Source organism: Mesoplodon mirus (genome assembly GCF_964341445.2).
Source record: "Mesoplodon mirus genome assembly, chromosome: 19".
NCBI classification, from domain to species: Eukaryota; Metazoa; Chordata; class Mammalia; order Artiodactyla; family Ziphiidae; genus Mesoplodon; species Mesoplodon mirus.
In genome coordinates this window covers 57,253,614-57,394,072 of record NC_138995.1, presented here as the reverse complement: position 1 = coordinate 57,394,072, position 140,459 = coordinate 57,253,614, and the positions used below count along the sequence as shown (strand labels likewise).

Sequence of the window (140,459 nt, the reverse complement as noted above, 5' to 3'; positions counted from 1 at the left end):
CGGCCCCCTCCTCTAGGAGGCCCCCCCCCGACTCCTCCCACCTCCCCCACAGCCTTTGAGCGACCTTCTCCCCTTTCTTTCCTCTCTCCTCCACCGCAGCGAGGGCACGCTGGTGTTCAAGCCGGGCGAGACACAGAAGGAGCTGCGTATCGGCATCATCGACGACGACATCTTCGAGGAGGACGAGCACTTCTTCGTGCGGCTGCTGAACCTACGCGTGGGCGACGCGCAGGGCATGTTCGAGCCCGACGGCGGCGGGCGGCCCAAGGGGCGGCTGGTGGCGCCGCTGCTGGCCACCGTCACCATCCTGGACGACGACCACGCGGGCATCTTCTCCTTCCAGGACCGCCTGCTGCACGTGAGCGAGTGCATGGGCACCGTGGACGTGCGCGTCGTGCGCAGCTCGGGCGCGCGCGGCACCGTGCGCCTCCCCTACCGCACAGTGGACGGGACGGCGCGCGGCGGCGGCGTGCACTACGAGGACGCGTGCGGCGAGCTCGAGTTCGGCGACGACGAGACCATGTGAGCGCGCCAGTCGGGCAGCCCGCGGGCCGGGGCAGACAGAGCGCGGTCCGCTAGAGGGGCGGGACCAGGACGGGACTGTGCCCGGGCGGGGCGGGGCCTGGATAGGAGAGGTCGAGAAGTGGGTGGACCTCGGAGAGGCGTGGTCTTGGAAAGGGGTGGGGCCTTGATGGAGCCTTGCTCTTGAAACGGAGAGGTCAGGGGAAGTGGGACAGGGCCCAGGGAAGAGGTGAGACAGGGGAGAGGAGGGAGGAGACTGGAGTGACGGGGCGTGGCCAAGATGTTGGGACGGGATGTGGGCGGGGCTTGGGAGAACTGGGCTGGTTTGGGGAGAGGAGAGTGGGACCCCAGGAAGAAAGGCCAAGTGAGGAGAGAGGAGAGGAAATGGGATGGGGCCTGGGGAGAGGAATGTGGAAGGCTTAATTTGTAGAAGGGAGGAGTGTGGGCTGAGGTTCCTTTCGAGGTGGGAAGGTGTCTGTGGAAATGGAGGGCGAGTGGGGTCTGGGTAGGGACTCAGGGAAAAGGACAAGGACAGCGGAAGAGGGCGGGGTCTAAGGAGATGGGGCGGAGACTGAGGAGGTGGATGGGGAAGGGGTGAAGCTATTGGGTAGGCGGAAGAACCTGGGGGAATAGCAAGAGACCTAAGAGGAATGTGGGAGAGGCTTTGGGAAGAGGCCGAGTAGGAATCTGGGGGCCTAGGAAGAGACACGGGAAACTGGAGGGCTGGGATTTGGGAGGGTGGTGTGGAATCTCGGGAGGTGAGCTGGATACACAGGAATACGTATGTAGACACACAGACACAACCAACACGCACACCGGCACATACGGACACACACAAGTCAAAGACACAGTGTCAGGGCTGTTCTCACGCCCAGACACCCGGCCACCCCTTACACAGATGCCCGAGTCCCCCGCATGTGTGCTTGCAGCCTCACATCCCCCTCCCTCTTCCCCCCCCACCGGCCGCCTGCCTGGGAGGCAGAAGGTGCCTCTCCTCCTTTGCCCGCTCCCTTCCGCCCCCGCACGCCAGTCTGTCTCTCTCCTGCGGCCGCCCACGCGCCTCCCACCTAGCAGAGCCCTCACCGCGCTCCCCTTCCCTCTCCGCCTCCCAGCTTCTGTGGCTTGGCCTCCCGCTCAGCTTCACACTGCTCTATCTCTCCATCTCTCCGTTTGCGTCTCTGCGTCTCTCGCTCCTGGCACCTCCCCTCCGGGTTTCTGTTAATCTCTAGATCTCTGTCCCCAGTATCCAGCTAGCTCTCTGACTCGGGTTGTATTTCAGTCACGAACTCTCCATACCTTTCCATCTCTCTCTCTGTCTGACTTGGGTTGAGAACTTAGGTTGGGGGCTGAGGGCACCATTCCAGGCCCCATGTCTCTCACCCAAGAGGCCGAGGGGATGGAGGGTGTTATCTTTCTACTTGTTCCAGTCCTTCTTGTAGCCTGTCGCTTCCAACCAACTTCCCGCCTGCCACCACAAACCCACAGGCCCTCTCCTCCCCCGCATGGCTTCCCCAGGCTGGGACACCCTCTGTCCCCCACCCCCGCCCAAGCTTCCAGCTGTGGCTTCGGGAGACGGAGAACAGGAGGCTAATTAGCGTTTAGGGAAACACATCCTTCCTCTGACAGGCAGGCGCTAATTAGAGATGCTTAGAAGAAGCTGGGCTGGAGGGTTGGCCCCAGGCAGGATCAACACAGAGATGGAAGAGAGACACCCAGAGATGGGGTGGCGGGGAGATATGCAAGAGAGACAGACAGACAGAGAGGCACCCAGAGACAAAAGAGACCTAGCGAAAGAGAGCCAGAGCCAGAGTAAGGGAGAGTCAGAGAGAGAAACAGAGAAGAGAGAGAGAGCACGAGAGACAGAAAGACACACACTTAGAGATACCAAGGAAGCCAGAAACTGAGTGACAGAGGCCCATCAAGAGAGGGAAAACGGGATTGGGAGACTGAGAGGGAGGAAGACTAAAAGGAAGAGACATGCAGGGGAGATAAAGAGAGACATTCTTCTCACTGAGAGGAACTCAGTGGGACTCGGGGAAGGAAAGGTCCTCCTGATGCTGCAGAGAGAAAAGAGTTTGGGTGAGCAAGAGAGGATGGGAGACAGGATAAGAAAGAGACTGGGTCTGCAATTAGAATGGAGTTCCCAGGAAACGAGGAGGGCAGGCGTGAGGATGACAAAATGTCAGGCTGGGGAGGAAGGCTGTTTCCTTTTTAAAAAATAATTAATTAGTTTTTATTTGAACTATAGTTGATTTATGATATTGTGTTAGTTTCAGGGGTACAGCTAAGTGATTCAGGTACATGTATATGTATATATACGTATATATATTCTTTCTCAGATTCTTTTCCATTATAGATTATTACAGGATATTGAATATAGTTCCTTTGTGCTATACAGTAAATCCTTGTTGTTTATCTATGTTATATATAATGGTGTGTATCCGTTAATCCCATACTCCTAAGGCTACTTCCTTTGATCTCAGGAAGTCCTGCCCTTGTCTAGCTCGAGTCCCTCTTGCTGTCCCTTGCTACTTGGGTTTCTCCTCCTTTTGGGTCCCGTGAGGGCACACTTGTCTGGGCGCCAGTTGGCGCGTGTGTCACTGCGTGTCAGTCACTGCGTGTCAGTGGATCACGGCGTGTCTGCGAGAGAGTGAGCGTCGGAGGTGTGTGTGTATCACCCTGTCAGTGTGTCAACGTGTCAATAGCTGTGTGTGTCAGGAGACCCCCTCCTTGCTCTGGTGTTTCAGCACCGCGGACAGCTCCCAGCCCACTCCTGAGGTGGGGGGCACCCAGTTTTTCCACCCACAGAAAATTTTAAATATCTTGAGACGGGGAGTGGGTGAAGGTGTAAGTAGGTGTATGTCTCCACGTGACCGTCTTGTGTGCGTCTGCCTTTGCATGGGTGTCACTGTGTCCTGTGCGTTCGTGTGTTGAGATAGGTCTGTTGCAATCAACAGACCCCTTTGCTTAGATTGTGTTGACTTTGGCTATTCCATTCTGTTCCATTCAGTCTCTCCGACACTGACAGACGGAGATGGGGAGAGGAGGACACAGAAAGGAATGCAGAGAGCTGGGGAGAGACTGAGACAGAGAAGGTCAGAGAGATGGAGAGAGAGAGACACAGAGAAGCTGATAGATGGGCAGAGAGACAAAGGAAGATTGAGAGACTGGGATGCAGAGAGACGTTGAAGGGAATAAGCAGACACCAAGGGGCATAAAGAGTGAGGTGTAAGGAAGGAGAATCTACATGGAACCACAGCAGGGGTCTTACAGGTTGGTGATGTCGCCCAGGCTGTGGAGGGGGTGTCGTGCTAGTTGGCATCTGGTCCGTGTGATCTTGCCACTGCATAGGGAATGGCTGCGGGGTATGATGGTGTGTGGGTGTGGGCGGTGTGATTGGCTCTGCTTCCTCTGCTGGGTGACTGTGTGGGCTGGGCGTTTGTGTTTCTGGGTTCTGGGGCCAGGCCTTGTGGTTCCTACAGCTGAAAGAGCTGCTGGTGGCAGAGCTGTGGGCTTTGGGGGGTTGTGGGTCTTCGTAATAGAGGGGGGTCGGTTGTATGCCTGAAGGGGATGGATAACTTTTGGCTGTTTCTCCCCACCCACCGTCCTGGTTACCATGGCAGCGAGGATGCAGAGAAAATCAATCAGCCCTCTGTTACACCAAACGTGGTCAGGACAGGGAACAGGAAGCCAAGGGTCTCCCGGACTGAAAATTTTGAGTGAACAACTGTTTTTGGGGGGCACACTATATGCCAGGCACTGTTCTAGGCGTTGGGGATACAGCAAAGAACATAAATAAACAAAGATCACTGCCCTGGTGGAACTTACATTTTAATGTGACGAGGCAAATGGCAAACAATAAACAAAATAAACACATTAGACGGCGTATTAGAAGATGATCTGGAACAAGGAAGCCATAGAGCAGGGGAAGGGGGCCAAGCATGCTGGGGTAGGGGTAGGGATGGATTTCAATATTAAAGAATGCGGTGGGAGTGGGTCTCATTGAGAAAGAAGGTAAAGTCTGAACAGAGAACTGGAGGAGCTGAGGGAGTAAGCATGGGGAAACCGTGTTCTAGGTGGAGTGAACAGCCTGTGCAAAGGCCCTGAGGCACAAGCAGGCCTGGTAGGTTCAAGGAAGAGCGAGGAGGCCAGCGTTGCTGGAGGGAGTGAGCGAGGGTGAGAGGGCTGGGAAGCCAGAAAGGGAACAAGGGCCAGATGGCAGGGGTTCTTGTGGGCCATTCTTGGGTCTTTGGCTCTTATTCTGGGTGAGATGGGAGCCAGGTGAATGTTCTGAGCAGAGGAAGCACCCAATCTAACCTAGGTTTCATCGGGATGCCCCCTCAGCTTGATACTTAATACAAACTCAGCTTCGTCCGATGCTTCTGAGCTTGTTTCTGTCAAATGGGGATAAAAAGAGAGCCTCCCCCTCAGGGGTTGTTGTGGACGTTGAATGAGATTCCAGAGCCTGAGATGGAGCGAGTGCTCAAGAAACTGGGTGGCTAATGGGCGGGTTATTGGCGATTCAGGGGGAGGGAGTCTTACACTGCGTGCTCTCCCTCTCTGCTCAGGAAAACTCTTCAGGTGAAGATAGTTGATGATGAGGAATATGAGAAAAAGGATAATTTCTTCATCGAGCTGGGCCAGCCACAGTGGCTTAAGCGAGGGATTTCAGGTACGGGGTGATGGGTGGGCTGCGGGAGAGGTAAGGGGTCCAGGGTGGGGGAACCCTTGGAGGCTCAGTTGTGGGCAATCCTTCAAGCTCGTGGATCTGAGCTTCCCAGGGAAGATCTCACCTTCTCCCTGTCTTTGTCTCTCCCCAGCTCTGCTACTCAATCAAGGTGAGTGGAGTTACTTCCAGACTTTGGGGGGGGGGCACTGGAGGGAGGGTCTTGGGGGTGGGTCAGTGCCTCAAGTTCCCCTCAAGGTCAGGTTTGAGGCAGGTTGCAGGTGAGATAAATTTGATGGAGCCAGTGTGAATTGGGGGTGACAGACGTTTAAAGGCCAAGATCATGTTTTGGTTGTAGTTAAGGTGGGGGGGGGAGTAAGTATAAAATCCAATTTGGGTTTGTGGTGGGGTCAGAGGGAACCAGGTTTGAGGTTGGTTAGGACTGGGTTGAGGTTGGGATTTGGAATCAGGATTAGGAACTGGGTCAAAGCTAGAATTAAGATGGAGATTGGCTTCTGGGTTTGTGGTGGAATCCGATTAGAACTGGGGTCAGATTTAGGTCAAAGCTAAAGTCGGAATTTGAGGTGAGTTTGAGGAATTTGAGGGTAGAGTTGGGGCCAAGGTCAGAGATTGGGTGAGAGTCGGGACTAGGGTCAGGGGCTTGGAGATAGTGACAGAGTAGTTTTGGAGCTGAGATCAGAATTGGGGTTTGGGGTTAAGATTAAGGATAGACTGAAGATTATATTAGTCAAGGTAAGTAATACAAGCAACTATAACGGATAGGCCCCTAAATCCCAGTAGCTTAACACAGTAAAAGTCATTTCTCACTCAGGCATAGTTTTCTGAGACTGTCCCTGGTTGACGGGTGGCTTTCTTATGAGAGTTAGGATTGGGTTGGTGCTGGACTTGGAGCAAAGGATCAACATACTTCAGGGAGGTCAGTGAGCCCAGAGCCAACTGTAGATGGTCTGGGTCCAAGATTTGTACCAAAACCGGGAATCCCCCTCTCTCCTCACCACCTCAGACACACTCTAGGGTGTTTTCAGAGCTTGGATATAAAGACCAGGCCTCTTCCACAGGGTGGTGATGGTAATGACGATAGTGGTGATAATAATAAAGTAACATTTTTGGTTATTGTGTGCCAGGCCCTCTTCTAAGCACTTCACATGAATTAACTCTTTTAACTAGGAGTTAATAGGAAACCACCCTATGAGGTAGGTACTGTTATTGTGCCCGTTTTACAGATATGAACTCTGAGGCACAGAGAGACTAAGGTATTGTCCAAGGTCACACAGCCCCCACCACATGAACCTCAGAGCCCACCAACTGAACTTCGTGGACCAGCCCTTGGGAGCTGGCTCTCAGGTTGGGGAGGGTGGTGGTCAGATGGAAGGCAGGGGCAGGGTGGGGAAGCATCACCAAGGAGGCGTCCCAGAGAAGAGCAGACAGGGTTTTCTTTATCAATGGGAACAGGTAGTAAAGGCATCGCAGGCCCAGGTCGGTAGGTCTCCTTGGAGTCTAACTCCCATCCCTCATGCTGCAGGGGATGGGGACAGGAAACTGACGGCTGAGGAGGAAGAGGCTCGGAGGATAGCAGAAATGGGCAAGCCGGTTCTTGGGGAAAACTGTCGACTGGAGGTCATCATTGAGGAGTCGTATGATTTTAAGGTGATTTTCTGGGACCTCACCTTCCTGGAGTCTTGCCTGGGTCATTTCCTCGGGGAGAGTCCAGGAGGGGATCAACCACGAGGGTCGCAAGGGAAGGGCAACCAAGGTCCAAGGCCACCGTCTGTGTCCCTCCATTAGCACCATGGACAGCACACGCTTCCCTTGTCCCTTCTTGCTAGAACTGGGATGTGGGAGGTTGAGGACCCCTGGGCATGGGGTGTGAGCCCGCATCCCCAGTACCCTTCGTGGGGCTGCCCTGGGGTGATCATGGGCCATGGTCTCTCCCCACCCTCTCATCCCCAGAACACAGTGGATAAACTCATCAAGAAAACGAACTTGGCTTTGGTGATTGGGACCCATTCGTGGAGAGAGCAGTTTTTAGAGGCAATTACGGTGAGCGCAGGTAAGTGGGAAGGGAGGAGAGAGGAAGAAAGAAGGGAGGGGTGGAGAGACAAAGAGACAGAAGAAGAGAAATGAAAGGGAGAGGGAAAGAGGGACATGCAGAAAAGGACGGAGAGCAACAGAGAAGAGAAAGAAGACAGGAAAGACACAGGGATACTCAAAGAAAAAGACTAAGAAACAGATACAGAAAGACATAGGGAAAGTATACAAATAGGAGAGATAGACACGCAGAGAGGCACACAGAATCCCGGAGAAGGACAGAGATGCGGAGAAAGCATGAAAGGTGTAGAAAATGAAAACGCAGTGGGCCAGAGAGAGAGAGAGGCAGGTAGACACACAGACACAGAAAGTTGGTGGAGACGGGCAGAGGTGGAGAGCTGTGAGGCGGTGGGATCCCAGCCCAGGCTTTCTCCTGGCCTCAGGTAATCGGAGGGTGGAAACAGGTTAAAAGGCATGGCCCCTCCACACAGCCTGAGTTCCTCTGTTGCTATGGAGACAGTCTCCAGGGCACCCAGCTCTCCCACCTGAGCGGGTTCTCACCCACTTGGGCCTCAGACAGGCTCACACTGCCCCCCTGTGGCCAGATATATGATGACATGGATTCACAGACACAATCTTGGAGATCAACACTGGCCATCTGTGATAGGAATTGGGGAAACTGAGGCCAAGAGACATAAGAGGGACTGGCCTGAAGTCCCTCAGGGAATCCAGAAAGGACCAGGGTGTAACTCAGGACTTCTGTCCCTTGAATAACATCAGGTTTCCTTCAGGGAGGCCAAGCTGGTGGGAACTGAAAACACACGAGGAATTGTGGGTGGAAAGAAACTGGTCGGTGGGATCAAAAGAAACCAGGCATCAGGGATGGAAAAGTACCCGGTAGCAGGCCTAGAGACACCAGATTGTAGGCCTAATAGAAATGGAGTGGCATCTCCCCCTGAAGCCACATTCTTTCAACATCTACTTCTGAAGGATCCTCTGGACCTGGTCCTATACAGGGCCATTGCTGGGGACAAAAACATGATCATGACAGCTCAGGACCTGTCCTGACAGAGCTCACTGTCCAGTGGGGGAAACAACCTGTCACAAGAGAGTGACAACCCAGATAGGGCAGGACTGGAACGGGGTCCCCAGGGAGCTATGGGAGACCACATCGGGTGTCTGACCCAACTTGAAGGTCATGGAGGGCTTCCTGGAGGAGGGGCCTTCTGATCTGAGTCTTCAAATAGGAATAAGAGTTAGCCAGGAGGAGGGAGCCAGGCAGAGGGAAAACCAAAGTCTGGAAATGTGCAAGATTATGGCACATTTAGGGAGGGTGATTGGTTTCAGGCATGAAGAAAAGGCATGGGATGAGGCATGAGAGATGAGCAGGGTTCAGACCCCAAAGGCCTTAGAGGCCACAGGAGAGGGCTTGGGTGTCATTTTAGGTGCAGTGGGGGAGCCATGGAGCTTTTTTCTTTTCTTTTCTTTGTTTTCCTCATGGAGTGTGTTTTGAATGAGGGGAGCTCCTGGAAGTGGAGAGAGCCTGTGGGAGGAAGAGGGAGAGGGTGGGATGGGGCGTGAGTTGAGGCTGTCAGAACTGGCAGGAGATGCGTCCTGCAGGGTCTGAGAGGATGTGGTGAGGAATTTGAGCTTCAAGAACAGTGGGGAGCCAGAGAGGTCCCTCTAGGGGCTTAGTGAATGTAAGAGGGTTGCATGAAACTGAAACTGTGGGTGTGAGATGGTGGTCGTGGAAGCCAGGGGTCTATAGAAAGCAAGTGATTAGATCAGAGGAAGTAGTAGAGGAAGAATAAAACCGTTATGGTAATAATAACAGTAATAATCATCACGATGATGACAACGATGAAGACAGATTGAGTGCCAGGCAGCTTTGAAGTCCACTTCCTGTACGAACTCATTTAATGAATGTATCCCGAGTACCTGGGTTGGGGCTTGATCATTTTGTACTTTGTTCCTTTTGGTTCTTCAAGTGAGCACAAAGCTTTTTGAGGTGCTGAACAAGGGTGGTTCTCGCTTTCTTAGGGAATGAATCATGTCCCATCTTGCACTAAGAGGTGATTTTGTATTTCCTTTACCTCCCGGTGGAAAGTTCTTTGCAGGCTGGACTTGGTTTCAGGCATCTTTGAATCCCCCCCCCCCAAGGCACCGGAGGGGGCCTTCAACAATGGCTGCAGCAATGACAGTCACAGTGGAGATGTGCCAGGCCCCACAGAGAGCACATTACATGGCCTGACTCGTGCAGTCATCACAGCCCTCTCCTGGGGCAGGTCTGATTATTATTCCCATTTCTCAAATAGACATTCAGAGGCTCAGACAGGTTAGGACACTGATTCAAGGTCACACAGGGTTTGACACCAAAGAGTCGGCTCCAGAACCACAGGCATACCCGTGAGGCTCCCTCTAGATGGGAGAGGCTGGAGAAGTCAGCAGAGGCCAGAGCCTGTGGGTACTGGAATGCCAGGCTCAGGAGTGTGGGCCTGGATCTGAGGGCAATGGGGGAGCCAAGGCAGGATTTGGAGCAGGGCAGGAAGAAGCCCCAGGAGACGGAGTAATAGCAGCCCCCTCCCTCCCAAGAGTGTGTCCTCCCTGCTCTGACCTCCGCCATGTCTCAGTATGGTCAATTAGGGATGCGTTCAGTGGCAAACAACAGAAAACTTGACCATAAGTGGCTTAAGCACACTAGACTTTATTTTTTCTCACAGAACAAAAAAAATCTGTAGGAGGCAATCAAGAGTTAGCAGCAGGGGCTTCCCTGGTGGCGCAGTGGTTGAGAGTCCACCTGCCGATGCAGGGGATGTGGGTGCGTGCCCCGGTCCGGGAAGATCCCACATGCCGCGGAGTGGCTGGGCCCGTGAGCCATGGCCGCTGTGCCTGCGTGTCCGGAGCCTGTGCTCCGCAACGGGAGAGGCCGCAACAGTGAGAGGCCCGTGTACAGCAAAAAAAAAAAAAAAAAAAAAAAAAAAAGAGTTAGCAGCAGCTCAGTAATGTCATTAAAGGCCCAGGCCCCTTCTTTATTTCTCTTTTCCATTCCCAGCTGTTGTCCTCATGGTTGCAGGATGGCTGCTGTACCTCCAGGTGTCAAGTCCACATTCCAGGCAGGAAGAAAGGAAGCAGGGAAGCAGGAAGGGGCAGAGTGCCTGTTGCGTTTGAGTTTCCAGTTCTAGTTTCCAAGTGCATTTTACTTGGGGTCGCAGCAAAAACATTTTCTTTGTGATGCAACATGCAGAACCGAGAAGCCTCACAAACCACGTAGTTAAGCATTTACAAATTCAACCATTTATTTCTTTAACAAGCCAAGTGGCTAAGTGAGCTAGAAAAGTGGGAAAGAGATATATCACCTGAATCCCCAAATCCATCAGTCTCTCTCTGCCTCCACTGCCACCAGCTGTCCTATGCTCCCTGACATTCCAAGGAACCGTTGGGTGGGACTGTGGAAAGTGGCTTCATGACTTGGTGGCTGGTCTGGCTTTTATTTCCTGACTTGCTGTGAGCAACTGGTCAGGGGTTACAATGTTTCTTATCAGCATCCTTCCAGATGTAATTCGTGGCACACTCAAGTGTGTTCATTGCTTCTCATTCATTGCTTTCTGCTTATGTTTCAGGTGAGGTAGGAAGACATTTCACTTGCACTTTCCCATTACACAAGTCACTGCAGGTCAAAAGTGGGTCAAATTCGGTCACAGTAGGTGACACAAACAGCTCTAAGGATGATGCATCCTTTACAAATCTCAGAAAACACATCTATAACAACAGTCCCCCTATCAGGAAAGCTAGAGCTTTCCAGAAACCCTCTGTTTATGTCTCATGGCCAGACTGGATCACACGACCACTGCTGCAAGGTATTCTGGGAAACCAAGTATTTATCTGAGGAACTGGCTGTTGTTGGCTGCATGGAATTCTGGGAAAGTGAATATTTTTATCTGAGGACAGTGCTGTTGCTAGCCTCAAAGGATTCTGGGAAAGTGACTAATGTTAGCTGGGCACATGGTTCTCTCTAAGCTCAGGGGATTCTGGGAAAGTGAGCACCTTTAGCTGAGCATGTGGCTACTGTCAGCTGCAATGAATCAGAGGAAGTGAATATTTCTAGCTGCAGACCTGGCTGTCAGTAGTTGTAAAGGCTTCTGGGAAAGGCATATCTTTAGCTTGGGACATGGCCACCCCTAGCAGAAGGGATCCTGGGAAACTGCATATTTTTATCTGGGCACATGGCCTCCTCTAGCTTCAAATGATTCTGAGAAAATGAATATTTTTACCTGGGCCCATACATTCTCTTAGCTGCAAGGGATTCTGGGAAAGCAATTCGTTGGGGACTGGCTGCCTAGAAGTTGAACAAAAGGGAGGCTCTGTAGGCGAGGAAGGAGGCATGGGTGTGTGCCCCAGCTGGGTCGTGTGCCCACAGGGGACGAGGAGGAGGAGGAGGACGGGTCCCGGGAGGAACGACTGCCGTCATGCTTTGACTACGTCATGCACTTCCTGACGGTGTTCTGGAAGGTTCTGTTCGCCTGCGTGCCCCCCACCGAGTACTGCCACGGCTGGGCCTGCTTCGGTGTCTGCATCCTGGTCATTGGGCTGCTCACCGCCCTCATTGGGGACCTCGCCTCCCACTTCGGCTGCACCGTTGGCCTCAAGGACTCTGTCAACGCTGTCGTCTTCGTGGCCCTGGGCACCTCCATCCCCGGTAACCCCTCAGGAGACCACTTGTTGGGGGAGTGTCTCAGAGAAGCCAGGCAGGTGGACCCTAAGAGAAAGGCCCTGCAGAAATAAGGTGGTGGAATCATACAGAACCCATATGGTGGGTCCCTTGGAAATAGGCAGGTGGGTATAATAGAAACTAGGCGGAGAGAACCCATGGATTCAATATGTGAATTGAATCCTCCCCAAAAGCAAGCAGGTGGAATGTCCCATAGAACTAAGATGGTGGGAAATGGTAGAGACCAGATGATGGATTCCAGGGAAAGAAAGTGGCAAGACATTGAAGAGACAGGTCTTGGAAGGAGGGTCGCATAGAAATAAGGTGGGAACTTCATAGAAACCATGCAGTGAGTTCCACAGAAACAAGATATTCGTTTTCCCTTTCCTCCCCCTGCCAAGCAACCAGATGAAAGATTCCATAGACCTTTGTTGCTGGGCATGATAGGAACCAGGCCAATGAATCTCAGAGCTTTAACTAAGATGAGAGAGTAGAAACCACATGTTGGAGGAGGTGCCATAGAAAGAAGATAGTGAGGCCTCAGAGACTACAGTGTACGTGATCCCCTCTTTCCCCAAAATCTGAGGGAGCGTCCCTTAGAAACCAGGTGGAGGAGACTGAAATTCCTGTAGGAGGGAGGAGACCACGCGTGGAGGCAGACGCCTTGCTTTTCCACATCAATGTGTTCACCAGCCAGGTGGCGGCGCTGTAGGCCCAGACAGCAGGTGATGGGTCCTGTAGAAAGCAACCATTGGTGAATGGGTCTGTGAAGCCTGCCCTCCACACCAGAGACTTGCAGTCTTGGCAAGATGTTCAGGAATGGGTGGAGGCCAGAGAAGCGAAGCCGTATGCTTGACAGAAGCCAAGTGGGGAATTGATGGGCAAGGGGTGCCCCGTGGCTGGGGCCTAACATTTATTTTGTCCAGCCAGGTGGCAATGGGGTAATTGGGCCTGTAGAAACACAGACAGTGGGTTCATGGGAAACAGCTAGTGATTCCAAGCAAAAGCAGGCAGCAAGCCCCATAGAATAGAGTGGATTCCACAAAAATCAGGTAGTGTGTGTGTCCCACAGAAAGCAGATTGAGTCCCACAGAAAGTGGGCAACAAGTCTTGTAGAGAGCAAGCAGCAGACCCCATAGAACATAGGCAACGGTGCGGAATAATAGAAACTAGGCAGGGGGGCCCACAGATACAACATGTCAACTGAATCCTCCCCCAAAGCAACAAATGGGATGTCCTGTAGAACTAAGGCGGTGGGAAACGGTAGAAACCAGACGATGGATTCCATAGAAAGAAGGTGGCAGGGCATTGAAGAGACAGGTGATGGGAGAGGGGTCTCATAGAAATAAGGTGAGGACTTGATAGAAACCATGTAGTGGGTCCCATAGAAGGCAGGCAGCAGGTCCCATTGAGGGAGGCGCTGAGTTCCAGAGAGTAGGTAGTGGATCCCACTGGATGCAGACACGTTCCATAGAAAGCAGGCAGCGGGGCCTGTAGCCAGCAGGCACAGAGATGGCGGTCGACTTTGCCCCCTGGGTGGGGTCAAGGGCACAGAACTCCAGGAGTGGGAGGCGAGGCCCGCGCGACACTGGGGCGCGGAGTCTGGATCCTTGGGCCAGCGGGGTGCTGGCGGGTCTCTGGGGAGCAAGTGACTGACAAAGCCAGGCGGATGCTCGTGGCGGGGGGGGTGCCCGCGGGGCCCCCCTGACCCGCGGTGTCTCTGCCCCTGCAGACACGTTCGCCAGCAAGGTGGCGGCGCTGCAGGACCAGTGCGCCGACGCCTCCATCGGCAACGTGACGGGCTCCAACGCCGTGAACGTGTTCCTGGGCCTGGGCGTGGCCTGGTCGGTGGCCGCCGTGTACTGGGCGGTGCAGGGCCGCCCCTTCGAGGTGCGCACCGGCACGCTGGCTTTCTCCGTCACGCTCTTCACCGTCTTCGCCTTCGTGGGGATCGCCGTGCTGCTGTACCGGCGCCGGCCGCACATCGGCGGCGAGCTGGGCGGCCCGCGCGGCCCCAAGCTCGCCACCACCGCGCTCTTCCTGGGCCTCTGGTTCCTCTACATCCTGTTCGCCAGCCTGGAGGCTTACTGCCACATCCGGGGCTTCTAGGGTCCTCCCCAGGGACTCGGCCTGCCCCCCGAGACCACCGCCTCCGTGCTGGACTGGCTCTCCTCTGTCCTCCAGAGATTCGGCCTCCTCTCCTGGGACTCGGCCTCCCTTCCTCCTGGGAAGCCATCTCCCCCTCTCCTCGGTCCCCACTTACAGCCTCCTCCCTTCCCCTCGGGAGCCTCCCCAGGGCCTCCTGCAAAGAACAGCCCCCTCAGTTACCTGCAACTCCAGCCCGTCCGTCCCTGTGCGTTACTGACTTTGTTACTGGAGCAATTTCCACCTCTAGGCCCCTCCCCAGAGAACCCTCCCTCATCCTTAATCCTCTACAGAGTCTCCCATGTGTCTCCCTAGACACCCAGCCTTGCTCCATGCCATAAGTCCCCCTTCCTCTAGAGGACCGCCTCACCACTTCCACGGACCTGTGCCCCAAGGGCCTCAGAACTCAGCCCTGCCCGGGGGGCCCTTGAAGGAGGCTGATCCATCCCAGGAGGTCACAGATCTCAGCCCTTTCCCCCAACCCTCAGGGAGCTCTGTGGACTTCGGGGGATGGGGGAGGAACAGATGGGTATGTGCACAGGCGGGGCACACCTTCCCTGATTTCTCCACTCAGGCCCTTGGGAGGACACTTATTCTCAAGGCTTGGAGAAGGGAGGGGGAAGTTCGGGGTTCCAGAGCTGGAGGAGGCACATTTTGGACCTGTAACTTCTCACCTTCCAGCGCCCTCACTTGCCTCCACTACCTCTGAGAGCCCAGCCACGCCTTGGAGGTGGTGGTGGTGGGGGGGGCTATGTGTGTACATAGTGTGTTTGGGGGAGGGGGGACGTGGGAGGGTGCATGACTTGGGGAAAGGGTGACAGACTTTTCTACTGAGAGGGCAGCAGACTCCCCCAGCCGTGAGAACTGGCTTTGGGGAGGAGGCCAGGAGTCCAAGGGAGTGCAGCCAATCTCCCCTGACTATCTAGAAGGCTCATCTTGCCCTCAGTGCCAGCCAATCCGGGCAGGACCCTCGAAGAGGAGACCGAGGGTCCCAGAGGACCAATGCTACAAGCCAGCAAATGCTGCCACATCTCTGCCTGATGGGGAGCAGGGGCGGGTAGGAGGGTGGGACTGGGGCCAGGGGGTCTGGGTGGGCATTTTTAACTTTGGAGGCCACCTGTCTGTTGGTCGGCCATGTGCATTTTCTTACTGTTGATGTTTCCTGCCCAAAGGACACACTTGGGGCGCGAGGAGTGCTGCCCACTTCTTGGGACCCTGAGGATGACCCCACAACCCCCGTAGCACTCTTCTTCCCACAGGTTTTTAGAGTCCTATCGTCCTGCTGTGCATCAGCCCCAGCGTCCCAGACCTGTTGCCCACCTGCCTTCTCTACTCCTAGCTCATCAGCACCAGTTGCTGTCTCTTTTCTTTGTGATTTCTGTAAAAGTTGCCATAAAACTTTGAAATTCTGCCTGGAAATACAGCCTCCCCGTGGGAAGTTGGGATTCACGAGGGGAGGGCTAATGAAGTCTTTGATGGAGATTTGGGCAACTGTGAAATACACCAAATAATCTGGGTTTTTCCATGCTCCCCTCATCCTCTGCCAGGACACACAGGCATGCGCCAGCCACTCTGAAGATCAGCCCTAAGCTCCCCCTAGCCACACCCCCCACTCATTACCCAGGAGCTGCACTAGCCACGCCCTCATCCATCACCCAGTAGCTTCCCTAGCCACACCCCCATTCCCTCAGCCACAAACTATTCCGCTTCATATGGTATCCTGGGAACGCAGAAGAGGAGGACCCTGAGTCGCCTGAGCAGGAGAGCCGGGCTTGATGCGGGTTTCCTAAAGAAAGCAGGTAACTGTCTCAGAGGAGGGGTGTGTGTGTGTGTGTCCGGGTAAAGGGCACAGCCTATGTAAAGGTGTGCAGCCTTGTGAGTTAATGACTTTTTCATAGTCTTGCAAGTGGTTGAATCCTGCAAGCAAGAATCGAGTGTGGGCACGTGGGTAGTGTGGAGTGAATCTGGGAGGGGGTGGACACTGTGGACAGTTTCCAGCCCAGAGAGTGAGGTCTCCCCGGGGCTTGGGGGGCCAAGTGGGGGGCAAGTAGAAATAACAGGTTTGAAGGATATGCTGGATTCAGGTGAGTACATGCCGAACGTGAGATGCCTGTGGGACATCCAGAGGAGATGTCAGGGTGGGGAGACAGCCAGGGGACACCTGGAGCTCAGTAGAGGAGGCTGCACTTGAGAGAGATTTGGGATTTGTTGGCAATGAGGTGTCACCGAGCTGCAGGAGGGGTTGGGCTGCCGGGGGCGTGGGTAGTGTGAGAAGAAAGCAGTGCCTTGAGCAGCCCCAATATCTAAGGGGCACGTGGAAGGTGGGAGACCTGCGGATGGAGAAGAAGCCAGAGAAGTAGGTGGGAAGCCAGGAGACTGGGGCACCTGAAGCCGAGAGAAGTTTCCAGAATGAAGGTGTGGTCAACAGGACCCAAGGCCATGGAGAGGTGGAGGCAGATGAGAACTTAGAGGCTACCCTTGGGTTTAGGTTTTGATGTGAGCAGTTAGGGGGAGGGTGTGGGAGCAGAAGTCAGGCTGATACAGAGTGAGGAGGGGGTGGAAGTTGGGGAAACTGAGTCAGAGCATATAGACCTCGCTTTGGAGAATCTTGAGAGAAAGGGAGGAAGCTACGGGACCTGAGAGGGCTTTTCCTGCAAGGTGGGGAGACGTGTGAAGCAGGAGGGCACTGAATGCAAGGGGGCTGAAGCTCTTGAGAACAGTGTCAACGGCAGCGGGCAGTTAGGGAGCACCCACGATGCCGGCACTGTGCTGGGCTTCCCAGGGCACAGCCTCGTCCAGTGCCCTGCCAGTCCCCGGAGTACCCCCCTTCTACCAGTGAGGAAACTGAGGCTCAGAGAGGCGAAGCAACTTGCCCCGAGTGTCACAGCGAGGAAGGACAGAGATGGAAGAGGATGACATCCAGGGTGCAGCACGGGACCAGGACACCTCTATTTTACCAGACGTGAGCAGGGAAAGGTGCGAGTCTGGGGACAGGGAGAGGAGTGAGGTCTCAGCTTCCAAGAGGGCCGTCTCCAGAGCTTGGGATGTGGACGAGACAAGGAACATTACAAATGCCCCTTCATCCCACCCCAAATGCCATGATCCTCACCGGGATGCAAGGCGATCCAAGGGGCAGCTTGGGAGTGATTTGAGTTATTTGTCATGGGATGCAACATAACATAATGATTTACTTTCTGGGTGCTTCAGTTCCCTCATCTGGAAAACGGGGATAATAATAATCATAGGAACTAACAGTACCTGTTTCACAGGATTGCTGTGTTAAATAGATACATATATATTTTCAGAGTAACACCTGGCACATAGTAAGAGCTTAACAGATGGGAATAGTTCTATTTTCCAAGTATTTCCCCCTTACTTGCTCACTTACACACACACACACACACACACACACACACGCCCCTCCATTGCCATCCTGGAACAGACAGCCTCAGAAGGACAGAGCAATGCAGATTCCCCATGAACTGCTTTGCCATCTGAGTCCCAGTTGCTAAGTCACCAAACCCAGGGGACAAGAATTAGACAAGGGGGAGTACTCCTTCCTCTCTCTCCAGACCCTGGGTTTCTTTAATTCACTTTTCCATTGGGTGCCCGCCTTGTGTATGGTGCTGTGCTGGGTACACTGCAGTGACCACAATGTCTCTGGGCCCTGTTCTCCCGAGGCTTACACAGTAGTGGCAGGACATACGCCAAACAGGGTGCCAGAGGTGGTGGTCACAGTGGGACTTGTGAGGGCCAGAACTCTGTAGCGAGGCACAGCAGGACACTGATGGCGCTGAACCGGGTGACTTAGGCAATTGTAAAAGGGGATATTAACGAGGCTCTGCAGAGTGCAGGGAAACAGACAAGGGATGGTGGGGCACCCTGCGGCTAGCAGAGGTGGGAGCTATTACTACCCCTAGCCTGCTGGGCAATAGAAGGGGGTGATTTCCAGAACCTGAAGAGGGTGGGTGTATGTAAGACCTCGTAAGAGCTTCCTAATCAGATTTTTATTAATAGCAGTTAGATATGGGTTTAGATGTGAATAACAAGGATCCAAAATAATAGTGGTTTAAATAAGAGTTTCTTTCTTATGTAACAGTTCACGTCTGGTATGGCACCCCTATTTCAGGGGAGCAATACAGAACCTGCTTCTACCTTGTTGCTCTGACATAGCTAGAATATGACCCGCATCTGTTTAGTCCAGGATGGTGCACCTCCATGTCATCATCCTCCAACCAGAAGGATGGAGAGGGAAGGAGAGGTCCCGGATCCACCGTCCTCTGTAAGGCTTTGACCCAGGAGTTCCACTTAACGATTCCTGCTACATCTCAGTGTCCAGACCTGAATCATCTGGCCACACTGAGCTGCAAGAAGAGCTGGGGGAAATGTACTTTTACTTCTGAGTCATTGTGCTAAAATCATAGAGAATTTTTAAGGAAAAGTGGGAAATTGGAGGTTATCAGGCAATGAAGAGTCTCTTCTGCAAAAAGGTTTGAGGCAATTCACAGAGCTGATGCTCCAAAAACCAATCAGATTGTGGGTACTGGATGAAATCACCACTGAAATTAACGCCAAGGGGCCCTAGATCCTCTGCATCTTCTGTTCTGAGATCCAGGTCCTCATCTGTATCCAGTCCTGATCCTCTAACCTTCCCCAAATTCTGAAATGCACATTTCCTCTGCTTCATCTTTCTAACAGTTTCCCAAGTTCTTAATCTATTTCCTCCAACTAAATCTTCGGCTTAAAACCTTCCCCTACTCCCCCAATTTCCTCACTTGCCTTTCTGTGACACTCCATGCATCCTGTTCTGGGTATTTGTTGCTACATAACAACCATCCAAAACTTGGTGGCTTAAAATGACAAGTGATTGTCTCATGGTTATGTGGTTGGCTCCAGTTGACTTAGGCTCTACGGGTTGACTTGGGGTCTCTCACGATTGCAATCAGCTGTCAGATGAGCCTACAGTTATCTGAAGGCAACTCACTAACTCGTAAGATAACTCACTCACATGGCTGACAGTTGATGCTGGCTGTCAGCTGAAAGCTTAGCTGGGGCTGACAGGAGCACGTGTCTTTCTTTTTTCTTTTTTCTTCTTTTTTAGCCCCTGTCTTTCTTGACAATTTGTTTCTCTCTTTTTTTGTATCTTGTCTGTGCACCGCTGTCTCTCCCCTGACCCGTCTCTTTCCAGAGGTCTCTGTCTCTTTTTGACCCTTTCACCTCTCTCTGTTTCTCTGCTTTGCTTCCTCGACCTGTGTCTTCCACCCTCCACACCTTATCTCTCTGTTTCCAAATGTCAGTGGCCCCTGCCTGCTGCCCCTGTGTCTGTGTCTGTGTGTTTTTCAGTTATCTATTTCTGAGTAACAAACCACCCTGAAACTTGGTGGCTTAAAACAATGATTTTAACAATTCTGTGTGTTGGTGGTGGTGGTGGCTGACATCATCGTGTGGCTGCAGTCATCTTGGAGCTTGGCTGGGGCTCAAATGTGCCAGGTGCCCTCGTTCATGGCTGGCAGCGGGCGCTGTCTGTGGGCTGGGCCACCTCACTTCTCCCTGGAGCCCCCCTTCCTCCCCTAGCTGTCTAGACCAACTTCTTTGCAGCATGGTGGCTGTGTTCCAAGAGAGCCACCGTGGAAGCTGTAAGGCCACGTCTGCCATATTCTGTGGGTCAAAGCAAGTCGCAAGATTCAAGGGGCAGGGTAATAGACACCACCTCTTGGTGGATGGAGAGGGCACCCTAGAAGGAGGGGAGGAATTGTCGGTGGCCATTCATGGTAGGCTGAATAATAGCCCCCAAAAGTAACCCACATCCTAATTCCCAGAAACTGTGAATGTGTTCCCTTATATGACAAAACAGGATTTTGCAGGTGTGATTACATTAATGATCTTGAGATGGGGAGATGATCCTGGATCATCCTGGATCACAGGGATCCTTAGAAGAGGGAGCCAAAGAGGAGATTATACTACACACAGAGGAGGAGGCCATGTGAAGACGGGGCAGAGATTTGAGGATGCTGGCCTTGAAGATTGGAGCAATGTGGCTACAAGCCAGGGAATGCCACAGCCCCCAGAAGCTGGAAGAGGCGAGGAACTGATTCTCCCCTAGAGCCTCTGGAGGGATTGCAGCCCTGCTGACACCTTGATTTTAGCCAGTTGGGACTGATTTTGGACTTGCAGCTTCCAGAACTGTGAGAGAATAAATTTGTGTTGTTTTAAGTCACTGAGACTGCACTAATTTGTTACAATAGCAGCAGGAAATTAACACACCATCTCTAGAGCTAATTCACCACCGCCTCTTGTCTCTGGGTTTCTATGGATCTCTACATCTTGAACTCTTTTTTTTAATTGTGGTAAAATACACATAAAATGTACCATTTTAACCATTTTCAAGGCACAATTCAGTAGCATTTAGTACCACCACGATGTGGTGCAACCATCATCGCTATCTAGTTCCAGATCTTTTTCACCTCCCCCAAAGGAAACCCCATACCCATTAGGAGTTACGCCCCATTCGCCCCCCACCCCACCCCCAGGCAGCCACTAATCTACTTCCTGTCTCTATGGTTTTGCCTATTCTGGACATTTCACATAAATGGCATTCTACAATGTGTGGTATTTTTTGACTGGCTTCTTTCACTCAGCATGAGTAATGTTTTTAAGGTCCATCCATGCGGTAGCATGGAGCAGAACTTCATTACTTTTTATGGAGGAATAATATTCCACTGGAGGAAAATACCACATTTTGCTTATCCATTCATCTGTTGAAGGATGCTACATCTTTTTTTTTCTTTCTTTCTTTCTTTTTTTTGCTGCGTTGGGTCTTCGTTGCTGCACGCGGGCTTTCTCTATTTGTGGCGACTGGGGGCTACTCTTCGTTGCGGTGCGCGGGCTTCTCATTGTGGTGGCTTTTCTTGTTGCGGAGCATGGGCTCTAGGCCCGCGGGCTTCAGTAGTTGTGGCTCGCGGGCTCTAGAGCTCAAACTCAGTAGTTGTGGCGCACAGGCTTTAGTTGCTCCGCGGCATGTGGGATCTTCCCAGACCAGGGCTCGAACCCGTGTCCCCTGCATTGGCAGATGGATTCTTAACCACTGCACCACCAGGGAAGCCCCGAAGGGTGCTACATCTTGAACCCTTATGTTCTTTTTATTTCTTTGTCATGCCTCACATGCTCATAGCAATTTAGATTTTGGAAGTATATTAGTAAGGGTTCCCCAGAGAAATGAAACCAATAGGATGTATAGATAGATAGGTAGACAGACAGATAGTAAAGGATTTATTTTAAAGAATTGGCTATGTGATTGTGGGGTCTGGCAAGTCCAAACCTGGGAACCCAGGGAAGCACTGAGGTTGCAGCTCAAATCTGAAGGCAGTCTGGAAGCAGAATTCCCTCTTTCTCAAAGAAGCTCAGTCTTTTCCTTTTAAGACCTTCAACTGATTGGGTGAGGCCCACCCTCGTTGTGGAGGATAACCTGCTTTACTCAAAGTCAACTGATTTCAGTGTGAATCTCATCTGCAAAATACCTTCACAGCAACATCTAGGCTGGTGTTTGACCAAACAACTGGGTACCATAGCCTAGCCAAGTGGACATATACAATTAACCATCACGGGGTGGGGGGGCGTCTCTTCTCGCCTTGCCCCCCTTTCTGCCCGTGCACCATGTCCCTGGCTGGCCGCTGTCTCAGGCTGGGCTCCAGAGAAGTCAGCCCAAGGCAAGTGGCTTGTTTGGGAGGCGATTCCGGGAAACACTGGCGGGGAGACGGAAGGAAACCATTAAGGGGTGTGAATGGGGCATCCCTGTTCCTGTGGGAAAATCTGTGGGCACCAAGGAACGAGGGGAGGCACAACTGTGCCCAGGTCTCCCCCTCCGCTTGCCCCACGCACCCCAGCCCCCGTCTCCATGCCTCGCACCTGGGAGCACAGAGCTTCTGGTCCCTCCAGGGAACAGGGAGGACTTGCTCCTGGGACCTCGTCTGCATCCTGTTGTCTCCCTGAGGACGGAAGTCAGACTCTAGGGAGGACTTCCAGGCACTCAAGGCTGGCGGTGGGGGGAGAAGGGACGGGCCTCCCAGGGCACCCGTCCTCCTCCCCCTGCCTTCTCCCTGCAATTTTCTCCCCCTGCGGGGAGAGGGAAGGAAACGTCTAGGATGATGGATTGAAAAGGGGCAGCTGGGGTCAGGAGAGGAGGGAGCGGGGGAGGGGTGGTCCAGAACATAACATCGGGTGGGGGGAGGGCAACAGAGACAGGAGAGAAATAGGTCCCCAGAGATGGAGAGAGATGGGGAGGGGGAAGGGGGGAGAGACAGAGAAAGGAGAGGAGAGATTGAGAGAGAGAGAGAGAGAGATGGAGACAGAGAGAAAAAGATGGAGGGAGAGACACATGAGACAGACGGATGGATGGACTGACACACACACACCCAAGACAGGGAGGGACACAGTGAAAGAGGAATGGGGGTGGGGGGGAGGGGATGGGCAAGAAGAGGAGTGAAGAGGGGAGACAGGGAGGCAGATGCGGAGAAAAAGGAGAGAGAGGCCGGAGAGACGGGAAGTGGGTGGGGAGCGGCGGCCCTGTGCCCCTCCCCCGCGCGCGCCAGGCCCCGTCCTCCCGGTGGCCTCTGGCCAGCCATGGCTAATGGTATGATTGCTTGGTGGGGCGGCAGGCAGCGGGTGACAAATGAGCCTCCGGAGTCACCAGCTCTGGTGATGGATGGGCCTGGGCGGCAGGCGGAGGGCCGGCCTGGGGGCGGAGGAGAGGGGTCCCACCAGCATAAATGTTTCCTTCTCCTGGAGCCAGGCCAGGCACAGGGGGAGGAACTGGGGATTCGGTGCGATGCATCTATGAAAGGCCTGGGCAGCCCGGTGGAGGAAGGCAGAAACCCGGGGACAGGGATGGGGGTGCAGAGAGGTGGAGAGACAAAGGCCCAGAGACACAGGTCCCCAGAGACGGACTGGAGGTAGGGGAGGGAGGGAGGCCTGAGAGAAAGAGAAGGGGAGAGACTGGGAGTGAGAGTGAGAGAGAGAGAGATGGAGACAGAGACACAGAGAGATCACCCAGGGAAAGAGAGACACAGAGAGAGAGAGACAAAAAGATAGAGGGAGAGACACATGAGGCAAACAGCTGGAAAGACAGACACCCAAGACCGAAACAGAGACACAGAGGCCCCCTCGTATAGGATCCACTTTTCCCCACCCCCAAGATACCCTTGGAGAGAGATGGAGTCGGGGAGGAGGGAGAGGCAAACACAGCTGATGAGAAAGAGGGGAAACTGAGGTGGAGAGCTCGCAGGAAGATGGGGGGCCCTGAGCTGGTCCTCGCTCACTCCCTCGGCTCCCACAGCCTCGGAGCGCAGACCCTGGGGACAACTGGGGTTCCCTGGTGGTCGCCACTGCCTGGTGGGCACAGTCCCAGTGGCTCGCGCTCCAGTGGGGGGACCGAAGAGAGCAATAGGGTCCCGCCCAGCTACTGAGAGGTTGGTGGCCACGCTGGGGGAAACTGGTGTTGGGGAGACCTGTGAGGTCCCCCAGATCTATTCATGCAGGTCTCAATGGGGTGGGCTAGGCTTGGGGCCTTCCCATCTAAAAAATGGGGGCAGGGTGGGGCTAGGGGGTGAGACCCCATCCTGGGGCTGGTGTTCATGTGCGGGTCTTTGCCCCCGCTGAGATGCACACACACACACAGACACACAGACGCACAGACACACACACACACATGCACAGACACTCTCACACACACGCAGACACACACACACACCAAGAGACGCATCCAGATACATGCACCCAGTGCACTTGGGATGCTTCCAGATCCCTGCACATAGGGGCCCAAACATCACCTCACAGATGCAACCAACGCGAGACCAGCAATTACAGGGCACCTGCCAACCAAAGGGCTGGGCCTGGACCCATGTGCACCCTCTCCTGCCTGAGACGAAGGGTACAAATGTCTAACCAAGGACCAATTAAGGGAGACAGCTCTGCAGAGGAGGCCTGAGGTCGGAGAGAGACGGGCCAGGGTGTGTCTGCGTGTGTGTCAGACAGAACGGGGGCAGCAGAAGTGAGAAAGCCGGCTTCCTGCCTCCTCCCTCCAGTGTCTTGCCTTCCCCAGCAGGTTCTCTCCCAGACACTCCTACTTTCCCCTTGCTCTTCTCTTTAATTAAAAAGATTTATGCCCAAGAGTCCAAGCCCCTCCTCCTTGTTTGGGGGCTGTGATGCAAGGAGTAACTCTGGTCTCTGCCTCCTGTCTTCTCTGTCTCTGTCTCTCCCTCCCTCTCCCCCTCCCTCTCCCCCCTCCCTCTCCCCCCAAACCCCTCCTCTGTCCGGTTCGCTCTGGGCCTCAGTCTGACCCCCTTTCCTTCTTTCCCTCTTCGCGCCACTCTGTTTCTGCCTTTCCCCAGCCGCCCTGCCCCCATTGGCTTCACCAAGGCCGCCACCCAGTTAAGACACAGCTGGTTCCTCCCCTCCATCCACTTACCGCCCCCCACCATCAGATCAGGCCACCCTCCTTGTTCTCAGAATCAGCTTCAGCCAGGGGACCTCAACACCCCCTCCAAAGACCCAAAGAGAGGCTGGGGGCTCAGACCCCTGGCTCCTGCACCCTAAGCCTCGGCTGGGAGCAGTAGGGGGAGGGGAGGGGGTGCACCCAGAAAAGCTTTGCATCTTTAATTAAAAAGTGATTTAAATAAATTTTCTGCTCCAAAACCCCAAAACCCCTATCTGGGAGGCGGGGTGTGTGTGGCAGTGATTAAAGGCTCTCCCCTGCCCCTCCGCCCGCCTTAAAGGGCCAGCGTCACCCAAGGGACAGTGCGTGGGAAAGTTTCAGGGGGAGCACCCATTGGCTTGAAGACCCCGGACTCAGACAAGGTGCCCAGAGTCCTGGCACCTACCAGTTTAACCATTTCACCATCACTCCTCACTCCTCAAGCCCAAGGCTCATCCAGCTGATGGGGAGATTGAGGCTTAGAGAAGGAAGAATTGGTGTGAGGTGGGTCTGGACCCCAGATTCCTGGAGGAGACCCAGGCATAGCCAGGGAGGAAGGTTGGTGGTGTGCCGAGGGGGGTCAGAGGACAAGAGTCAGGGACACAGAGAAAGACAGGGATGGAGATCCTGGATGAGACAGAGAGTGAGGGCCGGCGAGAAAGAGATCCAGGGAGAGACAGAGATGGAGTGGTGGGCTGGAGGTGAAGCTGAATCCTGGGTGGACGAGGAACGGCCTTTCCCAGGCCTGAGGGGGACCAGGGCCATCATCCTCGTCCTCAGCCAGAGCCCTCCAACTTGCCCTCTCCCTCTGGGAAGTGCTGCTGCTGTCCTAACCTCAGTCCTTCATGCTGTAGCTCTAGCTCTCTCACCCACTTCCCTGGCCTGGGTGGTTTGGTTTAATTTCCACAAGCTGGGAGGAGGTAAGAGTAGCAGGGTGTGGCAGAGGTGGAGCTGTTTATGAGGGTCATAAAAATATCCTTGGACAGCCCAGCAGGGGTGGGTGTACGGCTGGCAGCCTGCCCTCTCAAGCCCCTTCTCTCTCTCTCTCTCTCCCTCGCTCTCTCTCTCTGTCTCCCCCTCCCATCTCTGCCCTCCTTTCTCTGGGTCTTTGTCCCCTCCTCCAATTTCTGTCCCTGTCTCATTTCTCTCTGGAGCTCTTCCTCTGGGGTGATGGTTTGTAACTTTTGGGGGGTCAGGTATCCTTTTTGATCATAGGATGAAAACTATGGGTCATCTCCCTAAAAAAACACACAAGCACCAAGACCATAATTTGCCAGACAACCTGAGGGAGTTCACAGGCCTCTTGATACCCACTTATACATCCCCTCGGGAATCTGCGGCCACCAGAGGCTAAAGACACTACTGTAGAAAAGCCAGTGAGAGAATGAATCCCAGGGGTCTCAACCTCCCTCCCCCCAGCACCATGCCCTCTCCTGCCCTTGCTGGCCTCCAAAACATTCCTGCCCCAGGGCCTTTGCACCTGCCATTCCTCTGCCTGGAATGATCTTCCCCAGACATCAGTGTGGCTCCCTCCCTCCCCTCCTTCAGGTCTCTGCTCAGATGTCACCTCCTCTGAGAACTTGCCCTGTCCAGCTTTTGTCATCCCCCTGTCCTTATTCTGCTTCGTCTCAGAGCACTTATCACCTCCAGGCATGATTTTATACTTACACATTTATTTACCGGACTAATCTCTCTCCCCCACACCATCCCCAGTAGCATGTGAGCACTGGGAGACCAGGAACGGTAGTCTTTTGTTCCCTGCTACATCTCCAGAACGTCACCCAACACACAGTAGGCACTCAATAAACTTTTGTTGCAGAAATCTTTATTTCATTAGAACACCAGTTTCAAAGGCTGCCTTGGTCCCAGGCTCCTCCAGGAATCAGATCAAAGCTGTGAAACTGCTCTCCAGCAGATGTGTAACCAGGCACATCGTTTACCCTCAATTTTGGAGATTTCATAACAAACTCCCTGAGAGCTGTTGAGGGGGTTTCAGGCTAAGAAACTTCCAAAAGGCAAAGGTGAAAAACTGGCAGAGGGGCAGAGTGATATTTCCAGGCATGTGCACGCATGCGCGCGCACACACACCACTTACCCACCCACTATATTCAGAAACAGAAACAACACCCACACCAGGCCTGATCCAACAACCAGACACACAGACAGACACCGCTGGGGACACACACACACACAGAGATGGCTTCAGGCAAGCGCACAAGTGTCCTTGTCTCCCGGGGTGGGAAGTTGTGGGGCGGGGGGGGGGGGCGCTGGAGAAGGAAGAGAAAGTACAGCATAGGGTTTGGTTACTTCCAGCCTCTGGTTCTCTGCTGAGCTGTGTCTCCCAGTCAGAGAGAGAGAACAGGGAAAAGGGGGAGGGGGAGAGGCACTGATCAGAGGGCCTGAGTGGGAGCGTGGGCGGCCAGGAGAGGGGCAGAGATGGGAGAGCGACACAGACACAGAGACAGACAGAAAAAGAGAGAAAGAAATGGAGAGAGGGAGACTCGAAGACCTAGAGAAAAGAGGGAAGCAGGGAGATGGAGAGAGAGAGAGACGGGGACCTGGGGCGGCCGGGAGGGGGACCGGCGGAGAAGACCCGAGCGCGCGACGTGGAGAGAGGAAGGCAGGAGGGGTGAGGACCGAGGCAGACCAGACGCTGCGAGACTCCGATACAAAACACCGCCCCCGGAGCGGCCGCAGCCCCCGGGAGCGGGGAGGGCGAGGGGAGGGGAGGGGGCTCCGGACGCTCCCGCCCCGCCCCGCCTCGCCAGCGGCCGAGCCGCCGGCGGACAGTGGGTTAAGCATCTCCGCTGTGGAACTTCCGGATGTGACCACAGAGAGAGGGAGAGACCGGGAGAGGGGGAGAGAGGGAGAGACGGAGCCGCCAGCATCCCTCCGGCCCGCCAACGCCGGGACCCCGCACCGCGCTGGGAGCCGCCGCCCGCCGCCCGCCCCCCGGGCCGGGCCCCCTCGCGCCCCCCTCTCCCCCGCCTCTCGGTCTGTGGATCTCGGGCTGGTTCCATCCTCCCAGGACCCGGGGGAGGGACTGGGGGCCCCGGGGAGGGGGCCTCGGGCGGCCCTCCCCCGCCTTCTCGCCGCCGCCCTCGCTGGCAGGAGCCCCTAGCTGTGACCCCCGCGGGGGCAGGAGGCTGGGGGTCCATGCGCGGAGCCTCCGTACGGCCCGGCGCCTGCCGCTGACGGCGGTGGGGGTGGGGGGGCCGGGCACCCAGCCTCCTGCCCCACCCCCTGGCGTCGGCCCCGCGGGCCATCTGGGGCCGCTGCCCCTGGCTGCGCCCTCCCCGCCAGCCAGGCCCTGGAGGGACCCGGGAGCTGCCGCCGGCATCAGCCCATGGCCCGGAGGGTAGGTCTGAGGGCGGACGATCCTGTGCCCCGGCCGGTGGTCGCATCCCCCATCCTTCCATCTCCTCCCTGGGGAGCTCTGGCCCCCATCAGCCCATCCCGCTCTCTCCACCATCTCTTTCTCTGCCTCCGCTCTCCCTGCCCCTGAATCTCCCCTCTTCCTAACCCCGGCTCTCCCCTCTCTCTGCCCCTCAGTCTCCCCTCTCTGCCCCTGGTCTCCCCTCCATCTCAGGCCCTTTATCCTACCCACCCCCCCGGCTTCTTTTTCGTCCCTCCCCCCATCCTTCTCCCTGGTCTACTTTTGTTCCAAGTCCTCCAGAGGCTTAGGCGTGGGGACAGTGCTGGGAGAGGTGGGTCTCACTAGGCAGGGCCAAGGGATTCTCTTCCGCTGTCTTGGGGTTGGAAAGACAGGCGAGGAGGTGAGCAGGCACCTTTGGGGGTGGAGGGGGGCGGGAATACCGCAGGATTCGAGGACACCCTGAGATGTGCGATGAACAGTGGGGGGCAGTTGGATTCAACTTCAGTGCTCAGGAGAAGTTAGGAGGAAAGGCAAGACACACACACACACTCAGAGCCCTCCGTGCGCACCCCCGCGACGGCGGGAACACTGGTGCCTCCCCCTCTCCAGTCCCTGTGCCTCTTTGAACCTCAGTTTCTTCATCTCCGAGGAAAGGATTGGACGTGGGTGACTTAAAGGTCCCCTGGCTTCACCGGTGCGTGTGCTTCTGTGATGACAGGACACAGAAATCTCACGCGTGATTTCTCTTTGGGGCTGTTGGCACAAGTGCGTTTGTGTGGTTGAGCCGGGTTATACTTTGGTTCAACAAGTGCTTATTGAATGTGTGCCAGGCACTGTGCTAAATGTCTCATGCATTGATTCATTCATTCATTCCTGCGCCTGGCTTTTGGCTGTGTGTGTGTGTACGTGTGTGCGTGTGTGGTGGGTCCACATGGGGAGTGGAGTGTGACAAGTTAACATGCACTCAGACGTGCATATTCATCTGTGAAATGAAATTGAAGCGGGGGAGACTGTATGCGTACATTTGTGTACAAACAATGCACTGCTTTGATGGGCAGTGCCCGTGAGCGAGAATCAATTTCTCTCCCCTCCTCTCTCTCCCCTTCTCTGTCTCTCTGTCTCTGTCTCTGCCTCTCTCTCTCTCTCTCTGCCCCCTGTCTCCCTTTGCCTGTTTCTCCTGTATCTTCTCTCTGTGTGTCTCTCTCCCTCTCTGCTCTTCCCTCTGACTCTACATCTCTCTTTATCTCTTGTCTCTTTCTCCACCTTTTTTGTCTCTCTCACCGTTTCTCTCCCTCCCTCTCTCTCTCTCCCTCTAATCTCTCCTTCCCTCTGTCTTTCTCTTGCATCTCCCTCCCAGTCTCTCTCTTCTCTCACATCTCTCTCCCTCTCTCTGAATCTCTCTCCCCCCAACTCTCTGTGAGAAGCTGGCAGTTACCAGCCAGCCACTCCCTGACCCCCCAACCCTGACCCTCAGATCCAAGACCTGGATCAGTCTCTCTCCCCTGGACCCTCCTGCCCACACACTGGGAATCTCTGATGGGACATTTTTCACAGTCCACGGGTCCAAGGGAAGGCTTGAGGACAGGGCCTTCAGTCCCACCCAGACAGCTCCACGGGACATACGGGGCCTAAGGGAGCAAGGCTGGGACACTTGGGGACCGTAGGGCAGGTGACTGGGGCAAGGAGGGGGCATTTCCTGGGTGCGAGGGTAGGGAGGTTTCTTGTTGGTGCTGACACCTCCCTGGGGCTCTTCCCCTCTCACCTCCCCCCATCCAGTACGATGAGCTGCCCCACTACCCCGGCATCGTGGACAGCACTGCAGCCCTGGCTGGCTTCTCGGAGGCAGTGTCCGCGGCACCGAGAGCCCCCGGGCCCTACGGCCCCCACCGGCCTCCCCAGCCCCCACCCCTGGGCTTGGATAGTGATGGCCTGAGGAGGGAGAAGGATGAGATCTACGGGTGAGTGGGGACAAGGCTGACGGCTCCACGGGGTCTCGGGATGTGCCCCCCGCCCTGTTTCTTTGTCTCTCTTTATATGTTTCTCTTCTCTGACTCGGTGTCACTCTGTCTCTGTCTCTCCACCTCTTCCCTCTGGGTCTCCTCTCCACCTTCCGGTTGCACCATACTTCCCAGCCCCCCTGCCCTCCCCTCATGAACTCTCACCTCTCCTGCTTTCCCCAGACACCCGCTTTTCCCGCTGCTGGCCCTGGTCTTTGAGAAATGTGAATTGGCCACGTGTTCTCCCCGTGATGGGGCTGGGACTGGGCTGGGCACACCCCCAGGCAGTGACGTATGCTCCTCGGATTCCTTCAATGAGGACATTGCAGCCTTTGCCAAGCAGGTGGGCACCCACCACCCACTGTGCGCCAGGAGAACCAGTGAAGTGGGGTGGGCAGGAGACAGGATATGCCCTTCCTGGCCTCTCTCTTTCTCCCAGGTCCGCTCCGAGAGGCCTCTCTTCTCCTCCAACCCGGAGCTGGACAATCTGGTGAGACCTGGGCCCTCCCCAACTCCTCCTCCTCCAAGGGGGTCTCCTGTTCCACCCTCCATAGCCCTGGGATTGCTTGTGGGAGCAAAGAGGAGACCGCCTGGCCCACGTCCTCAAATAGTGATAATTGTTGTCCATTTGCAATGCAGTGTAGCCTAGAGTTTGAGAACAGGGACTCGATGGCCTGAGTTCGAATCCCAGCTCTACACTTATTAGTTCTAAGAACGAGGGCAAGTAGTTCCACCTCCCTGGGCCCCGTTTTCCTCATCTGTAAAGTGTAGCTGGTAATAATTTCTATCTTGTAGGGCTGTTGTGAGTGTATAATGAGTTAAAGAGAGTCAAGCATGTAGCACAATGCCTGGCACTGAATGGGGACTCGTTAAGTGTTCGCTGTTCTATCACTCAGAACAGGGCTCACACCAAAATGAATAAAAGCAGTTAGCTGTAAAGGAGAGAGGAGAGGAGAGAGAAGAGAGAGAAAGGGAAGAGGAGGAGGAGAGGGAGAGAGAGGGAGAAATACCCAGGCTTGTCCCTTCCTTTTGCTTTCCAGCTCCCAACAGAGCTTCCTATTGGCTGAACCCTTTGGCAAAGGGCTCTGGGAAATGTAGTTTTCAGGTGAAGGGTGGGACATGGATCCAAGGGCAAGCAGGCAAAGGATGTGGTGGTATTATTAGAGCATACCTTAGCTCACTCCTCTTGTGATGGGTCCTCTTTTGTCTCTTGCACCTCTTGCTTCTCTTTCTTTGTCTCTGATCTCAATCTCACACTCCCTTGTTCCTTAATTCTGGGTCTCCATCTCTGTTCTCTATTTCTCTCTGCCCCTGTCATTTTGTCTTTCTTTCTCTTTGCACTCTTTTTCTGTTTGTCATCCAATGCACTTTTTCTGTTTCTCTCTCTTCTTCTTCCTCCTTCTTCCTCCCCTTCTCCTTCTTCTCCTTCTTCCTCTTCCTCTCCTTCCCCTCATCCTCTTCCCCTTCCCCTTCCCCTTCTTCCCCTTCCCCTTCCCCTTCTTCCCCTTCCCCTTCTTCCCCTTCCCCTTCTCCTTCTTCCTCTTCCCCTTCTTCCTCTTCCCCCTCATCCTCTTCCTCTTCCCCTTCCTCCTCTTCCCCTTCCTCTTCCCCTTCTTCTTCTCCTTTTTCTCCTTCTTCTCCTTCTCCTTCTTCTTCTTCTTCCTCTTCCTCTTCTCCTCCTCCTCCTTCTTCTCTTTTTTCACCTTCTCCTCTTCCTTCTTCTCTGTCTCGCTCCCTCTCTCCCTCCCCTCTTGTGTCTCTGTTTTCAGATGATACAGGCCATTCAAGTGCTCCGTTTCCACCTGCTGGAGCTGGAGAAGGTAAGTGCTTCTCACTTCCCCTCACGCCCTCACTTGCCCCCCATCCCTTCCCTTCTTGCCCCCTCCACCCCTCCTTCAGGCTCTCTCCCCACCAGAGTTGGAGCAGAAGGCCACCCCCATCCCTATACACCCCAGCCCTGGCCCCCGGGTGGCCCCCCCAGTACCCCGGTGCCCCCTCAGGTCCACGACCTGTGCGACAACTTCTGTCACCGCTACATCACCTGCCTCAAGGGAAAGATGCCCATAGACCTGGTCATCGAGGATCGGGACGGCGGCTGCAGGGAGGATCTCGACGACTACCCGGCCTCCTGCCCAAGCCTCCCAGATCAGGTGGGCCCCAGGATGGGGCAACAGGCATTGCCCTGAAACCAAAGGCATGCCAGAGAGCTGGGTTCCAGCATCAGGGCGCACACAACACACCACACAGCCTCAGACAGCCACAGTCAGACGTGGCCTGACCACAGGACGTGCACCAGCTATGCAACGGCTACACGGACTGCAATACAGGTGGATGGCAGCACGCAGACCCACCCGTAGACTTGGCTCCACCCACACAGGTTCACAAACAGCCGCAAAACCCATCACATTCACAGTCAGGTGATAGCATATGCCACATACGTAAACACTCACAGCCCAGCGGCACGATAGCATCATGGATCACACAGCCTGACTGAGACGCTGCTGTTCTAGAGTGTGTGTGTGTGTGTGTGTGTGCGTGTGTGTGCAGCACACACACCTCAACAACATGACAGCCACCCAGCTGAGATGGAGCCAAATGGCCCCAGATCCTATGACATAAGCTCAGCTACAGTCACACTTAGACCCAGAGCAACCACAGTGCCTGCGCGCACACACACACACACACACACACACACACACACACGCTACCCTAACCTCTTTTTCTTTTTTATAAATTGATTTCTTTATTTTTGGCTGCATTGGGTCTTTGTTGCTGCGCACGGGCTTTCTCTAGTTGGCGGCGAGCGGGGGCTACTCTTCCTTGCAGTGCACGGGCTTCTCACTGCAGTGGCTTCTCTTGTTGCGGAGCACGGGCTCTAGGCGCGCGGGCTTCAGTAGTTGTGGCCCACGGGCTTAGTTGCTCCATGGCATGTGGCATCTTCCCAGACCAGGGCTTGAACCCGTGTCCCCTGCATTGGCAGGCGGATTCTTAACCACTGCGCCACCAGGGAAGCCCTACCCTAACCTCTTAACAATTGGACTACTGTAGGTTTGAGCACACACCTTGCCACTCAATGGCCACGTGGCCCCAGATTCATCCAGTCTCAGATACAATCAGACTATAGTTTCATAGACTTAGGCACCCAGGCAACAATCACACAACAGCTGTGCAGATCCCAGTGAGGCCCATACCCACAAGGCGGTCACACTATCAACACAGCAATTATACAACATGACACCCACACCCAAATACAGGCACATGGCCGTACCACAACTATGCAGCCTCGAGCATGTGCACACAGCAGTCACAGAGGAGCCTCAAGGACCCTCTGCCCCACAACCCGCATTATGCACCTGCTCATTAGCACACCATGTGCGTGGGCTGATCAGTCACAACCCCCTTGGAGGCATAGCCATATTCTGTATCTTCACACAGCTGCCAGCACACTCCTATGGCCATCATCCCCCGCCAAAGAATCACGGAGCTGCCTGCCCACTCATGCAGGACTCAGGATAACCACGCACTGTCTCCCAGATAGGACACCAACCCCTAGAACTACAGCCACAAGCTTAGAAAAATAAATGTAGCCTTGCATTTGTCAGATGTAGCCACCTGGCCGGTTGAGAGAGTGACACAACCATGCTCAAATATGGCTGCGTGTCTTCGCTCTGCCCACGTGACACCTCTTCTCCAGGGACAACCTTGCCTTGTCGGGCACGGACGTAGGCACATTCACACTTACATGCTGCATGACAGTCTCAGGACAGCTTCAGGTACACTGACCTGGACGCTCATCCGATCAGATCCAGTGCCAGAAGGGCAGGGTGACAACTCCAACAATGCTCAAAAGCCTTCAGACCTAATGATTCTGTCGCTTGCACGCAACCCATCCCCAATGCCCTCAAACTCTAAACTCCACACAGATACTCTGAGCCCGGAGAAAACTTCTCTAAGGTGCCGTGTCTCAGGCTGAGCCCTGGAAGGACACAAATGATGCATCCACACTGGGTCATTTGCAGGGGTGGGGGACTAATTACAAAACAGGGCAGGGTCTAGGACATTCAACAGGGTAAGAGGTGTACCCCAGGGCTCAGCAACAGCAGGTGGCTGTTGCCATCCCCACTTCCACCCCATCTGCCTCCCAACAACTGAAGAACCTTAAACCAGGGCTTCCCTGGTGGCGCAGTGGTTGAGAGTCCACCTGCCGAGGCAAGGGACACGGGTTCGTGCCCCAGTCCGGGACGATACCACATGCCTTGGAGCGGCTGGGCCTGTGAGCCATGGCCGCTGAGCCTGCGCGTCCGGAGTCTGTGCTCTGCGACGGGAGGGGCCAAGGAGGTGAGAGGCCCACGTACCGCAAAAAAACCCAAAACAACAACAACAAAAAAAAAAAAACATGTAAAAGAACCTTAAACCAATGACAAAGAAATGATGTGTCTATACAGGTGGGTAGGCCTCCTGGGACACAGAGCTGGGGCAGGGGGTGAATTCAACACATTGTCAAGTTCCTCAAAGTGTGTAGGAGTTTGGATAAAGAAAACACAACCCCCGACTCCATGATCTGCAATTTGGAGACCACCAAATCTCTGAAAGCTAAAAGTCGGTGTTTTTTCCCCATAAGTTTAGCACAAACTCATTTGGCAGCAAAATCTGACCTGAACTAATGAGAGGCTATTTATAGCCTTTATTTACTCCACTTAGTTAAATATTCATCCATTTTGCTGCAGAAATGTTAATGAGTTTGATGACGAGGTTATGCTCCAGACACTGTGGAGGTGTCAGGAAATACATGGCGTGTGCACTGATTTACATCTTTTGCCTAAAGATGTGAAAAGTTTTGAATTTTGAAAGAGCGCTGGCTTCCAGGGATTTCTGATAAGGTGCCAGAGATCTGTCCAAGCTCATCTTTCTTGCGTGATTGCTGTGTGCCTTTACGTAAATTAACTCATTGAATTCTTACCACACTCTGTGAGGTGGGTGGGGATGGTTATTGTCCTCCATTTTTGCAGTTGAGGAAACTGAGGTACAGAGAGGTGAAGTGACTTGCCCAAGGTCACACACAGCCAGGAAAGAGGCAGACACAGTCTTCACACTCAGGACTCCTAGCTCCAGAGCCTGTGGTCTTAGCCACTGTAGTATATTATACCCCAAGCCTTGGCACTGACTTCCAACTCCTATTTTCCAGAATACTACATGGATTAGAGACCATGAAGACAGTGGGTCTGTACATTTGGGGACCCCAGGTCCATCCAGCGGGGGCCTGGCCTCCCAGAGTGGTGACAACTCCAGTGACCAAGGTGAGAAGCTTGAGAGGTGGAGGGGAAAGGTGGGAGTCAGTCTGAGGATTGAAGTTAGACAACAGGTAGGACTTCCAGAGGGACAAGGATGACTGGGGTGTGGAGTGGTGCCTTGGGGGAGCGTTCTGGGTCCCCCTGGTCCCCCACCTTTCCCGTCCACAGCACAGCATGCCTCTCCCTGCTCAGGAGATGGACTAGACACAAATGTGGCCTCTCCCAGTTCTGGGGGAGAGGACGAGGAGCTGGACCAGGAGCGGCGGCAGAACAAGAAGAGAGGGATCTTCCCCAAGGTGGCCACGAACATCATGAGAGCCTGGTTGTTCCAGCACCTCTCGGTGAGAGCCCTGGGGCCCTGGGGCGGGGTGGGCAGAGAGAGAGGTGGAGAAGGATGGCCACACAGAAACTGAGGCCGGAGAGAGACCCAGAGACGGGAGACTGCGGCAGCAGGAAAATACTGAGGGAGAATCTCAGGCAGGTGGGGATCGACAGGAGCAGACAGCCATGAGCACTACCTGGGCGCCAGGTGCCACTAAGGGCTCGTGAGTCATTCCGTCCTCTCCCCCACCCCCGACCCTCCCATCCAGTCACCCACCCATCCGTCATCCACCATCCAGCCAAACATACCCCGTGAGGACAGGGATGTTGTGAGCTCCATTTCGCAGATGAGGAGACTGAGGCCCAGAGGTCTCACAGCCAGAAGTGGGTTCAAATGCAGGCAGTTTGGCCTTAATCACCAAACCATCCTGCCTCAAGGAGACAGGAGGACAGACAGGGAGAGGCCGAAACAAAGATAGAGATGGGGAGTTATGGAGAGCCTTGAGTCAGAGCAACAGAGACACAGGGGGAGACTGAGTCACATTGGGGGAGAGACAGACAGACACACACAGAGAAAGATAGAGATTGGGACGGGGAGAGACATGCCCAAGGACCTAGCGGACTCAGAGCGGGCTGGTGCTCGGCTTTGCCTCCTTTCCCCAGGGCGGTAGAGTTCCCCCAGCTCCCCCCTCCCCCGGCTCCACCTCCCTGTTGAGAGCTGGCCAATTAGCCTCTAATTGCTGGAAGAGGTGGGGGGGCGCCCACCGGTGTAAGTGCCCGAAGGGCGGTTCTGCCTCCCTCCACTGGGCCCCGGGGAGCACGGAGAAGCTCAGACACGCCGCTGCCTCTCCCGGCCTTGCCTCAGCCTGGGCTCACCAACTCCCTGGGACCTGGGCAGGCCAGGCCTTGGGGATCAGAGGGCAGCCAGGCAAGCAGGGTGACTCTTGCTGGTGGCCACAGCACCCGTACCCCTCAGAGGAGCAGAAGAAACAGCTGTCCCAGGACACGGGGCTCACCATCCTACAAGTCAACAACTGGTGAGTGACACAGGAGGCCTGGGCGGTCCGTGGGCCAGCCCGGGGTGGGAGGCCGGGCGCTGTCCGCGGTGCTGAAGGAGGCCCCAAAGCCCCTCGGAGCCTCTCTTCCTCCTGCCTCTGCTTTGCCACCCCTGCCCCCGTCCTCTCTCGCCTGCCGTCTCTCTGTCCCTGTGTATTCATTTCTGCCTCTCTTCCTCCTGCCTCTCTGCACCCTCCTCCATCTCCATGACCCCCTCCCAGGTTCATTAATGCCCGGAGACGCATCGTGCAACCAATGATCGATCAATCCAACCGCACAGGTACAGGGAGAAGGTGGGAAGAGAGGGCCTAGTGTTCCTGGGGGAGTATCACAGCCTGAACCAGGCATCCTGGGGCTCAGCCTGTACCCGTTAACTCCCCTAGCAGGGCAGGGTGCAGCCTTCAGCCCAGAGGGCCAGCCCATGGGGGGCTACACGGAGACTCAGCCACAGGGGACTGTCAGGCCCCCAGGTAAGCCCCGCCCCCTAGCTAAGACACACCCCCAGCACTCCAGGCCCCTCCTCCAATGTGCCCCACCTTCTGGGATTAAGTTCTTGAAAAACACCTTGCTTCATTTGCTTAAGAGGGGAGTCGAAGATGCAAATGAAGATTTCCTGGTCCCCACCTTTCCTCCCGGAGTTTGCTTCTTCCAGGCTTCAACCACCCATTGGAAAGCTCCACTTTTCCTTAAAGGACCAGCACCCTCTTAAAGGATGGCTCAGTTTGTCCTGATAGAGGAGTCCCCTGGGGAAGGAAGGGGGAGTGGGGCATATGGGGGTGTCTGGTGAAGACCACTAACACTCCTCTTTTGTCTTCCAGGATCAGTGGGGATGAGTTTGAACTTAGAAGGAGAGTGGCATTATTTATAGATGCTGGAGTCAGGAGAAATGTGAGTGTCCGAGGTCTAGGAGCACCGGGGTGGAGATTGTGCTATTCTCAACCCCTCGTAAGACCTCCAGACTCCAGCAGTGAGCCCACCCAGGGCAGGGTCAGCCTGCGTCCCTGAACTGAGGGTTCTCCAGTTCATCCATCCATCCATGAATTCACCGATACATATATTTATCCATCCATCAATCATCCACCAACCCACCATCCATCCAAACATACATTCACCCACTCATTCATTCATCTATCCACCCACCTATCCACTCATCCATCCACCTCCAAACTGATCCACCCACCCACACATCCACCCTCTTATTCATGCGTTCATCCACCTACCTACCTACCTGCCTACCCATGGGTCCATCCATGTATGTATCCACCACCCTTCATCCATCAGAAGATACATCTACCCACTCATTCACGCACCTCCACATTGATCCACCCACCCACATGTCCACCCACTTGTCAACTTACCCATGCATTCACCCACCTACCTACCCACCCACTCATCCACCCATCCACATACTACATACATTTCCAAACATATAGTGACATGCCTCAGGTAGGGTCCAGCTCTTGAGAAGACTCTGGGCTCATGAGGAAGTGGACATCAGAAACCAATGACAATCTAGTCCAACAGTTCAAACAATAAAACACAGCTATCGTCAGCTATCTCTGAGATATCAGGGAAGACTTTGTAGAAGAAGTGGCTTCTGGGTAGGGCATTGAAGGATGAAGGTAGGGCACTGAATGATGACCACTGGGCAGAAGGTTGGGGGCAAGGTAGCAGGGTGCATTCTTCTACTCTCCAGGTCTTAAGTCTAGAGTATCTTCTCAGTCTTTACAATAACCCCAAAAGAGAGAAGCTATTATTATTTTCATTTTACAGATAAGAAAACTGAGGCTCGGAGAGAAGAGTTCACTTGTGCAGGTTCACTCAGCTTAGAAAAGCAGAGGGAATAGCATGTGCAAACGCCCAGGGTTGAGAGGCTGCCTGGAGTTTCTAAAGCACAGATCAGATCTTGACTCTCCTTGGATTAAAACCCTTCTGTGGCTCCCTAGTGCCCATTGGTTGAGGTCCAAACTCCTTGGACCAGTTACTCCCTGAGCAACTGTGTGCCCAGCCCTGTGCTGGGTGATGATGGGGACACAGCAGTGACCATGACAGCCCAGCCCTGTGCCCATGAGGCTCACAATCCAGTGGGGGAGACAGGTCTGTCCCCAGACAGTAATGACCTACAGTGGACAGTGCTGGGAGGAGGGAACCCAGGAACTGGAAGAACCCAGAGGGGCCATCAGGCCCAGGCTGGGGGTTTCAGGGAGGACTTCCTGGAGGAGGGCACTTTGGAGCTGAGACCAGGAGAATAAGAGGAGTGAGACAGGAGAGGAAGGAACAGTATATGCAAAGGTCCCTCACTACATACACACACATACATACAAAGGGACTGGGCTGGGCTGAGGCTGGTGAGTCAAATGGGTGAGTAATGAAATCAGGGCCCACAGAAAGGCTGGGATATGAGAGTGGAGACCTGCGAGGGCTTAGGCTTGGAGAGCACTGGAGGCCGGAGCCTGGGAGGAGAGGTTTGTTCAGTGCCCAGCAGGTCCATGGGGGGTCTCAGCTCTGCCCTGACCAACTGCAGACAGATGAGCCCCGGTCCAGAGTCAGGGGACCTCTGGGACCAGGTGTAATGGAGGGAGCTTCTTGTCCTGCTCCCCAAGCAAGCTGCCTTTTCTCCCTCCACTTCTCTCTCCACTCTTCTCTGTCTCTCCCAACCCCTGCCTTTTCCTCTTTGTCTCTCTCCCTTTATTTCTGTCTCTCTCATTCTTTCTCTTTCCACATCTCCATCTCTGATTATCTCGATGTCTCTTCTCTATCCTGCTCTGTCTGTCCCTCTCGCCTTATCTTTTTTTTTTTTTATTTATTTATTTGGCTGCACTGGGTCTTTGTTGCTGCACGCAAACTTTCTCTAGTTGCAGCAAGCGGGGGCTACTCTTCATTGTGGTGCATGGACTTCTCATTGTGGTGGCTTCTCGTTGCGGAGCACAGGCTCTAGGTGCGCAGGCTTCAGTAGTTGTGGCATGAGGGCTCAGTAGTTGTGGCTCACGGGCTCTAGAGCGCAGGCTCAGTAGTTGTGGCACACGGGCTTAGTTGCTCCGCGGTATGTGGGATCTTCCCAGACCAGGGCTCGAACCCATATCTCCTGCATTGGCAGGCGGATTCTTAACCACTGTGCCACCAGGGAAGTCCTCCTTTTCTTTATCTCTTTCTTTGTCTTGACTGTCTCCTTGTCTTTTTTTCATTTGTGTCTGTCTCTTTCCCTCCATTTCTGTTCTGATTCTCTGCCTCTGTCTCTGTCTCTCTCTCTGTGTCCCTCTCACTGTGGGGCTGGTGGGGACAGCGCAGAAGACCTGATGTAGGTCCAGACGCCCTCCCCATCTCCTGACTTCGCCTCTCCTCTCCTCTCCACAGACCCCAACCTCTGGACTGTGACTGCCAGGCTCATACCTGCTTCTGGTCGACGCCTGGCCCTCTGGCTTCAGGACCCCACCTCCTATGGCCCCCCTAACTCAATGCCTACCTCCCTGGGGCCCTGCCGGGACATGAGGGGCCTGAGCGCCCACTCGAGGGTCTCTCAAGGACAAAGACAAGGCCTCCAGGCCCTGTGCCCCACTTCTGCCCTCAACTCTGCCTGGAACCCGAGCTGAGATCCTGGGCCTGGGTGTTCAGAAGATGGCGGCTGGGTAACCCCCCACCCCTAGGACAGAGAAGGGATTGGGGGTGGGCTGGGGCCATCAGGGAAGGAGGGTCACCCAGATCTGACATTTAGAGAGGTTTCCTTCATCCTCCCAGCCCACCCTCTTTCCCCCTCCCCCACTCCCCTCTTGTGTTGTCTTCTACCTTTTTTTTTAAGCATAAAGTCTTAAAAACAAAAGGCTACCAATCTGAGTTCGTGGGTCTCTTCCATGATTCAAATTCTCATCAGTTTGAAGCTCATGAATCAGTAATTATAATAATAATTGATGCTCTTTATCCTGCTCTCTCCTCAGGCCCTCTGTATGTATCAGTTAGCTATTGCTGTGTAACAAACCATACCACAGCTTCATGGTTCAAAAGGCCAATGAATTTTTAGCACATTAATCTACAGGTTGATGTAGTAGGCTGAGCTGGGCAGTTCTTGTGGCTTCAAAAGGGCTCTCTTGCGTATCTGTGGCCAGCCACAGGTCAGCAAGGGGGCTCTGCTGGCAGGCAGTGGGGACAACAGGAGTGACTGGGCTGCATGGTAACATACCCCAGCAGACTGACCTTGTTTGTGGAAAATGACTAGCTCAGTCCCCCTTCGGGGTGTCTGTCCTGGCTGTTCCCTTTGCCTGGGACACCTTCCTGGCTCAGAGGTCACCTCTGCAAAGACACAGGAACAGCCAAACCAAAGCACCCGGCTCTGTCCACCACTCTCTCTCACCTCATTCCCTGTCCCCCATCACCCCCTCCCTGGAATTCCTTCCATCACTTATTTGCCTATTCATTATTGGCTGGAACCTCAGCACTACCAGAAGGCAGGAGTTTGTCTCCCTCTGTCACCGTAGTGACCTGGGGCCTCAGACAGCAAGCACCCTATACCCAGCAGGTGCCTGGGAAACAGGTGGAGAACGGAGGAAGAAATTCCATAGTTCTGAGACTCAGCCGCCTTCACCTCGTCGTTCATTCCTCCTGGCCACGGGTATGCCCTGGACATGCACCCTCTGCTCGTCCCTGCACTTGAGTGAACAAACCCAAGACCCTGCCCTGGGGGAGCTGACGTCCTAGTGGGGAAGACCCACGATGGACCAAATAAATGAGCACATCATTTAGTCTGTTAGAAGCTGACAGTGTCATAAAAAGCAGAGCAGGGTAGGGATGGGAGTACAGGTGCCTCTTTTACACATTTATTTACCCTTTCTCTAGTTTGTGCTGTGCCAGGCTCTGTTCCAGGACCTTTATACCTATCAATCTGGTAAACACTTACCACTAAGCCCCAGGAGGAGGTATGATCACTGGCCACATTTCCCAGATTAGGAAACTGAGGCCCAGAGAGGTGAAATCGTTCGCCCGGGGTCACAGAGCTGGAGAGTGGGTGTTCCCATTAGAACCCAGGCAGGCTGTGAGCTAACCACTTGCCTCACAACCTCTCTTCTTTTTTTTTTGGCGGTACGCGGGCCTCTCACTGTTGTGGCCTCTCCCGTTGCGGAGCACAGGCTCCGGACGCACAGGCCCAGCGGCCATGGCTCACGGGCTTAGTTGCTCCGCAGCATGTGGGATCTTCCTGGCCCGGGGCACGAACCTGTGTCCCCTGCATCGGCAGGCGGACTCTCAACCACTGCGCCACCAGGGAAACCCACAACCTCTCATTTTTAAAAATAGAATTCTAAGAGTCTGTGATTTCTGAAGGGCCTATATCACCGATTGTTTTCTGAGTTACATATTGTTTTGGTGACTATGATTACAGTTTGTCTCTCCCCAAACTCCCAGGGACTGAAGTGGGGTGGATAAGGGATATACAGCAGGAAGGACTTCCAACACCTCTTCTCCCCACTTTTAAAGGCGGGTGGGGGAGGGTTATGGGGGAGGGGGCAGGGCTGGGCCAAGGCCTGAGGTCTACATCAAGGGGAGGGCTTTGTATTCCTGCAACCTGGCCTGGCTGGCAAAGGGACACTGGCAAGTGGGGGAGGGGAAGCTCTCCTCTCCCCCTCCCCCACCTGGTTGAAAATACCTCTCATTTAATCCTCTGTAATTAAATCAATTGGCTGTGCCATGGGGGAGGAGGGAAACTGGGCGGGAGGTTAATTGTAACTAAAAATACCTCCCCCACTTCCTGGGGTGAGGAACCAGCTGGACCTGGAGTTCTGAGGCTGCCTGTGCAGTGCGTGGGTGTTGCTGAGTGGAAGGGGTTAGAGAGGTGGGGACTCTGATGGGTCTGCAGGGTGGCCCGTGTGGGGCTGGATGGCAGGGCCGGGTGGTCACCGGGGTTGGTGCATGTGCGTGTGTGTGACAATTGCATGACTGCTGAGGCCATGGACTTAGGATGCTGGGGTCGACGTGCCATTGTGGGGAGGGGCGTCGGTGTAGCGGCCACCTCCAGGAGTGTGTCCGCCGCCGAGCCTACTACTGAATGGGACGTGTGTCTCTGAGGAAGGGCTGTGGCTGTCACGCTGTGCCTCATAGGTTGTATGTCTCCGTGTGAGTGCGTGTCCATGACTACAAGACAGTGGGTCTTTATAACTGGGGACCACCTTGCGTGTGTCCAAGGCCTGGTTGTGTCTCCACGGCAGCTCTTCTCTGCAGACCAGACCTCACGGTGGCCGCCCCTGAACTGGGAAACAAGTGCAGTGGGGATCATCCGATCCGGGGGCGACAGGGGCTAAGACGCGGCACTGAGCCGCCAAAGGCCAGGTGGGCGTGGCCACCACAAAGGACAGCCCCGCAAACAACAATCAGAAGAGACCATGGCGCTGGGAGTTGATCATGGCGCTCCTAGGAGGGAAATAGATGTCCTCTCCACTAAGTTCTGGCTTGGTCTGTATACACGGAAGAGTTCTGGGTCTAGTGAACCAAAGTCTAACCTGAATCCTAAAACCGGAGAGCCACGGGCCCTCCATCAATCACCAGACTTGAGCCAGGTTACAGACCCAAGGCCCCTTGAATGAGGGGAGGCCGGGTCCCCTCGAGGAAGGACCCCAGTACACTGCCCCAAATTCATACTGTTAATCTTTCTACGGGTCTTCCCCAAAGGGACCTACAGCCTTTGACCAGGGTCACTGTGCACTGGGAAAAAGGAAATAATCAGACCTTTTGGGGAGCGCCAGACACCAGCTCTGAACTCATGCTGATTCCCAAAGACCCCAAACTTCAACGTGGCCAACCAGTCAGACGGGGTGCTCATGGAGATCAGGTGACTAATGTTTTTTTTCCACTCAGGTCCGTCTCACCGTGGGCCCAGGGCATCCCCGAATCCATCCTGTGATAACTTCCCCAATTCTGGAATGCCCAATTGAGATAAACATACCCGACAGCTGACAGAATCCCTGACAGACACCACCTTGGTGTCTGGCTGGGATGGTGGGCGAGACCACTGGGCCACCTGGTACGGTCTGGGGGTGTGTCTGGGTGGGATCGTGTGGCAAAGTGAGTCTTTATAACTGGGGTCCTCCTTATATGTGTCCATGGCAGTGTCTTCTGTGTGTGGCTTTGCAGCCTCTTGTGTTACGTGTCCACAACAGTGTGGGGTCATCCCGCGCAGATGCATCAGAACGTGGGGCCGGGCAATGAGGCAGGGCTCCCTCCAGAGGGCGCTGGGGAGCCAGGGAAGTTGTTGGATAGCAGTTTTATTGAGATATAATTCAAATACCATAAAATTCACCAATTTAAAGTGTGTAGTTCAATGACTTTCTTATCTTCACAGAGTTGTGCATCCATCACCACAGTCGGTTCTAGAACATTTCCATCACACCCAAAATAAACCCTCTACCTCTTACCAGTCACTCCCGATTCCCCTCCCCAACCCCAAACCCCAGGCAACCACCAATCCACTTTCTGGCTCTGTAGATTTGCCTATTCTGGACGTTTCTTTTTTTTTTCTTTTTTTTTTTTTGCGATACGCGGGCCTCTCACTGTTGTGGCCTCTCCCGTTGCGGAGCACAGGCTCTGGATGCGCAGGCTCAGCGGCCATGGCTCACGGGCCCAGCCGCTCCGCGGCATGTGGGATCGTCCCGGACCGGGGCACGAACCCGTGTCCCCTGCATCGGCAGGCGGACTCTCAACCACTGCGCCACCAGGGAAGCCCCTGGACGTTTCTTATACACGGAATTATACGAGGTCTTTTGTGTCTGCCTTCTTTCACTCAGCATGATATTTTCAAGGCTCACCCGTGCCACGGCAGTGCTTCATTTCCTTTTAGGGCTGATAATGTTCCATCATCTTGGAAGAACTTTGAGCAGAGAAAGGACACAGTCGGTTTGTGCTTTGCCCCTTGGGCTGCCACATGGAGGGTGGAATAAAGGGGGGGTGTTATGAGTGGAATTCTGTCCCCCAAAGAGATATACTGAAGTCCAAACTCCAGGACCTGTGAATGTGACCTCATTTGGAAGTAGGGTCTTAGCAGATGGTCAAGTTCAGATGAGGTCATCGGGTGGGCCCTAATCCAATATGACTGTTCTTTATAAAAAGGGAACATTTGGACATGCCCAGACATGCCAGAAGGAAAAGACAGCCATGTGAAGACGGAGGACTGCAGTGATGTATCTACAAGCCAAGAAATGCCAAAGATCGCCAGCAAAGCACCAAAAGCTGGGAGAGACAAGGAAGGCTTCCCTTGTGGGCTTCAGGGGTGACAGGCCAAGGCAGGGACGTGGGGAAAGAATATTAGGAAACAGGGCCAGACTTTTTTTGTAAAATAGATTTATTTATTTTTGGCTGTGTTGGGTCTTCGTTGCTGCGCACAGGCTTTCTCTAGTTGCCACGAGCGGGGGCTACCCTTCGTTGTGGTGTGTGGGCTTCTCATTGCGGTGGTTTCTCTTGTTGCGGAGCACGGGCTCTAGGCACGCGGGCTTCAGTAGTGGTGGCTTGCGGGCTCTAGAGCGCAGGCTCAGTAGTTGTGGCGCACGGGCTTAGCTGCTCCGCAGCATGTGGGACCTTCCTGGACCAGGAGTCGAACCCATGTCCCCTGCATTGGCAGGCGGATTCTTAACCACTGTGCCACCAGGGAAGTTCCATCGGTGAGACTTTATTCACATATTTATGCTCCCTCCCCGCGGGGCTGGGCCCAGACCACAGCTCTGCGCCTAGGCCGGGGGCTTGGGCGGGAGCCCTGGCCCTGGCCCTGGTCCTGGTCCAGGACTGGCTGGGCTCACACATGCTGCTTCCTGTGCCGCAGCACCTCCGTGGGTGTGAACAGAAAGTCCTTCTGGCAGGCCTCGCAGTGGTAGGGCCTCTGCAGGGTGGATGCCTTCTGGAGGGGTTCGGGGGCAGCTTCCTCAGCCCCTAAGGGAGAGGAGATGGGAGGCTGTGAGGGGGACGCTCCATTGCATGCTCTCACCCCCACCCAAATCCCAGAAACCTGGCAGTGTTAGGCTCTCTCCTGGCCTCCGGGGACTCCAGCTCTGTGTCCTCCAGGAAGCCCTCCTTGATCAATACACACACACAGGCGAGTCTTTACTCTGTGTCCCAGGGGGTGAGAGGGACACAGAGAAAGACACAAGCGGAGACACAGAGACTGAAAGAGACAAACAGAGCCCTGGGGTGGGACCACGTGGCCCTACAGCCATCTCCCCAGCAAGCGCCAGCGTGTGGTGCGTGGGGCACCGCAGAAGACTCTGTGCCCGGCTCTGCCCACTGCAGCGTCCCCTGGCTGACAACAGGATGGACTTGGCCAAGGCAGAGACAGCTGCGGGACAGAGGAAAGAACAAGAGACACGGCAAGAGAGAGACAGAGAAACAGACAGGAACCCAGAGGCCGCCCGGACAGGCAGAGACACAGAGACCAAAGAGAGACAGACACCATGACCTGAGAATGAGGCGGCTGCAGCGCCTCCTGGTCCCCGGCTCTGGGTCCTTGTGACGGAGTCTGCACGTGGCCCCAGCCAGAGCAGATGGCTGAGGTCGTCAGTCGCCAGAGTGTCGAGCAAGTGCCCAGACGCACAGTCAACAACCACAGGCTGGATGGACAGCTGGGTAAACACAGGCGCCCCGGCCGCCACCGCCCCAGCCTCACCTGGGGGGCCGTCCTGTGGGGCCTCGGGGCAGGTGCTCTCGTGGGCGATGCGCTCCAAGGGCGTGAAGGGCATGTGCAGGTCGCAGTGGGGGCAGGTCCAAAAGGTGCGGAGACAGTCGCTGTACAGGTCCGCGTCGCTCTGTGACAGGCAGGCTGTGTCAGGCCCGGCTCCCCACCGCCCCCCGCCGCCAGCCTGGGACCTTCCCAGGACCCCTCGGGGCTGGCAGGCCCCTTTCTGAAACTGCATCCCTGGACTAAGCTGGAGTGCGGTTGGGGGCAGAGGGTGGGGGGAATCACTGACATCGCATTTTCAGGGGCAGGAGGATGAGGGACCAAGGTGGGGTCAGTGCTCACCGTGAGGCAGCTGTAGGTGAGGAAGTCAGTGACTGCGTAGCCCCCTTTGGTGGGATGGGGGGACGGGGTAGAGCAGCCAAAGAGGCCAGGGAGGCTGGGGGCAGCAGTGATGGTCTGGGGTCCCACATAGAGGTTCTGGATTTCCAGCGCTGTGAGCCGCCGGAGGCTGTAGGAAACCTGAACAAAGAGAGACAGAAAATAGGGGAGAGAGACTCAGGCAGACGTGATCGGAGCACCTGGATCCAGCCGTGCCGAAAGTCCACCCCTGGGCTTTTCAGTTATGGGGGCCAATTGCTTAATGCCAATCACAACACGGTTTCAGATACTCATGACCACAGGCTTGTCTAGAACATTCCCTGATGCCCCATCCCCCATCTCACCTGCCTTCTGCAGACCCCTTCTCTCCTTATGACTGCTGGGAACACATCCAGACCTTAAGTCTGACCTTCAAGTCTGGCCACCTTGCCCCTTCTCCTCCAGCACATCAGCCTGTTCCCCTTTCCCTGGTCCGCTGGGTCGCACCCCATCCACGTGTAATAGCAATAGAATCAGGAGCGATTCTCAACCCCCCACCACTTAAAGAGGTGGGGGAATCAGGGGCTTCCCTGGTGGCGCAGTGGTTGAGAGTCCGCCTGCCGATGCAGGGGACACGGGTTCGTGCCCCGGTCCGGGAAGATCCCACATGCCGCGGAGCGGCTGGGCCCGTGAGCCATGGCCGCTGAGCCTGCGCGTCCGGAGCCTGTGCTCCGCAACGGGAGAGGCCACAACGGTGAGAGGCCCGCGTACCGCCAACAACAACAAAAAAAAAAAAAAAAAAAAGAGGTGGGGGGATCAGTTTCAAAACTGCTCCGTCCGAATTCTTCCCGTCTGTCCTCCACAAATAGACAGATTCCGTACAGCTTCCCTCTCACACCCTGCACGCCCTTAACTGCTAACGAGGGGTAACCTGCATGTATTCATAAACCTCTGTTGAATGAAGGCCGCAAGGGTTAATGGCAAACCCTGGCTCCCCCCTTACCAGCTGTGTGACATTGGTCTTGTCATCAACCTCTCTGGTTTGAAAACCCCCAAATGTGTGCATATTGATGAGCTGGAAGCCGGGCCTTCCAGAGCTTTCATCCCTATGGCTGATGGCCCCTCTGGCCAAGGGGGTGCAGGTGCCCAGGAGGCGGGTACCTTGGACGCCGTGAACTGCAGCAGCTCCCTGCTCAGGGCTGCCACCTCCTTGCGGTTGACTGGGGCCTCCTCCTCCTCGTCTTTGTCCTCCAGCCGCCACTGGGCCTGGTGGGCCAGCTGCTGGTCCAGGGTGCTTTCCCAGTGGGCCCGGAGCCGCAGGGAAGCCGCCAGGAGCCGGACAGCACTCTCACTGTCCGCAAGCTGGAGCTCCAGCCAGCCATCGGCCACCAGACGGCAACAGTCACCATTGGTGTCCAGGGACCGGCTGAACAGCAGGAGGGACTGGAAGAGAAGGGACAGGGGACAGGCAGTGGCGGGAGGGGCAGGACGCGATCGTAGAGAGGCCCCCGCCTGGCTGGGCTCCTGCCCACCCCCAACTCACCCACCCACCCATCCAGACGTCCACCTGTCTCTCCAAAGCATCCACCCACCCACGCAGCCGTCCACCCAGCCCTGCAACAAATACTGACCACACGCCTACTCTGTGCCAGACACTCTTCTGGTGCCAGAGACACAATGTGAACAAGATGGACTCAGTCCTCGCCCCACGGAGCTGAAATTCTACTCGGAGAAAGAGACTAATGAAGACTAAAGAGTAAAATACAGAGCAGGTTCCAAGAAGCCAGGGGAGTCATCACCTGCACTGGAGGCCAGCGGCCATCTCTATCTTCTTAGGGTTGGGGCTACACGTGTGTGTCTGTCAAAACTCGTCAAACGGCGTGCTTAGTATGTGTATGTGTCACTCTCTCTAACTTTTATCCTCAAAATATATAAACAAATATTGAATGCTAGTTAACGGGAAGCATGCTGAAGTGCTTACAGGTGAAGGGTACTGATGCCAGAAACTTACTTAAAAATGCATCAAGAAATTCAAAAGAAAGCCCACCTATTAAAATAGACTGATGAGTGGAGAGGTGATAAAGCCAAGACCGAATGTCAGCTGTAGGACTGGGGAGTGGGAATACTGAGTGCTCACTCTACACTTCTTTCAGCTTTTCTCTTTGAAAACTGTCAAGATAACGCGTTGGGGAAAATTCTATGGGATGGGGCGGGGGTGAGTGGATAGGGCAGGACTCGCCACGGGTCGAGGGGCTGTGGGGCTGGTGATAGAATATGAGAGTGCAGTGTGCTATTCTGTCTACTTTTGTGCATGTTTAAAATTCTCCATCATCAGAAACTACGGGGCAGGGGCAGCGCGGGGGGGACTGAATATCAGGCAGCATCTCAGCCAGCAAAGCCGTGTTTCTGTCCGAGGTCCTGCTGACCACCAGTACTCCGGCCCTCGCCCCACTTCATTCCTCCGTCCGGCACTGGTACAGCATCTGCTGTGGTCTCTTACATTTGTGCTTCTCCTTACCATCTGCCTCCCCCACTTATACATGAGCCCCACGAACACAGGGAATCTCGTCCATTCTGATCACGACTGCATCCCCAGTGCCCAGAAGAGAACTTAGCGGCTGGTGCCAGGTGGCCACTCAGTACATGTTTGAACGAAGACAACGGAGCAGATCAGAGTTCGCTTTCTTGGTGCCAGTGGAAATCAGCGTCCACAACATCTCCCAGGGCTCTAGGAAGGGTTTCTCTCTTCCCTCTATGTTCCCTGGGATGGAAGCGAGGGGGTCGGGGTAACGGGGACACCCACCTGATGGGGGGAGGCCTTAGGTGTGGCCTGTGACCCTGAGCTCAGGCTCAGCCACTTGCTCACTGTGTGGCTTAGTCAAGGGACACGCCCTCCTCCTCACTGCCCCCTGCACCCAGCCCCATCTTCTCCCCTATAAAGTGAGAATTGTGGCCAGGCCTGGAACCACGGGGTGGCCACAGTGGGCACACAGGTGTGGCAGCTACTGCTGTCAGGGACCCCCCTTCCTGGCTGCAGACACATATACGCACGTACATCTGCAATCTGAGCACATCCTCAGCCTCCAGCACCATCCACTCCTGCCCTACGACCACAGTCGCCTCCTTGCTGGGCTCCTGGCCTCTGCCCCGTGTCAGACCCTGTCCCAGCTCTGCTCAGAACCCTCTAGTGGTGGGGGGCGGGGCATCCAGTCTCACCTGCCTCCCTGACCTCTTTTCCCGCCACGCTCCCCCTCACTGACTCTGCTCCAGCTGTTCCCTGTCCGCACCAGGCACGGGGTGCCTCAGGGCCTTTGCACTTGCTCTTCGCTCTGCCCAGGACACTCTTCCCGCAGAGATCCCTAAGGCTCCCTCCCTCAGGTCTTTACTTGACTGCACCTTCTCAATGAGGCCCACCCGGATCGCCTAATTCCATACCAGAACCTGTCCCTCCCCCTGCCCCCTCAACCCACCCCTCCCCAATCCCCTTACCGGTTCTTTTTCGTTTCCCGAACGCTTGTCGCTCTCTAATCAGTGCTGCACTGCGTTCAGTGCTACTGCCCGCCCTCCCCGTGAGATGCGAGCTCCTGGAGAGCAGGAACCGGGTCTGGCCTTGTGCACCTTCCACAGGTCCTGGCACCCGGCAGGCACTCGGCGAGCCATGAATGACAGCAGGCAGCCTGGCGGAAGGCGGCTCCCCCAGGCCCACCTGGGGCCCCTGCCCCGGGACACAGCCATGGCAGCGGGGACCGGGAGGCAGGGAGGCTGGGGCGGGGACCCACCTGCAGAGCGGGGATGCGGACGCAGTTCACCAGGTACACTTTGTTGGTCTCCAGCAGGGACACGAAGCTGAGGAGCTGGTGCGTGCTGCTCCTCTTGTCCTTGTCGCTCCTCTTGTCCTTGTCATCTGGAAGGGTCAAGGGGACAGCTCAGCTCCCCCCCACACCCCACACCCATCATCCCCCAGTGGCTGCCTGTCCCACCCGGGCCATGCACACGTCCACACAAAGAATACGCTCACGTGTGTAACGATGAAATGCCTGTGGCTTATTCTTAAATATTCTGCCAGGCTGGATGTGATTTTGGCTGTTCAGTGATACTAAGAACTATTGTGAATTTTGTTAAGGGCAATGACGGCATCGTGGTGATGCAGGAAAACAGTCCTTACGCATATGATTTCCATTATTATTGCTAACCGGTAAGATGTCTGGGACCTGCCTTAACAAGCTCCAGCAAAAAGCAAAAAACAAAAAGCAAGGGGACAGACGAAACAAGGGTGGAAAAATGCTGACAGCTACAGCTAGGCCAGACCACGGAGGGCTCCTCACATACTCTCTACTTGCGAGATGCCTGGACTTACAAAATGTTTCCAAAAAGGAGTAAAGCAATGTAATAGGAAGAGGGTAAATTCACTTGGAATTTACAGCACTTAAAGATTAGAGAGAAAATTTCAAATTCTATCTTTGGTATTTAAAATCATAAACCTTACCTTTGGGGGTTACTGTTTACCATTTTAGTGCAGTGTGTTACTTTCTTTACAAACAGAAGGATGAGCTGTGTTTCAGCTCAGGCAGAGCACACTAGTCCTTCATGTTGCAGATGTGAAGCCCGCTCCTGAGGGCAGGGCCTGCACCTGGGGAAGGGCACCCTGGTGGGACTGGCCTGGCCTGAGTGCAACCTCAGCTGATGCGACTTTTGTGGCCTGGATCCCACTAGAAGGTAGACGGAATCCAACTGCCTGAACGCTGGGGCTGGGGGAGCCCCCCAGGCAGGACCAAGCCCTGAAGTTCACGGGGCTCCCGGGACAGGTCTCCCAGCAGGCGCTGCTCTAATTGCTAAAACCTTAGGCCTTGGGACGGGCTCGGGGCAGCCAGCGCCTAGTGGGAGGACGAGGCGCAGCAAGGGGTGGACTCGCCAAGGCCACCCAGCCAGGTCTGGCTCTTGGGACCTGCAGGTCCCACGTCAGCAGCCCCAGCGAAGCTGTATGTGGGGAGGAGCGAGGGGGTAACCCCGACAGCGAGGGGCACCCTGAGGTCACGGTCCCGCCCCTCACATCCCCGATGGAGGGCTTCCCCCAACCCCGGCCTGGGCTCACGCTACCTCGGCTCCCGTCGCCGCCCCTGGCCTCCTGGTCCTGTGTGTGCAGCACCTCAGGGTTGCTGGCGAAGATGCAGGTGGGGTGCAGCACGGCGCCCTGCTTGGTCTCGGTGTGGAAGATCTGGAGAAGCCGAAGGCGGGTGCCCGTGACAGAGGCCTCGAACCTGCTCTTCCCGCTGCCAGGTTCCCTCCTCCTCATCTCAACTCAGAAGGCTCCTCCTCCAGGAAGCCCTCCCTGACCTCCTCCAAGGCTAATTAGGTCCCCCTCAGCCCCTGGGTCCCCATCCCGACCCCAACCACTCTGGTCATCTGTCTGGGAACGAATCTATCCCCCGCCCCCGCCACTAGACTGCAGCCCCACAAGGGCATGGCCAGGGCTGTTTCAGTCACTGCTGTATCCCCAGCACAGAGCAGGTGCTGGGAAGGGGTGACAGACGACAAAACACACACAGGGACAGGGAGAGGGAAGGAGACTCACCTGGTCCGAGTCCTTGCGGCCGCTGTTGAACGGGTCCGGGATGGCAAGCTGGGGGTAGAGGCCCCGGCCCAGCACCAGCTTGAGCAGGGCCATCTGGTCCCGAGTCAAGGCCTGGGCCGAGCTGGCGGCCGCCTGCAGCTGTTCCAGGTTGTGCCGGAGCTTAAACTTCACATCCTGGTGGCAACACAGAGGAAGGTGGGTTCCTGAGGGCCCTCCCCACTACCCCAGGGGCTTGTACTGGAATCTGTGGATCCAAGGGTTTCTATAGACTCCTGTCCATGGAAACCTGCCTCCTGAATGAGGGCAGGGTTGTGTCCTCTCAGACCCCAGAGCAGGGCCATGTCCCATAAGAGCCCCAGGGCAGCCCACATCCCCACTCTGATCAACTCCATCCCCACCCACCCCAGGCACCAGTCAGCCCCACGGCGCCTCACCTGGATGTCCACGTTGTCGCCGACCCCCTGGGAGGCTGTGCAGCCCCGGTCCTCATCGCTGGAGCAGCCGTCCTGGTCCTCCTGGAGCCGCAGCACCTTGCGCCTGTGTCCCTGGCCCTCCTCATGCTGGCGCTTCAGCTGGTAGAGCGCCTGGCGCTCCCGGCGCTGCCGTAGCCGACTGTAGCTGTCCCCCGGCTTCGAGGCCTGGGCCCTGGCCAGCAGCCCGTGGTCTTCCAACAGCTCCTGGGGGCGGGTGGGGCCCGAGTGAGGGACACGGGGCAGGCCAAGCATGCTCTGGATGCAGACGCACGTTCCGGTCTGGGGCCTGCTGCTGGCTGGCACGAGACCACACCCTTAGAGCCACACTTTTCCTCAAATGAAAAACAGGGACCTTCCTGGGGCCTCCCTGCTAGGGCTGTTAGGGCTGAAAGGGGCTGTATGAGAACAACTCTTTGCACGGTGCCGGGCACATGACTGCTCCGGGAAAGAGCCGTCTCTGTCATCGGCCAACGGAACCCCTGGGCCAGCCACCAGGAGGGAGGAGAGGAGGCCGGGCGATCACCACCCAGGGTCCGGGGCCTCCTCTGCACAGTCGTCACCAGGCTCCGGGTATGCTCAGAAATGCCAAGACCTGGGCCCCATCCCAGAATGACTGAAATCAGAATCTCAGGGCGGGTGGGTGTGGAATCTGGATATCACGGACCCTCCCCGTGATTCCAATGCACTTTAGAGACCTACTGCCCACGCCTTTGGAAGCAGTCTCCCAGGGACCTACTGCATTGGACCTTCTGTTTCTCATAGAGCCCCGACCAACGAGGAGAGACAGGATATCATACGTGACTCAGAGTGAGAGAGAGAAAAGGACCCAGACTTTTCATTAGTTTCTCAGCATCTGGGGCTCAACAAAGGTTGAACTGCCGCTCTTTAGAAAGTCAGAGATGTTGAGAGATGCCGAGAACGGCTGGGATGTTGGTGGTCCCCGACGTGGAGACCCCTGTGATTGCGTGGGAGGCCTTGGCGCTGACCGTCCACTCTGGGCTGCAATCTGCCCTCCTGCAGCCGAGAGGAACGGTTACACCATGGGCTCTTTTATGTTCGTTCCGTGGCACGCTACACGACCGCAGAGAAGTACTCGGCACTGGATCTTTTTGTGCTCGGATGCAAAGATGCCCGCGGAGTATTAACACCACAAGCAAGCTGTAGAACCACGTCCTCATAAAGACGATGAAAACTGCAAACACTTGTACGGGAACACCTGTGTGTCAGGCCCTTCTCAATGCTCTAGGTGTATTAACTCATTTAATCTTCGTGGGAACGCTGGGAGGCAGGGGCTATTTTTAGCCTCCCCGTTTTCAGAGCGAGAAGCTGAGGCCCCGAGAGGCCCAGTAACCCGCCCGGGGTTGCACTGCTGGCAAGCAGCAGAGCCCAGATTCACTGCTGGGACGTCCGGCTCCAAGTCTGGTGCCCCGTGTGGCCTGCTGGCACTCGGCCAGCTCGGTTCCCCCACTCCAGAGAAGGCGGCTTTTCGTGAGGATGCGGCTTGTGACCCTGTTCACCCCTCCAGGAAACCCTCCTGGATCTCTACTCCTTTGCCCGGGCCGCACTCCACACCTGGTGATGTGACGGGAGGGGAGGCGGGTGTAGGGTGGGACTCTGATGACTGTCAGAGGATGGGGAAGCTGTGCCGCAGAAGGCGTTCATGCACACCCCACTCCAGCGCCCCCACCCCCGCTCGCCAGGTCTGTTCCTGGCCCTGTCTGCCTGGGCAGGCCGGCCCTCACCCCTCCTCCCGGGCCTCACCTTGAACTGGCGCCGCAGGTTGGCCATCTCATACAGCCGATGCTCCTCTATGCCCCGGTGGCGGCACCACCTACGAGAGTTTCTGCTCCGTTCAGATTTCACCTGGGTGGAGGTCCGGCCACCAGAGGGTCAGGGCCTGGCCAGCTGGGAGGAGGGATGGGGGTGCCGACCCACTGCCCAGACGAACCCAGTGTGAGCCCAAACACCAGCCTCTGGGCAGATGGCACGCAGACCTGCCGGCCCTCCCTCAGCGCCACCTGCTCTCCTCCTCCTTCCAGGTCCCAGCCCCACTGCTCCCTCCTACAGGAAGCCCTCCCAGACACCACGTGGGGTCAGACACCCTCCCTGGGCTCTCCCAGCCCCTTTGGACTCCCCATCACAGCCCATTCTGGGTGGTCACTGTCCAGGGACAGTCTCTCTCCTGCACTGAGCTGGGAGCCCCAGGAGGGCCGGGCCAGGTAGTTTTAGTCACCACTGGGTCCCCAGCACTGCCCAGAACCGGACCCGGCCCGGTCAGGGAACGTGTGCTCGAGATATAGCCCCCACCCTAAGGCATCTAAACTTTCTCCAGATGGCACTGGCTTTCGTCAGTGCTTTAGAAACCTCAGGCTCCCCCTCAGGCGGGGGCCTCTGCGTGTGCTGGTCCCATGAATGGAGTCAGGGTCCTCCGCAGACAGGCCCAGCCTGCGGAGGGCTCGGTGGTTGTCCCTGGGGTGGGGGTGGGGCGCACACAGAGGAGCCACAGCCTCAGGGAGGCCCTGGCCCCGTGCAGAACGACAGCCAGACGGGGGCACCCTGCTGCCAACCTCACCTGCACCCAGGTGTTGAAGACGTTGAAGAGCATGAAGGGGTCGCCCTGGTCACTCTCCAGGGGTCGCCGCGCCGCCGCACACTCGGGGTTGTTCTGGGCGCCGCGGGTGAAGGGCGACTGGACGCTGAGGGCGGCGGCGATGGTGAGCACAGGCTCCGCCAGGTGGAACATGGAGCCCAGGATCAGCATCTTCCCTGGGGGCAGACACCGCGCTGAGCCTCCTGGGCGCCTGACAGCGTCCCCAGCCCTCTGGGACCCCTGACCCACCCTCCACCTCACCCATAGAGGGCCTCGAGAGCCAGAGGGACAGAATCAAACCCAGAATCGGATCCCAATGTGATGGAAGACTGTTTCCACCTGCCCCAAGGTCAGTGGCCTGCATGTCACACATCTGACTCACCCTCACTGTTCCCCTTGCCTACCTTTCCAGAAAGTTTCTGTTACACATGGAGCCTCATAAGATAAAGTAGGGCAGTAAAACAAGGCTGTCCCAGAACCCCTTAGCTCTGTCACCTCAGGCAAGTCTCTCCTCCTCTCTGTGCCTCTGTTTCCCCATCTGTGAAATGGGTTAACTGCAGCATCTGCCTGCTGTGAGGATGAACTGTGTTTCACCTGTGAAGCACTGGGAGCTCCACCTGGCACAGAGCAAGAACGGTAACTGAGCCACCGGGGCCCAGAACTGCCCGGCACTGCATCATCTGTGTCGCCTGCTCCGCAGGGCCTGGGGACCCACAGTGCCAGCCTGGCTGGGGCGTGCCTCCCTGGCGAGCGAGTGACAGCCTTTCTCTGAGCCTTGTTTTCCTCAACTGTACAACAGGAGTGCCCAGAGGCCCTCCCCTCACCAGGTGAAGATGAAATAAGGGCCACAAAGTCTTCCACTGACACAAAGCAAATGCTCACAGACTGTTCTCTTTCTTCTCAGATCTGATTCTCTTTGCACTAGCCCTGTTTCCTTCTAAAATAAACAAAAATAACCATCTCCATAGCTGTGGGTGGCCCTCAGGGTTGGTGGTATCCAGGCTGCTGCCCGTACTGACGCTCCAGCGTGTCGCAATGATGGGGACTTTAACGATATTGACACAGGCAGAAAGCTCCCCTGAGAATTATGCCTGGGAAGTGGTGCCCCAGGTGGTAGAACTCAGCTAGGAATATTCTCTGGGCCGTGGATTGTTGGTAGACACAGAATGTCTCAAGTCAGGAGAACTGGGCAAGATAAATATGCCTCGGTCAGCAAGTTCCTCGGGAGGGGCAGGGATGACTCAGGATGAGCAAGAGGAAGAGGCAGGCGGTTTTGACATCCAACCACAAGAGAGGGGGTACCACGGTGGAGCTGGGGACAGGCTGTGCAGAGGAGGGAAGTGTCTGTTTTGTTTACTGCTATATCCCTGGCGCTAGAACAGGACCTGACACAGAGGACCTGAGAATGAATGGACAGGGCCCAGAGAAGGACCAGACTTGCCCCCGGGTCACTCAGAGCAAGCGGTGTCCCACACCCATTCCCAGGACCCTGTGTGATCACCCAAAGGGGGGTCCTCACCAATCACGACGTCCACAGGCAGCTGGGCCAGCAGGGACCCGATGGGGGTGAGGGCCTCTGAGCTGTCCAGGGCCCCCTGGTCCCGGAGGTAGAGGATGGCCGTTTCCAAGCTGGTTGGTGGGGGGGGCTCGATGAAGGGAAAGGTTCGGGGGTCCCCCACACTCATGCCCTTCATCTGGAATGAGAACCAAACCCTGTCAGGAATGGGGAACACATGAGCCACTGTGGAACACCGGGGGGCTCAGGGATCACAAACTTGTGATCCTTTAAAAGGCCCAATGTCAAGGCCCATTGTACAGAAGCAGGGAAGGAGGGCCATTATCTGTCTGTCTGCCGAGCAGCTCTTCTCCACACCCTGGCCATGGAGTGAGCAGACGATCTAAGCTGGACCAATTGAGGTTTCTCAGCCCCTGGTCAGAGCGACTGACTAAGGAATGAGCACATGACCTGAGCTGGGCCATTCAGAATCCTTCCCCGGGGCTTTGCAGACTGGAGCTGAGAGACAGAAGCTCCAGCATCCTCTCTGGCTGTGAGGGGCCAGGATGGAAGCCCAGAGCTGTTGTGGTTAGTTTCTCCACTGCCTGGAAATTAGCCCATTCACAGCAGATGGAGAAATCCTTAATTTTTCCTAAGCTAGACCTCCCCCCAACATGGACACACAAATCCATAAAATCCCCTTTTCTGCTAACAAGCGTTTGAGGTGGGTTTCTCTCACTTTTGACCAAAGCATCCTGACTGATTCAAAGGCCCAGAAGGGTAGCAGGTCATGGGGAGAAAGCAGTAAAACATGTACCATCACCAGGCCTGGCATGGCAAAGGGAAACAGCATGTCTCTGCTGAGTGGATGAAGGAAGGGCTGGCATGGTGGCTCACATGGCCATGAGAGAGTGAGAACAAGGCTCAGAAATTAGGGGTTCAGCCGAAGCCTCTGGGTAAGGTGACCTGCTCTCCTGGGCCTGATCTGGAGGGCACCAGACGTTCTGGCATCCACCCAGCAACCAGTGGTACCACCTTCCTCCCTGCTCACTAAGCTGTGGTGTTGTCTGGGAGATCACTAATACTCATTAAAAGACCTTTAAATTAGCAGCTCTGGGTGAGGGGTAGGGCACGGATGTTTTTTGTTTTTTTAAGCGCTCTCATGATTCCAAACTGTAGCTGAGACTGAGAATCACTGCTCTGATCCAGTCGGGCAATGCCACCCGCCCCACCTCGGAAAATTACAGGTCACAGAGTGGACACGTGACCTAGTTCTGCTGACAAGACAGGATGGGAGACCAGCCAGGGGGCTTCTGGAAAAGGTTCCCATGACCTTAAAAATGAGACCAACAAATTGGGAACCCCCTGGCGGTCCAGTGGTTGGGACTGCGCGCTTTCACTGACGTGGGCCTGGCTTCAGTCCCTGCTTGGGGAAATAAGATCCTGGAAGCTGCTCGGCACGGCAAAAAAAAAAAAAAAAAAAAAAAGAGACCCACAAAGAGGGGCAGTTCATTGCCTCTGCAGCCAGATAATAAAGGAGGAGGAGGTGCTGCCCGTGGCTACCAGAGCCAGGTGGCATTCAGGAGGCACGCTCTGGAGCTTGACAGCCTCAGATGGAATCCGGGCTCTGCCACTTGCCAGCCATACCACACGGATCAAGCTACTTAACCTCTCTGCATCCTGTTTCTCATCCATAAATTGGAATAAGTTTACCTACTACAGAGATTGTGTGAGGAGCAAAAGTTATATACATAACTCAGGCACCCAGAACAGAGGTACCCGAGTACTGGATGTTTTTTTGTTTTGTTTCGTTTTAGTCATATTCCATAATAAAATTTATCAGCACACCTGTTGTAAGAGTTGAAGAATTCATACATTTTCCAGCTCTACAGAGTCACACATGATCATACATTCAACATATTCCAAGATAATGCTTAATAATATGTAGGAAGATAACATTCCTTACAAACTTCAATATATTATGAATAAAATATTCACATTATTTTATATGAACACAGAAGTCTTGAGAACTCTGTTGTGATTTTCTCTTAAGAGCAAAGGTAAAAGTTGCAGAACCTCTAATTTAAAAAGAGGACTATTTCAATTAGTCCATATTCAAGGAAACATATTTATAAAATGCCTACATGCTTCTTACACTACACTAGTTATGTCTGCTTTAATTTCTCTAGTTGCAGCGAGCAGGGGCTACTCTTCATTGTGGTGCGAGGGCTTCTCACTGCAGTGGCTTCTCTTGTTGCAGAGCACAGGCTCTAGGCACACAGGCTTCAGTAGCTGTGGCATACGGGCTCAGTAGTTGTGGCTCACGGGCTTAGTTGCTCCCCGGTACATGGGATCTTCCCGGACCAGAGCTCGAACCCGTGTCTCCTGCATTGGCAGGCAGATTCTTAACTACTGCGCCACCAGGGAAGCCCAAAACCCTGGTTTTAAAAGCCACTTCTTGATGGGTTTTCTGTTACAGCTGAAAGCATTGTGACTGAGTCACAAGGTTCTTCCCATGACCCTGTGGATTTGGGGGAACAGTTCTCCCCTCAATACGGGATCTGACATTTGGAAGGAATGAGTTCCACTCCGTGGCCTGGCCAGCCCTGCCCTTCCTGACCCTGAAACCATGTCTAAATGCCTCCTGGGTTCCTCTCCGGCACCAGCACTCAGGATCCAGTCCCCTACCAGCCCCTGCCTCACCTGCAGCACCAGCGCATCCAGGGCGACCCTCCGAATCTCCGGGACAGGGTAGGGGGCGAAGGCATCGTAGTCCGATTCGGCATAGAGGCGGAAGCAGACACCAGGGCCCGTGCGGCCCGCCCGGCCCTTACGCTGCTCAGCACTGGCCTGACTGATCCAGAACTCCTGCAGCCGCTGCAGTTTGGCCTGTGGGTCATAGCTCATCTCCTTCACCTTCCCTGGGTGGGCAGGAGGGTAGCAGGGAGGGAAGGGAATGTGTGTGCAGGAGCCACGTGGGCCCTCCATGCGCCTGGCCCTCTACCCAGCCGTTCACTCACTGACACCCTCACTTACTCCTTTGTCCCAGTAACACTAACGGAGAGCTTACTCTTGGCCCCACCCTACCATTTTGTTCGTGTATTCTTTAGTTTCCTCATTCACTTATCTTTTCATTTATTTTCTCAAGCCTTTTCTTACTCAGAGGTTCAGTCATCCAACATAAAATTATGGAATCTTTTATCATCAGTGGCATCAGATTCACTACAATAAGATAACCGCTGACCTTCATTGAGCATTCACCCTGTGCCAGGTTCCAGCCTCAGCCCCCAAATGTATTAACGTCTTTAATCCTCAACACCTGAGGCAGGTGCTGTTATTACTGCCATTTTACAAATGAGCAAACTGTCACACTGAGAGTCACACAGCCGGCAGTGTACCTGCAGGCTGGCCCCAGTGTCTCCTCGCCACTGGGCTATGCTGACTTTCCAGAGGACAGTCTAGTTGGGAAGACAGACAATAAATAGATCAAGATATATAAAATATAATGCCCATACTACGAAGAAAAATAAAGCCTCATACGGGAAGTGACAGTGAAAGGAGATCACTTAGATAAAGTGAACAAGTGGGCTTCTCTAATGGGGAGACATCTGCGCAGGTCCTGAAATAAGGTGAGGGAGTGAGCCGTGTAAAAATCTGGGGAGAGACAGCTCTCAGCAGAGACGACGGTAAGTGCAAAGGCCCTGGGGCAGGAGCAAGCTAGGAAGGCCTGAGCAAGATTAAGATGCTGCCACTGCTCCACAGCCCTAAACACTACCTCCTCCCTGCTGTGGTCCAGAGTTCCCTCACTACACGTGCACAGCTCCAAACCCCACACTTCTCACCAGATCCTTGAGGTAGCTGGGGGGCAGCGCTTACCAGAATCTACAACAAAGCGGATCCCATCAATGGTGACTGAGGTTTCAGCGATGTTGGTGGAGAGGATGCACTTCCGGACTCCAGGTGGGGCCACGTCGAACACCTGGGGTATAGTGAAGAGGCGGCATCAGTGCCTTGTCTTTCTCTCACCCCAGGCCCTTTGCACAACTAACTCGGCACTCACTAACCCATGTGTCCAGTGGCCTCCTGGATGCCTCCTGGATGTCTCACAGGTACCTCACAGTCATATGTCTAAAACAGCCTCAGCACCTTCTACTGAACCCTTCCCTACTCGGGCCCCCATCTTAGAGATGGCTCATCATCTACTGCATCACCTGGGCCAGAAACCTGGGCTGTCCTGGATGTTCCCTCCCTTCTCACCCACCCAGCCACACCAGATCTTGAACATCTCATGAATTCACTCCCTCCTCCCCAAACCCACAGCCCCTGCCCTGCTCCATGCCCCTCCTTTCCCACCCCAATCCCACTCCAGCTTCCTCCCTGGTCTCTAGTCTCATCCCCTCCCATCCAGCCTTCACATGCAGCAGAGGGATCTGCTAAAGCACAAACTGGCACTGCCCGCCACCTTGCTCAGAACCTTCCCATGACCCCCCCAGTGCCCTCAGGACAAAGCCCACCACCACACTGGGTCTTCAAGGTCCTTGGTGGTCTAACCCTGCCCACCTCTCCAGTCCCATCTCTCCTGACTTCCCCTTCACAATCTGGACCCAGCCACTTTGAGTGCAGTTTCCCAGCTGTCCCATCTTTCTCTCACCCCAGGCCCTTTGCACAAGCCCTTCTCATGGACCCAAGAGACAGCCAAGCACAGTGGTTAAGAGTGGCTGTCAGCAACTGCAGCCTGCAGGCCAAATCCACCCTGCCACCTATTTTTGTAAATCAAGTTTTAATGGAACACAGCCTCACCAGGTCAGTCTACAGCTACTTTCTACCTGTAATAGTACAGTAGTTACGACAGAGACCATAGAGCCCATAAAAACTAAAAATTTGCCCTCTTCACAGAAAGTCTGCCAACCTCTGGTTAAGAGTATGGGCTCTGGTACCAAATTACCAAATTCTACAGCCTGGCTCTGTCAATTATGTGACTTTGCCTAAGTGCCTACGCCTCAGTTTCTGTATCTATTGAATGGGGACAACAGGACCTGGCAGACAGGGCGGCTGTGAAGATTAGAGACAAGCAGTACACAGAGCTCAGGACTCTGCCCAGCACAAAACAAGTGCACCACACACCTTAGCTGAGACACGCTTCTCCTTACCCCCTTCCTAGAATGGGGCTTTCTTAGGTCTCCACATGCAGAGTCCCTTCCTCCAGGAAGCCTTTCCTGAATCCACCAAGACTCTGCTCTCAGAGTATCCAGAGTTCTCCTCTACCACTTGTGGGACTGTCAATTACTTGTCTATCCCCCCTCAGCAGACCAGCAGCTTGAGGGGAAGAACCATATCTCAGCTCCCACTGTGTCCCAAAGAGGCCCCTTGGAGCAAGGGGAGCACTAAGGAGGTGCTCAAAGCTTGTTTCTTTAATCACTAAACAACCAAGTCTGACCTGAAAGGATTCTTCCGGAGGTGACTATGGTAGTCAGCCTCCAGGACAGCCTGGGGAAGTCTCAACTCCCGGGATTCACACGCTCACCCAGTACCTTCCCCCTGAACAGGGCAGACCGGGTTAAAAACTAAGGGATAGGGCTTCCCTGGTGGCGCAGTGGTTAAGAAACCACCTGCCAATGCAGGGGACACAGGTTCAAGCCCTGGTCCGGGAAGATCCCACATGCCGCGGAGCAACTAAGCCCATGCGCCACAACTACTGAGCCTGTGCTCTAGAGCCCGCGAGCCACAACTACTGAAGCCCGTGCTCCACAACAAGAGAAGCCACCACAATGAGAAGTCCACACACTGCAACGAACAGTAGTCCCCACTCGCCACAGCTAGAGAAAGCCCGTGCGCAGCAATGAAGACCTAATGCAGCCAAAAATAAATAAATAGAATAAATAAATTTAAAATTAAATAAATAAAATTAAACTATCTGGAAATTAAAAACAGAACAAAAAACAAAAAAAAACTAAGGGATACTGTAGGAATGATGGTTTGTGATTTCCAAAGCTAGGTCATAAAAGATGTTGTGGCTTCTACTTTGGTCTTGGGACGAGCCAGCCACCATATTGTGAGGACACTCAAACAGCCCCCTAGAGAGGCCCCCAGACAACAGTCAGCTCCATCTGAGAAGATAGTCCTCCAGCCCCAGGCAAGCCTTCAGATGAGAGCATCCCCGGCTGACACCTGACTGCAGCCACATGAGAGACCCTGAGCCAGAACCATCCAGCGAAGTTCCTCCCAGATTTCTGATCTACAGAAACTATGTGAGATAATGCACGTAACAGTAAACGTGCTGCTAGGTTTGGGGGTCATTTGTTATACGGCACTCAATAACTAAGACAGTGACCCAAAGGCCTCTCTCCCAGCACCCTTCCATTCCAACCAGGCGGCCTCTTCACCTTTCCCCACACCCCACTCACAGGTTCCCACCTCCAGGCCTTTGCTCAAGCTGGCTTCCCCCACCTGGACCGCCTTCCTCCCTCTTCTCCTACTCAAAAGCCTCCTTGTCCTCCAAAGCTCACCTCCAATGCCTCCCACCTCATCAGGAACTCAAAGATGGGAGCAGTCCCTCTGCAGCCCACAGCCCTGGCTTGTGGGGTCACATGTGTCCTGCATTAGCCGCCCTCAACCCCTCCCAGACCCCCCTCTGCCCCACGTGGCCTGGTTGCATGCGCCACCTTGTCCTGGTCGGCCACAGAGAGGGCGCTGTGCAGCGGCAGCACCGCCCAGCGCTGGGTGTGGCTGGCGTAGGTCTGGGCGGCCTCGAGCACGGCGCTGATCTCCGCCATGCCACTGAGGAAGACCAAGAGGTCACCCCGCTCCTCGGGTGGGTACTTATTGTCAATGGCCTCCAGCACCCTGAGGAAGGGCCGCGGGTCCAGCTTCTCCGACTTGGATGTTGTTGGCTCGGCCTCCTGCGGCTGGTACACGACCTGTGAGGAGATAGCCCCAGGCAGGAGCATACCTTGTCACTCCAGCTCCCAAGCAACGGGGCGAGGAGGTCACAGGCTGACAGAGAAGACACAGATCAGTCAGGCAGCCGACAGCACATTCCAAGGCGATAATTTGAGAAGGATGCAATAAAAGGTCAAAGGATCAAGGTAATTGGAAGGTTTCTAGGGTGCTGGTAATGTTCATGTTTTTTAATCTGGGTGCTGGCTCTATACAGGTATTTAATTTGTGAAAATTAATTGAGCTGTACACTTGTGCTATGGGCACTCTTTTGTATCTGGAGTATAACTCCAACAAGAACAAAATTTTAAGGGGTGGAGTTGGGATTAAAACCCTAGAAATCACTTCTCTGAAAGCAGCCTCACTGTTTCTAATGGCTACTTAGAAGACAGACTGATGGGCATTTAGACCCAGAAACCACAAGGGACAGTGCATCTCCTGCGGCTAGGGACCTCAGAGTGCTTATCAATTCTTGGGCCCCAAAACAAGAGGAAGTAGTAGTTATCAAAACCATAAGGAGAAAGCTGTGTGGAGAGACATCTTGAAAAGGAGCTGTGATTTCGGGTGAGGGTCACAGTTCACTGGAGACCTCAGGGGAGGGGGCTGACTCTCCTTTTCCCACTGGCCAACCAGAAGGCAGAGGGGAAAGGGGTCCGTTTGTGCTTCCCAGGGAAAACAGGAAGGTGGGGAAGGGACAAGGAGATCTGGAAGGGCAAACAGAAGCTATCGAGCACAGGGCCATGTCTGTCTGTGAGTGGGATTCAAGTCCCGGCTCTGCCACGTCTGAGATACCGCTAAACACCCTGTAATGCACAGGGCAGCCAAGAATTATCCAGACCCGAATGTCAAAAGCGCTGAGTCTGCGAAACCCTGCCCTATGAGACGGTAGAGCAATAGAAGAGAGGAGCCTGGGTCCCTGAATGACCACGTAGAACAGAGCTGCCCATCAGCCTGGACCGGCCACACTTGGCTGGCTTGGGTTATATAAGAAAAATTTATTTCTATGTTATTTGAGCCTTTAAATTTTGGGGTCTCCTCTAACAAGCACTTACACGCTATCCAGCACACTGTAAATGCTCCAAAAACAGCAACTTTAAAAAAGAGAGAGAGAGAGAGAGAGAGAGAGAACGTCATTAATCAAAGAGATGGGAAACAGAGAAGAAGAGAAGAGAAGGGACATGTCCAGGGTGGCCAGAGACCAGGTGGGAAGTCTGGGGAGGGGCAAGGGGGGCACTGACCGTGATGGGGAAGAGCCTCCCGGGCACCTGTACCACGGGGGCACCACCGAAATAGCTGGAAAAGAGCGAGATGTTGATGGTGGCTGACATGAGGATGACCTTGAGGTCAGGTCGCTGGGGCAGCAGGCGCCGAAGGATACCCAGGAGGAAGTCATTGTGGAGGTGCCGCTCGTGGACCTCATCCACGATCAGGACCTGGTACTGCGGCAGGCCGGGCTCCCGCTGGATTTGCCTCAGGAGCAGCCCCACTGTCAGGAACACAATCTTGGTGGCCGCCGAGCGTGTGCTCTCAAAACGGATCTGGTACCCGACCTGGGGGTGGGGGGCAGTGGGAGCGTGTGGTCAGGAGAGGACCTGGGCCTGGGCCACAGTCCCTCGCCCTCCCCAAATTGAAAATCTGAGCAAATGTCCCACATCAGACTCTGGAGTCCAACAGGCTTGGGGTCAAATGCCACCTCTGCCACTTAGTGCTGTTGACTTGGGCAATTCCATCCCACAGATGCATATGTTTTCCTCCTAGATGCTGTGAGAATTACATGTGCTAATGCACATAGAGTACTTGGCTCAGAGCCTGATGTATGATACTAGTTAATTATGATAGTAATGCTTAACCTTTCTTTGAGTCCTTTCTATGTACCAGGAACCACTTTAAATCTCTATGTATATCAACTCACTTCGTCCTCACAACTGCCACACAATATAAGCGTTAGTATTACGCTCACCTCAGAAATGGGGAAACCGACACCAGTCAACCAAGGTAAAACCGCTAAAAAGTGTTATGGAGAGGAAATGTATCTTAACCCCTACCTCACATCATACACACATAGATTTCAGATGAATTACAGTCCTAGATGTAAAGGTTTTTAGGAAAAAACAGAATATCTTCATGACCTTAAAGTATGCAAAAATTCCTCACACAGAACCCAAAGAGTGGCAACCATAAAAAGAAAATGACAGAAAGACACCATCATCAAAAGACACCATTCAGAAAATGAAAGGAAACTCACAGAAGACAAGATTTACAATACATAAATCCTACAAAGGCGTCATATCCAGATTCTATAAAGACATATAAATCAAGAACAAAAGCACAGAAAACACAAAAGCGAAATGGGAAAAAGACCTGAACAGACACTTCACAAAAGAGGATCTCCAAATGGCTAATACATACATGAAAAGGCACTCAACGGCCTTAGTCATCAAGGAAACACAAATTAAAACTCACAATGCAGGGACTTCCCTGGTGGTCCAGGGGTAAAGAATCCGCCTTCCAATGCAGGGGACACGGGTTCGATCCCTGGTCGGGTAACTAAGATCCCACATGCCGCGGGGCAACTAAGCCCTCTCGACACAACTAGAGAGAGAAAAACCTGCATGCCACAACTAGAGAGAAGCCCGCGCGCCACAAGGAAAGATCCTGCATGCCTCAACAAAGATCCTGCATGCCACAACTACTACCCGACGCAGCCAAAACAAAGCAAAACTCACAATGCAAATTAAAATGTGGTATCACTACAGACCCACTGGAAAACCTAAAATGAAAATGATTAACCATGACAAGTATTGGTATGACCCAGTGATCCTACTCTTAGATATGTACCCAACAGAAATATGTACCAAAACACACCAAAAGGCATGTTATAGAATGTTCATAGTGGTACCATCCACAAGAGCCTAAAACTAGAACTCTCCCCAATGCCCATCAACAGTAAAAGAAACCAATATCTGTGGTGCCTTCACAATGGAATACCATACAACAGTGTGAATGAATGGTGTACATCTACACGATAATACTACAGGTGAGTCTCACAAAACTAATATTGAGCAAAAGAGGCCATAATTGGCAATAGTGAGCAAGAGAACATACTTTTTGATTCCATTTATAAAAGGTAAGAAAAAGAGGGACTTCCCTGGTGGTCCAGTGGGTAAGACTCTGCGCTCCCAATGCAGGGGGCCCTGGTTCAATCCCTGGTCGGGGAACTAGATCCCGCAGGCATGCTGCGACTAAGAAGTCCGCATGCTGCAACTAAAAGATCCCGCGTGCTGCAACTAAGACCCGGCACAGCCAAAACAAACAAACAAATAAATAAATAAATCTTCAAAAAGTAAGAAAAAGAGGAGAAAATAATCTGTGATATTCTATCACTAATGCAGGTCTGATAATCTAGCACTAAAATGATGATCTTTCCCCAAGAATAGTGATGACTCGAGGCCTCAAGGCAGTAACTGGGAGGCGAAACGAGGAGGTTTCTGGGGTGCTGGTAAGTTTGACTCTTTTACCTGAGTGCTAGTCACACAAATGCAGTCAACGTATGAAAATTCACAGAGTTATATACGTATGATACGTGCATTCTTCTGTGTTGAGAGTAGGACAACTTCAATAACAAACATTTGTCAGTGGCCGAGCCAGGATTAGAGCCCTAGAACTCATCAGGAGGAAGCATCCTCATTCTTCTTTTGTGACTGCCTAGAAAAAGACTGATAAACACTGAGGCATTTCTGATTTTTGACTGTTAAAGTGCTATACTGGGTAATGTTAGTGCCTTTGTCATTTGGACCATCTCCAGGCCAATCGATAGAAAAATTTCTAGAAGAATCATCGCTGGGTCAAAGGGTAAGTGTGTTCGTAACGATACTGCCATAGGGCAACCAACTTATTCTGCGAGGTCACTGGGAAAAACTGGAAACCTGTTCTGTCCCACTCACCTGTGAGCCATACTGACTGAGGCTCTCAAAGCCAACCCGCTTCGCCAGTGAGATGCAGGCGATTCGTCGGGGCTGGGTGCATGCCACGTGACTGAAGCCAGCGGCCAGCAGGTACTGGGGCACCTGAGTGGACTTGCCGCAGCCCGTGTCACCTGCCACCACCACCACCTGGTGCTCCTTCAGCGTCTGCAGGATGCGATCCCCATACTGGGCGATGGGCAGTGCCATGCGTTCACGCTGCAGTTTGGCCAGCCGCCCGAACGCCTGCTTCTGGCCAAAGTCCAGGTAGTGCACCAGGGCTTGGCGGAACTCAGACACTCTCTCCGGGTCCAGGCGCCGGCCTAGCCCCCGAGAGCGCCGAGTGTCGGGGCCAAGGACGGAGAGGTTGATGCGGTAGCGTGGGTCATAAGCGCGAGGTAGGTCGGCCAGTGCCGGGATGCTGTGCTTGGGATGCCTAGAGTCTTTCTCCTCCTTCCCGGTGGTCTTGAGATTCTGGAATCTCTGCAAGCGTTCAAAGAATGTCCAGAATTTCTGGCACTCCTCAGAACCCTGCCGGATATAACCCTCATCACCGAAGAAGGCGTCCTCGAAGAGGCGACGTGTCTCTGGACAATTCCAGTCCCAGTTCTCCGGGTCCTCTTCCTGACCGGGAGCCGAGAGTCGGTCTCGCGGACCCCTGCCCTCTCTTGTTCTGGGAGGCGGCATGCCGTGGCTAATCCCAGTGTTGTCACAAAACTGGCCTCAGTTCTGATCACCCAGACCAGATATTCTCAGGCATTCCCCACCTCCTGCAGTGAGAGGCCAGTGCCTGCAATAAGGAAGCACTTTCTCTTCAAAGAGCTAATTTCCTCCTCAGGGGTGGGACAGGATCACGGCAGGTGCTGGCAGAGTAAATGGCCTGCGGCCTGGGTCAAGCTGGTGACACACGGGGCACCTCATGACTCCTGTGGTGATGTCTGGGACGGACACAAGTTCATCCTGGGATTTCGGGCCCTGAATGTTTGCAGGAGAGAACAGAAGACATTCATTCATTTCTAGAAACATTTACTGAGAGCCTGCTGTTTTGCAAGCACTGGACTGGGGGGAGGGACAGCAATGAGTAGGACCACACAGGTGGTCATTTCGCCAGACTCTGACAATCCTGAGACGGAGGCTGTGATAAAGGAAGCCCAGGGGGTTGTGGGAGCCTTCCTTGACTGTGCTTGGGAGTCAGGGAAGGATCCTCAGAGGAGGGAACGTTTGACAGGAAGGAATGTAGGTCACGTGGCCAGTCAACAGCAGAACGTGGTCCTGAGAGGTGATAACATGACAGAGTTGTGGTCCACTGAGTTTCAGGACTCCTGGGAACCCTTTGAAATCCAGTGCACAGTTTTGCAAGTGTCGCATTATGTATGTTTTGTTTGTGCCTGCCCAGCACTTTTTTTTTTTTCAGAAAAATGTATGCACTTTCCTTTGGAGAGCAGCCCTTCTTGGAATCCACATGGTTCCCACTGCCTTTAAGTGAAGGGAATTCCTACTGGTTGGGCAAGTGACAAAGGCCTGGCCAATCACAGTACCCTACTCCCCCTTTAACCAGTGACTGGCCTGAAGAGTGGACACGTTGGCCGGGCCAATCAGGGCCTTTCCCTGGAATTTACACTATGTTATTAGGAGAGGAAAGCTTATCTACTGTGGCTAAGCAAGGACAATATAAACAGGGAGTTGTCTGTAGTAGCTCTTACATAGTCTTTCCTAGAAATCTATCCTACAGAAAAGCCTGCACGTGGGCCCAGTGAGGCACCCACAAGGATGGTCACTGAGCAACGACACGGAGAGAGGGGGATGAGGGACGGGGAGAAGCTTGGCAACATCATTCAGTGCCCGAGGCTTAGTTCCCTCCAACCCCCCACTTCATGCCTACACGAGAAAATGTCTTTTTCTTAAGGTTTGGTTTCTAACTCTTAGCTGCATAAGTCCTAACTAACAAAGCACATCCCCGCGTATGTGCAGTTTTCTGGAGGGAAGCCTGTCACTCAGATTCTTAAAAGAGTTTATGATCTTAAAAGGGCCCTGAGACTTCCGTGGTAAAGACTTCATGGTCAAACAGATCTGGGTTTGAATTGCAGCTTTATCCTTTATCAGATGTGTGACCGCTGGCAAATTAAACCCTTTGAGGTTTTCTTCATCTACAAAATGGGGACAATACCCATCTCAAAACACTGCAGTGTTTATCACCTAGCCTGGCACAGAGAAGCTAAACAGGTAACTGGTATACAAGTCCAGTGCTTTCTCTCCACCATGACTAAGAGCAAAAACAGTGAGGGGAACCACAGGCATATAACCTGGAAAAAAATTACACTCAGGGCTTCCCAGGTGGCGCAGTGGTTGAGAGTCCGCCTGCGAATGCAGGGGACGCGGGTTCGTACCCCGGTCCGGGAAGATCCCACATGCTACGGAGCGGCTGGGCCCGTGAGCCATGGCCGCTGAGCCTGCGCGTCCAGAGCCTGTGCTCCGCAACGGGAGAAGCCACAACAGTGAGAGGCCCGCGTACCGCAAAAAGAAAAAAAAAAAAATTACACTCAAATGGCCACAATTCACCTTGGTTCATGAGCAATGCTTTCACCTACTCTGTCTTCAGTCTCTGAGGGCCGTCACAGAAGAGTTCAGAGGTTCCACCTCTGTAGCCTCAGAGGGACCCAGACCAACCCTGGGAGTTATTAGAGCCAGGTGAGGGTTTCAACTGAAGAACCTGTGAACTGGCAGAGCTGTTTCCCACAGAAGCAGTATCTACGTGTGGGGACGTGTGCTAACTGCTAACTGCCTATCCTTGCGCGTGGGCCGGAATGAGAGCATCCTCATGACTCTCAAGGAATCCATTCTCTTAAGACTACCTTTTAGACTTCCTGGATCTACGAGTTTCTCTGTAACTGTGTCTCGGACCATCTCTTGGTCTCTTGGCCTGTATTTCCTAGGCTTAAGGCTTTTAGAGGTTTTCTCTGCTTCCCTATTTCTCTCCTGTCTGGCTCTCCATCTTCAGGTCTCTTGTCTTTTTTGGTCTATCTTGCTCACCACCCTCATCTCTCTTCCCTTTCCTTTGCCTGGTCCCATCTCTTTTCATTTATCTAATGCTCTCCCATTCGGATTCTGTTCTTTAGTCTGATTTTCTCTCCAACTGTCTTTCTCCATTCGACGCCACTCCACTTCAGTTTTCCATCTGACTGTCTCATTTTCTGTTTGAATTTTTTTTTCTGACTCTCCGTTTTCGTCTCTCTCCATCACTCTCTTCCTCCATCGTGACTCTCTCATCTCTCCATTTCTGCCTAAAATTTTGTCACTCAGTTGTCTGAAGCTTTAACAACAATAGCTAACATATACTTAGGGCTGATGCATGTATCAGGTACTATTCTAAATCACTCATATATATTTATATGCATACATATACATCATACACACATACACACACTTTTCTCGCAACCTTAGTTTCCACTCTCATCTTTCTACGTTTCCCCCCATTTCCCAAGTTCCCGGTGCGATCACATTTCTCTCGTACTCCCTCTAAGCCTCTCGCGGCAGGACCCATCAGCCTCTTGCCCTCGATCTCTCCAGTTTTCAGCTTCCCTCCTCTCTCAACCTCCCTGTCTCTCGGTCCCTCAGTTTCTCGAAGCTTCTTTCCGTGCCTCCATTTCTTTCAGCCTCTCTGACCCTCAGGTTCCCTCAGCAACGCTCAGGCTCCACCTCGGTCTGTGTCTCCCGGCTGCTCAGCCTCCTCCAACACACTGCCTCATCTCGGGATTTCCCTCCCCGCCTCAGCTCGCTCTCAAGATGTTCCCGGACCCGATCGGACTCCGGTCGCCGCCGCCACCACCCTGCGCAGCCGCCCCGCCCCTCACCTCGTTAATCGCCGCGAACGCCTCAACTTCCGGCCCGCACTGTCCCTCACGCGCCGGAAACCGTTCCTGCGCCTGCGCACGCCATCCTCACAGCCCAGCCCCGCCCCACTGCAGACACGAACCAGTGAGCAGCTGCGAGCACCCAAGACTCACTCTGCGCTTGCGTACAGCACGCTCAGGCCCCGCTCGCCTCGGGCGGAGCCTCGGGTGACGCTTCGCCCTGTAGGGGGTAGGTGGAGGCGTCGTGACGGTGGAGACTTGCTCTACGTTGCGCTAGAACAGCTAGTACTTGCATCTGGGGATCGCCCGGACGCTGGGGTTTTAGCCGAACTAGACTAGGAGTCCAGACACTATTAAAACAGTCCCGTTATTTATTTATTATGATTCATAATTATTAATACATAATTCTATCAATGTATAATTCACCCTGTCAACTCACTAATGAATAATACAACTCAACTTCCCAGCTTTCTGTCTTGGAGGTCCTATGTTTTCCAGCGACAACCACAGGGATTAGATAGTCGTTAAATGTTTGTTGAATGAATGACTAAATGAACAAGAAAAGTCAGTCCTCTTTAGTCCTAGATGGGCCAGTCATTGCAGCCCTGAGCCTCAGTTTCCCTCTTTATAACACGAGGCTAATACCTACTTTTCAAGGTTGTTGGGAAAAATAAATGCAAAAGTATACATAAGGTACATAAACTTTTTTCACTACATATAGGGGCTTCATAAATGTTAGATCTTTCATTTTTATTTTTATATCCTTCCTGTCATTCTCCTCTTACCTTTGGATAAGTTTGCAGTTAAGGAGGGACAGCCTTCATTTCTGGAATCGGTTCTAGGCACTGAGAATACAGAAATGAACAAAACAAAGGAGCTCATATTTGGTGGGGGAGACAGACACATAGATTAAAATAAATAGACTGTCAAGCAAAACTGCACCCTCTATGGAGAAAAACAAAGCAGAGAAGGGGCAAGGAGTGATGCTCTTTGGCCCAGTGACAGTCAGAGAAGACAACTCCCAGAAAGTAGCATTTGAGCAGAGAGCTGAAAATAGTGGGGCTGCAAGCCATGGGGATCCCTGGGCGGGGACGTTCTAGGTAGAGGAAGCCCCAGAGGCAAAGACTGAGATGACCACAAACTTGGAGGGTTTAAGGGCCAGCAAGCAGGTTTGTGTGACTGGATGAAGGATAGGGGAATAGTAGGGAGAGAGGAAGAGGATAGATCGTACACACCAAAGTGAGGACTTTGGCTTCCAATCTGAGTGAGATGGACTCCATGGGCAGAGTTCCATGTGACTTAGGTTTTAACAGAATCCTCTGGCTCCCATGTGGGGAACAGACTATAGGGAATCAAGATGAGAAAAGGGGACCAGAGAGGAAGCAATAGGTGGCTGGACCAGTACGATGGCAGAGAAGATGGATATTTTAAGATAGAATCTGCAGGATTGGCTGCCAGATTGGCCATGGAATGTGAGAGAGAGATGGCAAGGATGACCCCAAATTTCTTGTCCTGAGCTCCTGGAAATGCGGAGTTGCCATCAACTGAGATGGGGAAGATGCAGGAGGATGGCCGAGAGAGAAAATCCAGAGTTCCATTTTGAGCAAATTGAGTTATTTATTGTACATTGAGTTGGGATGTCAAGTGGGAAGTTACATGTAACTATCAAACCCTTGGGAAACAGTTTGAACATAGGCCAATTCTTGCCTCATTATCAAAAGAAGAAGAGGAAGAAATTGACTAACGTCTGCTTAAAATGTACAAAAGAGAACTACGTGGCTTGTGGGCTCTAGAGCACAGGCTCAGTAGTTGTGGTGCACAGGCTTAGTTGCTCCGTGGCATGTGAGATCTTCCCGGACCAGGGCTCGAACCCATGTCTCCTGCACTGGCAGGTGGATTCTTAACCACTGTGCCACCAGGGAAGCCCACAGGATTATTTTGAATGATTAAGGGACTTCCATGGAAAATTCCACAGAAATACATCTGAAAGCTTTCATGAAATTGATTCTTCTTAACAAAAAAATAAGGCTGATGCAATAAGAAAGGAAAATAAATTTCAAAAAACAGAAAAGACTCTTTGTAAATGTATCAAAGAACTCTCCTAAATGGCACCTGACCCTAATGGATTAACAGCAGGATTTCTCCCAACTTTTCGTGAAGTTATATAAATTGTCACAGGACATAATTCATTCTACAAGGCAGTCTTGGTCTTAATAATTCACGCGTGAGAGTCCTGAATAAAATATCAAAAAAATAAAATATGTCTTGTTGAGGATCTACTAAGTGTCCCTGTATCAGATAAAGAAAAAAAAGATAGCAAGAAAGAGATCCTCCCCACAAAAAAATAAAAATTAAAAAATTAAAATGGGCAGAAAAAGAAAGAAAGAAGGAAAGAAAGAGATCCCCACCAGTGGGAAGCTCACAATCTAGTTGGAAAAAAACAAGGTGTAGACAAATATAGTTTGTCTCTTTTTAAGGCTTGGGATGGGTGGAGGAGAGACAGAAATTAAATTGGCTCAGATGTTGTCCTTAGGAAATTTACAGTTTAGCTGGGAATTTTTGTTCCAGAAACTTGGAGAACAGAACACTACTTCCTCCCTGGGAGGGGAATGAATCAGGGAGAGCTTCCTGGAGGAAGTATTATTTGAAGGCATTGAAGGAAAATTTTGGTGATCAAGAGCATAGGCACTGGAGTCAAGTAAACATGGGGTCAAATCTCAACTCTATGACTTCCTTGCTGTGTGATCTTGGGCAAACGACCTCTGCTCCCTGGGCCTCAGCTTATGAAAAGAAACATCTCCCCCTGCCTGCCTGGGTTGTTGTAAATATTACCTTAAAGGAGAAACTATGTGTAAAGTGCTATCCTGGAGTAATGGCTCTACATGAAGGTGTCACTGCTATGTGATTTTAAAGATCTGAGCAGGTGAGATTCTAGAGCAGCCCTGTCCCATAGAACTTCTTGCAATGATGGAAATGTCCTATATCTGCACTGCACATGGCAGGGGGCATAATGAATGTTTGTTGAATGAATCAAGGAATAAATGACAATATCATTAAGCCCCTGGATCCAGCTATGCCTGAAGCCAGTCTTGTAAAGTGGGATAGGAGGATACAAACCAATTTCCCTCTAGCTTACACTTCCACCTCTGAGACCAGGTCTTGGCCAGTGGATTTCTTGCTGACCACACTTTCATCGTTGCTCTGTGACTCCTTCAGGGCCCAGAGACACGAAGCTGGCAGAGACTTTCGGAGTTGAGACCGCCCGAAATACAGGAAAAGCATGGGATTGAGACAGCTGTGAGCAAGGGCCAGGCCCACGACCAAGGGTTCAGCCTGCAGGGCCCGGGCCAAGAGCACGGAGTGTGGGGCAGCCAAGGTGAGTACCAGCCCCAGCGTGTGGTAGGGGGACCAGCAGACAAAAAACCCTACCACAACGGCCACGCCCAGTGGCCAGCAGCGTCGGGTAGCACAGCACAGGAGGGCACCATGGCAGCTGGCCACGACCACCAGTGGCCCCAAGAAGCCGAAAATAAACCGGGTGGCGGTCACTGAGTTCTCGGCCACAGTCGAGCCACCATAGTCTACCACGCACTCCAGCCGGTGTGGGAAATGCTCCTGACGCAGCCGGCGGTAGATGGCTGAGGGCACAGTGAGCAGCAAGGCCAGCGTCCAGGATGCCCCACAGGCTACCTGCACCCTGCATGCCCTCCCTGCTGCACCCCACCAGGTGGGCCCGAAGGCCAGCAGGCAGAGGTCAGCGCTTAGAGTGGCCAGGAGGAGGACGCTGGCGTACATGGACAGCAGGATGACGGCGGGCAGGGCCCGGCAGCCCACGGCCCCATACAGCCAGCGGCCCCCGTGGGCGACGGACACCGCTAGGATGGGGAGAGACAAACAGCAGAGTAGGTCCGCCATGGCCAGGTGGAGGAACCAGGTGGCACCGACCCTCCGGCGGGCCTCTTTCCAGGTCACCCAGGCCACCATGGCATTGCCTGGCAACCCCACCAGGAAGATGGCGGCATACAACAGGAGTGGGGCCACGTTGAGGGGGTCAATGGAGACGCAGGTGCCATCAACACAGTCCACAGGAAGATCTGGAATCTCGCTGTAATCCCCATACTCATAGCCGAGAGAAGAGTTCTCCATCCAAACCCCAGACACCTGGACGGGCGAGAAATGGCATGAAACCTCAGAGATAAAAACCCTCAAGCCCTTGGAATCCTAGATGCTCGGAACCTAGCATCTCGATCCTGGATCCTAGATCCTTGGAATTCCAAGATGCTAATGGGCTGGGACTTGGGCTGGGGTCCCAAGTCCAATCCACGGGCTGGGCGTTTTGTGCTTATTAACTAGCCTCAGACTAAAGGACATTTAAGAATAGAATAACGTTAGAACTCCAGTGCATTAGAATCTTGGAATTCTAAAATATTCCAGTGTTAGAACCCCAGCTTATTAGCATCTTGGAATTCTAAAATATTACAATATTACAATGTTCCATATCTACCGTCCAGTACAGTAACTGCCAGCCACATGTGGCTACCGAGTATTTGAAATGGCAGCCAGCGTGACTGAGAAACTAAATTTTCAATCTTATTTAATTTTCATTGATTTAAATAGCTACACGTGGCTAGTGGCTACCTTATTGGACAGTGAAGTTCTAGAGCATCAAAATGTTAGAACACTAGCCCGTTAGTAACCTGGAATTCTAGAATCTAAACTATTGGAATCTGAATATCCATCAAGATGGGAAAAGGTTAATATGTCTTCACAGGAAAAGTGTTTGTCTTGGTTCTTCTTCATCTGGATTTTTGAATCTTGGCGTAACAAAAATGTACCTCTGAAGCAATTTTGTCATTTTTGTTTTTTTTAATGTAAACTAGATCATAGTAAAACATGCAGATGGCAAAGTGTTCACATCATGCAGGTACACCCACTGAGCTTCACCCCAACACATCTGTGTCACTGGCACCCAGAGGGGGGAACAGAACATTTCTAGAATCCTGCTAGAGCAATTTTTAAAAGTAATGACTGTGTTAGGAAAACAAGAGGAATAAAATTTTGAATTCTCTATAATTCATTCATTCATTTATTCATTCATCCAGCCATCCTTCCAGCATAGTTGCTGTTCCAGGCACTAGAAGCACAGCGGGGGGCAAGACAGACAAAAACCTCTCTCCCTTTGGAGCTGACATCCTGGTGGGAGGAGTCAGACAGTCCAGGAATAAATAAGCAAAATACACAGTATTTTAGAAGGTGATCAGTGCTACGGCAAAAAGAAAAAAAAAAGTCACACAGGGAATTTTTAATTCCCTATGTTGGAATTTTAAATGAGGGGTCAGGGAGGGCCTCTCTGAGAAGGTGATATTTGAGCAAAGCCATAAAAGAGGTGAGAGAGGGAGCTGTGTGGGGATCTGGGGGAAGAGAGTTCCAGGCAGAAGGAACAGCCAGTGCAAAAGCCCTGAGGTGGACACATGAAGGAAGACCAAGGCACCAGTGTGGAGTAGATGGGAGGTAAAAACAGAGAGATATCAGCGGCCACATAGGTATTGTAAGTTCTTTATCTTTTATTCTGCATGAGATGGGAGCCACGGGAGGGTGCTGAGCAGAGAAGTGACGCTGTCGATCATAGGAATGATAATCATAACTATTACTCCTGCTATTATTATTATTATTATTACTATTACTATAAGCCACCATCTATTGAGACTTTGTGTTATGTGCCAGGCTTTGCTCCAAGCCCTTTAAATGTTATATCATTTAGTCCTTATTACAAGCCTCTAATTTTCATACCATTGTTATACCCATTCTGCAGATGAGAAAACTGAGGCCCAGAGAAATTAAGGAACTTACCGAGGATGACTCAGCCAAGCAAGTATCAGACCTGAGTTTCAAGCTGTGTTAGTCCCGCTCTGGAACTCTGGGCCCTAGAACATCATCATCCAAAAATCTGAGGTTTGGGAGAGTCCGAAGGCAGGACAGCCAGTGACCATAAGCAGAACTGGGCTCTGTGACTCTGGGTGAGCAGTTTCGGTTGGCTTTCTCTCTCTAGGTTTCCTCGTCTGAGAAGTGAGTCACGGAGGTGAGCCTACCTCACCAGTTTGGGGAGGCCTTGAAGAGTTAATATGTATAAAGCACATAGCACAGAGTCAGGACTTGGTAGATGGTAGACCAGTCCCCATGATGTCCCCATGATGTCATAGTAACCTGACCCTACAGCTCTCTGCTGATTCTTCGGGGCTGACTGGTGCTGCCCAGAGCACCAGCTGGAGTTGATACAACAGGAAGGGCAGAGAGGAAGTTGGGGCACTCCTCCCTGCCAAGCAGATGCTAAGGGGCCAAGTCGTTGTGTGTGTGTGTGTGTGTGTGTGTGTGTGTGTGTTTGGAATTTGGCACTCTGCTTTCATATTATTTTCATCACTAAAGTGAAATGTGTGCAGGTTTTAAAAATTCAAACCCCCATCAACTGTGTGGCCTTGGACAAGCCACTGAACCTCTCTGTGCCTCAGCTTCCTCATCTGCAAAATGAGAATAATACACTCACCTTGGAGGGTGTTACGAGAATTCAGGTTAATAGGCTGAGTGAAGTGAAGAGCTGAGCACGACGCCCAGTCCATTGTGAGCATTACATGTGTGTTAGCCACCGGTACAGAGATACACACACCCTCTCCCTCCACCCTGAGACCCCGCCCTTTCCAGCTCTATCCGGTTCAAATCTGAGTTTTTTGTGTGTAAGCACCTCAGTCGGTCTATGGTATTTCCCTCTTAATACATTAAACAGAAATGGGAAAGTTCAACACCCCCTGTGCTGTCTCTTAATCTTTTCAATTTAATGTCTTAGATCTGTTTCCCCATCCGGACACACCGACTCCTTTCTTCACAATAACTTCAAAATCAATCCACGGGCTGGGCGTTTTGTGCTTATTAACTAGCCTCAGACTAAAGGACATTTAAGGATCATCATGGGTAGCATTATTATCTTCTTATTATTTTATACACCAAATAAATTATATTTCTATATGTATGTCTATAGATAAAACAATTACTATTATTATTATTTTATAAGCATTCAAATAATAGATGACATTTATCAAGCTTCTATCATGTACCAGGCATTCCCCTAAGAACAACCCTATAAGGTAAGTACAATTATTATGCTCATTTTCCAGAGCGTCAGCTGTTCCCTGCTTTGGGCTCTGCTGTGTCCCCAGCACCTGGAGTGGCATGTGGCACACAGCAGGTGCTTAGCTGATATTTATTTGTTGAGTAAAAGAATGAAGAGGGAGAATCTGAAAAGAATATATATATATATATATATATATATGTATGTATAACTGACTCACTTTGCTGTACACTTGAAACTAAAACGACATTGTAAGTTATACTTCAACAGAAAAAAGAAGGAAAGGGAGGGAGGGAGGGAGGAAGGAAGGAAGAAAGGAAGAAAAGAAGAGTTAGTTTTGCCTTTAATGGAAGAAGCTGAAAATACCATCATTTTATTTTTAACGCAGTATGTAATGATGTATGTTTTAACATGAAAATACATTCACGGAATACTATTTTGTGAGAAAAGTACGTAATAAACTTCTAATATTTTTAAACAATGCATTCGTTTTACAGCCAGAAAATCAACAATAAAGATACTGTCATTAAAAATACAAACAAAAAGAATGAAGAGGGAAACTGAGGCACAGAGAAGCAAAGGGGTCACTTAGATTTCTTTCAGTTCCTTGCGATCACAAGGGCCCTTGTGTATGCTCTTAGCACACGTGTGTTTGTGTATCAGACAGTCTGGCTGGAACTTCTGCCCTGGGAAACCGTGGGGAGCATCTACTAAAGCCAAACATATGATAACTTTCCCCTTCCCAGAGAAGCATGCATATGCTCACCAAAAGACATGTACCAGAATGTTCCCAGTGGCCCAAGATGGGACACCATCCAAATATTCACTCACAGGAGAATGAATGAACATATCGCGGAATATTCTTTAACAGTGAGAATGAACAAACCACATGCGAGAATGTGGATGGACTTCACAAATACGATGTTGAGGACAGAAAGGCAAATGCACAGGAGAATTTACTGAATGATCCCTTTCTCCTCAAGTTCAAAAATGGGCAAAAGAATTCTATGGGGATGGGGAGTGAGGGCAGGCGGAGGGAACTCTGGGGCTGGGCTCGGGCTATTTCTTAACCCGGATGCTGGTTCCCTGGGTGTCCTCAGCTTGTGGAGATACGCAGAACTGCTCAGGTCTCATGTGCGTACTTTTCTGTGTGTGTGTTCTATGTGAAAATAAAGTTAAAGGATCTTTCTTAAGAAGGGGAATCGCTGAGTCAAAGGGCTTGTTTGGTGGATTCCCCAGAAGCTGCAGGTTTGGGAAGGGCTGTTTTCCTACACATCTGAGTGTGGCCATGGACGGGACCATTTGACAAAGGCTTTTTCTGTTGTACTGCCCAAGTAAATTCCAAGAGTCTGGGATTCTGATGTGGATTCCAGTGTGATGGCAATAAGTTTCCACTCCTGAAATTCTAGTTCTGATTCCCAGATTCTGAAAATAATGAGTCTAAAAGGCCAGGATTAAAAAATGAATAAATGAAAAAAATTTTAAATAAAAATAAAAGGCCAGGATTGGGAAATGCCCCCCACATAACGCCACCATTCCCTCCCTCCTTCCCTCCATGCTTACCATCTCTTGAGGAATGGTCCCCAGTTTGGCCAAACACCACTTGGGAGCACGATCCAGGCCCACAGCAGGACCTGGGACGTCTGAAGTCTCTCCCCCGAGTCTGGCAGTTAGTGGATTCCTGCAAGCTGGTCCCGTTTGCCAGGGCTCCTAAGGAACTCCACTGGACACTGTCACCTCACAGGTCCCAGCCAATGCTCTTAAGCAGAAAAAAACAGAAATGGCCTTTTCCTACTCCCAGGGTGTGTTTGTCCTGGATTCTTCCCATGACTCACACATCCCAAAATTACCGGGCAGCAGGCAAGACTGGAGCGGGCTCGGGTGGGTGGAGGGTTGACCCAGGGTCAACAACAACAATCTCAATGTCACCAGCTTCCTGGAAGCCAGATCTACAATGTGGTGTGACCTTCAAGGCCTGGGGGCCTTGGCCTAGACTCACTGTCCCTGCAGGGCCCTCTGAGGTCTTCCTCACCAAGTCCCCACTGTCTGCTACCCCTATCCCCGCCTCAGACTCCAACTGTGCACCCAGCCCCTCCCTTCTGCCTTCTGCAGAGCCTTGAAGACAGATGAATATTCCTCCCACCTCACATGTTCTGAGGGAGACAGCTCAGGGTCACAGCCTCCACCAAAGGCCAAGGGTGCCCAGCACAGGGCCTAAGGCTTTGGAGGCAGACAAAATACAAACAAGTCCTATCCGCTCTGTGGAGCCTCTGTTTTCCCTCTTTAAAATGGGAAGATTTGGGGAATTCCCTGGTGGTCCAGTGGTTAGGATTCTGCGCTTTCACTGCCAAGGGCGTGGGTTCGATCCTGGGTCAGGGAACTAAGATCCTGCAAGCAGGACCAAAAATTTTTTAAATAATAATAATAAATAAAATGTGAAGATTTTGAGCATAGTGGTTCCTAACCTCCTTCCAAGCATAGCACGGAGGCTGAGAACATGGATTTGAGAGCCACAGAGATAAGATACATATTCCAGGTTTCCCACTGATGAGTTTCTGGGCCTCAACCCTTCTGAGTCTCAACTTCCTCATCTGTGAAATGGACGTTTTAGCTATGGGCATTAAATGGATAAAGAGATTTAAAATGCACACAGCAGGGCTTCCCTGGTGGTGCAGTGGTTAAGAATCCGCCTGCCAATGCAGGGGACGCGGGTTCGAGCCCTGGTCCGGGAAGATCCCACATGCTGCAGAGTAACTAAGCCCGTGTGCCACAACTACTGAGCCTGCGTGCCACAACTACTGAAGCCCACTCACCTAGAGCCCGTGCTCCACAACAAGAGAAACCACTGCAATGAGAAACCCGCACACCACAACCAAGAGTAGCCCCCACTCGCCGCAACTAGAGAAAGCCCGCGTGCAGCAACGAAGACCCAACGCAGCCAAAAATAAAAATAAATAAAATAAAATAAGTTTTAAAAAAAGAAAGAAAATCACCTTTAAAAATAATAATAAAATAAAATACACACAACAGCGCCTGGACAGGAGATGCTGTGTACATGTTTGTTGAATTAGCAGTAATAAAAAGCATATGCTATCAATTTTTTAAACTTACACTTTAGGAAGACAGACTTAGCAAGAGGAAGTAGCCCTTATTTGTTCCAACTTCGGAACCCTTTATTCAGCGGTTTTTGGTGTTTGCGCCACTGTGTGTGTATGCTTTAGAGGTTGAGGGGACACATTTATACATTTCTTTTATTTTTAAATTTTATTGATTTAGTTGCGGTGCACGGGCTTCTCATTGCGGTAGCTTCTCTTGCTGAGGAGCACGGGCTCTAGGCACACGGGCTTCAGTAGTTGTGGCTCACGGGCTCTAGAGCGCAGGCTCAGTAGTTGTGGCACACAGGCTTAGCTACTCCGTGGCGTGTGGGATCTTCCCGGACCAGGGCTCGAACCCATGTCCCCTGCATTGGCAGGCGGATTCTTAACCACTGCGCCACCAGGGAGCCCCATTTATCATTTCTTTTGTTGTTGTTTGGAGAATAAACTCATGTTGGTAAAGGAAGTTATTTTTGTGCCAAGAGACTAGAACTCGCAGCTTGGGCTGGGGTGTCTCTGCGTGACCCAGTCTTGGCTGAGACTGGCCCCAGACCACCCCCTTCCACCATGTTCTGGGGGGGGCCTCCTCATCCCTACTTCCCACCAGCCCCAGGCCCCTGTGGGAACCCACCCTGGTCAGAAAGAGAAACTAACATGGGAGAAGCACGGGGGGGGGGGAGGGCACTGGCGTGGGCGGGGGTGTGTGTGTGTCCAGTGAGACACTGTCTTTTATCAGCTCAAACTTTCTCTGATCTTTTTGATCTGGACCATTTTTAAAGTCTTTATAGAATTTGTTTCAATATTGCTTCTATTTTATGCTTTGGTTTTTTGGCCGCAAGGCATGTGGAATCTTAGATCCCTGTCCAGGGATCGAACCTGCACCTCCTGCATTGGAAGGCGAAGTCTTAACCACTGGACTGCCAGGGAAGTCCCAGACCTTCTCTGATCTTGAGTTTACAGGGGTGTGTTTCTCAGACCACTTGATCTTAAACTCCTCAGTCACTGAGTCTCGGGGTGTTTCTCAGATTCTGGGAAGCTAAGGCTTTCTGGTGTCTCTGGAGCTGGGGGATCTTACCTGGGGATCTGGGGGATGCTGTGAATGGGGACAGGGACACAGCTGTTATAAAAAGTGGGGGGGCTGGGCTTCCATGGTGGCGCAGTGGTTGAGAGTCCGCCTGTCGATGCAGGGGGCGCGGGTTCGCGCCCCGGCCCAGGAGGATCCTGCGTGCCGCGGAGCAGCTGGGCCCGTGAGCCATGGCCGCTGGGTCTGCGCATCCGGAGCCTGTGCTCCGCAGCGGGAGAGGCCACAGCAGTGAGAGGCCCGTGTACCGCAAAAAAAAAAAAAAAAAGTGAGGGGCTTTTGGGGGAGTGGGATTCGTTTTACAGATACCCTGCGAGATGCTGAGTACCAGCCCCTCAACAATGGAGAAACTTACAATGAGGACATCATTAGAAGGTTATTAAATTGACCCATGTGAAATTGCCAGTTTTGTGAGTCAAAATAGGTTGAAGTCTGGCAAATCGTGGCAAGAGAAAACATATTAATGAAGGCCAGGGCCTGAGGGGAAGGGAGGATGTGAATGGAAAGTAACTGCTTGATGGGAATGGGGTCTTTATTTTGGGGTGATGAAAATATTCTGGAACTAGTTACATAGTGGTGACAGTTACACAACACTGTGGATATACTAAATACTACTAATGGTGAGTTTTATGTTATGTGTACCTTACAAGTTTTTTAAAGTAATAAATAAACTGTTATACCCCCTCACCCTAAAATAGGATGAAGTCTGGTAATTTCATGGAGTGCAGCCTAATGGAATTCTGGAAGCCCAAGAGAGTGGGTGGCCAAGATGGGGAAACCAGTCTCTTTTGAACAATACATATTATTACGTGATATCTGATGCATAGAAAAGAGTGCCTGTAACTTGTGTCAAGTACAAAGTACAACAAATTAGCATCTATAAAATCATCATCCATCTTAAAATCTTTGAATATCTTGATCAAGAGTAAACTTTTTCGGTGAGAGAACTGAGAGTAAATGTTTTAGTTTTTGCTGGTCAAGAGGTCATTCATCTCTCTGCTAGAATGAAAGCGGCCACAGATTGAATGGCATGGCTGTGTTCCAATAAAACTTTATTCACAAAAACAAGCAGTGGGCTGGATTTGGCCCACAGGCTGGAGTTTGCTAACGCCTGATCTAGTTCAAAGACTCTGAAGGCTGAATTGTTGGCATCACAGACTTTCAGAAAGTTGGAATCATAGGTGATTTGACCCAAGGGCTCCTACAACATTAGCCACAGACTATTTGAATCACAGGATTCTAGAATGTCACACCAGAATCTTCGAGTGTTAGAAGTCTAAAACTCCAGCTGTTAGATGTTACAATTTTGTAGATGATCTGAACGTTAATCAAGATATTCTAGCCCTGAGCTGTCCAATATGGTAGCCACTGGCCACATGAGGCCAATGAGCATTTAGAATGAGCTGGATCGCTCATGCAGCTCAATATTAAAAAAACAAGCAACCCAATCAAAAAATGGGCAGAAGACCTAAATAGACATTTCTCCAAAGAAGACATACAAGGCTTCCCTGGTGGCGCAGTGGTTGAGAGTCCGCCTGCCGATGCAGGGGACACGGGTTCGTGCCCCGATCCCGGAAGATCCCACATGCCGTGGAGTGGCTGGGCCCGCGAGCCATGGCCACGGAGCCTGTGTGTCCGGAGCCTGTGCTCCGCAACGGGAGAGGCCACAGCAGTGAGAGGCCCGCGTACAGCAAAAAAAAAAAAAAAAAAAAAAAAAAGAAGACATACAGATGGCCAAGAAGCACATGAAAAGCTGCTCAATATCACTAATTATTAGAGAAATGCAAATCAAAACTACAATGAGATATCGCCGCACACCAGTTAGAATGGGCGTCATCAGAAAATCTACAAGCAACAAATGCTGGAGAGGGTGTGGAGAAAAGGGAATCCTCTTGCACTGTTGGTGGGAATGTAAATTGATACAGCCACTATGGAGAACAGTATGGAGGTTCTTTAAAAAACTAAAAGTAGAATTACCATATGACCTAGCAATCCCACTACTGGGCATATACCCAGAGAAAACCATAATTCAAAAAGACACATGCACCCCAATGTTCACTGCAGCACTATTTACAATAGCCAGGTCATGGAAGCAACCTAAATGCCCATCGACATACGAATGGATAAAGAAGATGTGGTACATATATACAATGGAATACTACTCAGCCATAAAAAGGAAAGAAATTGGGTCATTTGTAGAGACGTGGATGGATCTAGAGACTATCATACAGAGTGAAGTAAGTCAAAAAGAGAAAAACAAATATCGTATATTAACACATATATGTGGAACCTAGAAAAATGGTACAGATGAACTGGTTTGCAGGGCAGAAATTAAGACACAGATGTAGAGAACAAACGTATGGACGCCAAGGGGGGAAAGTGACAGGGGTGGGGGTGGGATGAATTGGGAGATTGGGATTGACATGTATACACTAATATGTATAAAATGGATAATTAATAAGAACCTGATGTATAAAAAAATAAATAAAATAAAATTCAAAAAAAAAAGATAACCGGACACAGGAAGAAAAATGTTAAGTTGAAACCAGAGATGAAAATAAACGAGACAACCAAACAACTGTGTGAAAACAGAAATAGTGCAAAGAGGTAAAGAAAAAAGATTTATTATAATTAATAAATTATAATTAGAGAGTTAAAATAATATATTGCATAAGAACCAGAAGAAAAAAATGAGCTGGATCTGAGATGAAAGATGCTGTGATACACACCAGATTTTGAAGACTTGGCATGAAAAAGAAAAGAATGTAAAATCTCGGGCCTCCCTGGTGGCGCAGTGGTTGAGAGTCCGCCTGCCGATGCAGGGGATACGGGTTCGTGCCCCGGTCTGGGAGGATCCCATATGCCGCGGAGCGGCTGGGCCCGTGAGCCATGGCCGCTGAGCCTGCGCATCCGGAGCCTGTGCTCTGCAACGGGAGAGGCCACAACAGTGAGAGGCCCGCGTACAGAAAAAAAAAAAAAAAAAAAAAAAAAAGAATGTAAAATCTCTCAATCACTTTTTATACCAATCACATATTGAAATGACAGTGCTTGAAATATATTTGGTTCAATAAAATATAGCACCAAAATTCATTTTACCTGATTCTTTTTATTTCTCTTTGCTTGTCTCTTGCTTGTCTGCTGAAAAATGTAAAATCATGCATGTGGTTTGCATTATATTCCTATCAGACAACAAGAATTTGGAGTAATACCACCCTGGAGGTTGGAGATGGGGTGCTTGGGAAGGTCACATGGCACAGATGCAGGGCGAGAGTCTCTGACCCATCAGGCCTTGGGGAGCCAGATCTGAGCAATGGGTGGGGCCATGACAGGGGACTTGGGGGGGTGGGTGCGGAGGTAGGAACACTGCCAACTCAGCCAAACCAATCATTCCCTTCCTTTCCCCACCACTTCCTCTTTAGAACTTGTTGACCTAACAGATTTCCCAGGCTCCAGATTTCACAACCGCCTGGCCCTTCAACCCACTTCCCTCCTGGGCAGCACTGATCAACACCAGGCTGAGGATGCCTTGAAGAAGACACCTGGATCCCACATGTTGGCCTCCAAGTGTTTCTAGAAGACCACTGTGGGACCCAGCTTCTGGGAAGCATCTCCTTTCCAAATCAGCGTGAAGGAAAGACCCCACTGCCTGCAGCCCACTGCCCAAACCAGGAAAGCCAGAGGATGGTCTGGAACAGAGATGGAGCATAGGGGTGGGAAGTCAGGGAGGACTTCCTGGAGGAGGCTGCACCCTGAAGGAAGGTAGAATAGCGACGGGGTGGTCTTTTAAAAACAGACCAAGCAGCTGGGAGACCAGGCAGGAGAAGGAGCAGGGACCCAAGTGGGAGAGGATGGAGGGCTTGGACCATGAAAGGCATGGGGTGGGAAGAGGGTGGCGTCCAGCATGGGTCCCAAGTGCAGGTTTGGGTGACTATATGGACGGTAGGGCACCCCCTGGGTTGGGGAATGCAAAGGGAGGGGGAGGTTTGGGAGAAGATGCTGAGATCATTTTGGGCAAAGTAGGTACGGAGGCCACACCCTGAAGAGAGAGAGAGAACTGTGAAGGTATTGGATGAAGTCACAAAAGTAGGAAGCCTGTTCAAGAGAACTCTAGAAAGCCAACATTTCAGGGCAGAGGAAGAAAGTCTGCAGAGGAGGCAGGGAAGGATCGCACTGAGAGAGAGTATAACCAGCCGGCCTGGAACCAGCCAGGGAGGAGGCCCAAGCAGCTGGGAGGAGGGTGAAGGAAGGATATGGGCTGACCAGGTAGAAGGGATTGCCAGCATCTTTACAGAGGGTATCAGACCTGAAGGCAGCTGGAGCTCAGGTCTTCCCCCAACGATCTTGCTGCTAGAGAGTCTGCACAGGTACCAACATTTACTATCAAAAACCACACACAACCTCTTCTGCAAGTCCTGCAGAGCACCTGTCACTCTAGGTGCTCAGACAGCATCTTTAAATAAAAGTTGTCCCCAAGGCAGACATGAGAACACTGTAGTAGCAGGATTCATCTATGTTTCCCATCGGAATTAAGCAAAATCCCAGCCCAGCGCCCCATGCTGAAGGCTGTTCCCTGGACCCAGCCAGCTCTTGCAAAAAGAAGGAGGGAGTCGATATCTATGTGGTTGTTGGATTCAGGGGCCACCAGCTCTGTGTGGCTCCCTGGGCACTTGTAATGTGTCAGTCTGAATGAAGATGTGCTGTGACTGTAACACACTCAGGATTTTGAAGACAGTACTAAAAAAAAAATAACAAATGTAAAATGTAGCAGCCACTATGGAGAACAGTATGGAGCTTCCTTTAAAAAACTCAAAATAGTGTTACCATATGACCCGGCAATCCCACTCCTGGGCATATACCCACAGAAAACTCTAATTAAAAGAGACACATGCACCCCAATGTTCATAACAGCACTATTTACAATAGCCAAGACATGGAAGCCACCTAAATGTCCATTGACAGATGAATGGATGAAGAAGATGTGGTACATATGTACAGTGGAATATTACTCAGCCATAAAAAAGAATGAAATGATGCCATTTGCAGCAACATGGATGGACCTAGAGATTATCATACTAAGTGAAGTAAGTCAGAAAGAGAAAGACAAATACCATATGATATCACTTACATGTGGAATCTAAAAAAAATGATACAAATGAACTTATTTACAAAACAGAAATACTCACAGACATAGAAAGCAAACTTATGGTTACCAGAGGAGATAGCGGGGTGAGGGGATAGATAAATTAGGAGGTTGGGATTAACATATACACACTACTGTATATAAAATAGATAAACAACAAGGACCTACTGTATAGCACAGGGAACTATACTCAATATCTTGTAATAACCTATAGTGGAAAAGAATCTGAAAAAGAATATATGTATAACTGTATCACTTTGCTGTTCACTTGAAACTAACATAACATTGTAAATTAACTATACTTCAATTAAAAAAAAGAATTAAAAAAAGAAAAAAAAAGAATGTAAAAGACCTCATAATAATTTTTCACACTGATTACATGTCAAAATAAAAATATTTTCAATATATTGAGTTAAGCAAAATATATTATTGATTATATATTATTATTTTATCAATTTATGTTAGATATCTCTATATATAGTAATATATATATATATATTAATAGCACTAATATTACTCTAATATATTTATACATATATACATTAATATAGTATTGATATATGTTATATAGTTTGTTATATTACATATTTATCTATTATATAATTATAAACAAAATTATTATATATTATATACTACATAGATATTCATGTAACATATAATCATATAGTATATAATAAATTATTATAATATAATTAATATAGCATTCATATCATTGTTGTTAATAGAACATATAATTGCATTACATTATTAAATATATTACTATTATTTCATCCTTTTCATTTAAATTTTTAACGAGGCTAGTAAAAAGTTTTAAACTACTTACGTGGCTCACATCATATTTCTGTTGGTCTGTACAATATTTCTAGCCAATGTGGACACACACACACACACACACACACACACACAAAAAAAAAACACTAAGCAGGAATATTTCCAAGTCAGTTATAAACATCGCAACATTTCAACATTTATTATTTTTTATTTTCATTTTTCAACTGGTGTTTACTAGCTTTTTTGACAGTCCAAAGGTTACATGCTTTGTATGTTATATATGTATGAGTCCATTGATATAACATTCTTGAAAGGACCAAATCACAGAGATGGAGAGAGGATTCGTGGTTGCCAGGGGTTTGGGACAAGGCTGGGGAAGGTAGAAGGCAGTGAGAGTGGCTAGAAAAGGGTGTCACGAGGGATCCTGGCAGTGACGAAAATGACCCGCGCCTCGACCGTATTCATGTCAACATCTTGGTTGTGATGTAATGTCATTTTGCAAGATGTGCCTATTGCAGGAAACAGGTCAAAGGTACCCAGGATCACTCCGTTTTACTGCTTACAACCCAACGGCATGAGAATTTAAATGAGGTCAAAATAAAATGTTTAATTTTTTTTTCAGCGCAAACAAAACAGCAGTTGACAACGTAAAACAGCAAATTCCCCTGGGACCCCATTCCCTGGAGGGGCCCAACCAATGTTTCCCAACCCTAGGTGTCTTCCTCACTGCTTGCTTTTTGCCATAACTATATAACATCTTTTTACTTAATACTTTTTTTTTTAACCCAGTGAAGTAACATACTAACTTACTGTTTTTCTTTAAATCAACTCAATTCCAAAAGCTGAGATAGGTCCATGGACTTTTGCTTTGTACTAAACAAGAATAACTTCTGAGATGCCAGTTACATTTTTTTTTTTGCCAACTCTCCATAAAATAAATATAGAACTCTTTTTTTCAAGGTTTGAATGTTTCTGTTTGTCTGGGGTCTATGTATCTAACGTATTCACACTCTCTGCACACAAACGTGTTGTTCTATGGAAGGTCTCCAGGTATATTGGTTGCTGTTTGTTTTCCAAAGTCCTCGGATGGAAAGAAAGGTTGGGGGTCCCTAGAAGGACGTGCTAATCTTGGAAATGAGGAGTGATGAGGAGGGTTCGCCTGGAAGAGGAAGGACAAGTCCGGGAACGATGAACGGAATGGAGGCGAATTAACTCAACCACCACCCACCTCGCCAAGATCCAATAAGCAAAGTGAATGCACCGGAAGTTTGGTGGAGCGCCGGAAAGACGGGGGCCGGAGAGGCCTCCCCTTACACCTCCTGGGTCTTCAGGGCCGGGGTGTCCACCGTGGAGAACGTGTTGGACTTGCTTTCCCTGCCCATGGAGTCTTCGGCCAACACATCCCGGAGCCTGGAGGGGAGAGACTTGAGGAACCGGGCATGAAAGCCCTGGGCAGCGACCACGTAGATGATGGGGTTAATACAGCAGTTGATGTAAGCTATGGAGACACACAGGGCATCCAAACTGGACACGGATTTGAAGTTTGTCTTGTGGGCAAAAAACAGCATCATCCCTGTCACTTGGTAGGGCAGCCAGAAGGCAAAGAAGCTGGTCACCACTGCCACCACCACCTTGAGAGTCTTGGTGGAACGGGTGGCACTGCGGCTCCAAGCCCGGATCAGAAGGAAGGTGTAACAGACTGTAAGTGTGACCAGCGGCCCCAGGAAGCCCACGACCAGCCGGATAATGGCCACGGCCCTCTCTATATATAAACGGTCCTCACCATAGTCAACCACACACGTCACCTTGGGTGGGAAGTGTTCCACATGGACTTTACGAAACGCAAAGGAAGGTATGGTCAGCAGTAGAGCCAAAGCCCAGGCCACAGCGCAGGCCACCCAGGCCATGCGGGCCCCTCGATAGTTCTGGCACCAGATGGGATTAAACACCAGCAGGAAGCGGTCGGCGCTGATGGTGGCCAGGAGCAAGATGCTGGCATACATGTTGAGCAGGATGAGAGAGGGCAGGATTCCACAAGCAGTGTCACCGAAGGGCCAGTGGTTGTGCTGGACGATGGATGAAAACAAGACGGGCAGCGCCAGGCAGGAGAGGAGGTCAGCCACCGCCAGGTTGAGAAACCAGATGGCATTGACGGTTCGCTTGACCTCGGACCCCGTCACACAGACCACCAGGGCGTTGCCTGGCACTCCCACCAGGAAGACGACTGCAAAGATTACCAGGGCGATCACATCTGGTACACGCAGCCTGTGGGTTTGGGAAGAGTCATCCACCAGTATGTAGGGGTTATCGGTCCAGTCGCTATAATCGTAGTAATCAGGGGTGTTATTAGTCATGGAGTCCTGGGTGGAATCAGAGAAGCAGGGATGGTATAAGTCTGCAGACAGGTGGCAGGGGGGCCCATCAGAGCTACTCAAAGCCCATCACTCCACTTCTTTAAGTCTTAGGTTTCTCCCAGGGAAATGGGGATGCTGAGGGCTGAGAGCCAGCTGGGGTGTCATACCACTTATTAAAAATGGTGAAAACCCTTCCATACTAATAGGTCTCCGTGCCATCCTGCCACCTCCCCCTGAAGTCCCCGGACTTCCCCAGAATCTAGCAACCGAATGGTTAAAGCCTAGGCCTGCTCCAGTACTGTGGTCACTCTCCACTCTGGCCAGTACCCATGACACACTGCTTGTTAAGACAGCTTTAATGTCACCAACCAACTGAGATGATATTACTGAGTAGGTAGTCCCCCCCCCCCACCTCCAGCAGCATCACTCCCTTTGGCTGCCTCCCACCCACTGAGGCCGCTCTGTGCTCTGCCTGGGAGCAGCTGCCCAGAGTCAGCAGTGTCTCAACAGGGCCTCATGTACTCAGGCAGAAGGGGTAGACAGGAAGCACCAGTCATCAAGATACATAATATCATTTTTTAAGTTAATTCTGCACTTTAATACTTAGAGGAGACTAAGCTAATAATCATATGAACATAAATCCGAAATTGATAGCCCAAGTTCTGAGCTATGCCCTAAATTTTATTTTTTATTTACTTATTTTTTAAATTTTCACTGGAGTATAGGTGATTTAACAATGTTGTGTTAGTTTCAGGTGTACAGCAAAGTGAAGAGACATAATATCTTAATGCAATATTTTAAAGAATCAAGATGAATGCCCCCCCCCCCAGAAAACAAACCACATTGCAAAAAAATTCTAATTTTAAATGAAGGCAACCTGCTGCAGTTGTTTGTTTGGTTTATGGCCCTGCATTATGATGCAAGAGGAACCTGCAGATCAGCCCACAGTTTTCATTCCCAGCTGGGTGGGTTTTTGCAGGTTGACAATGGCGTGCAAACATAGCAAGCAATGTGGGGCTTTATGTATAGTCATGGGGTCTTAGGAGGGGTTGTTTTGGAAAGGGGGTTGGTAAAGCTTTATTTACTTTTTCTACTTGGTTCAAACTATGGAAGGATGTTTTCCTAAGTGTAGATAGGGGCACACATGTGTCCTTCTGCCCTGGGTACCAGGATGGCCCAGCACGACACTAGGACCCAGATCCCGACCGTCCTACTTGAAGCCTACATGGCCCTCTGCAAGTTCCATTACTGCTTCTTGCCTCCATTTCATTCCTGGTTAACTCCTATAGCAGTCCTTCAGTTTTAGCTCTCATTCGCCCAAAACCTCAGTCTCAGAGCAGAGAGAAAATATTTAGGGGCAGCAAGAGGAAGAATAAGAAATAGACTTGTACCTTGCCAGGGGCAGGGCAGAAGGAATGAAAGGAATAGAGAAGGATATGAGTTCAAGAACAAAGGGTATCTTGGTGCACAGATTATGGTCTTTAATTACCACCCGGCATTCAAAGGAACCAGGGCTCCTTGGAGAAAGGCTGATTCCTGTTCTGAGACAGAAAATATACAAAATGAGCCCAGAACATCTCACACTAGAAAGTAAGAAAAAATTTTAAATAATGATAGGGACATATCACAGAGACAGCCTGAAAAAGCTCCCACTAGGCAAAAGATGGCACAGGGCTTCCCTGGTGGCGCAGTGGCTGAGAGTCCGCCTGCCGATGCAGGGGACACGGGTTCGTGCCCCGGTCCGGGAAGATCCCACATGCCACGGAGTGACTGGGCCCGTGAGCCATGGCCACTGAGCCTGCGCGTCCGGAGCCTGTGCTCCGCAACGGGAGAGACCACAACAGTGAGAGACCCGCGTACCGCAAAAAAAAAAAAAAAGATGGCACAATTTGAGTATATAATAATAATAAATAATACCTGTGATGCAATAAAATACATTAATAATAAAGATCTATGAGTTCATAATGGTAATAAAAGCAAATATATTTTGGTCATATTTTTATTCTGGAAAGGGAATGAATCAAGCACTTATCCTGCCATTTCTGTACAGAGTATATTTCAGGGAAATAAAGAGTCAATGTGGGAGGGCCTTCTTTAGAGAAGAGTCTAAAAATAATACTTGCAGAAGGAATGATAGACATAAGGAAACATGGATCTGGATGACAATCAACAACACCTAATAAAACTATCAGGTGAAAAACAGACAGTAACTTTATAATAAATAGGTTGAGCTGGCACCGCAAAGCCTCCATTCAGCCTCAGCACCTTGAGAAGAGAGACAAGTAGACATTTGCTCTATCTGATGTGATGCAGTAGAAAGGATACGGCACCACCTATGAAGTAATTTTTGCCACAAAAAAAAAAAAGAAGAAGGTAAATCTAATCAGGATTCTAGATCTAAAACTACCAGTTTACAGGAAAAGCAGAGGAGAGAGGAATGCAATAAATAACACCACAGGGACAAAATCAGCCCAATCAGAACTCAGGAAACTCTACAGGACAAATGGTCTTGTTACTCTCACAAATAAATGGCATTTTTAAAAAGGAAGGGGAGGTACTTCCCTGGCGGTCCAGTGGCTAAGACTCCGTGCTGCCAATGCAGGGAGCACAGGTTCAATCCCTGGTTGGGGAACTAAGATCCTACATGTCGTGCAGCGCGGCCAAAAGATTTTTAAAAAGGGGGCAGGGGAAGGAATGGGAAGTGTCATGGATTAAAAGAGATTTAAGAAGCATATCAAGCAAAGGCAAAATGGAGACCTTGGTTGGATCCAATTGGAATAATCATATGAGAAAAAAGATATTTTAGAGACAATCTGGGAGATTTAAAAATGGACTGGAGGGGCTTCTCTGGTGGCACAGTGGTTGAGAGTCCACCTGCCGATGGAGGGGACACGGGTTCGTGCCCCGGTCCGGGAAGATCCCACATGCCGCGGAGCGGCTGGGCCCGTGAGCCATGGCCGCTGGGCCTGCGCGTCCGGAGCCTGTGCTCCGCAACGGGAGAGGCCACAACAGTGAGAGGCCCGCACACCGCAAAAAAAAAAAAAAAAATGGACTGGATATTTGACGATAGTAAGGAATTATTGCTAATTTTATTGAGGGTGATATGATACTGTGCTTATGTTTTCAAAAAGTGGGGGAAGGCTATTTCTGAGAGAGATACTTAGCAAGTAAAGTAGGATGTCTTGGATTTGCTTTAAAACACTCCAGAAAAAAAATAGCTAGAGGGAAGGAGAGAGGAAGGAAGAAGGAAGGGAAGAAGGGAGGGCCAAAGATGACTTAGAATAGCAAAGTGTTGATAACTGTTGGAGGCTGGGTGATGGGTACATTGGGTGTTCACAATATTATTCTCTCTATTTTTGTGTGTTTGAAATTTTCCATAATAAGATAAAGAACAGAAAGGTCTTGAGCACTTCTTCCCCAGACAGAGCCACCTGGAAGTGTCATACCCCTCCAAGAGAGAAAGGGTAGCAGCTGAGCTGGAAACAGCCTTGGATGCAAAACTGTAACCCAGAGGCACCAGACACGGCAGAAAAATCCCCATGCAGGACATGGAATGATCATACTAAAGTAGACAGTATTGATTGAGCATCTACTATGCTCCAAGCACAACATTAGCTCTTTCAGTCCTGACCATGACCCTACAAGTAGGTTCTATTAATATGTCCATTTTATTGATGAGAAAACAGAGGCGCCAGAAGATCAAGTAGCCTGTTCCAGTCACGTAAATGGGAATTCAACTCTGTTTAGATTGGGATGCAAATCCAGGCAGGCTGCCCCTGAACATCTCCAGGGGGGCTGTCAATGGGGTAAGGACACTTGAGGGGTGAGCTCTGTGGCCCTTGGAACCCAGCTCTGAAGGTGACTTCGTCACCAACCCAGGGAAAGGAGATAGAGAAAAATAGAAATCATTATTACAGAAATAATAAGAGCTGGATTTTTAGGGCACCTAAATTTGCAGGCTGAGGTTGATACCCACTAAACACCCAGCTTGCGGATTAAATAAGATGAAAAATGTTTAAGCACCTGGCAAGATGCCTGGTACACTAGAGGGAGACGAGAAACGGCAATGCTCCTATTATTTATTGATCTTACAATTATTGAAGAGCTCAGATCTTTCTCTGAACAACTGTTTTTTTATTTCCAGTTCCTTTATGTTACCCTAAGGTCAACTGGGTCAATCGGGCTGATGGTCCAGGGTACTTGCTGGTAGAGCCATAGCAGTGATTAAATTATCCAGAGGGAAAATGTCAATGTCAGCTGATGAGTGGATGAACAGGGTATGCTATACCCATGCAGTGGAATATTATTTAGCCATAAAAAGGGATGAAGTATTGATACAAGCTACAACGTGGATGGAGCTTGTAAACATTATGCTGAGTGAAAGAAGTCAGACACAAAAGGTCACAGATCGTATGGTTCCATTTACGTGAGGTGTCCAGAATAGGCAAATTCATAGAGATGGGGAATGTGCTAGTCATTGCCAGGGACTGGGGGAAGGGAATCAGGGAGGGAGTGCTTAATGGGTACTTTGAGGGTGATTAAAAGGTTCTGGAAATAGATAAAGATAGTGATGGGACAGCATCTTGAATGTACTAAATGTCACTGAATGGTACACTTTAAAATGGTGAATTAGTGTGTATGGCTGATTCATTTTGTTGTGTGGTAGAGGCTAACACGACATTGCAAAGCAACCATACTCCAATAAAAATTAATATAAATAAATAAAATGGTGAATTGTATGTTACGTGAATTATACTCAATTAAAATTAAAATGCCAGTGTCATAGAGACAAGAAAGGACCGAAGGACTGTTCCAGATGAATGGGAACTAAAGAGCCAGGACAACCAAATGTAATGAGACATCCTGGACCAGAGTCTGGAGCAGGAAAAACAAATTCACTCTAAAGGGCATTATTTGGACAATTGAACAAGTTTGAATATTATCTAGTATTGCAACGTTTGGATATAGATAATAGTATCTCACCAAACAGTAAATTTCCTGACATTGATCGTTGTGCTGTGCTCATGTAAATGAATGTCCTTGTTCTTGAGAAGGAGACACCGAAACATTGGGGGGACAAAGGACATGATGCCTGCAACTTACTCTCAACTGTTTCAGGAAAAAAAGACAGTAGATGATAGATAGATAAATAGATAGATAGATAGATAGATAGTAGACAGACAAAGCAAACTTGGAGAATCTGGGTAAAGAGTATATGGAAGTTCTTTGTATTATTCTTGTAATTTTTCTATAAGTGTGAAAATGTTTCCAAAAAGTTAAAATTGTTGAATTATTTCCATTGATAACGAGCCCCTGCCCTGAGCCACCCACCTGTACCATCCCCACTCCCAGCACCCTGGCCTCCCATTTTCTACTTTGGGACGCCCCACTCCCAGTTCCCATGCACTAAAGGGTTAATGCCGGGCATGGTAAGAGGCCCCAGACCCTGCCCAGGGGGGCTCTGCACCTTAGCAGGATGTTAAATATTTTAAATGTCCACCTCAGACATGATACATGAAGCTAACTTTTGTCCCTGCTCATTTCACAAGCTCTCGGCCATGCTTAGCCACAGAATAGCCCAGACCCCAAAAAAGGGGAGCCTCCCCACCCCCTGCTCTCATGCTCACCACCACCCCTCTCATCAGCTGACAAAGTTCCTTTTCTGGAATGAACTCACGAGGCCCTTTCCTCTCACTGACTTCACAAGTGCAGAAAAAAGATGCTGATTCCAACCCTTTGTGATGTCTAGGATGCTCCCGATAAAACAGGCTTGCAAAGTTTTGCCATTGCAGCATCTCTACAAAGAACAGAAATAGCCGAAGCATCCCGCAAGAGGGGACTGACTAAATTAACGATGGCAGATCCAGGCAAAAGAATACTATGCAACCGTCAAAAGAATGAGGAAGTTTACGTAAGGATGTGTGTGGAAAGAGCTCCAAGATCTAGGGTGAAATAGAAAAAGTAAGAACTGAACAGTGTGTGAAGCACGCTACCTACAAAAGAGGAATCTCTCTCTCTCTCTCACTCTCTCAGTTTTTCTCTCTCTCTCCCTTCCTTCCTCCCCCTCCCTCCCCTCTGTCTCTATCATTCTATCTCTCCGTGTGTGTATGTGTGTGTGTGTGTGTGTGTGTTTGCTTGTGTATGCACAGACTAGTTCCAGAAGCAGGCAGAGGAAATCTGTAACAGTGGTTTCCCCTGGGGAGGGGAAGTAGTGGGTTGGAGGGCAAGCATTGGAAGGAAGCTTTTACCATATTTGCTTTTGTTCTTCTTATATGCAGAGCCATACCAGTGAACGCACTGCCCTTTCCCCCCAGAACGGATGTTATATAGACTATACAAAAGTATTCATGGTTCTACCATTCTAGGAGTCTAGGAAAGATTCTAATAATATTTCTTCATTGCACAAATACTAACAGGCTCAGGGATTTGTTCCTGACATACATGGCACCTGCCCTCGGAGAGGTTATGGTCTACTGGGAGAGAAATTAATCCTCAGGGATGGGAACTGAGTGTGTTCAATAGAGAATCCAGCCTGGTGTGGGACCAGGAGAAGGGTCTTGGTGAAATAAAACCACAGCACCGTTCAACAGAACTCTCTGTACTGATGGAAATGTTCCAGATGTGCACCATCCAGGATGGTAGCCACCAGTCACCTGTGGCTGTTGAGTGCATGAAATGTGGCAGATGTGTCTGGGAACTGAACTTTTACTTTTCTGTCATTTTAATTAAATTTCACCAGCCACAGGTGGCTTGTGGCTACCATCTCAGACAGCACAGGTCTTGGGGCTCCTAAGTGATTCCTAAGTGCCGGGCGCTGTTCTCCGTGCTTCCCAGGCGTTAGTTCGTCAATTCCCTAACCACAGTATTTATGCCACAACAACCCCAAGGGCAGGGTACTCTTATTGTTCCTAAGTTCACAGGCTCATTTCAAGAGCCCTTGTCTGTTGTGTGGAGAAAGGGCTCCCGATCAGAAGCTGACAAGAAGAGGAGGTTGGGATTGTCTAGCTGCGGTGAGGGATGATGGTGGCTTGCACTAGGGTGGTGGCAGTGAGGAGTCATGAATGGATCGGAGGAGAACAGGGTGAAGAAGATGCTTACGAGAAACGAACTCAGAATTGCCAAGCTCTGTTCTAAATCCTTTTCACATATCAGCTCGCTTATTTATTTATTTAGGTCATGTGGCATGCGGGTTCTTAGTTCCCCAACCAGGAATCGAACCTGCACACCTTGCAGTGGAAGCGCAGTCTTAACCACTGGACCACCAGGGAAGTCCCATGTATCATCTCATTTAATCCACAGGACGACCCTGTGAGCATTGTTGCCATTGCAACACCCATTTTACAGATGAGAAAACTGAGGCTACAGAAAGCTTAAGAGACCTTTCCTAGTCCTCGCAGTTAGCAAGTGGCAGAGGTAGGAGAGAACTTCTGAGAGTCCAACTCCAGAGCCCTCTCTGAGAGGCTACCAAACCTCAAGTGTGTTGGGAGTGAGGGGCATGCATTCAAGGCAAAAGGCCACAAGGTAACAGGGAGGAGTGTCCACACACCAGAAAAATGAACGAACATCAGCGTGGCTGGCAGGTAGCCAAGACGAGGTTGGAGGAGCCACAGATGCCATGTTAAAGGATATGTATTTTATCCTGGGGTAATGGGGAGCCATGGATGGTCTTGGAGCTGCAGAGGGACTAGATGAGAGTTTCTCTTTAGAAAGATCCCTCTTGCCTCTAGTCTTACCTGAGGAGGTAAGACTAGAGGCAAGAGGACCAGAGAGGAGGCAGGGGCAGGGACCCACTCCAGCGAAGATGGGGGCTTGGATGGGGTTGATGCTCAGGGGAGGAAGAAAAGTGGAAAGACTTAAGAGGCATGACAGGGGACTTCCCTGGTGGTCCCGTGGTTAAGACTCCGTGCTCCCAATGCAGGGTGCTTGGGTTCGATCCCCGGTCATGGAACTAGATCCCACATGCATGACACAACTAAGACTCAGCACAGATAAATAAATAAATTTTTTTTTAAAGAGGCATGACATGGCTACAGTCAAGCAGCTGGTGGGTGGTAAACTCTGCCCCAGCCCCTCCCCTCCCTCACTGGGCTTCAGTCTCGCCATCCTCACAGCAGGAAAGTCCTGCCAACTGTCCCCTCCATTACAGTGGAAATAACAGACTCACTTAGGAATGCTGTCAGAACTAGTAAATACGCAGAAGACACAGTTTGCTTTTTTTCCGGAACATCCCTCTCCCTGTTCCTACATGGACACAACGTCTTTAAACAATTCACCCACAGAACCAGTTGAAACCAATATAGCATCCTCTGAGACATGGGATACAAGGGTGGAGGTGAGCATCTCGACTCAGATTTACCTTCTTGAATTTGCAATCTTTGTGACTCAACATCCCTGAGCACAAAGGAACATAAGCACTTGCGTTTTAAAAACCATGAGAAAAAGACAAGCCTTCAGATCCTTTGAGGATGCAATGAACTGCCTTTCAGGTTGGCAAAAATAAAAAAGTTCCATATAACTATGCAGATGGGGGTCTAGACGAGTAGACACTCTCATGCTCTGTAGATGAGGAACGTAAATTGGTACAAGTTTTGTCAATATCTGTTAAAATAAAAATTGCCCATGCCTTGGATTCAGCATTTGCAGTTCTGGAAACCCAGATGTGGGTCCAAAGATGTAATTTGGGTTTGGTTTTGGTTTGGTTTGGTTTTGCCACGCAGTTTGTGGGATCTTAGCTCCCTGACCAGGGATCTAACACCGGCCCTCGGCAGTGAAAGCACCGAGTTTTAACCACTGGACCACCAGGGAATTCCCTAATTTTGGTTTTAAAAACAAAGTATGGGACAGCCTAAATCTCCTTTGATAAGAGATGGAAACTCCCACTGGCATATCACATAGCTGATAAAAGGAAAGAGGCAATTTCCCTGAAATACATGGGGATGATACCTTCCTCACAGATGGTTTAAGTCAAAATTCATAAATGTCAAGTGCCTAGCACAGTGCCTGGCATGCAGTAAACGCTCAATAAATGCTGGGCAATAATATAATGTTATTCATGAAAGAAAAAAAAGACGTAGGATAATGTGTAAAAGAGACTTCCCTTTATAGGGTGGGTGGGGGAGAAAGGATAGACACGTCACAAGCATTGAGGGCCAACTGTATGCCAGGCACCGCTGTAAGAGCTTTCTGTGTATTATCTCATTTAATTCTCCCCACGACCCTATGATGTAGATTCCGCTCTGTAGGGTTACTATCCCTATCTTCCCGATAAAGAGAAGGAGGTTCAGGGCTTCCCTGGTGGCGCAGTGGTTGAGAGTCTGCCTGCCGATGCAGGGGACACGGGTTCGTGCCCCGGTCCGCGAGGATCCCACATGCTGCGGAGCGGCTGGTCCTGTGAGCCATGGCTGCTGAGCCTGCGCGTCCGGAGCCTGTGCTCCGCAACGGGAGAGGCCACAGCAGTGAGAGGCCCGCGTACCGCAAAAAAAAAAAAAAGAGAAGGAGGTTCAAAAAGACGGGTCTCGTCCGCTATTACACAGGAAAGGCAGGGTTTGAACCCCATTTCATTATGACCCTCGTGTCAAACTACTCCTTCCTTCGTTCCCTGCGCTGCCCTGGAGCACCTGTAGACTGTTTCCAGAAGGATCCACCACAAACTGGTGCCCACCGTTGCCTCTGGGGGAAGCTACAATGAATCTGAAGCTCTGGGGAGGGAAGGGAGTTTCACGGAATACCCTTTAGGGATTTGGAGCTATTTAACAGAAAGAAAAAGAAAAAGTCGAAGCTAATCGTGGGCCATATAATCCCTTGACAATCTAACTCTTTAGCTGCCTCCCAGACCTGGAGTGGGAGAGTCTGAGATGAGGAAGAGGAGAGAAGGCGCGGGGCGGGGAGCGCCGGGGCGCTGGAGATCGAGGACAGGGAGGAGGGGGAAGGAAAGGGGGAGAGGTAGCAAGAAGGGGCGAGAGCGCGCAGGTAGAGGGCGTCTGCCCCCCACTCCCCCCGCCAAGACTCACCATATTCAGGTTTCTCCCGGGTTCTCCGCTGATCAAAGGTTCCCTCCTGCCTGAGGGCTGTGGTTTTTAAAGCCCCAAGTGAGTCTGCAGATAGGCGAAGAGGAAATGATCCGTCTTTCCCCTCTGGGGTTCTCATTGGTCTAGGGCTCCTTCCGCGGGGCACACACCCAGAGAGACCTGATCACCTCCTCCCAGCCACAGGAAGGAAGCAGGGGCTCCGAAACCCGAGGAAGTTCCAGGTCCCAGGAGGGAGGAAGCCAGACGAAAGAGACCCCCGCTCCATCTAGGCTCGGCCCCTCTCCAGGCCTTGGTTTGACCCATTTGAGATGATCTCTCCCTTTCCTTCTGTGGCCCCAGGTAGCAGTGGAAAATCTCAGGGATCCAACTGGCTTAAACCTGGGAAACAGGGATTGTGAGACCCAGCCTCCCAACCAGGTTCCATTGAGGCCCAGAGAGGCAAAGCAAGTCTGTGGAGGTGGCCCAGCACTTGGGGACTGTTCCGTCTTCCTCCCTAGAGGTTTTTTTTTTTTTTTTTGCGGTACGCGGGCCTCTCACTGCTGTGGCCTCTCCCGTTGCGGAGCACAGGCTCCGGACACGCAGGCTCAGCGGCCATGGCTCATGGGCCCAGCCACTCCACGGCATGTGGGATCTTCCCGGACCGGGGCACGAACCCGTGTCCCCTGCATCGGCAGGCGGACTCTCAACCACTGCGCCATAAGGGAAGCCCCTCCCTAGAGTTTTGAAGTTGGCAAACACACCCACAGCCACTACCATCCTTTCCAGCCCCATTCTGGGTTCTTGTGGAAACATGCTGGAGTCTGGGGCAGGGAAGGATCCTACCTGATTTAGTTTCTTATTGCTGCTGTAACAAATTGCCATAAACTGAGTAGCTTAAAGCAACAAAAATGTATCCTTTCACAGTTCTAGAGACCAGAAATCCGAAATCAAAATGTTGCCAAGGCCACACTTCCTCTATAGACTCCAGAGCAGAATCTGTTCCTGCCTCTTCCAGTTCTGTTCTCCGCCAGCATTCCTTGGCTTGTGGCCACATCACTCCAATCTCTGCCTCTACAGTCACATCTCCTTCCCTCCTACTGTGTGTCTCAAATCTCCCTCTGCCTCCCTCATTTAAGGACCCTTGTGATTACATTTAAGGACCCCCTAGATAATCCAGGATAATCTCCCATTTCAAGATCCTTAATTTATCTGTGAAGTCCTTTTTCCTATATAAAGTCACGCCCTGGGTTCCAGGAATTAGGATGCAGACATCACTGGGAACGATTCTTCAGTCTACCACAATGAGCATGATTATTACGACAGGTGCAGAAACAGGTTCATTTTTCCCATGCTTGTCTGCAACTCTCCTGTAGACCACCCACATCATTCCTCCACAAATAGTATTTTTCTCCAGCAAGCTTCAATTTGTGAAGATCTAGCTTCCTTTTTATTGCAAAGATGATCCATGCACCTTGTAAACATTTGAACAATCCAGAAAGACCCTCCTCATCCCCACCCCACCCCCCAAAAAAGCATTGAAAAATCCCCTGACAGCTAACCTTCTGAAACTCCTATTAGCAGTTTGGAGTGTATTCACCCAGACTTTTACAAATGTGGTGTTTGTGTTTGGGAATGGATATGTGAGTGCACGATGTTCGGCAAGTTTCTGTTCTACTAAATGAAGCCATGTGTTGTGGACGTGACTCGGGAGGATTTTGTAGGTTTAGTTGTGGGGATTTGGTGCCGGTAGGAATGTGTGGTTATTATACCAACCCTGACCTCAAGAGGGCGTCTGAGGCACTTTTCTGGTGGCGCAGTGGTTAAGAATCCGCCTGCCAATGCAGGGTACACAGGTTCCAGCCCTGGTCCGGGAAGATCCCAAATGTCGCGGAGCAAGTAAGCCTGAGCGCCACAGCTACTGAGCCCACGTGCCTAGAGCCTGTGCTTCGCAACAAAGATAAGCCACCGCAACGAGAAGCCCATGAACCACACCAAAGAGTAGCCCCTGCTCGCCCCCAAGTAGAGAAAACCGGGACGCAGCAACGAAGACCCAACACAGCCAAAAATTAATTAATTTAAAAAAATAATAAGAGGGCCCCTGAGCTGTGGGAGACTCAGGAGGCAAGGTCACACCCTCTTGATTTTTTTAAGATTTTTGGACCAAAGTTGTGCATTGCCTCCAAATCTTGAGTTCTTAACATTTTCTATGTCCTGGACCTTTAGCGAAGTTATGAACTGTCTCTCAGAATAATTCTTATAACTTTTCATGTTGATGTAATTTCAAATTTAAAGGGAAGTGGCTGGGATAGTAAAAGCAGAAAGGAAATGTGATACAACACCTTATGTAAGCCACCATCCTCATTCACATTTCATCGATTGTTCCAATAATGTGTTCTTATCACTATTGTTTCAGAATAATGTTTTTGTAAGTACATTTAAACACCTCATGTTTTTGTAACAGCATCGTAAGTCCACTGTTAGTTTGAAACCTGTTTATTTGATCGCTTCCCTGTTGGTGGAACTTTAGGTTGTTTCCAATATTTTTGTCCATATCACAGTGAGCACCCTTGCACATACATCCTGGTGCCTGTGTATGAGGACTTATTGCAGATAACTCTCTAGACATGGACTTGCAGGGCAGAGGGGGTACATGCATCATCCTCAGCATCAGCAACCTTTATGCCGGTGTCTCTTCATCCTCTTCCCAAGACCCGACCTGGGCGGCTCAGTACAGCAGCCAACAAGCCACATGCAGCTACTGAGTAACTGAAATGTGGTGAGTCCAACTAGAGATGTGCCCTCCCTGAGTATAACACACACACCAGATTTCCAAGACTTCCTGGAAAAGCAAAAAAAAAGATTGTAAAACATCTCAACAATTTTTATATTGTATTACATGTTCAAATAATAAAATTTTGGAGAAATTGTGTTAAGTATAATATATTATTAATTACAGTTGACGCCCGAAGAAACTGGAGGTTAGGGGCACTGACCCCCACGTGGTCGAAAATCCTAGTACTGCTCTCTCTGCCTCAAAAACAAAGGAATTGATAAATGACTCACCCAAGGGCAGGAGGTGGCCTCTCACTGTTGTGGCCTCTCCCGTTGCGGAGCACAGGCTCCGGGCACTGGCCCAGCAGCCATGGCTCACGGGCCCAGCCGCTCCGTGGTATGTGGGATCTTCCCGGACCGGGGCAGGACGCGTGTCCCCTGCATCGGCAGGTGGACCCTCAACCACTGCACCACCAGGGAAGCCCAAACTCTAGTTCTTTTGCTTCCACATATTGTGATCTCTAATCGAATACAAACTTTTCCCCACACTTAGTTAATTTAAAAATCTGTAAAATGAAAGTACAGGTACTGTATCTATTGGAAAAAACCCGCATATAAGTGGATCTGCCCAGTTCAAACCCATGTTGTTCAAGGGTCAACTATATATTATCCTTATTGTTACATATTAAAGATCATTATATAAAATAGATAACTAATGGGAACCTATTGTATAGCACAGGGAACTCTACTCAGTACTCTGTAATGACCTATATGGGAAAATAATCTAAAATATAGTGGATAGATGTATATGTATAACTGATTCACTTTGCTGTACACCTGAAACTAACACAACATTGTAAATCAACTACACTCCAATAAAATTTCTTTAATAATATTTTTTAATTTTTAAAACATCATTATATGTTACAATATAACTATATAATATTAACATCTTACTATGACTATAATTATTAATATATGTTTATATTGTTGATATTAATCTGACATATAATTATATTATTAAATATGTTATTATTTCATTTGTTTCTTTTTGCTTTTCTAACACAGCCACTTGAAAAATTATCATTACCTATGAGGCTTGCATTTATGGCTTGCGTTATATTTCTATAGGATAGGGACTTCCCTGGTGGCGCAGTGGTTAAGAATCCACCTGCCAATGCAGGGGAAATGGGTTCGATCCTTAATCCGGGAAGATCTCACATGCCGCGGATCACCTAAGCCCGTGCGCCACATCTACTGAGCCTGCACTCTAGAGACCGTGAGCCACAACTACTGAGCCCGCGCACCACAACTACTGAAGCCTGCATGCCTAGAGCCCGTGCTCCGCACCAAAGAGAAGCCACCGCAATGTGAGAAGCCCGCGCACCGTGACGAAGAGTAGCCCCCGCTCGCCGCAACTACAGAAAGCTGAAGCACAGCAACGAAGACCCAACACAGCCAAAAATAAATAAATAAAACAAATAAATTTAAAATATATATTTCCATAGGATAACACTGCTCTGGAGCCACCATTAGCCCAGCCAAAACCTTTGTGAATTATAAAGAGGCGCCCTTTCCAGACAGCACTCCATGCCAGGGCACACACATAATTTGACAAGGAGACCCATCTCTGACTATTACCCTTAAGTTCATTTCTCTCTCACAAACCAGTGTAACTCATAGCTTCCACTGTGGGGTCTAAGGTGGCTGTGCCGGCTCTTACCTCATCCGAGCAGGGAGGGAAAAAAGAAGATGGGGCACAGATGCCCAAACCATGTTTTGTTGTTTTTTTTTTTTGGTGGTACGCGGGCCTCTCACTGTTGTGGCCTCTCCCGTTGCGGAGCACAGGCTCCGGACGCGCAGGCTCAGCGGCCATGGCTCACAGGCCCAGCCGCTCCGCGGCATGTGGGATCCTCGCGGACCGGGGCACGAACCCGTGTCCCCTGCATCGGCAGGCGGACTCTCAACCACTGCGCCACCAGGGAAGCCCCCGATGCCCAAACCTTTAAAGGATGAGACTCAGAAGTGGTACCCTTGGCCTCCCATTCACAACCCATTGTCTGAAACATGGTCACCTGACCACACCTAACTGCAAGGGAGGCTGAAAAACCTGGTCTTGAGCTGGATGTTCCTGTGTCCTGTTAAAACTCTATTCCAGTGGACAAATGGGAAAATACATCCTAGAGGACAATTAGAAGTCACAAACAGCATCAGGAAGGGCTGCTTTAATTTAAGAAAGATGGCATCTACTAAAACTAAATACACACCTAACCTATGACCCAGCAATCCCACTACTAAGTATTTACCTGATAGAGAACTCAACATGTGTCCAGCAAAATAATGTACTACAATGTTCATAGAAGCTTTATTCATGATAAGCAACAACTGGAATCCAACCTAAAAGTATCCAATCAGCTGTAGAATGGATAAATACTTTGTACATTCATACAATGGAATACTATATAGCAGCAGAGAAGAATAAAAAAACTAATATTTAAAAAACTAGGGGAAGGGCTTCCCTGGTGGCGCAGTGGTTGAGAGTCCGCCTGCCGATGCAGGGGACATGGGTTCGTGCCCCGGTCTGGGAGGATCCCACATGCCGCGGAGCGGCTAGGCCCGTGAACCATGGTCGCTGAGCCTGCGCGTCTGGAGCCTGTGCTCCGCAACAGGAGAGGCCACAGCAGTGAGAGGCCCGCGTACCGCAAAAAAAAAAAAACTAGGGGACTTCCCTGGCATTCCAGTGGTTAAGACTTCATGCTCCCAATGCAGGGTGTGCGGGTTCAATCCCTGGTCAGGGAACTAAGATCCTGCATGCCACACAGGGTGGCCAAAAGAAAAGAAAAGAAAAGAAGAAAACTAATACATGCAACAAACAACATGGCTGAATCTCAGAGTGATTCCGCTGCATGAAAGAAGCCAGACACTAATGTGTACATACTGTATAATTCTGTTTACATGAGGTCAACAGCAGACAAAACTAGGCTTTGGTGTCATAAGCCAGGATAGAGGTTATTTTCGAGCGGTAGAAATTGTAAGGGGCACTGGGGCAGAGAAGAATCTGGGGGCTAGAAACATTCTTTTTCTTGATCAGGATGTTGGTCCCACAGAGACATTCAACTGTGAAAATTCATTAAGCTGCCCCTTTATGGTTTGTGAACTTTTCTGTCTGTGTCTTATATTTCAGTGAAAGGTTTTTTCTTTTAATATTTATTTATTTATTTTGGCTGCGACGAGTCCTAGTTGCGGCATGCGAACTTTTAGTTTGCAGCACGCATGCGGGATCTAGTTCCCCGATCAGTGGTCGAACCCGGGCCCCCTGCACTGCAAGCGTGGAGTCTTACCCCCTGGACCACCATGGAAGTCCCAGGTTGTTTTTTTTAAGTAGCCCTGAGAGGCTTAAAATTTACAGAGTGGAAAAACAGAAAAGGATTGTGACCAAGTGGCATATAGACTCATAGTTTTGTGACCCCAAGTCCCCAGGGTCGTTCAGAGCTGACCCCATCTGGAAGAGCAGGACTGAGCAGGTGGCTGCAGCCACCACACCCCAAGGAGGGATAGCTGTGCCCAGCCACCAGCCTGCCAGCAGCCACAGGAAGCCCAGAGCCAGTCAGATGGTAGCAATCCACGCCGAGGCTCTCAGCTGTGGGCACAGTGGCTTCTGAGGCAGGAAGTTGTGAATTAGCAGCAGGTTCACACAGGCTTCTGGTCCTGGCTAGACTGGCTCCCCAGAACTTTCGGCACTGTGGAATTTGAGACACAGGAGATGGCAGTAAACACCACGGGGAGACTGGGAGGAAAACTCGGGAGGATGCATCAAGGAGAGGGCCTCTCAAAGGCTGGCGGAAAACACCGCCACGTGCAGTAATAATAATAGCCAACGCTCATCAAGCCATTGCCTGGTACCAGGGGCTGTTCTAAGCATTTCACAATAACCTGAACAGATTAAGATACAAAGTGCTGGGGCTTCCCTGGTGGCGCAGTGGTTATGAATCTACCTGCCAATGCAGGGGACATAGGTTCGAGCCCTGGTCCGGGAAGATCCCACGTGCCGTGGAGCAACAAAGCCCGTGTGCCACAACTACTGAAGCCCGCGCACCTAGAGCCCGTGCTCCGCAACAAAAGAAGCCACTGCAACGAGAAGCCTGCGCACCGCAGTGAAGAGTAGCCCCTGCTCACCGCAACTAGAGAAAGCCCGCACGCAGCAACAAAGACCCAGTGCAGCCCAAAATAAATAAATTAAATAAAGAAATTTTTTAAAAAAGAAATATGTATGTGAAACCATCACTACAATCAATTTAACTAACATTTCCATAATACCCAGAAGTTTCTCTGTGGCTTTTTGTAATCTATCCCTCGCTCCCTCCACCTTCATTTTCAGGAAACCACTGATCTTTCTGTCACTATACATTACTTTGTATTTTCTAGAACTTCATACTGATGGAAACATACAGTATGAGGATTTTTTTTTTTGACCCAGCTTATTTCACTCAGTAAAATGCTCTGGAATTTCATCATGTCATTGCAGGTACCAGGAGTTTATACCTTTTTCTTCCTAACTTTCCATTGTACAGTGTGGTAGACAGAATAATGGTCCCTGGGTTCTTCATGCCTATGTGTCTGACCCCCAATGAAAACACTGGACACCGAGGCTCAGGTGAGCTACCTGACTGGCAATACTCCATGCATGTCATCACATGACGTACTGGAAAGAAATAAGTACTGTCCTATGACTCCACTGGGAGAGACCACTGGAAGCTGGTGCCTGGTCTCTCCTGGACTCTGCCCTGTGCACCTTTTACCTTTGCTGATTTTAATCTCTAGCCTTTCACTGTAATATACCATAAATATGATTATGACAGCCTTTCTGAGTTCTGTGAGCCCTTCTAGTAAGTCTCTAAACCTGAGAGTTGTCTTCAGGACCCCCAACACACCTGTCTAGGTGTTTCTCAGTTTACACCTCTCAGAATTCCAGCGACTTCATCTCCGTTTGGTCCCTATCTCAATCTCCATTTCCATTTCCCAAACCCACATATTATCCATCTCCCAGGTCTTTCCTTGTCTCATCTTTCCTGTCTCTCCCTCTTCTCCATTTCCTTACAACATCTGCTGTTTCTGTCTATCAAGTTGACAGCCAGAATTACAGCTGCCTCTTCTCTCTTGACGAAAACCACACTTTGATTATTTTTATCACAATAAAGTGGGAATTTTAGAACATCAGAAAACAGAGAATAGATAACAAGGAACACTCTCCCCTTGTTCCCTATCAAACTCAGTGCCAAGCACTTCCTAGGTATTTACCATCATTGCTCCCATCCTCTGCCAGAAAGTGGAAATCATCCACAGTCCTGAGCCCCAGGCTTCCTGGGCAGTGGGGACAGACAACAAAAAGATTTCTCATGCTCTGCACAACATTCTGAAAGAGGACTGGCTGACAGAGTGTTAAAATGTTCCAAGACCTTTACTGTCACACTAAGAGAAGAAATGAAGAGCCCGTGGTGTATCAGTTAACTATGGCTGCTGTTATAGACTGAATGTTTTTGTCCCCTCCAAAATTCGTATGTTGAAACATAATCCCAAATGTGATGGAATTAGGAGGTAGGGCCTTTGGGGTGAATAGGTGATGAGAGTGGAGCTCTCATGAGTAGGATTAGTGCCTTTATAAAAGAGACCCCAGGGGCTTCCCTGGTGGCGCAGTGGTTGAGAGTCCACCTGCCGATGCAGGGGACACGGGTTCATGCCCCGGTCTGGGAAGATCCCACATGCCGCGGAGCGGCTGGGCCCATGAGCTATGGCTGCTGAGCCTGCGCGTCCGGAGCCTGTGCTCCACAATGGGAGAGGCCACAGCAGTGAGAGGCCCGCGTACCGCAAAAACAAACAAACAAAAATAGAGACCCCAGAGAGCTCTCTGACCCTTCCTGCCATGTGAGGACACAGCAAGAAGGCAGCCGTCTACAAACCAGGGAGTGATCTCTCACCAGACACAGAATCTGTTGGCATCTTGAACCTGGACTTCCCAGCCTCCAGAACTATAAGAAATAAATATTTGTTGTTTAAGCCACCCAGTCTATGGTAATTTGTTACAGAAGCCCAAATGGACAAAGACAGCTATGTAACAAATATCTCCAAATATTAATAGTTTAAAACAATAACTTTTCTTGTTGCTCACAGATCCATGGGTCAGCTGAATGGTTCTTTTGGTCTTGGATGACCTAACCCATGCATCTGAAGTCAACTGTGGGTTGGGTAGGTGGCCCTGTTTCTGGGAGTTGGATGGGTGCCTGTGGTCTGCTTGGTGCAGGCTCTCATCCTCCAGCAGGTTAGCCCAGGCTTATTCCCATGGCAGTGGAAACTTTCCAAGGAAGCAAACGGAAGACACAAAGACTCTCAAGACCTAGACTCAGAACTAACACAACATCACATCTGCCACATTCTATTGGTCAAGGCTAGCCCAAATTCAAGGGGTGGGGAAACTGATGCTACCCCTTGAAAGGAGGAGCTACAAAGTCAAATGCAAAGGGCGTTAAGTGGGGAGATTTGTGGCCACTTTTTACTTGTGACACTAGTGGGCAATGGTGATTCTATTCCGTTATAAAGAGAAAGCAAGCCCAATTTCGAGTCAAAAATGGTGTCTTTCACAGAAGATCTGCAGAATGTGTGACTCATGTTTCAGAGCAGGAAACAACCCATTTGTGACAGTCATTAGAGACGGTCTCACATACTGTGGCTCTCCTGGGCACATGGTAGGCTTCCACCTATTGGAGGTTTGGCAGGGCCATGTGACTTTCCCTGCCCAGTGAAACATGAGAAGAAGGAATATGTGCCACTTCAGTCTGCAAAGTCTAAGAATTAGTACACGCTTGACCATATTTTTAATTTTCCCTTGGCCAGTCGGATGCTGGCTGGGGCTGTACTCATCTGAAGGCTTGACTGGCTGGATGTCCCAGGGGGCTCACTCACATGACTGGCAGTTGATTCTGGCTGTCAAGTGGGAGCACGGCCAGGATTTTAAACCAGAGTGTCTGCACGTGCGCTCTCCATATGGTTTGGGCTAAGAAGCAAAATAAACAGTGAAATGAAACAGTTCAGAGTCAGATGGCCTGGATTTTCATTTTCCCACCCACTCATCCCCCCAACACACTCACTTACTGCTCTGCAAATTACTATTTAACCTCTCTGAGGCACAATATTAATATTCACGCCGTTCTTATCACCCTTACTGGATGCTCATACTTTGGTTCTCAGTTTCAGGTTTGAACACAACATCCAGGCCCTTTCCCCACCCCCCCTCCTCCCCCGCCATGGTGGCCTAGGCTGGGACATGACCACCTGTAGCAGGTTGGATTACTCTTCAGAAGTCTTCACTCCATCCACCTCATCTCCTTGGAAGGAATGTATAATACTTCCACCCCTTTATACTGGGCTTGGCCATGTGACTTGTTTAGCCAATAGTATGATGGTACACAGAACACAAACAGAGGCTTGACATGTACCTGTATAGTTAAGTTCACACCTCTGCCATCAACATGAGAGATCCTGGGATAGACCGCTTGTCCCAAGCATTGAATGCTCCAGCCAAGGCCAGCCAAGATCAGCCCATCCACAAACACCTGAGGCAGCCCAGTCAAGATCAGTGAGGCAGCCCGCCATGCCCAGCCCCAATCAATCATGCCCCAGATGACCTCAGACATATGGGATGGCCCAGCCAAGATCAGTAGAGCCATCCAGCCACAATCAGCTAGGTGACTTTCAGCATGAGCTAAATAAATGTTTGTACTGAAACGGAGCAAGACCCTAAGGTCCTTCCCCCTCCGCATGTCCTCCACCTGCCTTTCGTCTGTGGAAAAACGTTAGCCAAAGAATAAGTTTAATCGGAGAAGTGAGAAAATGAAGAAACAGAGGAAATCAGTCCAACAGGACTAAATAATAATGATAGTTTAGTCATTAAGCAAAGTCAAGGAACTTTAGTTCCTTCTCAAGGGCTATAGATAATATGCTGAGCCTATCCTGTGAGCTGATACTGAAAACCTCAGGAAGTGGAAGAAGTTAACAACATGTTGACCAGATTGTAGCCATGACATAAGCTGCCACAATTCTGAGAACTGGCCTCAAGGAAATGGGAACAAACCGACCCTGGAACTGAAGATTAACTGTACTTGAAACAATCAAGATGATGCTGGTCAGACCACCGGTGACCAATGTCAAGACGACTGTCAGAGCTGATTGTGTTGTTTCTGCATGGAGCCCCCTCCCTCTATCTATAAAAGCTCTTGTCCCCTGATTGTAGGGTGGGGGGGGAGTCAGCCTTTGAACAGGTGTCCACCCTCCCCCCACCACCACCAGTTGCCGGCATCCAAAGTAAAGAAAACTTTCCTTTCCACCAACCTTGCCTCTTTATTGGCTTTTGAGCTGTGAGCAGCTGGACCACACTTTCGGTTACAATATGTGTACATCACACACAGGTTTTGATTGTTTGTTACCCAACTATAGTGAATTGATACATTCCCAGCAGTATATCCACAGACTCATCATCATTACATAGCTGCAGTGTGACTGTATGACCACCAGATTATTTTTATTTTATTTATGATCCATGGACCACATAGCGAGATGACACTGGAAAAGTCATAAGTAATTGTACCCAGACCAAATGTTAAATGCAGATGACATGGAAGGCTAAAGGCAGTTTTACAACCACATAAGTTTCAGGGTAGTGTGGTTGGCAGTTAACAGGCTGGAAAAGCCCACGCTCAGGATTTCCCCTGACTTGGCTGGACTTCATCCAGATTTTTCCAGAGGCCAGATGACTTGTGATATTGCAACAGATCAAATGAAAAAGCAACTCTGAAAATCCAGTTGTCTTCTCTTGAACTGGACATTACTTATTCTCAGAAATGTAAAATAATGCCATTCTTCTCATTAAATTTTTTTATTTTGGAAAATATAGCATTTCTCATTTAAAATGTTATTTATGTTTAAATGCGATGTTTCAAAATGTCCATCAACACATGAATAGATAAACAAAATGGGGTATCTGTGTGCAATGAAATATTACTCAATCTTAAAAAGGAAGGAAATTCTGACACATGCTACAACATGAATAAACTTTGAAAATATGATGCTAAGTGAAATGAGACAGGCACAAAAGAACAAATGCTGTATGATTCCATTTACATGAGGTACATAGAATAGGCAAATTCATAGAGACCTAAAGTAGAATAGAGATTACCTGGTGTGGGGGGGATGAGGAATTATTGTTTAGTGGGTAGAGTTTCAGTTTGGGAAGATAAAAAGAAATGCTGGAAATGAATGGTCATAATGGTTGCACAACAGTGTGAATTTACTTAATGCCTCTGAACTGTATACCTTTTTAAAAATTTATTTATTTTATTTATTTATTTTTGGTTGTGTTGGGTCTTTGTTGCTGCATGTGGGCTTTCTCTAGTTGCAGTGAGCGGGGGCTACTCTTCGTTGCGGTGTGCGGGCTTCTCATTGCAGTGGTTTCTCTTGTTGTGGAGCACGGGGTCTAGGCGCGCAGGCTTCAGTAGTTGCAGCATGTGGGCTCAGTAGTTGTGGCTCTCAGGCTCAGTAGTTGTGGCGCACAGGCTTAGTTGCTCCACGGCATGTGGGATCTTCCTGGACCAGGGCTCGAATCCATGTCCCCTGCATTGGCAGGCGGATTCTTAACCACTGCGCCCCCAGGGAAGCCCTGAACTGTATACTTAAAAATGGTTAAAATGGGGCTTCTCTGGGGGCGCAGTGGTTGAGAGTCCGCCTGCCAATGCAGGGGACACGGGTTCGTGCCCCAGTCCGGGAAGATCCCACATGCCGCGGAGCGGCTAGGCCCGTAAGCCATGGCCGTTGAGCCTGCGCATCCGGAGCCTGTGCTCCGCAATGGGAGAGGCCACAACAGTGAGAGGCCCGCGTATCGCAAAAAAAAAAAGGTTAAAATGGTAAATTTTATGTTATGTACATTTTACCACAATAAAACCGCTGCAGAAACGCAATGGCTTTATCATGGTTATTTTTAAATGACTTACTAAATAATTTTTAACTTCTCAATCTTAATACTTAAATATATTTTTAAAAAATATTAATTTAGGCTATGCCAGGTCTTAGTTGCGACATGCGGGATCTTCATTGAGGCATGCGGGCTTTTAGTTGCAGCATGCATACAGGCTCTAGTTCCCCGACCAGGGATCGGACCCTGCCCCCCTGCATTGGGAGCGCAGAGTCTTACCCACTGAACCACCAGAGAAGCCCCTTAATGCTTAAATATCGATAGATATAACACACATACAAAAAAACTCTTTGGGTCCTCAAGAATTTTTAAGGATGTAAAAGAATCCTGAGGCCAGTAAGTTTGAGAACTGCTGCTCTATGTGCAGCTGAGGCAAGCCTGAGCTAACTGTCCCTGGCACTTCTCTGCAAGGATCTACAAACTCCCAGGAAGTAAAGTTTCTTCTGGCCCAGGTGGACAGGCGACCTCTAGTGGAAGTATAAGGTATTGCTTGACAGCGCAAAATTTGAGTCATTTTGTGGAGTTCGCTGAAATTCTAAGACAGAAGCAGAGATGGTCACGAGAAATGAGGATTTTATTTCAGCATATTAACTTTAAACCGTGAACCATGTTTCCTCTCCTGCACATTCACACACATACACACACAGACATTCACACGGAGATCCACGATCACATGCACACACACAAAATTACATACAGACATAACTAGATGCTCACACACAGTCACAGACACTCAGACAAGATCAAACACACACTCACACACACCATCTCTCCACAGACCCCCATATGTACACACACAGAAATACTTTCACACACACAGACACAGCTTCACACATGGACACACACTCATATAGTCATACACACAGACACTTTCACATGCACAGACACACACACACACACTAAAATAGCATATCGTTAACAAAAGGGATTTAGTAAATGAACGTCATTCTCTATTTTTAAAAAAAGATCGTAATGGAAAATGGCTTCCCAAAGCCATTAAATAAATGTTGAACAAATAATTAAGATGAATCTAGGTTTGGCAGCGTGCCCAATTAGAGGTCCACAATCCCTTAGCTGAAGTCTTTGGGGACAGATGCGTTTCAGAACTCAGAACTGTTCCAATTTTAGAAAGGTAATTCTGAGCGAATGCCATATATTATGTAACGCTCCCAGGGGCTTGAAGCAGACCCTGCTCCATCAGACATGTTAATATATTTGCAGCAAAATGTGTGAAAATTCACACCAACGGAGATAAATAGTGTTAAGAACGTATATTAGCTGATTTGCCGCCATGTGAGGCTGGGCCAAAATGACGCCCTGAAGAAACTTTTTTTTGGTTGTCAGAGCTTTTTGGAATTCGGAATTACGGATAAGGGATAAGGGATTCTATCGGCAGGCCCTTCACACGTCATCTACCTATACTCCTGCTCTGATTGTTGTAAATTTTCGACTTCAGGTTGGACGTGGGAGAGGACGGCAGGATCCTGGAGGACTGCGACTCTTTAGCGCCCCCTCCTGGTAGCCCCAGTCCTTGCAGTTTGGATGAGGATTGTCGTGTCTGCCGGCTTTGGCCAGATCCAGCAGTTGGTCCTGATTGGTCTAACCCTCCTGGCACAGGCATTGGTTCCGGGGTTGTCATGTGACCCAAGCTGATCCAATCAGACTGAAGGCAAGCCCTTTGGCGCATCAGTAGGGTACCAGGCCTCCCTCTCTCTTTAGGATGGGAATGAGGAGCTCACAGGTGCCTGGATCTGTAGGCACCAGGTGAAGCCGCTTGGGGATGAGGCCAGAAAGAACTAGAAACAGTTAGATCCCTGCGGTGGCCATGGAATGGCGCTGCTCAGATCTCCCTTTAAGAGATCCTGCTGCTGACAGCACAGCTGTCTGACAGCCCCACCTCATTGGTGCCAAGGCCGCGCCTCCCTTGGGCAGCTCCCAATGAGAGAACACAGTGGGTACTAGTGCCAGCCCACTGCAGCCCCACCCAGGACTCCTCTGATGGGCAACCTTTGCTCAAAGACCGCCCCATAGACACACACACCCCACCCCCACCCCACAGACGTACAGCCAGAGGCTCCTCTGACCCAGTCCCTCTTTCCCTCTCTCCTTTCACAGCTGTCAGGCTGATGGATGGTGGTGACTGTCCACTTCAGAATGGTTAAAATAGTAACTTATGTGCCATGGGTATTTCACACACAAATTTGACCACCCACCTCTCCTCGCCTCTCCGTCACCACCCTGGTCTAGCCGCTGTCGTCCCTCACCCGAATCACGGCTGTGGTCTCCTTACTGGGCTCCCAGCTTGCACCCCCGTTCCCTGCAGTTCATTCCCCACGTGGCAGTCGGAGGGTCCTGTTAACACCTATGTCGGGCTCAGAAGCCTCCCACTTCTCCACCTCACTCAAAGTAAAAGTCCTCACCCTGTCCCATGGGGCCCTGCACAAACTACCCCCATTCTCTCTCCCCCAACCTTCTCCTGCCCTCCCTCTCATTCACTCTGCTCCAGCCACACTGACCTCTTTGCTGTTCCTTGAACAAGCCAAGCAGCTTCAGCCTCAGGGCCTTTGCACTTGCTGTTCCTGATTCCTGGAGCACTCTTCTCCCAAGACCTGCATGTCCTGCCCTCACTTCTCTTAGGCTTCTAGCCAGTAACCAGCAACTTCATCACTCCCTATCCCCTATGCCCTGATTATTTTTCTCTTTTGTGCTTATTCCTACCTGATAGTAATAACATATACTTAAGTTATTCATCTATATTTCTTGTCCGTCTCTTCACTGATATGTCAGCTCCATTGAGAGCAGAAATTTCTGCCTGTTTTGTTCCCTGCTGTGTCCCCAGTGCTTAAAATAAGACCTGGCACATAGTAAGTGCTGCATAAATATTTGTTAAATGAAAGGTTAAGAGATAGCGACCAAAAGAGAGCCTGCGAAAAACAGGGAGAAGGGAAGAGAAACACACAAAAAAGGGTGGGGGGAGGAGATAGGGGAGTGAGGGAGGCTGAACTAGGGGGAAAATGAGAAGGGGGGCTTGGATCAAGATGGGGGAGAAAAGTGAGGAAGCAGGATGAAAGAGAGAGAGAGCTGAGGCGAGTGAGTCAGAACAGAGTGAGGGACAGAAACAGAGATAATGTTGACAGACATCAGACAGAGAGACAAAGATTGAGAGACAAAGAGAAAAGGGGTAGACGAGACAGTGGTGAGGGAGACACACAGATGAGAAAACAAGAGAGCAGGAAAACGGGCTGGGAGAAGTGAGTTGAGAACTAGAGAGAAGGGAGCCAGTGGGAACAGAGATGGAGTCCCTCCCTCTAACTCACCATTGGCTGGTGTCCAGGGCTCTGGGCTGACTGGATATCCCTTGGGATCCAAGCTGTGGGTTTTAAAACCCCGAGGGACAGAGGTGGAGAGAAAGAACATGTCATGCTTTTCTATGGGCTTCAAATCGCCAGCTTCTTTAATCCTCAGAGAAAACTTTATGAGTTAAATACTAGGATCATCTTCATTTTACAGGATCAAAGAGGTTGAGTTACCGGCCCAAAGTCACACAGCTAGTGAGAGGAAGAGCTAGGATTTGAATCTGGGTATCTTGGCCCAAGGTCAGTGCCCCTAACCACTATCTACGCTAACTGGAAAAAGGTGCTGGCTTCCTGAGTTCCATTCAGTCTGGAGACACCCTCTGGGAAGTGGTGCTGGAGGGGGAGAGGAAGCAGAGGAGGTAAACAGATGGACATTCCTAGCCAGGGACATATCCACAGGTGTCCCAGTCTAGGAAAGAGGCTCAGCTTCACCATCCTGGGAAAGTCTCCAGTTCAAGGGAGGTAGATGGACAGGAAACCACTTCCTGCTTGTAGGGTCCAACGCCCTGCCCAGAGCTAGGCCTTAGTAGTCGGGATGGGAAAACGGACTCTACCGCCTCTCTTTTAGCAGGACTGGAGTTCCTCTACCTTGGTTTGCGGGCAGCACTGCAGACCAGAGAGGTTGCACTCATCTTCAAAGGCAGCAGCGTGCTTTGATAACTTCCTCTGTGATTTCCAGAGGGGCAGAGAAGCTCTACCACCACCCCTGTCCACGCTCATCTCTCAGATCCCAGGAGGAAGGCCTCATTCTCTCCCAGCAGCGCTCTTCCATCTCCAGGTGACTTAGCCTCTGTCCCCGACATTATAATTATACGAATCACAACTCCCAGAAACCCAGCTCTTGCTGAGATCACCCCATCTCTCATCTCCTCTGCTGTAACAGGAGGCCGGACCCTTTGCTCCCCTCCAGAGGAACTTGACCTCTGCCCCAAGCATGCAAAAAACTGCTAAGTCCTTCACACTGCCTGACCTTCAACTGCCCTGTTGCGGACAAGCCTCTTCTCCTCACCCCAACCCAGAAAATACATGATACCAATGGAAGAAGAAAAGGGCCCCCCTAGGGAAGGGGAGAACCCACACAGCCCACCTAGGAAGAGAAACGAAGATCAGATGCCAGGAAGGACTTGCCCTCACAAACTTGAGAGGGGCGGCACCTCTGTAGACAACACGACAAACACAGCACGAGGCAGCTGGGGCTGAGTTTATTGCAGCTGGAAGATGGATACGGAGATTCAGGGAGAAGGGGGGCGGGCTGAAGACTCTGTACTCAGAATCCTAAAGAGGGAGGGTCAGGAGGCAAAGATCAGTATGCGGTCGGCCAGATGGTGGAGGACCAGCCTGACGGCGGAGAAGCTGCGAGGGGCGAGGCCCAGAGCCAGCCCCTCTTCGCCCCCCACTCTTCAGGATGACGGCTCCGGAGACACCAGACGATGTCATGAAGAGGGAGCCAGACCCCAATCCGGGAACGGCGCATCCGCGGCGGGGGCGCCGGGCTCTCGAGGGCCGGCGGTCCATCTTGGGTGAAAAGGAGGGTTACCCGGGTCCTCGCCCTCCGCGGCCTCCGGCGTCTCCCCCGGCGTCTGGAGGTTCGGGAGGCGGCTGGGGTCGCTGTGGCGGCGGCGGCGGCGGCGGCGGCTGTGCGGCAGCTCGAGGTGGGGTCGCGGCCCGCCAGGGGCTCCCAGGAGACAAGAGACCGAGGCAGCGTCGGGCACCGAGGCAGGCAGAGCACCCGCGCGGGCGCCGCAGGGAGAGGACTGCGCGCTGGGCGGCGGGCCGGCTGGGGCCGCAGGGGGCCGCGTGGGAACCCAGATGAGACCGTAATAGACAGCGAGCAGCACGGCAGCCAACGAGACGCAGAGAAAGTAGGCGCAGACAGGAGCCAGGCGCAGCCAGCGGCCCCGCGGGCCTTCGCTCAGCCCCGCGCCACCCGGGCTCTCGCCGCCGCCACCCACGCAGCTCGTGCCCCGCATCGCCGCAGCCCACTCGGCCCAGCGCCACACCCCGCACAGGACCCGCCCCCTGGGCCCGCCCCCTCCAGAGGACCGCCTTCGCGCTCTAACCCTCCCTCGTCCAGCCCCGCCCCCGCCAGCGTGGTCACGCCCCCGCGCGGGCGGGCCTCCTCCGCGTTGTAAGCCCGCCCCCTCCTCTGCCTCCGGCCAACCATCATCAACCTAAGGCTTAACCACAGCGTTCTGACCCCGCCCCCACCTGGCTCTGGGCCCGCCCCAAGCACGCAATACCTCGATTTTTCTCAAACGTAGGTCTCGGCCCAGCCGACACCCGCCAGGCTGGCCAGGCAGATGTTATACCTGTCCCGGCGCTTAGCTCCGCTCTCCCTTTTCTGTCCTCCTCCCTGCGCCCCAACCCCGTCCCCTTTCGGAACTCAGACTCCTTCCAGGCATCTAGCTCCACCACTCCCTTGCCAAGCTCAGGCCTTTTAAGTCCCGCCCTTCCTTAGCCGCAGTCCCGCCCCAGTTGTAACTTGCGTTTCTCCAAGCTAAACTCTACTCCAACATTCGATCCCACCCTCTCCTCCCCCTACCCTCACCCATCTTCGGTCCAGGCTCCACCTCTTTTCTCCACTAGTTTGAGCACCCCATTCTAAACCACGCCCTCCGCCGCTAGCTGCGCCCCACACCGGCATAAGGGATTCCCACCTAAACCTGCTCTCGTGGTTCCATCCCACATCCTAACATCCTCCGTCCCATGGTTTAACTCCGTTACACCAGAATTCTGGCCCCACCCGATCACCCTAACCACGCCCCCTCACGGGACGTGCCTCCTTCTCCACTCTGTGTCCTGAGGTCTAAGCTCACACCCCGAAGCTCCAGATCCGCCCCACACACCAGTCACGACCCCTCCCCATCTCCTCCCCCACCACCCTCAATTTCTCCCTCTCTAAAACCATGGGGTCCAGAGTGGGCTCCGGGGAGGAGAGAGCACAGCCCGGAGATCCAGACTAAGCCCCTCCTGCCTCCCCCTCCCCATCAAGGCGGGGAAGCTTCAGTCCCCTCCCAGCAGCGTCTTCAGGAATTCGGGGAGGCCTGTGGGAAGGGGGGAGGGAAGACGTATCAGGGGGGTGGAGGAAGAAAGACCCCCTTCCTTCCCGCCTCTTCCGCCACGGAAAAGCCCGCCAAGCACAGCAACCCAGCCTGCCCCCGCCAGCAACACAGTTCAAAGGTTAGCGGAAGCACTGCGTTTAATAGAGACCGGGCTGGCGGCCGAGGAAATCAAGTCCTTCAGGAGTCACCGGCTATTCGCCATGCCCCAGATGTAAGCTCCTGGAGGCGGAAAACGGCCCGACAACTGGCACCTAGACCCCCATGGCCTCCATAAGGCGGTAACTCGTGGGCGTCTCAGCCACCCCGGTGCCACAGCGCCCCCCGTTTGTGAGACTGGACTACTGCCCTGGCCCAACCCGGTTCACTATCCCTGGCTCCTCCCCCCTTACATTTAACCCTCTCCTGGCTGGAGTGTGGCGGAAGCAGAGGACAGAGGAGCGAGGCGGCAGGAGGTTAGTGCAGAGCGCGGAGGCCACTGTCGGCGGGCGCGGTCAGCGGGCGGCCCCCGGTGGCGAAGCGGCCGCCACCACTTTGCAGAAACGCACCCTCTGGAAGTCGGTGATCTCCGCCGTCTCCTGGCCCTCAGGGTCCGCCTCTGGAAAGAGAAGGGGTGGTCACTGGAGGGCAGCAGTAACCCCTGCACCCCTACCGCCGGACCCGGGACGCTCTAGCCCCGCCTCTCTGCCCCACTGAGCCTGGCTGCCGCCCACCCCGCGTTAAGCGGTTTACGAGTCTCAGACTCCTTTAATCCTCGGAGTGGACCCACGCAGCAACAGCCACCCCAGCAGTACCCTGTTTACAATCGAATACATAATCTGATATAACGAGATCGCAGTCACGTGACCCAAAGGCAAAGCGCTTGGGCACCCCGGCCTCAGCCACCACCATAAACTCTGTCCTCTCGGATCGCGGCCCCACCCCACCACGGGCCTAAGCCAACCTCTATCACGCCTGCCCTACAGGACCCACCCTTCACTTCCCTTGCCCGCCTTCTGAGTCCTAACCAGACCTGCCTTGGCTCTGCCCCAAAATCCTAATCCTACTCCTGGGGGAGATCCGTGGTTCACAACCCGGCTTCCACCTGCTGGAGGTGGAGACAGGGTTGGCCTCTTGCTCCAGGTCCGCTGGACCCAACATTCTATTTTACCCCAATTTTTTTACCCCACTGTTTTACGTATTTCTATTCTAATTTACCCCAGTTAAATAATTTACACCTCAAAACTCTAATCCCGCCCACAGCTAAATCTATTACTCTGCCCCTCCCCATTCTTATTTTTGACCTTAAATTTCTAATCCTGCCCTTAACTCCTCCCCCTGAACCTAGCCCACCCCCTTATTTTTAGATTACTTTCCAGAATCCCTGGGATGGGCTTCTAAATCCTAATCCCATCCTGGCTCCACCTTCTCACCCGCAAGCCCCGTACACACTCAATTCCTAGCGGCTCGGCCCGGGGGAAGTCCTTCCTTTAGCCCCACCCCCTTCACGCCCACTTTTCCCAGCAGCGTAACCCCACCCCCGTCCAGCTGCTCCCCACACCCATGGTGGAGACCCACTCCACCACGTTCTACTCCCCCCAAACCTCTTCCCCTCAACCCAAGAGGAAGCGGAAGGAAGAAGGCCACCGCACAGCTGCTCCCCCACCTGGAGCTGCCTCAGACCCCTCCTCTTCAGCTTTCTGGGTTCCTGGGAGGCTGGGCCCACTCTTCAAGGAGGCAGGGGCTGGCTCGTCACCTCCTGGAGAAGGAGGAGGCCCAGTCAAGCCCCTAACCCCTCCAAGTATCCCTCCACCCAAGACAGAAGGCCCTGGGGGAGTGAGAGGGGGGTTCAAGGACACACGTGGGGAGGGTCATTGGAGAAAGTGAACTCTTTATTGGGGAGGACACTCTGAATGGCTCACAGTAGGGCAGGATCTGGGGGTGGGCATTCCGGAGGCAGGCATAGCCCATCCTCCCTAGCCACCAGGGCGGTGGGACACATGGGGTCCTGGGGCTCAGCCTAAGGGTCCCCCATGCACCCCTCAAGCACACACACAAGCAGCCAGCTTCATGCGTTTCCGAAAGGCCAGGCCTCACCCGGAGAGAGGGCGTCAGCCGGATGGCCGGTCCGGGGAGAATTCAGCTCCATCTCTTCACCCCAGTCGGACACAGGCTGGTGGCCCCCGGTGGGCGAGAAAGGGCTGGAAGGCGTGGCAGGGGCCTGGGGGAGCGGCAGGGGCTCCTCCGGCCTAGCGGGCTCCTCCGGTCCAGCGGGCTCTTCGTCGCCACGTTCCTCGGTGGGGCTCCCGCTGGGCTCAGCCTCGTGGGGCCGGTGGTCTCGGGCTGGTTCTTCTCCCTCCTCGTCAGCCTCTTCTTCTTCCTCGACCTCCTCCTCCTCCGCATCCTCACTCATGTCTTCCCACTCCTCGCCCTCCCCGTCCTCACCCTCGCCCTCCTCGCCCTCGCCCTCCTCACCCTCGTCCTCGTCCTCGGGAGGCCGATGGGCAGGGGCCGGGCTCTCGGGCGGCTGTGAGGAACACAAGGCAGGTCGGGGAGAGGGTGTGGGCCCTGGGCACCCTCACACCACCTGCCAGAGATGACACGCCGCCCTACCTGCGTGGGCGCCTCCTCAGGGGTAGCAGGCTGTGTGGGCTCAGGGGCTGCGGACGCTGCCTCTTGCGTCTCCCAGCGGTCATCGTGGTCACTGGAGGGAACAGAGGAATGGGGTGAAGCCCAGGTGGAAAGAGGAAGGGTTTCCCACCCCCAGCGCCCCTCCCAGAGACAGAGCTGCAACATTCAGCTGGGTGGGGGGAGCAGGCTGCGAGATGTCCAGACCGGGAGGGAGCTGGCACGGTGGAGCACCCAGGAGGAGGAAACAGTGGGCGTGTCCGCCAGGGACGGACAGATGGAGGAGGGCCCAGTGGCAGAAGAGGACCCGGATGGGAGGGCAAGAGGAGACAGATGAGGGCAAAGTGGAGAGCCAGGCCCCAACACCCCCAAAACCAAGTTCCTGACCCACAGGGAGACGAGTGCCCGAGGCAGGCAGGGCCAAGACAGGACAGACAGACACACCCTCCCACACACAAGCCAGAGAACGGCCATGGGTAGAGCCACACAGCCCCGCTGGGGTTGTGCACATGCCAGGGGAAGGGGTGCCCCCACCTGTAGGCACGGGGGGCTGCCTTGGCCTGGGGTCGGCCGCTCTTCCTCTTCCTGCGGCTGACCTCAGTTTTGTGCTGGGACAGGAACTCCCTGAAAGTGGGGGGCTTGGGAGGCCGGGCCCAGGCCTGGTCATCTGCAACAAAACCCAGGGGGAGTTGGAGGTGGAGGGCACGGCACAAACCACGCCCACCCCTCCCCTGGCCCCGGCCCAGCCAGCTGCCTCACCCCAGCCAAGGACTCCCACTCACCGTAGCGGTGGGATGGTTCCAGGGCCACGGCTGGGCCATCCTTGAACCTGGGGAAAGAGAAACGGGGTGAGCAGGCAGCTGGGGGCACAGGGAGGACAGGAGGGTGGGAAGAGATTAGGGGGAGAGATGGGGGCCAGGGTCAGAAATCAAGATCATAGAAGGCAAGGTGGTCAACCAGAAGCGGGCAGAGGTGAGGAATGTCACTGACTAAAAGGAGGACAGGGGGCTTCCCTGGTGGCGCAGTGGTTGAGAGTCCGCCCCCTGATGCGGGGAACGCAGGTTCGTGCCCCGGTCCGGGAGGATCCCACGTGCCGCGGAGCGGCTGGGCCCGTGAGCCTTGGCCGCTGAGCCTGCGCGTCCGGAGCCTGTGCTCCGCAGCGGGAGAGGCCACAACACCGAGAGGCCCGCGTACCGCAAAAAAATAAATAAATAAATAAATAAATAAATAAAAGGAGGACAGGACCAGGTGAAGGACAAGGGGCAAATTTGACATCATAGTGACAAATACAGAAGAAAAAAATTCAGTATTTGACAGCCTGCCCACCCGTGAACAAAAATTTGGAAAGTACATGATCCCCAGCTCCCTGTCCGGCCTCATTTCCTATCACTCTTTTTCACCTCCCCAGCTAAGCAAGTTCTCCTACCACATGGAGCTCCTGCCTCAGGGCCTTTGCTCTTCCTCAGATCTCTCAGCGACTCACTCCCTAACCTCCTTCAGCCCTCAGTCTGGAGGCTTTCCTAAACTTCCTAATCACATATTATTACATATATTATCTAAGTCCAGAACAGTAGCCTCCAACCCTCTCCGTACTCTGCTTCATTATTCTTCAGCATCTGACATGAGCTCTATTCATTGCCCATCTTTCCCACTGGACTCTACGTTCCATGAAGACGGAAGCATTTTCCTCACGGCTATATCCCCATCACCTAGAACCTTCCATGACACATAGGAGGGACTCAATAAACGTTTGCTCATGAAATCACTGCACATGTGCAGTCGTGAGACTTGCTGCCAGCTGCTTTGAGGACATAAGAGAAAAACAATTACTTTCTCAGTCTTAACCCTGAGAACATCTCCCCAAAAGCCCCACCTGTCTACACCTTAGAAAGATCAGCTACAATATCTGTGCAAAACATTTCTCACGCTGGCACAGGCTAGCTCACAATCCAAAAATAAATGCTCCGACCGCCAGGCACACAGACAAGATCCTCTTTCTTCAGCCAGTGCCACGGCAGAGGATATGATGCAAAAACTACAGCTGTCGACCTTAAGACTGCCGTTGGGCGGCTCTGCCAGAACCTCTCTGTCTTCGCTATGGAAGTCGGTGCTCCTGTGGATGATGCCTTTGCTTTAAGTTTGACTACCGGGATGTTTCCTGGGACCCGAAAGGGGACAGAGTCAGACCTGAGGATAATCATGCTGCCGGGATAAGGAGTCTGGGTTGGTGGGGAACAGGTTAGAGGGATGAAGGGAGGATGCAGAGGTGTAAACACTGTAAGTAACTCTTCATGCCCTCCCTGCGTGAGAATTCACATCTGTGCCCTTGGCCACGTAGCCACTGCAGTACCACCCACTAGAGTGGGCAGAGTTGAAGTTCCTGCCACAGCGATGCAGGGTCTGCTGGCTAACAGAGTAGGGAAATGTGTCCACTCTCCCTCCTGCACATCTGCCAGTGCCATGGCCAGCACGTCCCCGGGGAGCCCGAAGGGAAGGCACACCCAGGTAGACCCACAGCTTCAAGTCCAGCCTGGATCAGCCCAACCCAGGAGACCTGTGAACCGTGAGAAAGAAATGCTTTCATGTGTCCCTGAGATTTGGTGGTGGTTACGCAGCATTACCTAGCAACTGCTGATACACAGGGTGAGAAACCAGAAACAGGCACAGGAGTCAGAAGTCAGGGCCGAGGTCGAGAAGCCAAACAGGGGCAGGCAGGACGGAGACTCACATGCCATCAGTTTTCTCAGCATCCCACTCCCTCCGCCACTGGCCGGTGGGCTTGCGGTGCCGCTGCAGCCGCTCCTGGTCGATCTTCTCCCGCTCCTGCTTCCAGCGCAGGTACTCGGACCGCTCTCGGCCCGTCATGGAGAGCGTCATGTCCCCAGTGCCACCCAGGCCGGCCCGGCGGCCCTGCCCCCAGCAGACAGGCAGTCAGGGCCCAGCTACAACCCTCCCCCGCTACACCCCCTCCCCCAGGCCCTCTAAGCTAGGGGGAGGGGGTAGAGCTCAAGGTCACACGTGGAGAAGATCAAAGCCACACCTGCCCATGTGGCACCTCCTCAGAGAGGCCAGCCCAGGTCTCTGTCTCTTAGCAGCATCCCTCTCTCCTCTGTCCCCTGACCCGGCTGGGCTGGAGTTTTCTTCTCTACACTTACCATTACCTGACACCTTATTACATGGTCACTGATTTAGCCCCAGCACCCAAAACAGTGCCTGGCCCCGGCAGGGGCCCAGTAAATATCACTGACGTTGGTAATGAGAGAACATCGCCAAAACACCAGAAAGCTTCGGAAGGAAAGCAGTGTGGTGTTGGCTCAAGAACCGACAATCACTTGCGGGGGCGAAGCCTGAGTGCAGGGCTGCCGCCTCTCCCTGCTCTGTTTCCCCTGCGGCCGCATCCGGCCCTCCGCACACACCCCACCCCCGAACCCAGAGACTGGCTGCCGGAAGGAATGTCGTGGCCCCGGGAGCCCCGGCTGCCGGCACTCACCTGCCGCTCCTGCTCGAGGCCGCAACGCACCCGCTCGAAGTCGGGGCCCCCCCAGTTGCGCCCGTGCCGGCGGCTGCCTTCCCGACGGTCCCGCTCAGGCTCCTCCAGGGGCCCGCTGCGTCGCCGGGGGTCGTCCAGGAAGTTCCGCACTGGGTTGGGCTCCAGCACGCCTTCCTGCGGGTACACAGAGGTGGGGGGTGTCGGCGAGCTCCCGGGGCCGGGCGGCTCCGCCCCACCGCCAGGGGGCGCCCGAGGCACTGACCCGCTGGTTGCGCTCGTACTCTGCAATCTTCTCCATCTCTTCGTTCATCTTCTCAATGTTCTGCTTGCGCCGCTCCTCCCACTCCTTGTTGGGGGAGTGGGGGGACAAAAAGAGACACAGGGCGTCAGAAAGAACCACTCAACCCGAGCATCTGTCACCTTCTGAGGCTCTCTTCTTAGGCCTGCGTGCGTGGCAGCCCCTGGCTGGAAGCTGGACATTGGCTCTCAGTGTGTCCCCGGTCAACCGATAAGGGGGCTCAACGTACCTCGACTGTTTGTGCAAAGACAGCGTGTGCTGACCGCCTGCTTTCCGTCTGGGGTCTGGAATTTGTGCGTGTACTAGGCAGAGGGCACCTCCATGACCAGCCGCGGATAAAAAGCCTGGGCACTAGGTCCCTAATGAGTCCCTAGTCGATGACCTCTGACACGTATTGTCAATGCCGGAGGAATTAAGTGCAGCCCGTGTGGCTCCACTGGGCGAGGACTCTTGGAAGCTGGCACCTGGTATCCTCCAGACTTCAGCCCATGGACCCTTCTTTCCCTTTGCTGATTTTGCTTTGTATTCTTTCCCTGTAATAAATCTTCGCTGTGAACCTTTCTAGCAAAACTCTGAACCTGGGAGAGGGGTGGGAACCCCAGCACACTATGGCTGGCACGGTTAACAATGCCACAGTAATAACTCGGCACATGGCCAGGTGACCCCCACAATCCATTCTCCTCTCCTTCCAAGGTAACAGAATTTTAGATGAGCACGTGGCATTTCCGGGACTCAGCATACAAGAGAGAAATGAACTTCCATTTGATTGACGCCATGGCATTTTGGGGTCTTTCAGTTACAACAGCTTAGCACCTACAAATAATAAGCATCCTTAAATAACACGCACTGAGCGCTTACTCTGAGGGTTTCAATGTCTGATGTCACATGATGCTTACAATAACCTTTAAACCTGATTTTCATTCCCGTTTAAGAGAGAGAAGCAGGAAGTTCCCAGAGGGGAAGTGAGCTGCCTAAGGACAGGGAACTAACAGAAGAAGGCTGACCCCTCAGCCACCATGCCAGACAGCCTCCCACTCTGCTAACCTGCGTGGTGGGGCACTGGGAGCAGTTACAGTAAGAACATCACTGTTTCCCACCAACAAATCCGGGGAGTGACACAGAGAGAGCACGTGCGTACGCACACATGCAAGAGAAAGCGTGCGCACATGCACTGCTGGACAGAGCCCACCGGACGGCACCAGAAAGAGAAAAAAGAGAGACAGGCAAGGGAAGGCAGGTGGGCAAGCACACAGCAGACAGAGAGCAAAACAGGAGAGACAGAAAGAGACAGGGAGAGTACCTACAAGCACTGGTCTGGAGGAGGGAAGGAGGGAGGGAGGGAAGAGATTAGAAAGAGCTGAAGAGAGGGGCCAAAAAAGAAGCAGAGAAAGATGGATGAAGGAGACAATCCGTTTGAGAGCAGGAACAGAAAGAGAAACAGGACAACGTGGAGCCTCGCCAGAGGACTCCAGCCCCTGCTCGGCTCCTACCTTGGATTTGCGGTCGGCATTTGAGGCATCTCCAGTTCCAGAGAGATGAGGGGACCCCCTGCCCCGACCCCTCCGGCCGCGGCCCCCAGCTCCTCCTCGAGGCTGCTCCCCGGGACTGTCTTCCCAGCTGCGGGATGCCCGGCCCATGCCTGCCCGGCCTCCATGCTGAGGGGGGATCCGGCCTCCCTTGCTGGCCCCTGGGGGCCGAGGGGTCCCAGGAGACCTCCGGGAGGGACCCAGGTTCTTCTCCTGGAAAGGGGGGAGAGGGGGAAAGTACAGTCACTGGGGCAGGGAGATGGGGACATCCCAGGCCCAGAGGGCAGCTGCCAGGATCAAGGCTCCCACAGGTCTGGGGCAGCTGGGAAGGCCTTTAGTTCTCAACCCTCGCCCCCGCCCTGTACTCACGAGTCCCCACCCCGGTGTGGAGCTCACCATTTCCATTGCCACATTCTCCTTCTCCACGGAGCGGCCCTTCCGGGGAGCTGTCACCGCTACTCCCTCAAGTTCAGCTTTTTTACGGTCCTCCTCAATCTCCTAGGAGCAAACAACAGAGCTCGGGAGTGTCAGGGGTCCTCTGCACCAGCTGGATTCCCGCAGCCCCCTGAACTTCTCCCAAGTCTGCCCCGGCCCAGACCTCTCTCTGGAGCTCTAGACAAGAAAGCTGGTCACTTCAGCATCTTCCCTCAAACTCCACCAGGCTGTTCCCCTGCTCAGAACCCTCCTGTGTGCCCATCTCTGAGGCAGATTCAAAGGCTTCCCCACAGCCGACGGGGCCCTACAGAGTCTGGTCTCATTACCACAATGAACCCACCTCCCACTCTCTCCCCTCACTCTGACTTCCTCACTGTTCCTGGAACCTACCAGGCTCAAACCTGCCTCAGGGCCTTTTTCACCTGCTGTTCGCTTGGCCGGGAACACTCTTCCCCCAAAGATCCTCCAGTCCCTCACCTCCTTTAGATCTCTGCTCAAAAGTCCCCTTCTCAGGAAGGCCTTCCCTCACCAGCTCCCCTGCCATTCTCTCACCCCTCCCCCTCCCCCCATCACTACCCCGCATTATGTGTATTTTGCTAATCATCTGCTTCCTCCCCGAGAGACAGAATCTGCCCCAGGACAGGGACATTTGTCTGTTTTGTTCACTGATGTAGACCCCGAGCCTAGAACACTGCCTGGCACACAACAGAGGCTCAGTATGTTTTTGTTTTTGTTTTAAATGAACGAACACATGAAGAATGAATAAATGAAACCCACTCCTCGTCCCATCTCAGGGACAGCCCCACCACCTACTCTGTCACCTGTGACAGGGACCTGGGCCTCGTCCTGGACCCTCTCTCCTAACCCACCACGGCCCGTCAGTCACCGAGTCCCTCCCAAAAGCCCTGTCCCAGGCCGGGCACCTCTTCTCCACATCCCCCACTGAAGTCCCTGCCCCAGCTTCCTCCTTGTCTCCAGTATCCCCTCCTCCCACCCACCACCACACAGCAGCCAGAGGGGTCTTCCTAAAAAGGTATTCTGACCTGGCCCCACTCCCCCTCAAAGCCCTCCAGGGCTCCGCAGTGTCCTTAGGAAAAAGTCCAAACTCTTAGCCTGGTGGTGTTCTGGGCCCTGCATGGCCTGGCCCCAGCTGATCACTCCAGGTCAATATCCCCCAACTGACCCTCCAACTTTAAGCTCCAAGTTTTTGCACAAACTGTTCCCTCTGTGCGAAACGTGTTATGCTTTCCTTTTCGACTGGCTAACGGTCTACTCACCTTTTCGGTCTCAGAATCCCCTCCTCCAGGAAGCCCCCTTAGTATCCCCCGGGCTGGGTGAAGAGTCCCCTCTGGGCTCCCACAGAACCCTGAACTCCTCCATCCCAGCCTTGCCCACTCTGGGTCATCACTGACTGAAGCCACAGCTGGATCCCTACTGGCCTGTGAGGCCCGGGGCCCAGGGCCATCACCATCACTGCTGCTTCCCCAGCGCCATTCAGCAGTGGGCCTGGTGCAGTGAAGACACTGGAGAATACTTGTGAACAAATGAATGAATGAATGATGCAATGAAAGAAGGGATCCCAGGCTAACGCCTTTGGCTTTTACCCCGAGAGTGATGAAGAGTCATGAAAAGGTTTTAAGGAAGGGAGAGGTGAGGGAAACTCACTGCGGGGAGGAGAGGGGATGGGGTCTCCCAGGGCGGGGCTAGGGCACCTGGTAGCGCCGGATGAGGGCCTCATTCTTCCGCCGAAGAGCCTCGATCCTCTTATCTAGCTCAGCATCCTTCTCCTCCTTCGATTTCAGATCCAGTGTGGCCGACTGAGAGGGGTAGACAGTTCAGAGACAGTAAGAAAAACCTACAGCCACCCCAGGGCCATTCAATCTGGTGTCTGAGAGTCAGGAACCTGGGTCCCCTCCTCCCAAGGCCCCAGAGACCCCACTTTCCTTCTCACCATTCCGCTGGCAGGATGGGACCAGGGTCCCAGCAAACCTTCCCTGCAGAATCTGGACACAGCACTCGGGGTTCCTGAGGTCAGAGGGAACAGAAGGACTAAGGCCAAAGACTCTACCCAATCTGTCTCCTCCTCTCCCATGACGGGGGCTCCTCTAACGCACACACTGCACGCGCGCACACAAACACCTGCACTCCAAGGTAATGTTAGCCCTCACTCCCACATCTTCTTGAAGTGCTAGCCTGGAAATGTTTAGACTCAGTCCTCTCCGAAACGTTTTGGACCCACCCATTTCCCATAAAAACAATGTAATCACACCCACCTTGGGAAAGTTCTGGTCCCGCCCCACCACTTAGGAAAACATCCCATACTGCTCCCTTCAAAACGAAAATTCTAGGTCAGTCTCCACACCCCTGTGCTGGGAGTTTAAACCCGGGCCTCTATCCCAGGAGAGCTTGAGGTAGAGCCTCTGTCCCAACCTGCACAAGAAAGTTCTAGGGCCAACTCCCTGTGCCCATTCCGGTGCCACCCACATCCCCGTTAACAGTCTAGATATGCCTCTTTCCCAGGAGTTTCACAAACGCCTTATAACCCCACAGTCAATACAGTTCGAACCCCACTCCTATTTGCTGCCCCTACTCTCAGGAATGTTCTAGCCCCACCCCCAGCATCCTAAGAAAGGTGCCGCTGCCTCCCCGCACTCCCGCAAAGATTCCGCCAACAGGCCCGGTACCCACTGGAGAGACTTCCTGGGTCTGGCTTGACCTCCCAGGGGAAACTGTACCCGCCCAAGCGTGGACAAAATTGCCCCGCCCGCCCGCGGCTTTCTAGGGAAAAGCTTCAGTCTCCACCCGGTAGAGAACGCCACGGGCCCGCCCCGGGCCAGGGCAAACTTTCTGGCCCCGCCTTTCCCGCCAAACCTATGGCCCCGCCCACATGCTCGCGTCATTAATACCCCCACCCCCGGCTTCCGACTTTCCCAGCCAACCCTCTGGCCCCGCCCTCTAGATCCCCAGGCAACAGCCTAAACCCGCTCCCTCCTTCTCGCGTTACTACACTGGCCCCGCCCCCGGCTCAAGAGACAACACCCTGGCCCCGCCTCCGATTCGCCCTTCCAACCTTCTGGTCACGCCCCCTGGCTCCGCCCCCTCCTAGTCAAGTCAAAATCTGGCCCCGCCCCCCGGCACCCCTAGGTTCTGGCTCAGCGGTTAGCTTCTCCATCACACTCTGGCCGCGCCCCGGGCTCCCGCAAAACTTTCTGACTCCACCCCCAGCATTCTCTGCCAGCACTCTGGCCCCGTCCCCAGCTCCCCAGCATCTTTTTGGGCCCCGCCCTCACCCTCGGGTCAGCCCCTGGGTCAGCCCCTGGATCCGCCCCTGACTTCAAGGACCCACTTCCAGGGCAGGCAAAACTTTCTGGCCCCGCCCCCAGAGTTTTCGGCCAGAGTCTCGGCCCCGCCCCTAGCTCTCCGGGTAACACTTGGCCCCGCTCCCAGCCCAAGCACTACTTTTTGGCCCCGCCCCCAGCTGACCACCCACGCTCCGGACTCGCCCTCAGCCCGGCCCACCCTGGCCCTGCCCACCCACCGACGTCCCGCCCCTCCAGTACCCCTCCAGCTTCCCATGTGGGCGTCCAGTCCCCGCCCCCCGCAGAGTACTCTGACCCCGCCCCCGCGGGCTGCTCGCTAACCCGCCCGTACCCGCACCCGCTCCCTGTACGTGGGGCGTCAGGCCCCGCCCTCTCCGGGCGCGCTCCCGGCCCCCTCCCCCGCTCACCTGTCCCGGAGACCCCGCGACGTCCGCGACTCCGGCTCCGTCGGCCTCCGCGTCCGCAGCTCCCGGGCCGCACGCGTCACTTCCCCCCCGCACCACGTGAAGAGGTGCACTAAAGCGGGTCACTTCCGGTCCTGCCGGCCGTTTCCGGGAGCCTTAAAGGCGCCGCGCCCCCCCGGGTGAAGGAGGGAGTGGGTTGAGCCGGTCCGCTAGGGTGTTCAAGGGTGTTCTGGAAGCTTGTGTTACTGCTTTATGCCTGAATTACATTCTTTCACGGAAAGGAGATACCATCCTCTCTCTCTGGCCTCTATCTGCTTCTCCTCTTTTCTGGTTCCGATAAATAGATGCCAGGCACTGGGCAATGACTCCTGGAAGCCTGACCTGCCAGCTTGTGCTGGGGGTGGATGGGGGATGCCCCACCCTCCTGCCAATGAAACCTTACAGTTAGTTGTGGGAGCTTAAAATTTTCAACGGAAAGAATCGTTTCTTCATCCTCTAAATCAGAGTTGAGTGACAGGCTGTGTGCTGGGGGGTGGGGGGGTGAAGGGTGTTAAGGTGATGAAAAGGCAGACCCTATCCCTGTCCTCGTGAGGGAAGGCACAAGTACACGTGAAATAACAGAAAACAGAAATGTGGGCGATGTCTTGCAAGAAGGACTGGAGAAGAGGCTGAGGGTGAGAGGGGGTGGCTGTCCAGGCAGAGGGCACACAGCCTGTGCAAAGGCCCTGTGGTGAGTGAGCTTGGTGCATTCTAGGAACTGGAAGACGCTCAGAGAAGGACCTGCTGAATTTGGCTACAGAATCCAGAGGGTTACGTGCATTAATCAAAACTTAGACATAATTAACCTGTTTTTATAAGTGATGCTAAATGTTATGGAACACGCTTACAGGAGGTGATGACACTTACAAGTGGGCAGACCAGATTCCCTGAGGTTGCTGATAATTTTATTTTGTGATTTAAAGCATGGAAAGGGGAAGTACCTTGCCCCTTATGTGGTTACGGTTAACAGCCTTTCAGAGACCTTCTCTACACATACAACTTAATTCTCTTAAAATTCCCCAGGAATTCCCTGGCAGTCCAGTGGTTAGGACTTGGCACATTCACTGCTGGGGCCCAGGTTCAATCCCTAGTCAGGGAACTAAGATCCCACAAGCCATGTGGTGTGGCCACAAAAATAAATAAATAAGTAAATAAATAAATAAATATAAAATGCCCCAAATACCTGCTAAATTCAGGACACCCTTGCTTCAGCTCTTTATTCAATTGTCACTTCCATTTCGGGGCCTTCCTTGAAACTACCCATTTGACAATTTCAAAGTCTCTCATCCTTTCCTCTTCCAATTTTATTCCTCCATGTTACTGTTTACCCTCTAAACTACCATGTTTCACTCACTTCTCTTGTTCACTGTCTGTCTCCTCCACTATATTGTCTGTTTTATGTTCCCAGTGCCTCCAACTGTACCTTATACATAAGAAGCTCTCAAAACCTATTTGTTTAGTGAAACTTTTTTTTTTGGCCACACTGCGTGGCTTGTGAGATTTTAGTTCCCTGACCAGGGATCGAGCCCAGGCCCTCGGCAGTGAGAACACAGAGCCCTAACCACTGGACCACCAGGGAATTCCCTGAGTGAATCTTTATTACTACTATTTTCTTCCTTTTTTATAAAACAAAAAGTATGTGTACTGCTCTGAAATTCTATACCTTGAACTTAACAATGGATGGTTGGCCACCTTTTAAACTGCCATGTGACGTTCTATCCCAGAGATGAGCCATAATTTGGCCCAACTGGTCTCATGGACTTTCGAGTTGTTTCCAGTTGGGGAGGTTGCCAACAATGCCGTATTGAATTTCTTCTTCTAAAAAATATTTAGTTAGTTAGTTAGTTAGTTGCACCAGGTCTTAGTTGCAGCATGCAGGATCTTCATTGCCACGTGTGGGATCTTTAGTTATGTCATGCGGGCTCTTAGTTGTGGCATGCAAGATATAGTTCCCTGACCAGGGATTGAACTTGGGCCCCCTGCACTGGGAGCATGGAGTCTTAACCACTGGACCACCAAGGAAGTCCCCACATTGAATTTCTATAGGCACATATCTTTACAAGTATATGATCTGTGACCTTGCTCAAAAAGGACTCACAGGGGCTTCCCTGGTGGCGCAGTGGTTGAGAATCTGCCTGCCAATGCAGGGGACACGGGTTCGAGCCCTGGACGAGGAAGATCCCACATGCTGCGGAGCAACTGGGCCCGTGAGCCACAATTAACTGAGCCTGCGCGTCTGGAGCCTGTGCTCCGCAACAAGAGAGGCCGCGTTAGTGAGAGGCCCGCGCACCACGATGAAGAGTGGCCCCCGCTTGCCACAACTAGAGAAAACCCTCGCACAGAAACGAAGACCCAACACAGCCATAAATAAATAAATAAATTTAAATCATATGGGCTTTAAAAAAAAAAAAAAAAAGGACTCACAATGTCATGATTAACACTCTGAAGCCAGGAGACTTTCCTGGTGGTGCAGTGGTTAAGAATCCAGGGACACGGGTTCAATCCGTGGTCCGGGAAGATTTCACATGCCTTGGAGCAACTAAGCCTGTGTGCCACAACTACTGAGCCCACGTGCCGCAATTCCTGAGCCCACATGCTGCAGCCTGTGCTCCGAAACAAGAGAAGCCACCACAATGAGAAGCCCACACATCGCAACAAAGAGTAGCCCTCGCTCGCTGCAACTAGAGAAAGCCTGTGTGCAGCAACGAAGACCCAACGCGGCCAAAAGTAAATTAGAAAAAAAAAAAAAGACTCTGAAGCCAGAAGTTCTGGCTTTGAATCCTGGCCCTGTCATTTACCAACTGTGTGATCTTGGGGAATACGTATCTAAAACTTCTCTGGCCTTCATCTTCTCCATCTGTAAAATGGAGATCATAACACCTCCCTACCAGTTTTTTGTGCAGAATTCAATGGATTAATCGATTAATACACATCCAGTATATTAGGCCTGAACTATTGTACGTTCTCAATAAATGGAGACCAGTCTTATGACTTCTAAGAAGGCAGATTGCTGGATCAGAGGTTAATTCACATTTTTACTTTCCAGTAAAAATGAACAGAGATGGGCCCAGGATATGTAGAGCCTGAAGTTTATACCAAGTTGGAAACCCCCTTGAAGAAAAAGGGTAGGGGGCTCCCCTGGTGGCGCAGTGGTTGAGAGTCCGCCTGCCGATGCAGGGGACACAGGTTCGTGCCCTGGTCCAGGAAGATCCCACATGCCGCAGAGCGGCTGAGCCCATGAGCCATGGCCGCTGAGCCTGCGCGTCTGGAACCTGTGCTCCGCAACGGGAGAGGCCACAACAGTGAGAGGCCCGCGTACCGCAAAAAAAAAAAAAAAAACAGTGCCAGGGACACAGGAGGTGCATTTAACTGCCAATATTATATTACGGTTAATTGAAAGACCCTTGACCACATAATACCAGCTGATCGCCTATGAACGTGACATGAATGTTTGCTAATTTATTGGTTAAAGGGACACTCTTTTTTCATTTGCATCACAGTCCTAAAAGGTAAGTGCCTTTGTTTATACTCACATTACAGAGGGAGAAAACAGGCTCAGTGAGGCTTCTCTGTGCAAGGTGTCACAGCTGCTAAGTGGCTGGGTTGATGTCCGATAACAAATGACTGCAAACTGTGTGACTCAGAATAGCAGAAATGTATTCTTTCGCACTTCTGGAGGCCAGGAGTCTGAAATCAAGGTGTCAGCTGGGTTGGTTCCTTCTGGAGGCCCTGCCTCTCTCCCTGCTTCTGGAGGCTGCTGGCAATTCTTCGCATCCCTTGGCTTGTAGACGCATCACTCCAGCCTCTGCCTCAGCCTTCACCAGGGCTTCCTCTCTGTGACTGTGTGTCTTCTCCTTTTCTGTCTCTTATAAGGACATCTGTCACTGGATTTAGGGCCCGCCCTAATCCAGAATGATCTCAACTCGAGATCCTTACTTTCACTACATCTGCAAAGATCCTTATTCCCAATAAGGTCACATTTTGAGGTTTTGGGTGGACATATCTTGGGGGCCACAATTCAACCACTACAGCGGCAGGGTCACAGTTTGAACCCAGGGACTTCCCTGGTGGAACAGTGGATGAGACTCCGTGCTCCTGATGCAGAGGGCCTGGGTTTGATCCCTGGTCAAGGAACTAGATCCCACACGCATGCTGCAACTAAGAGTTCGCATGCCACAACTAGGGAGCCCACCTGCCACAACTAAGACCCAGTGCAACCAAATAAATAAATAAATAAATAAAATAAATAAATAAATAAATAAAAAGTTAACTGTACTAAAAAAAAAATTTGAACCCAGTCCCCAGGCCTTGCCAGCCTCCACGTAGCCCAGTCCTCCATAGTGTCCCTCAGACAGGAAGTGTCCCTGACTTGCTGGTGCCCATCCGTCTGCTGACCCTTCCAGCCACATCTTTCCCTTTCTCCCCTCCTCACACTGCCCGTTCTCAGCCCCTAGTTCTCAACAGGGATGATTTTGCCCCCCCAGGGGACATTTGACAATGTCTGGAGACATTTTTTTAAGATATTTTTTTAAATGTATTTATATTTTATTTATTTATTTAATTTTGGCTGCGTTGGGTCTTTGTTGCTGCATGCGGGCTTTCTCTCATTGTGGTGAGCGGGAGCTACTCTTCGTTGCGATGCGTGGGCTTCTCATTGCGGTGTCTTCTCTTGTTGCGGAGCATGGGCTCTAGGTGCGCGGGCTTCAGTAGTTGTGGCACGTGGGCTCAGTAGTTGTGGCTCACAAGCCCAGTAGTTGTGGCACACAGGCGTAGTTGCTCCTTGGCATGTGCCATCTTTCTGGACCAGGGCTCGAACCTGTGTCTCCTTCATTGGCAGGCAGATTCTTAACCCCTGTGCCACCAGGGGAGTCCCTGGAGACATTTTTGATTGTCACAACTAGAACCTCAAACTGTGACCTTGTTTGAAATGAGGGTCTTTGCCGATGTGGTTAAAGCAAGGATCTCGAGCTGAGATTATCTTGGATTAGGGTAGATTAGGGAAAGGGTCCTACTAGCATCTATTGGGTTGAGGCCAGGAATCTGCAGAACATCCTACAATGCCCAGAACAGCCCTCACAGCAAAGACTCGTCCAGCCCCAAATGTCAGCAGAGCTGATGTTGAGAAATCCTGCACTAGCCACACTGAATGATATTTTCAGTTCCTTGAAAACAACATGGTGTCCCTCATCTGGGCCTTGGCATAAGTCATTCCTCCTGCTTGGAAGACCCTTCATAGCCTCTTCCTCTGGTTAAGTCTTCCTCATCCTTCCAGGCTCAGCTCAGATGTCACCTCCTCCAGGAAGCCCTCCTGGAGCTCAGGCCAGGTCAGATGCCCCTCTGGGCTGTCTCTGGATCCCCACATCCCATCTCTGCCCATTCAGCGTCCTCACTGTCCAGGGACAGTTCTGTATCCCCCACTGGCCTCCGAGCCCTGTAGGGGAAGGGCTGGAGTTGTCTCTGTCACTGCTGTGTCCCCAGCACTGTCCAGCACAGGGCCACGAACACAGTAGGTCTCAATACATGTTGAATAACCAAAGCAACCTGGTTCTCACGGAGCCTTCTCAGTCTCCCAAACCAATTAGACCAACACGTCCCAACCCCAGGGGATCCCAAACGCCTTTTAGGACAAACACTATTTTCACAACACCCCTTTTCCTCTCCTGAAATGAGACGCATAGATAGAGTGTCCTACCTACATAATCTTTTTTTTTTTTTCTTTTTTTTCGGTACGCGGGCCTCTCACTGTTGTGGCCTCTCCCGTTGCAGAGCACAGGCTCCGGACGCGCTGGCCCAGAGGCCATGGCTCACAGGCCCAGCCGCTCCGTGGCATGTGGGATTTTCCTGGACCGGGGCACGAACCCGTGTCCCCTGCATTGGCAGGCGGACTCTCAACCACTGCGCCACCAGGGAAGCCCCCATAATCATTTTTTAAAATATTTATTTATTTATTTATTTGGCTGCACTGGTCTTCGTTGCAGCATGTGAGATCTTTAGTTGCGGCATGCATGTGGGATCTAGTTCCCTGACCAGGGATCGAACCCGGGCCCCCTGTATTGGGAGCGTGGAGTCTTACCCACTGGACCACCAGGGAAGTCCCTACATAATCATTTTTTTTCCAATCAATTTAATAACCTAACTGCAATCTAAAGGAGAAATTAAAGGAAAGTAATTTATGTTAAATCAGTACATATGTAAAGATGCATTAGTCCAACTACACTGGAAAACATACAGAAATAGTCAAATGCTTTCACCTACTTATAATGAGTGGGTTTGAGTATAAAAGAATTTGAAAAATCACCAGCAGAATATTGTCAACAACCTTTCTATATCTGAGATTTTGAGAAACGGCTCAGTGTGTGTGTGTGTGTGTGTGTGTGTGTGTGTGTGTGTGTGTGTGTAAACTCAGCTTGGATGCAGCAGCTGAGACAGCAGCCTGACACAAGATGCTGCGGTGAGACACTTTTTTTTTTTTTTTTTTTAAATAAATTTATTTATTTATTTTTGGCTGAGTTGGGTCTTCATTTCTGTGCGAGGGCTTTCTCTAGCTGCTTCGAGCGGGGGCCACTTTTCATCGCGGTGTGCGGGCCTCTCACTATCGCGGCCTCTCTTGTTACAGAGCACAGGCTCCAGTCGTGCAGGCTCAGTAGTTGTGGCTCACGGGCCCTGTTGCTCCGCGGCATGTGGGATCTTCCCAGACCGGGACTCGAACCCGTGTCCCCTGCACTGGCAGGCAGATTCTCAACCACTGCACCACCAGGGAAGCCCGTGAGACACTTTTGATGTGACTTTGATACCAGAAGTGGGATTGCAGTGGTGACATGAACCCTGGACAGATTTCTGAACAAAACAAGGTACAATTTTCCCTTGAAAGACGTAGGTGCATCCCTGGGAAGTTCAGGCTATATGAAAACCATGCAAATATTACTTTACCACGCAAATAATACTTTGCGTTTACCAACAACAGAATGGCTCAAATTAAAGGGCCTGACAATGTCAAATGCTGATGAGGACTTGGAGCAACTGGAACTCCCAACCCCTGCTGGAGTGGAGCAGGTAAAATGCTCCAATCACTGTGAGGTACCGCTGGGCAAGTTCTACTACAACACAGCGCACACACGTAACCTATGAACCAGCAAATCCACTCCAGGGGATTTACCCGACAGCACCGCATACACGTGTTCCCAAAAGACATGCCGTGTAGAAGGACATTCATAGCAGATTTATCATAATAGCCCCTCTTACGGGACTGGTTTGTGGCCCCCAAAAATGTATCGATGTATGAAAAGTGCTAAACCCCCTCAGGACTCCAGAATGTGACCTCATTTAGATATAGGCCCTTTGGAACTTCCCTGAGGGTCCAGTGGTTAAGACTCCATGCTTCCACTGCAGAGGGCACGGGTTCGATCCCTGGTCAGGGAACTAAGATCCTGCATGCTGTGCAGTGCGGCAAAAAAAAAAAAAAAAAAAAAAACAGAAACGAAAACGTAAGCCCTTTGCAGAGGTAATTAAGTGACAATGAGGTCATTAGGATGGGCCCTAGTCCAGGATGACTGGTGTCCTTATAAGAAGAGATTAGGACACACACACACAGAGGGAAGACCATGGGAAGACACAGAGAGAAGGTGGCCATCTACAAGCCAATGAGAGAGGCCTCAGAAGAAACCAACCCCACCGATACCTTGATCTAAGACTTCTGGCCTCCAGAACTATGAGAGAATAAATATCTGTTGTTTAGGCCATCCAGTATGTGCTACTTTCTTATGGCAGCCCTAAGCAAACTAATCCAACCCCAAACTGGAAACAAGTCAAATGCCTGTCAGCAGCAGATGGGATAGTCATACTGTGGTGTCTTCACACCAAGGAATACTATACAAAGATGAAAATGAACGACGGTCTCTAACCGTGCACAAAAACACGATGAATCTCACAAACATGAGGCTGAGTGACAAATGCCAAACAGACACAAAGGAGCACATACTGCATGGTTCCATTTGTATGAAGTTCTAGAAAAGGCAAAACTAATCTCTGCTGTTACCATCCACGATAATGATTACCCAGGGGGATAGTGACTAGAAGGGGGTCTGAGGGAAGG

General features: G+C 51.9%; 7 protein-coding genes across 18 annotated transcripts in view; 2 read left to right on the top strand and 5 right to left on the bottom strand.

Annotated features, from left to right (window-relative positions):
- SLC8A2 (solute carrier family 8 member A2) overlaps positions 1–14,122 on the top strand; it is a gene marked incomplete at its 5' end in the record, with an annotated part of 25,934 nt that extends 11,812 nt beyond the window's left edge. For 2 of the 3 annotated variants that reach the window (XM_082605777.1, XM_082605776.1), the window contains 7 exons: positions 100–522; positions 5,091–5,194; positions 5,343–5,360; positions 6,732–6,856; positions 7,160–7,259; positions 11,655–11,933; positions 13,678–14,122. In XM_082605777.1, the coding sequence (XP_082461903.1) occupies positions 100–522; positions 5,091–5,194; positions 5,343–5,360; positions 6,732–6,856; positions 7,160–7,259; positions 11,655–11,933; positions 13,678–14,054 (1,426 nt within the window). In that variant the 3' untranslated portion in view covers positions 14,055–14,122. The remainder of the gene's footprint in view (positions 1–99; positions 523–5,090; positions 5,195–5,342; positions 5,361–6,731; positions 6,857–7,159; positions 7,260–11,654; positions 11,934–13,677) is intronic. The other variant, XM_082605778.1, reaches the window with a different exon arrangement.
- Positions 14,123–26,980: 12,858 nt separating this feature from the next.
- On the top strand, positions 26,981–40,419 carry MEIS3 (Meis homeobox 3). 5 transcript variants are annotated; one of them, XM_082606272.1, is made up of 13 exons: positions 26,981–27,916; positions 29,711–29,892; positions 30,115–30,274; positions 30,371–30,421; positions 31,701–31,751; positions 31,983–32,081; positions 35,117–35,228; positions 35,415–35,563; positions 36,504–36,580; positions 36,821–36,879; positions 36,986–37,069; positions 37,418–37,487; positions 39,954–40,419. In XM_082606272.1, the coding sequence occupies exons 1-12, from the start codon at positions 27,905–27,907 to the stop codon at positions 37,465–37,467; spliced, it is 1,086 nt and encodes a 361-aa protein (XP_082462398.1). In that variant the 5' UTR covers positions 26,981–27,904; the 3' UTR covers positions 37,468–37,487; positions 39,954–40,419. The 5 variants fall into 5 exon arrangements, with proteins under 5 accessions (XP_082462398.1, XP_082462395.1, XP_082462396.1 ...); XM_082606269.1 differs by having other exon boundaries at positions 31,932–32,081; XM_082606271.1 differs by having other exon boundaries at positions 26,982–27,916; positions 36,983–37,069.
- Positions 40,420–44,898: 4,479 nt separating this feature from the next.
- On the bottom strand, positions 44,899–71,525 carry DHX34 (DExH-box helicase 34). 3 transcript variants are annotated; one of them, XM_082607799.1, is made up of 17 exons: positions 71,476–71,525; positions 67,607–68,599; positions 64,901–65,212; positions 63,389–63,643; positions 60,603–60,705; positions 59,430–59,647; positions 56,751–56,925; positions 55,214–55,407; positions 54,403–54,504; positions 52,603–52,845; positions 52,169–52,342; positions 51,694–51,811; positions 50,376–50,500; positions 47,758–48,039; positions 46,582–46,758; positions 46,228–46,366; positions 44,899–45,497 (listed from the first exon to the last, which is right to left on the bottom strand). In XM_082607799.1, the coding sequence occupies exons 2-17, from the start codon at positions 68,309–68,311 to the stop codon at positions 45,364–45,366; spliced, it is 3,456 nt and encodes a 1,151-aa protein (XP_082463925.1). In that variant the 5' UTR covers positions 68,312–68,599; positions 71,476–71,525; the 3' UTR covers positions 44,899–45,363. The 3 variants fall into 3 exon arrangements, with proteins under 3 accessions (XP_082463925.1, XP_082463923.1, XP_082463924.1); XM_082607797.1 differs by having other exon boundaries at positions 45,354–46,366; XM_082607798.1 differs by lacking the exon at positions 71,476–71,525 and adding an exon at positions 70,213–70,232 and having other exon boundaries at positions 45,354–46,366.
- A 1,715-nt stretch (positions 71,526–73,240) lies between these two features.
- Positions 73,241–80,382, bottom strand: C5AR2 (complement C5a receptor 2). Its single transcript, XM_082607125.1, has 2 exons — positions 80,159–80,382; positions 73,241–75,636 (listed from the first exon to the last, which is right to left on the bottom strand). Exons 1-2 carry the CDS (start codon positions 80,159–80,161, stop codon positions 74,608–74,610), a joined length of 1,032 nt encoding a protein of 343 aa, XP_082463251.1. The 5' UTR covers positions 80,162–80,382; the 3' UTR covers positions 73,241–74,607.
- An 8,887-nt stretch (positions 80,383–89,269) lies between these two features.
- C5AR1 (complement C5a receptor 1) lies at positions 89,270–101,126 on the bottom strand. The gene is made up of 2 exons (XM_082607559.1): positions 101,047–101,126; positions 89,270–91,042 (listed from the first exon to the last, which is right to left on the bottom strand). Exons 1-2 carry the CDS (start codon positions 101,047–101,049, stop codon positions 89,993–89,995), a joined length of 1,053 nt encoding a protein of 350 aa, XP_082463685.1. The 5' UTR covers positions 101,050–101,126; the 3' UTR covers positions 89,270–89,992.
- Positions 101,127–118,375: 17,249 nt separating this feature from the next.
- On the bottom strand, positions 118,376–119,250 carry INAFM1 (InaF motif containing 1). The gene has a single exon (XM_082606101.1). The coding sequence runs from the start codon at positions 119,157–119,159 to the stop codon at positions 118,623–118,625; it is 537 nt and encodes a 178-aa protein (XP_082462227.1). The 5' UTR covers positions 119,160–119,250; the 3' UTR covers positions 118,376–118,622.
- Positions 119,251–119,263: 13 nt separating this feature from the next.
- CCDC9 (coiled-coil domain containing 9) lies at positions 119,264–132,419 on the bottom strand (the record flags this gene model as incomplete). Of its 4 annotated transcripts, XM_082606098.1 has the most annotated exons (15): positions 132,332–132,419; positions 130,556–130,629; positions 130,317–130,421; positions 128,566–128,667; positions 128,134–128,382; positions 126,608–126,691; positions 126,346–126,519; positions 125,584–125,765; positions 123,638–123,684; positions 123,390–123,522; positions 122,841–122,931; positions 122,325–122,754; positions 121,894–121,986; positions 120,797–120,846; positions 119,264–120,233 (listed from the first exon to the last, which is right to left on the bottom strand). In XM_082606098.1, the coding sequence occupies exons 2-15, from the start codon at positions 130,556–130,558 to the stop codon at positions 120,216–120,218; spliced, it is 1,761 nt and encodes a 586-aa protein (XP_082462224.1). In that variant the 5' UTR covers positions 130,559–130,629; positions 132,332–132,419. The 4 variants fall into 4 exon arrangements, with proteins under 4 accessions (XP_082462224.1, XP_082462223.1, XP_082462226.1 ...); XM_082606097.1 differs by lacking the exon at positions 119,264–120,233 and having other exon boundaries at positions 120,743–120,846; XM_082606100.1 differs by lacking the exons at positions 119,264–120,233; positions 132,332–132,419 and adding an exon at positions 131,293–131,391 and having other exon boundaries at positions 120,743–120,846.
- Between the last annotated feature and the right edge of the window lie 8,040 nt (positions 132,420–140,459).

Coding starts and splice junctions, on each gene's coding strand:
- INAFM1 (XM_082606101.1), bottom strand. CDS start 119,159: ATGCGGGGCACGAGCTGCGTGGGTGGCGGCGGCGAGAGCCCGGGTGGC.
- MEIS3 (XM_082606268.1), top strand. Junction 30,275..30,370: donor TTGCAGCCTTTGCCAAGCAG/GTGGGCACCCAC, acceptor TCTTTCTCCCAG/GTCCGCTCCGAGAGGCCTCT. Junction 37,070..37,417: donor GGGGACTGTCAGGCCCCCAG/GTAAGCCCCGCC, acceptor TTTGTCTTCCAG/GATCAGTGGGGATGAGTTTG.
- DHX34 (XM_082607797.1), bottom strand. CDS start 68,311: ATGCCGCCTCCCAGAACAAGAGAGGGCAGGGGTCCGCGAGACCGACTC. Junction 56,926..59,429: donor TGGATGCGCTGGTGCTGCAG/GTGAGGCAGGGG, acceptor TTCTCATTCCAG/ATGAAGGGCATGAGTGTGGG. Junction 50,501..51,693: donor GGGCGGCGACGGGAGCCGAG/GTAGCGTGAGCC, acceptor TGACCCTTCCAG/ATGACAAGGACAAGAGGAGC.